Genomic DNA, 123765 nt, shown 5'->3' with positions numbered 1-123765 from the left:
GGGAGTCCAAGGCTGTAGTCTTTCAAGACTGGGTTAATCTTCTTAAGAGATGAATTAAATAAAATCACTTGGCTAGAGCAGAACAAATAGACAAAATATCTAAGTTTTAGCCCTGCCCCAAATAATGCTGTGTGTGCTATGGAGCAGTAGTGTTTACTTTTGTCTCTCTCAGGGTAAGAAGAGGGTGATTCCTCACTACACTGATGCTTTGATGAATGGCTAGTTAATGCTTGGTTGTTACAGCTGTTCAGAAAAGAAAAGGTCAAGTATTGTTTGCCATATCCCATCTATTGAGCAAATAAGTAATTGTGAGGGTTTTAGAGAAAACTTTTATAGGAAAATCATTTTGTGACTGATTGGTATTGAAATACTAATAAAAGCAAATCCCTATTATCCTAACAAACGTGACAGATACTGTTGGAAATGAGTCTTGAAGGTGTGGGGAGGCCAACGCTTAGCAAAGTAATTCTCAAATGCTGCAAAACCAACTGCCTGCTGCTGAGCAGGACGCCTGCACCCCACAGGATGGTGACAAATTCTCCTTTCAGATCTGGAATTCAGCATGAAAACTCAGGGGCTGCTGAGCCATAGAGGGCACCAGGGGGAGAAAAAGGAGGAAGCAATGGTTTTGAGGCACTGCACTTGTCATCCCAGGCAGAAGACGCTACTGCTGGCACTCACTAAACCAACGCTTTTTCCTGTATAGCAACAAATTCCCATTTTTTTTCTAGAGTAGATTTTACATGCTTCCTCTTTTTTCCTTTTCCTCTTATCAAGTGTACACCTGACAGAGACAACAGCAGACTTCACCAGCAATTAATAAACTGTGGTTTGCTTACAATGAATAATTTTTAAAAAGTTTGGTAATTAAAAATGCAGAGAGATTACACATTGCTTTATGTACTTTATTTCATTATAAAGCAGTCTTGATTTCAAGTCTTTTTAAAAATAGGCAGCATCCACAGAAAATAAGCTTTTTTTAAAAAAGATAATATTTATGTATACTGAAGCAGTCTTTCACGGAGAGATGAAGGATTTTTTTTGAGCTTTCTTTTTGCCCTTCCTTTCACGCTCATAGAGTAAGTCATTCACAACATCTGCACCATTACTCCTGGAGATATCCCACCACTGTAAAAGGGAAGTATTTCAGCTCAAATAAATGCTTGCAGAATAATAATAAAAAATAAATAAACATGTCTGTCCATGTCTCTATTTTGCTTTCTGCTTATTTTACCACTGAAGTTTCATGTAAAAATCATTTCATGCTTTACGGAATGCAGTCTGCTCCAGACCATGGACAACATACCAACTTGTGTACCACAAAATAACGAGCTTGTATGAGTAGACTCAGGGCTGCTGGTTAGAGTTCAGGACTTCCCAATTCAAACATTTAGTAAGATAATTTTTGGCAGTGAAAGCACCCAGTCTGTTACTTATACACCAGTTAATCCTGACTCAGAAAAAAATGGAAGTCCATTTAGGACCTCTAGAATCTTAGCTTAACTGTTATACTGTGGTAAGAGATGATTTAGGGTATGTTACATTAAAGACTATAACTCTTAATTTTTTTCTACTTTGTCAAGCATTACATCTTTAAATCCTAACACTGTGTTTTAACGCAAAAAAATAAGAACAAATACTGAGTTTAACTCAAAAGGAACTTTTATGGGTCTTAGCTCAAAATTTGTCCCATTTAAGCTCAGAAAAGAAGAAAAAAAAGAAGAGTTTAGTGCTGTCTGCTTTTTTAAGAGAGGAACAAGGCTTCAATGAAGAATAGCAGTATGAAGTAAACAGACTACCCGTATACAGTTTGAACTTACTTATATGTATATTTACCTACTCCAATGAAAGAAGGAACATGGTAAATAGAATCCACCACATGGTAAATAGAATAGAAAACAAGGTTTTCTTAAGGCAGGCTTTCTTTATCTTGCAGCACTTTCTTAGAATTTTCTTCTGTAGTAAGCACAGAGCAATGTTTCAGTGGCTTGGCCTCCAGGTTATGTAATGTCATTTTAGCAAGAAGAAACAGAATTGTCTTTGTGAACATAAAAGGCAACATATTACCTGGTTCACAATCTCTTTCATTTCTGATCCTCTTATCCCTACGAAATAAAAATGAAACAAGCAAGATCCCACCACCATTTTGAGGTTTCCTCGTGAAGGTTTCTGAAATCTTACACTTATTCATCTAAGTCTCATAAATACATATTTTTAAAATATCACAATCTCGACTCCCTTTTCTAGCTCCATTTTTTGTTATCATGGTATCTATTTTAATGGCTATTAAGCTACAATGTCCGTACCTTATCTTTGGCAGTTGATGTATCTAATTCCACTATCCCAGAGGGAATAAACCTGAAGCTAAAGCCTGCAATATATTAAAGAATCAAGAATGCTTATGCAGAACAAACAGAGGATTTAGCTTGGATAAACAGCAGAGAACTCAGTGTCTTTTATGTCCAGAGCTCAGGACTGGAAGAAGAAAATGACTATAAATCATCCCTGTGAAACAACATAACATAAATGTTGTATGTTTATTTAAAACTTTATACAATCATTTATCTGGGCTATAGCTCAGTTTCAAAAAGTGCTCTGCTGTAATGAGGTACTGAGACTAGCAGTGATCAAGAGTAAAATGATATATAGTTTTCAGCCAGAATTTGCTTATGGGAAGAATGGAAAGCACTTAAGCAGACACCAAGTATCTATAGCAAGTAGATCAAGCAGGAGGATAATGCAATAATAACAAAAACTTTGATAAATTTTTTCCTGTTTCTCTTAAAAATATCACATTTCTTGTAATGTGACATTGTTTTGAGAGCTAAGCAGCCTGCAATTTATGCCTTCATTTTCACACTTGAATAAAGGCTGATTTGTTGTCAATGTCTGAGGTATGACATGTTGCTCCACCAGACTTAAATTAAAAAAACAGGCTAAATCTTCATCTGGACTTGCATTCCATGGAGAAATGCTCTTTGAAATATGCTGCTGTTTTTCCTCATTATAGAAAGCACTCCTGTGAATTCACAGATAGTAATTGCTAATTTAACTCACAGGAAATGGAAGACCCACTGATGATATATTTACAGCCTAAGGAGACAGACAAAAAAATATAATGAAGCCTTTACTTCAGAAGGAGGGTTTTCTTATAAGTACTTTGCACCCTAGAATGTCCAGAGGGCAGCCTAAATTCTCACAGAAGTTGTCAGTGTTTGGACTCAGGGGTGGCCAAGCACCCATCAGGTGTCAGGATAGGGTTTGGCTGTGATGTCCCAATTGCAAGTGTGCCCACCCTGGGCTGATCCAACTTTTATTGTGTGTGGGCTCACTCCTGCACACAGCAATTCCTATTGCAGTATTTTTTGTGTAGAATTTCGATGCCATGCATGTATATCATTCTCTGGTTAAACGTGCACTGTGACACACAGGATCCCTCACAACGCTTGGGAAAGTGTCTTTGGCCCTGGCAGCTTCTGCTGTGGCTGCAGACACCTTCCCTCTCCCTAACTGCTGCACACAAAGATTTTCAACATTGCCTGACAAATCTCCTGTCACTTTGACACTGCATTTATGTCCCAAGGTCTCTATTTTTTTATGACTTTCAGAGCTACTCTGGTGGCAACTTAAAGCTTAAGCTGCTCTGTGTTACCAAGAGCAGTATAATTTCTGTTTGCAGGACCATAGATTTGTTAGTGGTCCAGAATTAACCATTAAAAAGAAAAAGTAAAACCAGCCACACCATTTGCACTTTGATTTATTTTTTTAATTTTATTTTGTGGCCCATGAAGACAAGGGCCAGTAGTGATGGGGCTGACTGAATCACTATGTCTGTTGACAAGAACATCAGAGGAGAAACCATCTTCCTTCTCTTTCTGTTTCCTCTCCACAGTTGACAGCACCCTGTAAAGCAGTGCTGTAAAGAGCACAGGCTCATAAATACTTCTATGCCTATGCAGCTCTGGATGTTTTCAAGTAAATATATTTATTATGTCAATAACAATATAAAAAAGATGACTTATTCAATAATTTATAATGGTTTCAGAGCTGCTGGAGGGTAGTATGGCTTACTTTACTTTAGATAAGTTAGAAATGTAGATTATTTCCATGACAGACTGAAATTACTTGCTGGTGAATTGGTTATTTGAGCCTTAATTTTCTGATTAACCTGGTACATTCTAGAAAAGAATATGACGATACCACTGTGTTCCTCATGGTGCTCTCCCCAGTGCAAGTAACAAAACTTTTAGAAACATTTTGTGGAAGCAAAGTTCTTAAACATTTCTCTGTGCCATCAACACCAGGGCAAAATCCTGGCATTTTTTTCAGTCCAGCTTCTGGGTGTAAACAAACACTTCTAAAAGGAATAGGGAGGGTTAAGTTTCTACCCTCCTCATGGGAGATGCTGCCCAAACTCTGCAGCAGCCCTTGCAAAATGTGCTCCGGGAACCCAGGACAGCCTTGGCACAGCTAGAGCATCCTTGGTGGCTGAGGAAAGGCTAGGATGGGAAGGGGCTCCCCTCTGAGGGTAGATATGAGACAAGAAGATGTGTCAGGTGCCAGAGGGCACAGAGGAGCCCTATCCCTTCTTCCTGGGCATTGCTGCCGTCAGCCTCTCCAACTTTCTTCCCGTGCGTGGTTCATCCTTGCAGGACAACAGCTCAATCTTGCTTTGCCCTTTGCCTCTATATGGCACATACTGAAATAGAAATGACATCAATATTCTTGAAAATAGCTGAAATTGGCCCTGGAGTTCCCCCCTCAGAGTAAGGAAAAGCTAAAATATCTTCTGAAGAGCAAAAATCGTGCAGCAAGAGCCTGAGGGGAAGGGCAGGAGGCAACAGGAGGAGGAAAAACCCAGGTCCAGGTCCCTAACATATGCTGGTTTACTTCTCAAATTTAAGATACTCTGTGAAGCACATATCTATATCCCAACAACCCTGACATTTTAAGTGAATGTTGTTGTGATGGTGGTTGAACACAGAAGAAAGCACTTACTGTAGATGCAGAAAAACATAGAGGGTACAAGTTTAGGGTAGCTTTTGTAGCTTGTTGGTTTAATTCTTACAAGATAGTAGGTTTTGAGTTTAATAACAATATGTTTATGTATATATTGTTGATATATCAAGAAGCATATATTCTATAATTCTTAAATGTTAATTTGCTCTATTCGTTTAATTTTGTACATGCAAAAAAAAAATTTGCAACCATGAGAATCCATAAATACAGCCCAAGTTAAAAATAAAGCTTTCCCTAACACTAATAAAATTTAGCAACAAATATTTGAAAACTTGAACTCTGTACAAGTATGCAACAAAGACACAAGGACCATAGTTAGAGCCAGTTTCTAGGCAGAGACACATGACAAGAAAGCATGACTGGAGCTGTGCACCCCTGGCTGGAGTGGGGTTGTCCCCAGCATCACAGCTGCTCAGCTGGGTCCCCAGGCCCTGCAGAATGGGTGCGTGGATTCTGCCATGCGCATCCTCCCTTCTCCCATCTACACGGCTGCACCGAGGGCTTTCCTCCCCAGCCTGCCATACTGCTTGACCTAATGCCCCGGCTCCCCACACCAGCGCGGACAGAGAGCACCCTCTCACTTTAATCGCTTAAGAGGTTACTTATGACACGCAACTAAATATTTAGTTGTGCAGAGGACAGCTTGTCACAGACAGCTTTGTTGCTAATATATACAAATGCTGGTATGGCGCTGGCTTCCTCCCTGTGTACACAGAGCTACACACACACTGACCACAGCCTAAATAAGCTGATTTATTTGTTTCGGTTATTTGATAAGTGCATCATACCTCAAACCCTAGGAAACCACTTTAGGAGGATTATAAGTTTTATGATGTGAAAAGATTACCCTGAGTGTGCTGAGCAAAGTTTATATTCAGAGACTGTGCAGGAGGTGAGGCATTCACAGAGGCTGGGGAAAGAGGGCTTGATAGATAGAGAAGGGATTTTCTTTGTTGCTGTACCTCTTGGATTATATTTCCTCTTTTCTTCCAAGCGGCTCCTGTGAGTCCTCAAGTTGTTAATCTTGTGACTCTCCTCTGCCTTCCTCTCAACAACACGAATTTCAGGATCTAAACTTTTTCTTAATAAGGAATAATCAGTTTGCTAGCAAATGAAGGGATGGGAGGAGAGGAGAGAGGATGGGGGTTACCTGCAAGGGGGAGCTACGAGGCTCCTCCCAAAGACGATGGAGAGAGTGGCTCAATTCAGCTCCCCTTGGGGCTCCATGAGCACATTACCCCAAAGAACATCATTCCAGCGAAGCTAGTGCAGGCGGGACACCTGCGTAGATGTCGGGCCCTCACCTAGTCTTTGGGAGGCGGGGAACTCCTCTATCACCCTATCATGGGACAAGGACCAGCATCCACAAGTCCCAGTGCAGCTGATGGTCTGGAAGACTCAGTGGACAATTGCAGAGTTGGGACTATGGCTGTGCTCATGGTCTTGAACTGACATTGCAGTCCTTGTAAAATCATAGAAAGTCCTGAGTTGGAAAGGACCCAGAAGGATCATTGAGTCCAAGGGTTGGCATGTGTGTCATGAGGTGGCAGAGAGGAGAAAACAATTTAGCCTTTTTTTGTTTAATGTTTGACAGGTACTCAGGGAATAATTGTAAATAGGAAGGAAGTTAACTGAGCAAAACATCTGATATATGTTCCCCCCCCCCCCCCCTTTAAAAGAATGGACTTACCTACACAGTGCACGTTTACTATTGCAGTCAGATGATGTTCTTGTACTAACAGGGCCAATGTGGAGGTAATAGAGAAAAGAAAACAGCAACAGCAAGTGGAGGCAGCATAGAGTCATAGAGGTCTGCTGATCTCTAAGGGCTTTGCTCAGGTGAGGGGGCAGCATCCAGGGAGGACACCTGCTTGTTTTGCTTTCCCACAAAGTGCTCAGGGTCCTTCCTGACCCCATCACCTCTGCCACGGCTGCAGCACATCAGGGATCCAGGCGTCAGTGCCCCATCCCTGCCTCCCACCACCAGACGCTTGTGTACTGCTGCCCCGCAGAGCTCCTTTAAATAATGCCCTGGTACCTGGCACCATGGGGCCCACAATACTCTGCAGTTACTAGAAAGGCATTTATATTATATTCTGTCTCCTGTGTCTTTCATAAGGGAGTTTTTATGTGTCACCAGGAAATACTGGGTAACACACTTTATTAGCCTCATGGTACAGTGGCCCATCAATACTTGTCGAGGCCTGATGAGATCATGCTATGATTGTTAATCAGAGCAAAGGAAGGAGGTGGAGGCATGGGAAATACCTTTAGGATAGAATCAATTAGAGAGAACAGTATTGCAGGTAAGCATGCAATGTTTTTCAGTATAAAATAGCAGGCAGCTCATCAGCCCATTACTGAAGTTTAAACCTAACTTTCATGTAATATCAGATGAGCCTTTTTTCAAGGAGAGAAGAAATACTGCATTAGCAGAACACACTTGAGATCCTTTAACAGCTACCAGCCTCCTTAAGAGGGGTTACTTAGGAAAATACTTAAGTGCACAGATGGCTTTAAACATATAGAGTGTTGCTGGGACAGTCTCATTTTTTCTTTGTTAGGTTAAAAGGTTTTGACTTTAAGAGATTGCCCACCAAGGCTCAGCATTGATTACTCATGTGGAAGGATGTTCTTGGCTGGTTTTTTATTCCAGCAAAGAACTGTTTTCTGGGAAGGGAAGTGATTAGCTTTGACTTCTTTACATCTTCTCCTTAAAAACTCAGATCGGGGCTGACCATGCTGCCAAAGTAATTGCACAGGTGAAGTGAGGGATGCAGTTGAGACTGCTGTTGCCACACAGCAATCACTAGGGTGCATTTAGCAGCATGCCTTCAGGTGATGTTAGGGAGTGTTAGGAATGGTTGGACTCTATGATCCAGTGGGTCCTTTCCAACCTGGTGATTCTATGATTCTATGATGTTTAGTTTTCAAAGCCCACTACTGCTGCTCTGTGCTGATAGTGCACAGTTCTGTTATATCTTGCGTCCTGCTCAGGGACGGTAAGCAGCTTACCCAGGAGGGTAATCTTTTTATGACAGAGAAGTGGTTAAAGTGGTCAAGTGGTTAAATTACATTTTCTCAGACTGCAGCAGAGGTCTATAGCTCAAGTCATTTAGACTGTGGTCAGTGGGAAAAACCCAAGATACTCTCGTGACATCCTGGGTGAAAACCATGTCATTTACAGAACCTGTTTTGCACAATAAGATGAGCATGAAACAAAGTGTTTAGTGGTTTACATCCCTCACAGTAATGCAGGACAGACTGATGACATGCCAAGCTGCTTGCTCGGTGCTGCCAGCCTAGGTAGCACATTGTCTGGTTGAAGAAATACAAATATCTGCATCTTACACTGTCTTTGTTGCTTTGGTGCCAAGTGGAGAATTTCAGGAAAAAAATTAGGAAAGAATGGGATAAGACCCTGGTAACTCACACTGGCGGGGTGCTTGCAGCACATCTCCCTATATATGTCCAAGGATACAAACAGGGCTTCATTTTGCATGGCTGAGACCAGCAGATACCTTGCATCATTGCAATGTTCAGACTTCCAAGAGGAAAGAAACTAGAATCCCATTGAATTGCTGTCAGTTTAGCAAGGTCGTCCTCTATTAATTTTGGTCCTAGGGACATAAAATAAGTGCTGAAAAGGCTCCAGCAGAACAAATACAGGTGAGAGAAATAAGCCATACATACATGCCTCCTGGTACAATAGCTCTCACAGCCAAAGGGAACTAGCCAAAAGATTTCAGAGAGTCCCTAGAGTTATTTTAAGAATTTTTCATAGAAAACCCTTGATCTTAGCTATATCAACACTTCTGAGAAATTCCCTAGGACAGAAGGTACCTCATCCACAGATATGATAAGATCTCTATCTCCATGGCATAGTGAATGTTCTTAAAAAGGTTAGATATACTACCAGACTCAGGCCTTTTGTGAGGGGAGGAACAGGTTTTACAAAGCACTTTTCCACCCATTTAAATTAAATGCGTGACCTAAGTAAGCATAAAGAGAAGCAGGAAATCTCAAAAAGATTCCAAGTGAAAAAAACTCAGAAAGCAGCAATCACAAATCAGTGGATGCGGTTACAAGCCAAACATCATAAGTTTCACTAAAAAGTATTTGCCTGTGTGAGGGGACAGAAATAAGTGCACCTCAATGAGATGCGAGTATGTTTCCCTGTGACCTCTAGGAGCTGCTTATCCTACAGGGTATCAGTGTTTCTGCTCTGCTCTGAAATGAACTGGGAGTATACATTTAACAACAGCAACTCACTTCCAGGGCTTTCCTGCAACAGAGGTACTGCCAAAACCACTCCTGTGCAAGCCGTGACGTAAGTGATGACTGCACTGGTTATGGGGACAACAAAGCTATTTAAAAGCATAAATTTACTGCCCATTGATTAGCACAATTCCTGCAGGCCCCATGACTTTTTTTTTTAATAGATATCAGATACAAGACCAAAGCTGAGAAATGAAACGCAAATCTGCTTCGCTCCAGGCAAAATCCTGTGTATGTAGTTTACTTCTGTTCCTCGTAGAACTGTTCCACTTAATAATGCAACTGATAAACAGAAAAAAAAAAAAAGCACTAAATATGCCAGTTTTGGTGGAATATTTGAGTCCAGAAGGGACCATTAGATCATGCAATCTCATTTTTTGTATTGGGGGGCTTAACATTTCATCCAGCTACGCCTGGAAGGGACCCAGTATCTTCTTTGGCTGGAGAACACGTGCTGTGGCTAAAGCACATCTTTCAGAAAGACTCTCAAACTTAATTTCAGGATTTTGATTAGAGCATTAAGCACCCTGCCTGCCAACATGCAGGTCCTCCATATCTCTGCCAGGGTGACAGGAGGAGAGACCTTCGGCTCTTCTGACAAGCTCAGATCCTGAAGCAGCCAGCAAGAGGTACAAAATTTTTCTAAACCCATTTGCAAACAATTTTCACTAAACACTTCCGTAAACCTTCTGGGCTCTGTAATTCAACACTGGCTTTGAGCTCCAGCCTTTTACTGGCGACATATCTTGGCTTGATCTCATGCTTCCAACACTGGAAGCCAAGTTTTGAAAATTAAACTCTTGGGTTGACTATAGGTTAGATACTCTGTTGATCCAAGTACAGCCGTTCTTGAATCTGTAGTGATTTACAGTGAAAATAGCCTTTCAATGACTCTTTGCAGTTATTCTTCTTTTTCTATCAAAAAAAAAAAAAGAAATCAAATCAATTACTTTAAACTGCATTTCTTTCTATTGAATTCTGGAGTCCTTATAGGCAGAAGTGGCTCTGACTATTGTAAGACTGTCATTTCCAGAGCTTTTAGGTAATTCCCTACCACCCTCACAATCAGTGTCTTGGCATATCAGTCTCGATTTCATATGAACACAACATGATGGAACAAACCAGGAGTGTGCAATGGTCATAAAGAAATAGGATTACATGCAACAAAGTCATGAGATACACAGATTATCCTCAATCAGAAAATTATGGAAAGAGCAAAGACTTCTGCTGTACTCATAGGAAGCTAGCCCTCCTAATAAGGGCAGTGAGGAGGCATGACACAGTTTTTTATTTAAAACTTGTGATTTATTTGTCATGGGCAAGAGAACCTGGTGAGATGAGAGTTTAGTTTAGTTTAATTTTAGTTTTGATATACAGGAATCTTCACAAAATTTTGTTTTGCTATCTTATTCCACTCTACAGCTACCCAAAACGAGGCAAATGGCCTCAAGTTGCGCCGGGGAAGGTTTAGATTTGATAGTAGGAAAAAATTCTTTGCTGAAAGAGTGGTGAAGCATTGGAACAGGCCATCCAGGGAAATGGTGGAGTCACTAACCCTGGAGATGTTCAAAAGTCTTGATGTGGTGCTTTAGGACATGTTCTAATAGGCATATTAGCATTATGTTGATGGTTAGTCTTGCTAGTCTTAGGTGTCTCCAAGCAAATGGGAGTTCCCATGCCCTTATAATAATATGCAGACAAGAGGCAATGAAAGATTTTTCACCTGTGCCATGGGGTAAGAGTAATTATATTTGGCTAAATTAAGCCAAATAAAAGATATATGAATGTACAAAATCTGTACATGCATTTCTGTTTTTTTTTTTTTACTGGCTTGTGTTACTCCCTTCATTTTTGCCTGTCTATTAATACAACAGTGTGTTAGTTTAAAGCTAACTTAGGAAACTATGTAGCATCAGGGACTCATAACTTTTTATGCTGCTGGGAACTTGCTGTGGCACTCAAATTGTTCCCACAATAAGGTGGGAAAAGTGTTTGCTGGTGAGACATTGCATGGCAACTTTGAGATGCCTATCACTCATCATGCCAGCTTTCTGTTTTTAACTAACAATTAGTTACATCTCTTGGGAAAGCTACAGTACCTTAGAAAACCGGTGTGTGGGTAGAATGAGATTATTTGGTCTTGTAAATGGAAAAATTATGTTTTGACCACTTTCCCCACCCAAAATACCAAAGAAGCTCAGCATAGCTCTGCACAGTCAATTTTCTTCATCAGCCAGGCAGGTGCTGCTATGCTTTGCACTCATTTAAACCCGGATGTGTTGGCATTTCTCATTAATTTGCCAGCTTCCTTTTGAGAAGTGTTCTTGTACAATCAATGGAAGTCAGCAGGTAAACCTAAATATTTGCAGAGGCAATACCTAATGAGATCATTCAGGCAGAAGTTGACAGTAGGTGTCAAATGGACAGGAATCCATTTGGATTCCTTGGAAAAAATGGATGCAAGTATGTGCACAAATGTACATACCTACAAGCTCCTTCTCTCTTCTGCTCCACAGAAATCTTGTGCCAACATGGGCAGATATGGACACAATGCAATGCAAGAATGAAGCTGAAGCTAAAGTTTGAATTCCACATACGAATAAAATGAATCGTACTATCTAAACACAATAAAAACATGCAGATCTGCATTGCCAAGTTGTACAAAGTCACATTGCAATGTGTCAGCCGTAAAGATTTCTAAGGAGCTTTTTTTCTTGAGTAATAACAGTTGGAGAAATGCACTTATCTGAAGAATGAGACTGTTATAGGTTTCTGTAAATCAAACCTTGGCCAAAGAGCAGTTCCTTAATATCCATTTTCCACTTCACCACTTCAACTACAGAACACACACTGGGCTAACTCCTGCTTAGCTCACATAAGTGGTCCACTCAAATCAATGGTGGCATGACTAATGCAGTGTAAATACACACAACAGGTTGACTGACTCCACGCAAGCAGGAGCAGGGGGATTTGCTTCTTTCCGCACATGAGCGTTGGTAGTGGTGTGCTGGGTGCATGAGTTCCATTAGAAAGCTGAGCTACGTTTGAGGATGGGTCCTACCAATTACAAATTTTTCTGCTGGATGAGCTCAGGCTGTGCAGGGTTGTTGTTAAACTGAGCTGATGTGAGGCAATTTAATGCTGATGGATTGAAGCATAGAAAGCAGTGTGTCCATAGGTACTGCCTTTTGGGGTATTATTACCTCTCTTACACCCTTGGTGATGCACACCATTAATGGGTGCCCTTGTGGTTCTCAGTCTCACAGGGATGATCTCTGAAAGCCTTTCAGGGTGCTTTTGAGATGGTTGGAGGGTTTTATCCTTAAACTTTCCATTCATGGTTGTCAGGACAAGCGAAACAAGGCTCCCACCCAGCACAGCTTCTTGCCACAGGTGTGCATGCAACTGGCTTGGCTTCCTCTGGTGTAGGGAATAGCAGGGCACGTTAAATACAGACACTCCAGGAAACCTCCTCCTGTAGACATCTACCACAAGAAGAGGCAAGTGGCAGCTGGGAGCCGGTGCAGCAAGGTCTGACCAGAGCTCCTGCAGCCAGGAGTTTGCACAGTGAGTGGGAACTGGCTCTGGACACTGCGCTGCTCCCCGGCACAGCACCTAATGCTGGCGCCACTGCACGTGGAGCTGCCTTCAGTGACTACCCAGCTGGGCTGCCCATAGGGTAGCAAAAAACATCTGCATCTGTAAAGTGTTTTTTACAGATTCTATTAAATACTACTATTCGCAGGAAGCTTAGAAATATCTAATGCTACATTCACTTCTAAGATACAATAGATGTAAAGTCTTTTTTTAAAAATCATTTTAATGCGATCGTTTGTTGGGCCTTAGGGTAAAATTACATTTCACAGCTCCCTTGTTCCCATGCTATGGTAAAAAAGAGATTGATGTCTGAAATTTCAACTGTATTTGTCTTACAAATTTGTCCGACTCCCTGGAGAATAATTGTCTCATATCATTTGAAGGCTGGTAATTCCTTTGGAATGACCTCTGTGTTATAATTACAGCAAGAGTACTAGCATGTAGCTAGGCAAAGTGAAAGTTAATGTTTTTGGTTTCTAGCTTTGTTATTTTTATTAAACTGCTCTCCTCTAAAAGAAATACCTGGAGATATGGACTTTTACTCAAGAGGGCTTTTTGCAGATAACATAAAATGTCTTTTTTCCTGCAAAACACTTACATGCATTAACAGTTATCTGAAGGTTGCAATGTATTCTTAAAGCCATTGTGCATTTCTGGAGTATATTAGCAGAACTGGAGACTTTAACATGTAGTTTGCCTCAGGATTATTTCTTTTATCTCACTTCAAATGTTTTTAAATTTTCTGAATATAAATTCAGCCATGGCTTATGTTGTCTTTTCATCATGATATGGGATTGAACTGAGAATAACCTAAATATACTTCGTCCTTAGGAACAAAAATCCTGCAGTGCTGGAATGAAATCTAGAGAAAATCGTAAGTAGATCAAAGGGCATGGAAAATTAGATGTACAGTTGCAGAAGTAACAAAAGAGTGGATGCCATTTTGCATACTGCTTTGTCCTTTTTGTGCCAGTCTCTGTGGACCACAGAGAAGTGTTTCCCATCTCTCAGTCTCTGCAGTGCTGGGGCTGCATGAGGAGGTGCAGAGAGAAAGCCCTCCCCACAGCCACAGGGGCACTTTCACTGCCATGCAGGCATGGGGATGTAAAATTACTGTTGCCATTATAACGATTTACATGCTGAAATCCTGTCTGCCACAGCAAAGTGATAAATACCTCAAAATATTATACATTATAGGGTCTATTCTATTCTTGATTTACAAGGTCAATTACCTATACTAAACTCCGTTAATGTTGGTGGGAATGTATTTTATAAATCTTCAACACACCCAGAAAGTATGTGGGAGTTGATCTGGCACGATTCAGCTCTCTGGGGGCATGACCAGAATCTTACTTCCTTCAACCGTAGTTTTGACACACATTTTTTGGGGTGATATTTGAAGGTTAAAAAGCAGTTTGGTGAGTCAGATGGGGCTGCATGCTTCATTTAAAAAGTAAGCACAGACTCTGGTTAATACATTTACTGCATTATAGTTCTAAAATGGGAACATTTATCAATAGTTATAATAATATCTGAGATATTATTGGTATGTTTTTAGCCTCTGCCCACTGTGAAACTATGATATCTTATAGGGGACATTCATTATTTATTAGTGGATAGGTTTTCATATGTGTTATGATCTTAGACCAGCCCAGTTACAACACTGTCAGTGCCCTGAACATTAGAGCTCTCAAATATCAGACTTGACCATCTTCAGTAAAAAATAATGCATATCTCTAACTGTTTAATTATGACTTAAAACCAGTAATATTCTATTTTTTCCCCTCTGTACTTTCTTGATCTTGTTAAACGTCCCTGAGCAACGTTTTCCTTTGTCCAGCGAACAAAAATTCAGAATTGAGACTTCTGAACCTGGGTGATGAATCTTTAGGGATAACCCACATGACCCTGTACTTGTAGGCAGCAAGAAAGCCTTGATGCAGGTTTCAGCAGCTGCACTCATCTCTGTGTATTACTCTACCTTTTCTAATGATCCTAGAGGGTTACGTCTAGTTTTTAAGCCAGTAACAGTGATATGGAATTTTACATTTTTGGCTGATTTAAAGTATACATATTTTTTGTTAACTTGGGACAGGAGGGGCTCAAATTTGTGTCATAAATGGCCCAGAACATTCATAAACGTATAGGCACAAGGTCACTAAAAATAAAACTTCCTGAAGTCCTTTTAGTTAAATGACTTGATCTATGTGTAAAGCAGTCTTGCATGGAGGCAGTCTGGTGACAGAATTAGAGGAAAATGAGAAACTTTGTTGAAGCATAATGAGAATTAATGTTTTGGCTATTGCACTTGATGGATATGTTGGAAAAATAGTTAAAGTGCTTGCTGTGTTAATGTCAGCTGACGTAACAATTGTTTCCAGAGGACCAGACTTCTGAATCCTCATATAAAGCACTGGGGAACTCAAACAACACAAAAGAATGTAAGGTTTGGAGGGAATGGGGGTAGGGGAAGGAAAGAAAAACATTATATAAGTTTATCTTCTTTCAGCTCATTTTTCCTCATTGAAATAACGAACATAAGGGTGTCTCAGCAGCAGCTCATGCCAAGTTTGGAGAGATCTTCAAGACCGCTCTCTTGAGCATAAGAACCACCCTGTGCACTTACCAAGCTGCTCTGAAAGTCTTTAATCCATGCCTATAGTCCTACATTGAAATGAAAACTGGTTTATAGGGTGAAAGCTAATAAAGACCTAGGGATTAAATTAATCCCTTGACTAGCTGAAGACTGCTCCCTTCACTGAGCTGAGAGGAGCCAAAAGTGGCGTGAAGAGATTGGCGCTGTGCATGAACAGCAGGGAGCCAGAAAGGCAGCCCTGACCTTTTTTTTGCAGCAAGAGCCCACTGCTGTCCTGCTCGATTGAGGTGAATAAACCAAGCAGTATCCTTCAGCAGTTACAGTCTTGGGGCCAAATACCCTGTTACCCTGAAGTTTTCAGTCCTCATCCATACTGGAGTGTGCTTCAAGCACTCTGGCACCAACCATGCCCCAGGGACCCCTGAGGGCTCCCAGAAATCTCAAACTCTTTGTAAACTCGTCTCTGTAAAGAAACGTGTTTTTTTTCTTTCTAAATGCATCATATAGTTTAAGATGCTGCAGAACAACTTTATTTGGTCTGGATCGACTGGTGTTTGAGCTGGCAGCGGCCCATAGAGGTCCTTCGCCATAGTTATCATGTTGCATGCACTCATTAACCTACTTGTATAAAATAATGGACAGAATATGAGTAACATTACCAGTTTTTCACAAGCCCAAAGCCCAGAAGAACTCAGAAATCACCAGAAAAAAGCTCGCAGCACTGGAGTGAATTGGAAGGCACATAGAACTATTCTTGTGCCAACACCTAAAAATGTTAACTTTTCATTGTGAGGAAAGAAGCATTCATTCTCACACCATGCATGCATAAAAACATACCAATGATTTCCCTTAGACTGGAGAATTGCTAGTGGAAAATGAAGAAAAATACATTGTCTCTGTCTTCTCTTCCCTCCTACAAGTTTTGCTGAAGCCATGTATGAGCCTCTATGTAATTTCTTTTCAACTGTTCCTATTTCACAGTGGTGGGGGTATCTAATGCACACATTTTGTACGAACAGGAGCTTTGTAGGTCTTGCACCAACCCGTGTTCAGCTCTTGTGATCTACTACAGCTGAGAAGGGGTGTTTGATGGGATGACCCTTGGTTCCTATCCCCTAGGGTGGAACCTAGTGTCTGTGATGTGCAAGTGTTCTTCCAGTTTATTGCAGTGGCCCCCAGAGGCAGCTGTGAATCACTGTGAAGTAGAAAATGTCCTTGGTGCTTTTTTTGCTTGAAACGCCTGACCCAGTGAGGCCAAATCTTTATTACAGACTTACAGTTTAGTTTTTAAGGATTTCCTGCTCCTCAGACTTGGGAACCCTGTAGGCTGCAGCACTTCCTGTGTACATGTTGCTTGCATGTGATGTCCTTCTACTGGTTTTAAAGTAGCCAATTTCATTCTTGAAATTGCTTAAATAGCCACACCTTGTAGTTCACAATATGATGGCTCTGATTAGCCTCAACATCATATATGTGCTGCTTTGATTGTGGAAAGGGTTAACCGTTTCTTATCACCTCATCTTAGGGGTATTCACCTGAACTGCCTCTAGCATGTCCATCTCTCCTTACATGGGAAACATGAGGAAAACATGAGTCTGTTTCCTTGCATGGGAACGACCAAACTCTACCGCAGCCTTGCAGTGATTACACTTAGCAAGAGTGAAATATCATTCGAGTTTTGCTAAGGTCTTGATGAACTTTATGCTGCCTGTCTTTTCCTATGCTATGTGTTCAGTAGAGGTTGAAAGAGCAAGACTCATCCATGCTTGTACCCCTGATCCCTCTTTCAGAGGGGTGGCAGTGGCTGTTAGACTCACAGGTTGTGAGTTCCCCGTGCTGCCATCAGAGACTCTCTGGAGGGGTAAGTTCGGGAACAATTTAGAAATTATAGACCAGATTATAGAGCTATCATAAAGCTTTCATCAGTCAATAAAACAGGCTTTTCTTTTCATAAAAAATGACTCAAACTTTTTTGACTTATAAAAAGATTATTGACACTGGAACCCTGAAGACTTTGTCTGAACTTTTATTCTCTCTCTTCTCTTTTCATTTCCTGTTTTTCTTTTCTTTGTATGTGGTGAACGCTTTCATGAAAACTTTAATGCTTTTTCATCCGCTTATGGGTGAGGTGCCTCAAATAACACCTCCATGTTGTTTATCTCCAATTTCCACCAGCAGGTCAGCAGGCAGTCATGACCTCTTAGAAGCTGAGAGGGATGTCTTCATCAGGCCTCCATTTCCTACAAAAAAAAGAATAATATGAGATTGGGTAGGGAGGAAAATCTGCACTTCAAACTCCCCAGCACCTTCAAGTCCTCTAGAAAGAGTTATCATGAGTAGTGCATGCACTAAATTATCTTCTTACTGGTCTTTCAAGAAGAAAAATGTCTTTTCTGTGAAGTGCTTGCACAGATATCATTACAGGGTGCTTCTGTCAGCCTCCAGCTAACGCACAGAGCAGGTGCTGTAATTTCCCGTTTCAGTTAATTGTAACTTCACAATTGGAAACAAGCAGCCAGTTGCCACCCCTGGTTGAGCCCCACTTTGCCTTGCATAGCAGCCTGGAGAAGCGCTGATAGCAGCTGCTGAGGCTGAAGCCCAAAGACCAACAACAGGGTGCACACCTTACTACTTTCTCATTATGTGAAGGTGTTATTCAGGAAATATTTAGCTTTAATTTCCCAGCATTTGTATGTTGTCTAAGCTCTCTGCTAGTTAAACCTATGTTGTAGGCAGAAAGCCAGTGTTTATATATGCTTGTGTTATACCTGGCAGTTGTGTGTCTGCTACTAGATGCAGACATTAATAAATTAATATAAGAAATAATTACAGAAAAGAACTATAGGTATATTCCTCAAAGTGGTGCTGCTGAGGTATGGCAGAGAACATCTAATAACATTTGATTGCTGTTATATACTCATTTAACATCTGTTGACACCGTGGGTATTTCCATGCATAAATTCTACTCTGAATTTTGATCACGCAAATATTTTGGGACTATCTGCCAAGAACATATCTGAAGAAATAAGTATTTGTTCACAAAGAGAAAAAAAAAGCAGGGGAGGGGAAGAGACAACTACATTGCATAACTTACTTACTTGCAATAAATAATTTAGCCCAGTTCATCTCTGTCTCCTCACAGGCAGCACTGCACAGCAGCTGATAGTTCTGGAGGTGGTGACAGTCACAAAATCAGCTCTCTACAGCATTGTTCTCTTCCCATGACACAAACTTTTACAATTTAATAGTGAGGGATTTAAAATTATTGCTAGGCAGTTGATTGAATGTTGCTGTATCTGTTTTCAAAATGTTGTAAATAAAAATTGATGTGATTTTGAAAATGGAAAACTATTGTATGAAACTCTTCAGCACCAAGGGACCTTCCTGGACTGTGGCCATAACCTGCATTTGTTGAAGTCAATTTTGCATTAATCAGTGTGCCTTGAAGATTACGTCCTATATTTTTTTATTTACTGGATCATATATTTTAAAAAGTGCCTTTAAGTGTTTTGATGAAACACATTAAAAATCCACTGTAATGCCTAGGTGGCTGACAGTGTTAATATATAGCAGGTACATTTGCCTTTGCAGTTTAAATAATCTGGAGGAGATGCTTTATTATTTATTTCTAAATTTTATCACCAAAGATCCATAATATCTGAAAATCAAATTTATGGTGCTTGTCTCCAATACCTTCAAAAATATTAATGAATGCATTTGAGTCACTCAACCACAAAATCAGATTTTTAAACAAAGTTTTTCAACTGGAAATTATATAAATGATCTGCTGTCCTTTAGCTCTACCAGAAAAGCATGAAAATTAACTGACACAGCCTTTTTGTTACCTGTTGAGCACACACACGAAGTGCACTAACATTTTGCAAAAATGCGAAAGTCAAGCTGTAGCAGATTCCAATTATTTTAATACTCACAGGTCTGATGCTTTTTCTATGGCCTGTCTAAACATTTTTGGTCACAAATTACAGCTAGACTTCTTACTGCACCAAGATTTCATCTGAACTTTCCAGTTGTTGCAAAAAAAAAAATTGCCATCATGTCTGGATCTGCAGAAGCACATTGCAGTCTCCCCTGCATTGCAGTTTCACCTCCACTCCTTGTTGTAAAAGTGAGTACGAATGTGACTGGAGGTTTTGGTCTTGAACACTCTATTTCAAAGTTAAGGTAAGCATCCATGGGCAGAGACGTGTCTTCTTGAATACACAAAAGACAAGCATGAAGGGCAAAGCAATATGCATGTGCTTCTTTAGGCAGGAAAAGGCTCCTGGCACCTCACATTGGCATAAGCTCGTGATGTTTCACTGCAGCTCTCCTGTGTCCTAGAAAATTTTCTGTCCTGGCTGCAGAGGCATGGATGGGCCTCTGGAGAGGATCTTGGAAGTGGCATCTCTTGAAGCATGACAGAGCTGTATGAACACATGAGAAGACCGAAAGAAAAGCAGTAACAGGAAGAGATGTGTACTTCAACTGCCATTTATCAGAAATTCAGATTGTTGGCGGTTTGGTGCTCTTGAAAAATTTTTTTTTAAAAACCCCAAAATTTTCTTAGCCAGGCCATGCCCAGGTCCTGCAGTGAGAGCTGCCTTGTTCATCTCCCGTAATTGTCTGTCTGCTGAGCTGAGCTCCTGCAGGGAGGAAGTCTTCTCCTGTGATAGGACTACCATCTCGGGAAGAAAAGATAGCTGTAGGAATTCATACATGTTTGAGGCCAGGAAGGAGAGACCCAATCTGTGAATATGAATATTCGCAAAAGATATACTCACAGCTAAATATGAAGGACTGTCTTCAACTCAGCCTAGGTTTTGAGTATAGATTTTGTTTCATTGCTAGTCTATCCAAACTAATTTGTTCATCTCTAGTAATTTTACCCAGTGGTCTCAGTCTCACTGCTTTTAGTCTTTATTCAGGCTACATGCCCATTGACCTCAGTAAGAGCTGTGCCAGGATAAAGATTGAATGAGGACCGCAGGATTCAGGCTGAATATCTAGAATACCATTTATATATGATTTCCTATCTTTAAGATCTCCATTTTTCTTTAAATAAAACCATAGAGAAGTAGGGGGACGATAACAGACTTACTGACATGACTCAAAATAGTCACTTCTTAAGTATACATGTGAGGTGGAAGATACAGAATGAACCTTTTGAGAGAAATACAGTCTACGTAATGTGCTGGGAGTGGTCAATGGGTAAACAAATCCTGGCAGCAGTGAAGTTATGTGAATACACAGGAATTATTTAGTACTTTCTCCCAACTATTATCAGGACCACACAAAGGCAGTCCTGTCACAAAACATATGTAGGGAATGATGACTCCAATTCATTATATTTAGTGGGATTCTGTGTATTTTTCTGGGCTGCTGACCTACTGCAACAGAATTAAAATGCACTGGGGTGCATTTTTTAAATTACAGAGGAAATACGAGAGAAGTCTTTAAAAGGCTCTGGATATACGGCCAAGTCCACCCTTGGTGTAACTCTCCAAGTCCATAGTTCCACTGAGGTGGATTCAAGCCCTGGGTGTGGATATTTTCACTGACTGCTGGCCTATGGAAGCCATACAGCAACTTTTAAAAGCTATTCTCTAACCATGTTAGAGTTACTCTGATTTTGCATTATCATGCAGGCTTATATTTATTCCCATGCCCAGTAGCTGTTAAAGGCTTTGCTGAGCTTGGTCCTTATTGGCTAAATACATAGGGAGTCCATAGTGGCTCAGGCAGGATAGGACAGGAAAAATGATGAGAGCTGCAGGACGGATCTTTGAAGAAACCGAATGTGAGAGCTGGAGCTCAAATAAGCTTGAGCTCCCTTATCTTGGCGAGCTCTGATGCTAAGACTTGTGGAGTTTTCTTGGCTGTCCATCTAAGTCTGACCTATCCTCTGAGAGTATGTGGATATTTTTGGCTTTTTAGAATATACTGCACAGATCACAGATCAGAAAAATTACAGCTGGCAAAAATCTTACCTCATTTAGCCTGTCTGCCTGCCTGTGAAAGATCGTTCCCTGGAGTCTGGTTTTGTAGTATTCATAACATGATCTAGAACTAGTGAAAAGGGAAAATTCAGTCCAGAGAAATATGCCATTTATGTGAAGGCTTGGATTTAGTAGGTTTTTGGTTGTTGATAATGTTTTATTTTGTCTGGATGAGACACACTAGTATTTAGACAGTTCACCAGCACTTCTCTCTATACCTGAGCACAAGAGATTTCTATGGCTATATATTTTTATGACAGCCTGTGTTTCAGACAGATCTGAAGCAGCTGCTAACCACCATCTGAGCTGATTTTCCTTTCACCTGAGGTGAGAGTTAAAGACTACTGCATGACATGTGAATGATACATCACAACAGAGAAATACTTTGGGGAGCTTGGTTGTGGTGGGTACTTTCTCCCTGCTTTCCTCTATCACATGGAGTTCACAGGCTTGACGCTTCTGGCAAATGGCAACACACCTATCAATCGGGTGTGTTACAAAACAGTACAACCTCAGTCTAACTGGGGCTGATGAAAAGGGGAGTGACTTAACCACTGTCATATCCTCAGATAATTGTAATAAATTTCCCTTTTTCTAAGTCAAAACTTAGGAAAATAACATCTATATTTCTCTGTTCAGAATAGTCATTCCAAAGGATAACATAATGTTTTACAATCTTCATGATCCCTGTGTTGTAGTTGTTTTTTAACAAATCTGACTCTACTTCATTAACTGGCTTCTTCTGGCCTAACATTTTGACCTATCAAATCTACCTGTTCTTAGCTGCCTTGAAAGAAAACTCCAAACTGTGTGTAGTAGTTAATGCATCTCTCTGTACCACATCTGGTATTGCTTAAGGTTATGCATAGTCTCTTAACAGAGTAATTTTCCTGCAGTACAAAATGAAACATATTGATTATAATTTGTTTCCATTCCCTTTTATCTTTTTTTAACTCAAAACTTGGAAGAAAATATTCAAAAAGTACTTTTCTCTAGTTATTTTGTAGTTTCTCTAACAAAAATTTATATGAAAATTAACCTTGAATGAAGGAAAAAGCATAGGTTTTGTTGTGGTTTTGCCAAAAGCATGTTTTCCCTTATGAAAATCCTCTAATAGCCTCAAAATATTGGATAGCGATCTTACAGTTACAGCACAGAATATAAATCCAAGCATCCCTCAGAGTCCTGCAGTTTTATGAACCAATCTAATGTTGCTGTTGGGGCTGTCAGATGATTTTGTGAAGCATGTGCATAGCTTTCAATAAGGTGGACTAAAGGCCCTGAGTCAGGAAATGTTGTCGTGTTACTGACAAACGAGTGCAGCAACATAACTCTGAGAACGTATGAAAACTCAATGAAGTCAGTGGGAATTACTTTGCTCCTAAAAGAGGGCCTGCAATAGAAAACTAATACATGACAAAAGTTCCTTCTGTCCTATGACCCTCAATAGCTGCTCAATTCTGAACTGGCCTTCCAGTTTTACCTTATTTTTCTCTTTCTTTCTGAATCTGAATTACAACAGATCTAAATATCCAGTTATCTTCTGTAAGAGAACTGACATCCAGACGATTGCAAAGAACAATTTCTGCTTATCAAAGTACTGGTTTTCCATTTGGAGTTAGTTGTTCTTCATATCTTTCATCCTCTAGCCTTGTAGGGGAAAAAAATAAAGATCCTTCAGTTATAAGCCCCAGCCTCACCTGAGGGACGTGGTAACACTACCCCGCTCCCACGTCAGATATCTGATGCAGTGACACATCCAAACTTGAAGTGCAATGTGGCCGAGGCACTCATGGGCCCTTTTTACCTTCTTCATCCCTCTCCTTTTGTTTTTCCACCTCTGAACACTCCAACCCCGTCCCTGTCCAGATGAAGAACAGGGCTAAAACTGTGGCATGTGCTATTCAGGGCACCCATCCCTAACACAGCCTGAAGGACTATTTTAAACTGTAATAATATAACGAAGGCTTTGAACTGGGTTTTAAAATATTTTCTTCCATTGCATTAACTTTAAAAGTATTTCCCTAAGGTACACCTTTCTTGCTCTTTTCACATATGGAAGAGTTTTCTTCCAGCCGCTTTTCAATGGTGTTCTCCAAACATTTTCTATTTCTATTTCTTGTCTCCTATTTATTATTTCTTCCATTCTGAAACAAGCACTTCACTTGCATCCGACTCATACTATCACCAGCTCTCCCGGCCCTCCTTGCTGCCAAGTTTTGTTCTGTGAGCAGATCCTGGAATGGATCTTGGAATTAAGACAAGGAGAGAGTGGTGTTTGAATGTGCTTTGGGCAGTTCAGACAGCAAATGATCATAAGCAAAAGAAACAGTAAAGTGCTACAAAAACAGGAATTGTATCTTCTCAATTAATTTTTTTGCTTCTGTCTTCCTTCATGAATATGAGCCTTAGTATGCTTATCAGGGGTTATTTGAGGTTTTCCTGGCAAGGAGAAATAAAATTCTTGGGATAATTTTTCTATTTCTAATAACGTGTCCAAGACTTGTCTATTTTGATCACCAATTTGCTCTAATGGAGAGAATGGCAAACACTTCTAATATGATTTCCACGGAGAGCAGCTTCTTAATGTTGTCAAGTTTATCTAAAAAAATAAATATAAACAATTAATAAAGCTCAAATGCCTTTCCAGTCTACTCTAATGGAATGACAGGTAGGAGCATCCAGTGGAGAGGGTGCGCGCCTTCTTTTCCACAGAAAAACTGCATTTCCTGAACATACTTTCATGGATATAAGACATTTAAGCGCCACCAGCATTACCTCATGGTTTTTGCAGTAGCACAGAAAGATGTATTCAGAAATATCTGCAGGGAACTAAGAATTATCAGGAGGATTTCCCAGAGGAAAACAAATTATTTAAAGGAGCAGATGAAATGTATTTCTGTTCTGAATGTACCCTAGAGCCTGGCTAGTAGGGACATTCAGCCCATAAATATGGACTAAACTCTATTTTCATAATTGATTTGCAGTTCATCTTTAAGTGTTAAGGAGGCCAGGTGGCTCAGCAGAGACTGCAGCTTGATTCCTGTACAATAAAGAGTCTGTGCATTGCTGCACTTGGGCAAGAGATACCATGGACAGTTGAGGTCAATAGGAAACCATGTAATAATTCTCACTCCATCATTTTTGAACACTAGTGACTTACAGGCCCTGATCTTAGTTCTGAATTTGCCTTCATTTTCATTGATTTTGTGGTATATCTCGTGCCCATTGCAGTAAATTACTGAGATCATAAATGATGACTCATGAAGCTGAGAGTGAAGTCAATGCCATTGAGGAGAAAGAAATTAATGGATGCTGTGCTTTTCCGTATCTGTTACTTGAACCTTTTCATTGCACATGGGCCTTAGGAAGTCTGGAGATGCGATTAAAAAAAATTCTCTATGGCTCAGAGTTCTGCACATCAGTACAAGGGGACTGAGGAGAGGAGGGATAGCAGGGGTTTTATTAATTTTTTAGAACATCTCTGTTTCTTAGGTAACAATATTCTGCCAGCCCAATAATTGCAGGTTTGCACTTCTTACAGGAGTAAGCCAGCAGAAATTGTGATGACATTACCTAGGGCAGTTACAAACTTCTAGCAGTAACATTAATGAGGTTAACCCATATTTAGAACTTATTTGCTCTTTGTCTTCTGTGGAGGTGCAGGAAGGAATCATTACTGTCATTTCATTTATTGACAGCAGTGCTGAAACACTCTTCATACCGCCCAAATGCCTGGTATTATATTTCCTAGAGGGGCTAAGTAATTCAGAGCAAACAATAGTGGATCCTTTGAGAAATACTTTCCATATTGCATAATCCACAACTTGGGAAAAACGCTTCACTAACTTCAACCACAGTATGTTCTTTAAGAAGGAAAACATAGTCCAACTGAGGGTAAAGCGGCTTTCATGGACTTACCGTAATAAAGAGTTCTTTGATAGAATTAAACCAGAGTTAGTGGTTGGTCAGCCAGTTATCACAGACACCACAGAACAACATTATCAGTTGTATGATGTGCAGCAATACCGATTGCATTGATTTGCAGTTTGATGACTGCAAAGTAACTATCAGTGTTTGGATGGCTGAGTACTGCACTGACACAGATGCAAGACTGACTGCTGGAGTCAGGGTTTGCCAGCATGAATGTGACATAAATCTTTCATAATCCTCATCATATCAAGGGACCCTACCAGAAATGATGCTTAGTTTCCTCCTGCCAGTGAGAGGGTTCCCATTTTAATGGGATATTGGTTTTTTAAGTATTGCAAGGTCAATCTTAAGGCTCTTAGACATGTGTGTACCCAGCAGGGAAACAGATGAATGTGACTGCGAGGATAAAAAGACCTGACATTTAAGGAGAGAGACTATTTCCATTAAGCAGGAACAGTATCTGGAAGAAGCAGATCAAGAACTGAAATTACATGATACCTCATTGTTTTCAGTATTTTGAGGCTGCTACCATTGCAACAGCCAACAATGAAACAGCATCTGAATGGGAAAGTGCTTGGTCAAACAGTGGCCCTCTCATCAAATACAATGCAAAGTGCAGCTTCTGGGACTTCCAATATTTATAAGCCACATAGAAGAAGCATTGTTACAGAAAATTTGCCAAGCTTATAGGGCCTTTTAAATTCTTAAATAAGAAGCCTAAGTAATTTATGACTGTGTTGCTAGATGTGGAGGCCAAGTAGACACATAATGTTGATCTTAGTTGTGTTTAAATTTCTCCTGCCTTCTGGCACTTTGAGCTGGAATGGAAAGAAGTCATTTACTCCTAGCAGCGTTAAGCATTTGAAAACACAGGGGCACCATGGAAGAGTACTACAAACATAAATTATGTCACACAAGTGGCAGACACTGCAGATCTGTAGTGACATGAGTGGGCACAGAAAACAAACAGACCCTGAATGAAACATGTGGTCAGCCCTCAGCTTACCATCCTTTCCCATCAGGCTGCATTCATTTAAAACGCGGTTGCAAGCTAACAATAAGCAGAAAACTCGAGCTTCCAAGCCTGAAAACATGATTGCCTTTGTTAATTGATTGGTATTTAAAGGCATTCTTTGTTTATCTGTATATGCAGGTCCATTTTAAATGTGATTAAGTTTGGGATGGAATGCAGCACGTGGACTTTCTCTTCCTGTGCTTTTAATTGTTCTGCCAGTTTCATGTTTAGGAAAGAATCTAGCCAGCTTGGCACTCTGCTCCCAGAGCTCCCAGAGTGGGGCAGCAGAGTAGCAAGCGTGCAGTTGCCCTTTCTGAGGTAGCATGTGCTGGTTGGAACCTCTTGGAGCAAATAGAAGTCATTCATCTCCCTTGGAAAGGTTTTGGTTAGAAGAAGCTTATTTTTCATTCCTTTATGAAGCATTTAATTTTAAATGTAGGGTAAAGACTGTCAAAAAGTCCCAAGTACTACCGTGTAAGAACAGCAGCCAGATGATCTATCATGTGGAAGATTACCTTGATTTAATGCAAGGCAAAATGCAGTACATTGAATCCAAAGACAAATGAAGCAGTTACCTGAAAAGTAATTCAAATGAAAAAATTATGTGTGATATATGCATTTTCTTAATTAGACAGTCAGATTTCCTGGTAGAAAGTTTCCTCCTTCCTTTAATGAACACACAACTTTATCACCTTTTTCCCTTCGTTTTCCATTTTCTTTCTACTTATAAAAAGTTTGGATCTTTTGAAGCAGAAAGGCTTAATTAAAGATTAGGGAGAGAGAATGAGAATGAGAATGAGAATGAAAGCCTGCATGTGTACCTGTACTTGAATATGGAAGAAAGCTTGTGATTGTCATCCATGATTTACATAGATCAGTAAGACTGTATGGTAAAGGAGACACTTACTAAGAAAATTTAGTTAAACAAAAATAGTATAAAAATCATCGCAGGTTTGATTGCCTAAATATGGACTTGATCTTTAGTCAGGTGTGATGAATTTACTTGTGCTTCAAAGCCGTCCCTTAACATTGCTAGGAATCATACTACATTTCAAGAATTAAAGTGGTGAAAATACTTATTTCCATACAATCAGGATATTTCCCCCTGCTTTTTTTCCTTTCATTTATGTTCTTTTTTATACCCCCACTGAAAAAAAAGATGTTTTAGCTTGAAAAAGCATGCTTATTTTTCCTTGATGCAAACTCTTCTTCTTGTCCTACACACAAGACGTCAGAAACAAAATATTCTTTACTCTCTCACCAAAATTTCATATGGTTTTTCCAGAAAAGACTCATCATTGAAGTTTTATGTTTTAATGAAATGAGATTTAGTGTTTTTCTTTGTTTTAGCAGAACATGCTAAAACTCTTTGGTAGCATTAATTGTTATTTTTAGTTTATCCCATTTCTGAGAATCCATTTATTGAAATGCATGATTATAGTTAGGCAGAATCACAGATACATTTGCTTTGACATCAAGACTAAATAATCTTTCTGAAAGTTCTCTGCCTGTCTTCACTGAACAAGAATATGATGCCTGCAAAAAATAGGTCAGTGTGGAAAGAAAAGGGTTTGGTGAGGCTGTGTTTATTGTTCAATAAATCACAGTCACTGTAAGTGACCTGCTGACTTCAGGTTCTTTAGGTCAAGGAACCCTTTGCTATTCTGCAACTTCACCTCTTTGCTGAGCCTCTTAATCAAAAGTGTAAAGCCAGTAAGAACATCAAACAATCAAGAGCTGGATGATTGGATAGGCTATTTTAAATGGCTACAGCTAGGGTTGTGACAGATTTGGGGATAGATTGCATCATCTCAGCCTCACTAGGTAGGTTGAATAGGTTGAACATTTTGTGAAAAACAGACCCCTCCCCCCCACTTAAAAAAAATTAGAGTATAGTAGCACCTCTGCTTTGCCCTAACATACATGAGCATAATTTTTTATGGCTTTGCTATATCAACATATATTTAATATGTTATTTTATTATTTATCCTAATTCAACATTGTAATTTGAATTAGTTCATGTGATTTTACCTGTGATGTTAGTGACAAGTTCAGTGGTGAGAGGGGTACAAACCAAATTATGGCACAAAAAGATGAAGATTGACCATACGTGACACCAATTTCTTTTATTTTCTCCTCTTTCTGAAATGTGTAATTTCGATGAAGATAAACATCACAACACAAAACCAGGACAGGGAGATAAAACCAAAACCAACATCTGAGTCATTACCATAGGATTGCTTAGCTTGTTTTCAGTTAATGAGTTAATTATAGAAAGGAGGCTATGCTGTTTTTTACTTGGATGGAAGTAGTCAGGTAAGTTTTGCATCTGAAGACAATATGAAGGATTATATTGAGCTTGTCATGGGGGTTTGTGGGCAAAAAGCCCTTGTACTTATGTTGTTGACATAAAAGGGAGCTGGCCAGCAACCTAATTCAACACTGAAAAATCCTAAACTAGAAAACTACTGGCAAACCAAAGAGAGAGAAGAGGAAAGCTACACATGGCTTAAAATCCATCCATAATTTACAGTATGACTTGTTAATATATATGATAAACTGCACAATGCAGTACTTTCATTAGGACTTGACTTTGGGTGAATTAAGACCATATGGCCACACAAGACTGAAAGAGACTGATGCTGTTTCCAGCCACAGTAAAAAGTAAAACAATAATTTAAAAATCAACAATGTTACTAAGAAGATTACACAGAAGACCAGACCGTTTGTAGTAGCCATGGTTTGTAGTATACAAATATATATAAAATATATAAAAATATTTTGTAGTATACAAATGGTCATAATTTTTTAGTAATTAGACTTATAGTTTTTGGATAAAAAGGAGCTCTTGAAGAAGAATCATGCACAAAGCTGCATACTTTATGGGGACTTTTTTTTAAACACCCTTTTCCTAAAATTTTCGGAAGAAAAATATCTTTTTTTTCTTTTTTCTTTTCTTTCATTTCATGCAGGCCCTCTACTTTTATTGAGAGTAAATTCTTGGAGGGAAAAGTGAAAAAAAATCTTCATTTAAAATATACATTTTGAAGAAGATCTTTCTCTAGGAGTTTTACTGTTAGCACAGGGCAAAAAAAATTAGTAAGATGGAAAGCAGATACAATATGCTTCTACATTTCTTTCAGAGCTTAAACTTCCCAGATCTGATTACTTCCCATTAAAGAACAGTGCAGCCTCCTTTCTGTCATTAACTCCTTAAATAAAAATGGCTCAAACAACACAATGGTAATGAATCAGATACTGTTTTCAGTTGTGTCTGCCCCTGTATTCACAGAACATATATCTTCATCACATAAGCAATTTCAAAAACTGAGATGGGAGCTACATGGTGTTCTTATCACTAACTGATCAGACACTACTGCAGCATTTTGTTGTGCAGAACTATGGTGCAGTATTACAGCAATATATTATCCTCGTTCTTGAAGATCTTCTGTGCAAGAAGTAGAAATTGGCTTTTTAGGTTTTAAAGAAAAAAAGAAAAGGTGGAGACTCTTACAATCATTACAAGTATGGCTCAGCGCATGCATTAAATTGTGCTCCCATTTTTACTCATAGGAAGTGTTTTCTGTATGAAAATTTTAGTTTACTGACTATCTAACTACACTTTATGCTATGAGAACACAGAAAACAATTGCTCCAGTAAAAAGCTAGTCAACAAAAAAATGCTAAATAGCTTCCAGAAAAATGTTTGATCACTTGCAGTGTGTGTGCTGTAGGCCAAAATGTTCTTTGCTCCCTAGAAAAAGCAATTCCAGGTTGAAGGATCTGCATGATTACTATAGTTTGACTCATTCTATTGAAGCTAAGAATATAGAAAAAAAACTATTTCTGTGACTTGTGCCAAAATAAATAAATAAAACATCTTTTCTTAGTCAGTTGCAAGATTATTTGGAGAACCTCTAGAGATTAGGAGAATGATTGAATGTACTAATGTCAGAGGGAAAGAGAAAAATAAGAGTATAATAGATGGAAATGGTGAGAGCAAAGACAGGAAGCACTGAAGACTAAAGACTGGAAAAAAATGAAATCTGTGGGTAAGTACAGGTAAGACTCATCTGCTATGATTGGTGAAGAGGAAAACATCTGGGAGAAAGCTAGAGTGATCTAGCTGTGGATAAAATCATTGGCCTAGGATTCACCTAGGTTTCACCTATGGCTTTCCAAGACTTTGGGTGTTGTTTTAGGTTGTGTTACCTATAATAAAAATAAACACTGAAAAAAAATTAAATTTTGTCAATGTAATCCACAAAAGTGAGACCTATTGAGTTGAGCACTAAGATTTTGATCTCTTTATGATAGACTATATGTTCCCCTTCCCTCTCTATGTGCTTGGACTAATTGTAGTCATATTTGGATATCTGGGTCTTCTACAGCATTGCTTTGTTGATGACCTTTCTTACATGGATGGGAAAACACTTGTGACTGTCCATCTATCACCTGTGGTCTTCTCAATTGGTTTTATGCCTGTTGAGATGATTCAGATTTAGAGGGAAAAAAGGTAACTATGGCTGTTTCTTGACTAGCTGGTCAGGGATCTACTTCACTATGGCCCCCAGGAAGTACTGAGGAGAAAGACAAAACTCCTATCCAGTACACTCTTGTGCAAATCTTATTCTTAGGCACCTAATCATTGTTGTACCATTGGTTGGTGTATATGTCTGTTTCACCAGGAAATTGGGTGTGTTGAAAACCTGCTGTACAAGTCCAGTACAAAAGGCTATCAGGTCAAGAGATTGACCAAGTTTGTTGTCAAAGTGTTTTGCTGACTGTCATTTAGCAAGCAGGGAAACAAGAGAATCTGAGGATGGAATAATTGGTGTTCAATACTTGGGCATTAAAGTGCAGCTCGAACATCTGTGTCATCAGCTCAAGTACAGGTTTACTTTGTGGTGTTAAGATGTCACTGGACTTGTTTTAACTGGCAGATGCTGCGTGGTACCAAGGAAGCTACTTAAGTAATGTTTGCTTTAATATGGACACTGGTGATCTCTATGTATTTGTTTAGAAGAAAGTGTCCGCTTCGTTTGGATTTTAAAAACCCAACAATCAATAAAATTGATGCTGTCTTGCTCTGCTGGTCTCTTGCACTTTAACATTGGTCTGATTCTTCCCTAGATCTCAGTGAAAACATGCAGGGACAAAAGTAAGAAGGCAGCAAAATCCTAGCCCTTAGCCCAGCAAAAAAGTTCAGTAAATGAATTAAAAGAAAAATACTAGCAGACCTGAGCCTCACCCCTTCTAAATCATGCACTGGAGGAGATGCAAGAAGGTAGACCCCAGGACTCTTTTATATCATAGATTGGGCCACCAGCCAAAGGGCTTCTCCACCCACCACCACCTTTAGACATTTGTGTCTCATTAGCTCATGACAGATTATGTCGGTTTGGCGATATAATCTCATACAGCGTGACTCAATTCTTGTTACAAAGAATTTTCCTTGGATGTGTAGAATCTTGCTTTGAATGATTGACTGTCCCTGCTACTTGCAAACCAGCAGGCAGTCTGCTGGCCAATTTACCTGGATATTTTCTCAAGTACAGTAGTTTTGCACAATTATTCTACCGTGGTGGTTCTTGTGCTTATGTAAAAGGTCATACAACATGAAAAATGACAGAAACTGACATATTTTTCTCATACTCAAGTGGTATTTTTTCAAGTGGAACAAGGAGTGACTTAGTGAACTAATCACTGCCCTTTGACATACACAATGGCAGTGAAATAATGTTAAAAAAAGGCACAGAAGGCCCCTTGCAGTGGAGCACGAGTAGTGCTTTTAGTTTGGGGTTTAGAATTATTTTTAAAATATAAACTTGGACATTACATCAAGTGGAGTTTTGAAATTCTGTCTTAGTCCACTAGATGGTGATCCTTGTAAATAAGGATTCAGGTAACTAAACAAGACTTCGGCTGCCAACCATAAAAACCTCACATTCCTGTAAAGAGAATAGAAGATCTTGGTTACGACATGACGCAATTTGCATCATAAATCTATATAAGCGGATTCCAGAAAACAGTTGAGAAATTGCTTGAGCATATTGCACTTGAGCTCAGTCACCAAGAAAACTGAACCTGATCTCACTCACTTCTCACTGCAAATCAGTGTGTGACATACTGTAAAACCCTTTTGGAAGCTCATAGTGAAAATGACAGCAAGGGACTGTGATTATTTGAGGCAGCCTTCAGTGCACACGCATTTAAACGTATTTGGTTTTCTGCACAGAATAAACAAAATTCCATACATAATCTAACATAAAACAAAGGCTTAGGATATAGTAATAGAAATGTTTTATTAATCAAATATATTTACATTTTTTGTCTTCTTTTTAAATGTGTGCCTGTTATATTCATTTGAACACAATGTAATCTTTACAATTGATATCACAAGAATACAGCTACATGCATGAGTTAATTGGTCCTTTGCAGTAAAAAAGATGTAATTTTATGAAGTTTAAAAAATTCAAGCAAGCTGTTTACCCTTCTAATTACAGTGTCATTATTATTTTTACTACAACAGAGGACCCCTTCAGCATACTCTACATCTATTGGGTGGATTTATGCCCTTTTTCAGATTGACTTGATGTCAAAATTTCCAAAATCTAGACAAAATGTAAGAAAAAAGCTTCATGCAGTCCCAGAATATTTTATTTTCTGGAATTTTATCCACAGAAAGACTTGGATGGAACATAAGAGTGCTGTAATGGTAATTTAAAAAAAGAAATCATAGAAATTGATGACTTGCAAAAACAATGAGGACTTACTTTTGGACTTTCAGCTACTTATTCATCTGAAATCGCATAATTTTGTAGGCTCTAAGACAGCATCACATAATGTAACAGTCGCATAATGTATCTGCACCATACAAATAATAAAAAGTAATTAAAAGGAGAGATGATGTTACCAAAATGAAAGATATACATATCATTGCTTGTAAGTTTCTAGTATGTAATACGCTGTAATTATTCCCAACACAGCTTTCTTTCATGGGAAGACAATAAAATTGTATTAAAAAAAGATTATATTTTGGGTTTATAACTGCAGCTTCATAAAAAAACTAATATCCTTCGGAAAGGAATAACTCTGTGAATGTATAAAATTGAATTCCGTACTGGAAAAAAATCAGAACTAGGCACGGTTTTTAAATGTGACTTCCAACATGTTCAGGGTTGAACGAAAAAGTTTAAAAAAAACCAAGCTTGTATTTATTTACCAGACTATAAAACAGAGATGCCAAGTGCTTCAGAAATTCTGAAATGGCAGGCACATAATTGCTACATTTAAAGATAATTGTTCTAAATTTACTGCTTCAGTGTACTGTGTGCAAACACATAATGTATTCATAATAGACCTAAATGTATAGTTGTTCTGTTGATGCATGAACAGAAACTCACCTAGCGTTCGGGAGGTGCAGACAAGAACTGGATTCTGTGTAGTCCAAAACTAGCATGTACTTTACTCGTCCCTGTTAATTTTACATTTGCTAAGTTGTAACAGAATACCAAATGTTGCACTGGAGAAAACCCCGCTATGAAATCACCGAGTTTTGCTGAATTGTTTTTGCATGCTGCCAGGTATGTTTGTGAAAGTGCCACTTATAAAATAATACAACAACTGAAATTGTGCTTAGGCATCTGGCACAACACAGTGATTTACACAAGAAGTAATTATTTGGAAGAAACAAAAGTAAGCTCTGCAGAAATTCTACTTTGTTACATTTTTTTTAAAATCCAGTAAAATCTTAAAATAATTGATCTTTATTTCACGCTCATTTGGACGTATGTTTAATTAAAAACATATGAATAAGACTATCTATAATCAGCAGGGAACTTGCAATATCTGTAAGCACATTCTTACATGCTATTTGCATTTTATCATGCAAGTATAAATCCCTTTCTGCAAGAGGCTGAGTGCTCTGAACTACCGCTAAACACATCCCTGGACAGGAAAGCGTGGTTAGATAATGCGACAGCACAAGTCAAAGATCTAACAGATAGCTCACATTTGCTTTTCAGAGCACCATACCCTTTCCCTGCTCACTCTCTATATAAATTTCTGCTTTTTGGGTTTGGTTTGGGGTTCGTTTTATTTTTTGGGTGTTTTTTTGGTTGGTTTTTTTTTTGTGAGCATCTCTATTTGCTTGCAGAAATGGTTTACAGTTGCTGTTCAAGTATTAACTAAAAGCTAGAGTCCCACTAAGATGTTACTTTATTTTGTCTTTTAAATAAGAGTAGTTGTGAACTGCCAGGTGTGAGGAACAGAAAAGTTTAGGATTAGATTTTGTTTTTTCTTTTTATTAGCCTTGTTAGGAATAAATCAGCGTCCAAATAGTCACCTTCAAGGCATAATTCGCCCTACCCAGTTTCCCATGCTTCTTTAAACCTAAAAAACAAAAAACCACACACATTTATATAGTAGGTAAGAATCACTCATAGTTTGGAGGATAGACTCAGGCAAGAAACAGAGAGAATTTCTCACTCCCCATACCTCTGCACTGAGAAACAGAGCTGAAAAATTCATACGTTTGAAACCTCTTTAAGCGATAATCTGGTACTTGCTAGAATGTGTTGAAAAAAATCTTTTTTTCCCCTGTTGTACACTTTCAATGGCCAAACACAAATAGAGTAACTCCTGAAGTAACTCCGTGCCAAGCTTCGAAACTCCAGACTTTTCAGAGTAGTTTCTGCATTATAATAAATGAACATCCTGCAGGAAGGATGACGTAGCTTTTAAATTCCTCTTAAATGCATTTGAATTTTAAGGTATGCTTTTTCTCTGCTTGAGCTCTTTGCGGAACTCATAAATGGTCTGAAGCTGTTATTAAGTTTGTAGCTGATTCTGTCTAGCCCTTTACAGAACTGAATACTTAATTCTCTACATATTTAAAATCATCCCCATAAGTGTTTTCAAAATATTTAATATAATCAACAGAGCCCTTACGAGCCACATAGCACTTCAGTTTTGGTACAAAACTGAATGAATCTGTTTTAATCCCCATAATCTCCACAAATTTATTTTGCAGTTTTACATTGTGATATAGCATGACTTCAGAACTGTTAAGGTTTTTCTTCTTGTCAGTGGTAGTTTATTTTTGGGTTTTTTGTGATTTTGTGATTTTTTTATTTATTTTTTTTACATTTTTATCAAACTACAGCTCTAGCATTGAGACAATCAATATATAAACAAACACTGCTGGTCTCTAAAAGTGAAAACCATTCATGATCAGACAAAATCATGAAATACGAAATACATCAAGGATAAAAGCTTGATAAAAGCCAGTATGGAAGTTGTTAAATTGAACCAATGTAATGACATCTGAAATTTTTACATTGATGTTGGGAATATTTTGGCTTACTTTCATTCATGACTGCACTAGGCAATTTTCCATGAAGTGAACGAAGCCTCCAAGCCATTTACAAAGTGTTTGAGTTCAGATTTAGCTTTTGTTTTGAAGCTCAGCCCAAGTATGTTGGAAGTTTCATCTAACACAGGAGCATTTTCAATTTGATCCAAACCAACAGAGTAAAACTATCAATGGACTACAGTTGGATTTCTGATCAGTTTTCCTAGAAATCAGCAAGCCACTAAATCAATCACCCAAATAAAAAACACCTTTTAAGTATTTTGCTCCTCATAATACAATTTACACATAGACTGGAATCTTAAACATTTAAAATATTTTTTACAGTCTCTTTCTTTCATAGCTATTAGACTGAATTTGAGAGCTCTATTAGTTTAACATAGTTTTCCTACTGTCTTCTTTATATAATGTTTATTTGCAGCTATACAACATTTCTTTTTTGTCCTTTTTTTTCTTTTTTTTTTTTTCTAGAATATCTGTGCCAAAACAATGCTGTTGAATGAAACTACTTGCATGAAAAAGTGCACGGTGTGAGACATGAGATTATGGAAATGAAAAGCCCTTTGGTCTGAGGAGGCTGACACTGACCCAGATATAGCTCTTGATCACTTCCTATCCCACACAGCAATTTCTATTACAGCCATGTCAAGATCAACTTAGCCCAGCCCAGCCAAACGTACAGATTACTTTTGGGTCCTTTGAGTCATGCTACAAAAAAGGTGCGACAATAAACAAGTCCATGTGCATTCTCAGTCATAACTATGGGCAGAAGAACCCTTGAGATTCCTCACTTTGGCATTAAATAACAATTATAAAGGCTTTTAGAATTAAAGCAATACATGGCGGGACTTGAAATGTTAACAGTCCCAAGTAACTTGTCAATTGAAATAAGACTCACCCCTAGTCATAAATAAATAATCTCTTTCCTGGTCTCACTTCCATGCCAGGATCAATATCTCTTAACATCTTACTTATTTTATTACTGCTTTTGGTTTTCTGGAACTGATTGAAAGTTGCTCAGAGGAAATCTTTGGTTTTGCTTAAGTGTCCGTGACATTTAATCATGACTTTCCTTGCAGTTTAATTCCAACCAGTCAATCAGTTAATCCACTTCAATTGATTCTGTGCTCTCTGTTATTGGCTTGCACTCATTGGGCATCCTCTGGTGTCGACTCAGCTGGGTGGCTTGTGTGAAGCTCCTCTCACACCTCTCGCACCTGGTGAAGGCAAGAGAGAAAATTGAGACCAGGGAGCTGCTCTGGGGGGATGATGGGCTTTGTCTCATCCTGCCTAATCAGAACAGACACTCAAAAGTGGCTTCAGATTTTACTGGCTCAAGAGGTTTAATTGGTGGCTACTTCCAAGGCCTTGATGCCTATGATGGGACAAGGCCTGTCTGATTCAGAACAGAGGAATCTGTCAATAGACAGGGGGAAGGTGATTTCTCCAGAGAGGCCTGTCCTGCTGTAGCTCTGATCACTGTCAGTTCAAATAGATAAAGAACAAAAAGAGATTTTTAGGAGTGAGCCATCAAAGAAGCAGCTTGTCTGCAGTTTTCTGCTCTGTAACCCCTAGGAGAAATTGATGACAAATAGAATTTCACCTTCTGCTAATTTAAAATCCACAATTGCCTATTGGAAGAAGAGAAATCACAAAGCAATAATCGTTTGATGCCAGAACAAGAGAAAACTCTTTGTTTATCTGGTCTGACTATATGGTGGGTTTTATTTTAAATAGGCGCATAGAGTTAGTAGTTACCTAATTATTTGAAAACACCCACACTATCTGAGAAATCTCGTAGATCGAGCAGAAACTTATAACCGTCATCAGTATTTTCTTCTCTTTCTACCCTATTCTCTCTTTAAAGAAACATAATCTGTAACAAAAATAGCATGTGAATGATTGAACAAAGACATTGAATTTGAGAGAGGATAGGATGGGAGTTATTGCTAGCTTGAGACGAATCCCCTACGCCTGCTTTGAAAGAGAACATATTGTTTTCAATCTTCCAAATACTGCCCTCTTAATTTGCATTCTGAACTCTAGATAGGGGTGTTTGATAAATCGCAAATATGGGTAAAGCAGATTCTTCTTGTATGGCACTCTCTGCAAAAGCCACCTTTGATTTAATGGTGCTGTATGATGGTTTATTTTCAAAGAAGATTATCATAAAAGCATCACTACAATGAAATCTTCACCTTCAAAGGAAGATTGAGGAAAACAAAGGGCTCAGCTAATTCATATTCATCTTTCTTTCTTCACTGATGTGAATGATAGAAAGTGAACTGTCACCAATCTAGCTGCTTACAAAAGAAAAAAAGGGAAAAGAAAGATATTTACACATATGCATAATTGTGGAACATTCGTCACATTGGTAGTTTTTAGCAAGAAAGTTGTGTTTCAGGAACATTTAGCACAGACATTACAAAGTCATTCAGCCAAGCTACTATACCAATCTGAAATGTCAACACTTTTAAGTTGTGTTTCTTTGATTGTCTTTCATGGAATATTTTTAGCAGCCTGTTCCACTGCTAAAAACTACATCGTGATCTTGACAAATGTAAAATGTCAGCTTTAATGTATCAGACCTATCAGCTCAATGAAAATAACTCAGAAGTATTGATTACTTAATGATTTTTTGGGTATTCATTAATGTCTACGTGCAGATCATCCACTCTCCAGAGCTCCTGAAGTGCTGATGACACATTAGTGTACTGCTGATTGTTTATTAGAAAACTGATTAGTTACTGGATTAGTGTGTCTAAATATACTACCTTTCACTGCCTGACAAACTTGCAAATTATTGTATTATTTTTATATACATATATATATCTATCACGGAGGCATTAGAATCAATTTTAAGGCTGGGGGCATAACTTAGTCTGCATGAGATATTACCATCTACTTGAACTTGATAGTTTTGTTATTTTGATGTCTACAAATACAAGCACTTTCCTTGCTGAGTAATAGCAGGCTTAAATTCTAGCCTAGCGAAGCTGTAAGTGGTACAGTTGCAAAACAACTGAGAAAACTGGGTGTGGCAACACCAAACTTCTAAGTGCTTGGCCAAATAAATGAAATATATTATACTGGGATGCCTAGGGACCATCCACGAATCAAAGAAAGACTATAAGGTAATCAAAACACAGAGTTACTCATTAAAACCACTGGTCAGCTGTGGCAGACTTCCTTACCCTGTGTGGAGTTTGCCTGGGAGGCAAGAGCTGGGCACTACATTCATCCAGCACCTTGCATTGCTCTTGAAAGAACGGAGCAAGGATCACTGTATTTCTCTAACACACAAGTTACCATCCTGTACCGCAAACATCTTCTGCCATGACAGTGCTTTAATTTCCCAACAACAGACTATTGTGAGAAACTCCTACACAGACAGAGGGAAGAATAGTTCTAAAAAGAGACCAGAAAAGAATAAATCTCTTGCTACAAGAATCTACCCTTTGGAGATGAGGGATGTGGATGCCAAGTATTGCTGCTGGTCAGGCTGTGCTGTCTGCACTATACAGTCCTCCTGCAAAAGTCAGAACAAAGCCTGACTAATTGATGGGAAAGGTGAAGATGACAGTGTTGCAGCAGTCAGCTTAACTACCTCACTGTAGGTAGGAATGACAGGAAAAGTAGAAATGTTTTTCATTTGAATTATGATGTGTTCTTCCCCTCTAACAATCATCTTTTCCCAGCTTGTTGTAGCAGAATCTCAACTGCAATGATCTGTGTCTATGAGACTGTTAAGCATACATATGCATGGTTTTGTGTACATGTTTCTATACTAAAAGCCATAACTTCAATGTTGTGTTGAAAGGTGGAACAGAAGTCAAAACAGTCAGAAAGGAAAAAATTTTCACATTTCATGAGACCATTCACAAAGCAACCATGGGGCTGAGCCCAAGCTTGTCTGTTAAACATATAATAAATACAAGAATTGGTAATAATTATACCTTTTAGCTGATTACTGTGAATTTCCAGTAAAGCCATCTGATGGTGTTTGAGAGTAATTTAAACAGCCCCTGACACACTGTAGACCCAAAGAAGAAATTTAAAAGTCCTCACACAATTAGATGCCATCAATGAAAACTGGATCCGTGTTATCTTTTCTTACAATGTATGTACCTTCATTTTAATTGTACAGAGCAATATTGTACTAAAAGGTACAGCCTCGTCAAACATAAGACTAACATTTCATTGTGTAATTTTCTTGGGTGGGAGTGGTAAACAAAATGGTTCTTCAATTCACAGACAACACGAACATCAGTAGGATTTGAATATTTCTAAGGTACTGGGTTTTCTGTATTTGGTCAGATAGCACTCATGGTCACAGGTCTGCTTGTTTGTTTCACAGTGCTTTTGAGGTATCAACATTGCACTTACAGGTAGGTTTATTTACCAAGTTTATATCAAGCACTTTAAAAGACATTGGGCGAAGAAAATGCTGACAGTCTATCTTAGGAAAAAAATATTTGCATTTGATATTTTGAAAGTAACGATTTTAAGTTTTCATTCAAGAACTACATTTAACTCCGAATTTTAAACTCATTTGAAAGGGCTAAAAAACCCCAAACAAAACAGGATGAAGTTAAAATGTCATTGCAGGTACAACCTGTATATTCAATCTGAAATGAATGTTGCCCAGTTGTGTATTTAAATAAGAAACAACATAAAACGCCTGGGTTATCCCAATCTGAATGAATCTTTCCTCTAATTCTTTTTGTTTGGCTTTCAAATATTAGATGTTTGGACAAGCCTGATTCTGCAGGCAGATAGATTCACTATTGTCTGTTGTTGAATTTTGCTGGAACGGAAGAGAATGAGGAGAAAGAATTTAAGAAAATAGGGGTAGCCGATAATTTTCCTTTTTCTCTTACCTTCTAATTTACTTATGAGCTTTGTGCACAGACTAGCAGCCGTAGTGGAGACTTCAGTAAGATAAGAATACACAAAAACATTACACTAGTGAGGCTGACTTGATAACTTGCGATGACATGAAAAGAAATCCCTTCTAACTGGACCTGAAGTCCAGACAATGCAGCTAAAGCTTTGACTACAGATAACCTCACTTAGCATTGTTATCTGTAACGAAAAGCAAATAGAAAAATCTTCCACTATACATCCTAAGTCACCTAGGACCTACAAAGAAAGTGCCTCTCACAGAAAAAGCTTTTTATCCAATTACAGGCTTCCTCTTAAACATTAATGCAAATTATTTAAACTACTGTCACCCTGTGTTCAACACTTTTGAAACCACCTTCTGACAATAATATGCATATAAACATCCACTTTAGCGCTTGAGATCGCTTGCTTAGTCCATGAACACTATAATTTGTCCACTTACAAATATAACTATCTTACTGCATTAGAAATAATGAGATTACATTCCCAGTAGATGCATGTTAACTCTCCAACTGACTGGCTATTTTCACCTGTGAAATTGAACTTTGTAATACCTTTTAAAATATGCCTCTTATTTTTACAATAACTTCGTTAGACTTGAAGTAATTTAGCACTATCCATATACGGTCATTCTTGTTAACAGTGAAAATATGATTCAGCAGAAGTGTGTACATTACCACAACTGCAGACTTTTTGAGATATGGAAAACCATCTCAATGGACTTTTCAGTTTTGCCCTTTTTTTTTGGTAACTCCACACTCAAAATCCCTTTGTAAACAAGCTTTTAAAATCTAAATCATGTGATCGAGAGACAGAAGTCTTATTTGTCCCATGTGTGGTTCTCTTTTACTAGCATTTGTTGGGCTTTTTTCCTAAGCTTACTTAATACTGGGTCTTGGAACCCTGCTTTTCAAAGTAGGATCTAAATGATGATGAGACATCAAGATGAGCTGTAGCTATCTCTTGTTCCTCCAGCAGAGAGAGTGGATAAATTTCTAGATAAGTTTTCTGCCCCTCCCCTCTCAAATGCAAGCGGCCCTGCATGAGAGGCAAATCTGCCCTTCTGAACAGCTTGCAGGATCCGAGTGTATGTGTCCCCTTATCTGATGAGCAGCAATAGGAAAAACTGCAGCCCCAGTTTCAGATGTATGTGAAGTTACTAGTCAGATTACTGTGAACACTTCAACAAGTCTTCCAGAGAGAAACTGTTACTACTGCTCCTTGAGTTTAAGGAAGAAATGAAATAAAAATCTCACAAGAATGAAATTATGACATATATCATAAGTAAGCAGTACAAAGCATCTATGGGTTTTCTTGCTCTGTCCTGCAGCAATGAAAATTAGCATATATATCCTGGAATACTTAAATACTTCCAGCAAAACAAACAAACAAATCCCAGACCACTGGTTAATTGTAGTACATACATTAAACCCTTTCAGAAATGAAATTGTACTGTAGTCAAGACCTTTGTTCAAAAGGGAAAAAATTACTAAACCAAAGGGGAAAAAAAATTACTCTAAATGGGGCAAAATAGCAGATCTATTGGAAACATGACAAAAACAGGATGTTAAGGAAAAAAATTAAGTGGAGTCAACAAGGTTACACATAAGTAACACCTTAACATTAAAAGAAATCTATTTTCCATTTTGACCTGGAAACCTCTTCCATTAATTACTAAAATCTATTTACATAGCAACTAGATAAAATCAATCTGATTGCTTGCACTATTTTTGGCTCACTTTTTATGGGCTCTGAGCATTCAACAGACTGGCTGTAGAGGAGCTGAAGTTTAGATGCTCCGAGTTTCCATGTTTTGCCACTGACAACACTAGCCATGATTTCTGGTATGCAAGCTCTTCTGTACTGGATATGCAGCATTTGGTTTCTGGCTCTGTCCCCTTGCCCCCAGCAGAGACATGTATGGATGCCATGCTTCCTTTCAACCATATATGGAGGCAAAGCATCTCTACTGGTATCTCTACCGAGCTTGTTATGAGGGGTTCTGACAGGCCCCATGGCTGAGCTCTCTTACATTAACCAGACCGAGAGCATAGTACAGCAAAAGTAGAAAAGAAAGACAGAGAAAAGCAAATGGAGGACAGAGTCCTTGGAGAAGTGGGAGAGACACACAGCTTCTTCTACACTTATTCCCATGTCTCCTAGGAAATTCAGGTAGCTTCCAGAAAAAGTGATATCAATGTATAACGTTGATATCAATACATCATTTTTCTTCCAATGTGAGATTGTTCCAGATACAATATTCATAAAATTTGTGTCTGTCAGGTCAGCAAAGAGAAATCTCGTATTCTGTCTTGGAGAAAACCTCCTGTTAGATAGGGAGAGAACACAACAGGCAAACAAAAGGCAAAATCCAGCTGGATCTGCCATGCTATGTCTGGAAGCAAGCATAGAGGGAAAATTTCTGAGACTCGGGTCTTGGGCTTTAATTTCAGTAAAAAAAAATGTAGAAGTAAGCAGAGTTTGTTTAGTTAAAAAAGATTTTAATTGGATGACTTATTTTTTCCTTATATCTTGGACAGCTGAACACTATCAATTCCTTATTGTGATCTTTCTAAACTTATGCCACAAGCCAGAGTTGCATTCTCTATGCAGTGATTCTGAGACTAAAAAAAAGATGCATAATTCTCCCCCACATTTAACCAGATCCGAATTATCATCTACGTGAAGCTCCATCTACCTTAGCATGTAGACATCTAAGAATCACATTAATGTTCTTACACCATAGTGTGTCCCAATCTTGAGTGTATTTTCAGCTATGGTTCTCTGGCAGCAGATTGTCATTTAATTAAAACCATCAGGGTCTCATGAGAGGCCCGAAAATTGCTCAGAGGGTTTGCAAGGCACCTAAAGCCAAGCGTGGTTTAATTCTGACTTTAGCCACACCACTAAGGGGTTTATCTAGTTGTTTGAGCTTGGCTTTCAAGGGAAAGGCATGGACCAGTGGTGCTCGTGAGCAGCAGCAATGCATTTCCCTCTCTAATCTCGGCTGGCAAAGGCTGCTGGCCTCAAGTACTTACTTGAACGGTTTTTCTCCAGTGTGTGTCCGGATGTGGTTGTTGAGTGTTGTGGCACCAGCAAAGGCTCGACCGCAGTAGCCACACTTGAAAGGCCTGTCACTGGAGTGTGTAACTACGTGATTCCTCAGCTCTGAAGGTTGGGAGAAAGACTGGGAGCAGTGACCACACTGGTAGGGCCTGTGATGGGAAAGAGAAACATCTCACTGTCAGTGTTTTCTGTTGATGTGAGCAGGAAAGTAGATGTGCAGGAACAGTTTATCTTCCCAGTAATTTCCAAAAAGAACTGCGGGTGCACTTCTCTGGGGCTTTCTTGGGAGACACGTACACAGAACTCAATCCTTTTGTTAACAGTGAAGTGTTTGTGCAGGAATTGACTATAGCTATATGGGTGTCATGCCCTGCAAAACATAATTCAGCAAGTTAGTGAACCTACACTATCTGTTATATACCTGCTTTATTTCTCTGAAACTTCACATGATATTGTTTAGTCACAAAAACAAATCCTCACACATCAGAGCTAAGAGACTCGTGAAACCCTCTGCTGGTGCCAGCTACCGTCTTACCTACAAATGCATGTCTATTTGTTACACATCTGTCCTAGGTGGATTCTGTGACTGCCCACAATTAAGTTTTTCTACATTGCTGTAGAGCAATCTAGGGGCTTTTGAGATCACTATTTTTTTAAATAAGAGACATTGGAAAAAATAACCACCATGCTACACCTATCTTTCTATTTTCTTACTGTTACTGAAAATATTTGCATTTAATTAACACATTTCTCCCATCCAGACTGAAAATGCTTTTTTTTATAATCTTGAAATGAAACTCAGAAGTTAGATTTTCAACAGCACAGTTTGTTAAAAGCAAACACAACAAACAAAAAAAACTGTGATATGTTACAAATTCAGAATCATAACAAAGAGGCTGCAAACACAGAAAGAAAATGATACCAGACAGCAAGGCAAGACAGGACTGCTGAAATGCAAATACTGTTGCTAACTAAAACAAAACTAAAAGAAATGATGCCTATATGCTTCTGTTTGGTAGAAGTGATATAATATCAACATCCCACACCATTTTTTTCCTTTCCACATTTGAATTAAGTTAGTGACAGAGTCCTGTGGGCTCATAAGAGTTTTTGTTAAGAAAATGAAGAATTTTTCTAGAGGGATAGTAATGATTTTTGCCCTGCATAACATTTTAAGGCACAGCTCTTTATGTCCGCATTTCTAGAGCCGATGGCCAACACTAACTTAATTGCTCTCTCTTTAATAAATGTGTGTGTTTAAATGGCTAGAAATCAAAACTAAAAGGAAGGAGACAATGGAGACAAAGTATGTACAATTCAATTAAGTGCAAAATAAAGTGAACTATCTCATTTGTCAAGTGAACTGCTTAATTGTGGCTACTTGCATCACTGAACACAAATACTATTATTTTACACTGCTTCAGAGCACTGAACCTTGATTGTAGAATTTTTTAGCTTGATTAATAGCTCAGTATTAGTCAATAACTCAATAGCTTACAATTTTAATTACTTACATTTGAAAATCTAAAAGCTCTCAAAAAAGTTTGGAAGAAATATATAAAAACTGTGGAAAGGTTACTTAACCTAGATTATGTGGCCCTTAAAAATACATTAATTTATGTAAAATAATATTTTAAGAAAGAAATAAGTACTGAATATCTATTTCTCTTACTGGAAGACAAGTAGTGCACCCAGTCTTATCCTTTCTTCAAGTGCGCAGTTAATTTTCACAGAAAATATTTATCAAACTTGACATGAAACTTCAAGTGCTGGTAACACAAAGATAATTTGTGAATGCAGACTTATTTGTTTGGATATTCTCAAACTAAACACTTCTGAGCAAAAAGAACACATAAAGATAGTCTGTATCCACAAAACATTGATTTTTTTTTAATAGTGAAAGGGACCATTAACATCTATTAGCCTCTGGTTATCTATTTTTAACAGCTACCACAATAAATGATAAGACACTACATAAAACCAATTAATCCTTTATTTTTTTAACAGTCAATGTGATTAATTTTATACAGTGAAAAGTGACACTGCAACTTATTTTTAAATAGTTAAAATTCTAAACCTGTCATAACTGAACATTGTGATGCCAAGTAAAATGTTTTTACCCCCTATACTGGCTAAAATTTTTTTCTTGTTTACAAAGAATATTAATATGTGTACTCAGAGTATATTTCACTGTTTGATGCTCAAGAAGAAGAACCCTGCAAAAAAATCACCTATTGTGAAATCACTTTGACTGTATTTTTTCCGTTCATCCATACCTTGGGAGAACAACTATTAAAGAAGTTACTCTTCTCTGTGTAGGGGATGCATTTTCCAGGTGATTCTGATTAATACTAAAATGAGCAGGATAAGTAATTTTTTCAAGCTAAATATATGGCAAATATTAAACAAAGGTCATTTTAAAAAGAAAGTCTACAAATGCATTGAAATACCATAACAATTTTAAAATGTTGTATCTCATTTACACAATTGCAGATTCAAATGTGCCAAATCTTGACAAGTTTTGAATACTGCTTCTTTTTACATTAACAAAAAAGTAATACGGTAAGCATAAAAGTTATCATTTTGTTTTCTGGTAACCATTTTACTGTACTCAGAATATCTTCCTGGCAGAAAATAAGATCAATATGTTGCTCTTTTAAAAAATGAAAGTGGTGCAGGGGGACTGAACAAGAGGAATGCTCGGTTCAGTGAGTACATCGACACAGGCAAAGCAGTCCTGTCTTTGATCTAGCAGATATGTCTTCTGCCATCACTTTGGTCTGTGCTGGGACAATGAATTAAGATGGTAATCTCTTTATAGCAGAGGTTTGCAGACAGAAGGAAAAGGGATGTAGTGACAAAAATGGTGGTCTTCATAGGCTGCATTTTCAAAGATGTGCATCTAAACTGAATGCAGTTTCAGCCCAGAAAAATTCATTTCCACTGGAATAACTGAGGACGCATTGTACTATCTCAAGCTTGAAGCTGTCCATGTGAACAGAGGCATAGCTGTGTCACAGCTTAGATGTGTGTTGGTGCTCCAGAAAAATAATGCTCAAACAGAGTGGACATCAGTCATTTCACATACGAAAGCCTATGTAACTGTAATATTGCTTTGCAGATCTACAGGCAGATTTGAGAGCATGAAAGCAATCAGTTTGATGAAAAAGATGTGCCAGGTCCTTAAGGTACATGTTGAGTATCTGAAGAAATATTTTTTCTCTCTCTCCAGTTCTCATGTACCAGAAACAACATAGTTTTGAATGTCTTCATCATCACGTTTTCTACAAAAGGTCTTGTAGGCCACTCCAGATGTAAATCAAACCAAATAAAAACCTTCTCATGTAATGTGTTGAAGTTACATTTAAAACAGCTAAATTGATATACCCGTATAGCTATGCGCAGATGAGAATGATGTGCTGACAGCCATGAAGAGCGATTCTGATGTTTTTCATTAAACACCTAACTACATATTTTTCTAGTTCTCTGCTTTCCGGTCTGATCTCAAAAAAGGAAATCTACTTACCTACAAGCAAATTCTCCTATTAGAAAAATTACAGAATTGCCATTAACCCTAAGCACCATCAATCAGCTTTCTTGGTTTAATAAAATGTAGAGTCCACTGACTTTTTCTAGGGAACCTAATCTTTGTGTCCCTGACTGTATGATGGCCCACAGTGAGAATACAGGACATTTAAAGTGAAATTCAGAAGGGAGAACTGTAATGTAGTAGTTTTCAGTTTTTGCAGTTATTTATATTTTGAGCTTTTCCAAGTTTTTCACTTTACATTTTCAAAATTAACCTAGTCAAGAGTACTTTTTGGTGTCTAATTTAGGGATCTTGAATGATTTTGTTGTTTGGTAATGTCTTCCCATCATACAATGTTCTCACTTTTGCTGCTGATTTTTTTCTGGGGGAAACTGCACCATGTATAGGACCAATACAAAACCTACGTTCCTCTGCGAAGCTCTTTGAACCTCACCAAAGCTCATGTGCAAAGCATGTTAAGGGATAACAATAGAAAAATCTGTATCTTTGGATCTGGAACAGCTGCTGACAGACAACTGTACTTCTAGATTGATTCTTCTTAGATATTCATTCAGCAAATGTGGCATAGCTTCTAATTATTTATCTTTTATTATTCATGGTCTGAATTATTAGAATCCTAAAAAATCTTATGATTGTTTTCCACTGAATTTTTGAATTCTTTCTTTTATAATGAACAAATTTCTAGTGCGGCCTCTTCTGAACTGAGTCTGCTGTCTTCAAGGGGCATGTGAATTGCCAGCATAATCCTTAGAAGGTGAATTACTTGTAATAGTGAAGTCTTGAATGCCTGTAATTCTATCATTGAAATACTGTCAGATCAGGAAATTAAAATAGCACATTGCTGTAATTTTTTTCCTGTTAGGAAATCTGAAAAGCTGAAAGAAGAGAGACTGACTTGTGGTTCAAAGTGGTTTTCTTCTTGTTGAGGGCTAAGAAGAAGTGTAAAAACAAGGCGTGGGATACAGAGCTCCATTAAACAGAGGGCAGGGCTGTATGCTGTGACACGGGGAAGGTTGTCTCACTACAGCCGTCTGCAAAATAAGTGAAAGCAGGGCACATTGAAACAGGACCAGGATCAGCTTTCGGGGCCAGGCCTTTGTACAATACACAATGTTATGTTACAGTCATCCTAACGAAAACGTATTTTTAAGGAATATCTTCTTCTAGCAAGCTGAATTATGAGGCTGGAGAAGGAAGTGACACCTAGGAAAGCTGGTAGCTTGCACACACAATCTTCCCTACAAACAGTGTGGCCATTGGTGCATTACAATCACTGACTCTGGACTTTACATCACCTACTGCCTTCATGTTCCCCTTCAGCACTGAGCATTTCCCCTACTGCCCTGAGCATTTCAGGGATCACACAGTGGCAGGGAAGGCAGAGCTAGACCCACTGGGAGTTCTGGAATTATCTCTTACAAATGTTTGAAGAGAAACTATCAAAAGCATAAAGTTAGCACACTCAAAGTGTTTTATAACTTCTGAAACTATCAGGGAGAGGTGCTGCTCTGTACACCCTTTGTTGCCACTAACTATGAGTACTGGAAGTCTGCAAACCTTTGTGAAACGATTATGCAAAACAACCACTAAATTCAGCACGGTGTTTAATTGAGCGCTATTCCATAGACACTCTATGAACAGAAATAGACAACTCTTTCTCACAACGTTCACATTTTTTACATCTGTTTTGGGACATACTTAGTTAATGGACTTAAAGAGAGTGTCAAAGTCAGAGGTACAAAGCCTGTAACAAACAAAAAAAAACCACAAAATGGGCTGAGACATTACCTAAGAGAAGAGAATCTATTAAAGTGGTAAATTCAAACTTCAACATGTCATTTTTAGAAAGAACCTCACAATTTAATATTGAGGTGCTACAGCAAAACATGAGTACAATAATGTCTTTTGAGTAAACAAAAGTAGTGTGGGCCAGGTAATATCCATAATTTATCAGCCACAGACACACTTATAGAGTGGCTTTTGCCTCAAATTATCAGCTTATACATCTGGCAAGCAGGGGGAATATACATCACACAGGTGTACCTGTTGTGTACGACAATGTGTCACAGACAGCTCTTGGGAAGCCATCTGCCTTTCCTAGACACCAACACATCCTGAATCAAGTGATCTTATTGAGAAAGAAGAAAAGTATCATTAAAAGAGACTGCTTCATTATCAGGAAGGGGTTGCTGTTCAGAAAAAAGAATTGCTTTAAAAATTATTCAAAGGTTTTTAGTTATGCCTTTCTGAACTGCTCCCACATAGGATTCTTGAGAATTTCTGCAGCGGGAAAAGAAACTAACAAAACCAAAACCCAAAAATGAAAAATCAAGTCCAAAAAAATACAAATAAATAAAAAAAAAAAAGCCGTGGACAAAAAAACAGAAGACAAAATAGACTTATGACTCCCTCTCTAAGAAACAGTTTTTGAAACTGAGTCTGTCTGCGCTGAAAAAAAGGTCCCAAAGTCTTAGAAAGTCCCAGAATTCAAATCTTGATGGATTAAAATCTACACCTCCCACATTCACTCTGATCCCAATTACCATTAAGTTTGAAGAGAAGCCCTACAAATTCTAATAAGATAGAGAAGTTTCAGTGAAAAGAGGAAAATAAATTGTAAGTAAACCAGTAAATAATCTAAGTTTAATTAAAATTAAAATCCTAATCTTAATCTAAAATAACAAAAACAGTAGAAGATCTTAATAATTCTCTTTTTTTGATTAATAATTTTTTGAAAAATATTAGTTATTAAATCAACTGCCTGTTACATATGATCATTTCTCTCTTACTGCCTAACAGAATTAAGTATATTTTGGCCATTTTTATATCTGCTCTCATTCAGATATTTTCTGACTCTAAGTGGCTTTAAAGTAATTTCTTTTTTTAATTTCTCAAGCCCCAAGTGGTCCGCTCTTCTGAAATTTCAGCCTACGAATCAGACTCCTGTATAGATTCAAAGAGGTTTTCCCTGCACCTCATGCTGTAGGTAATCAGCGTTGTAGAAAAACAAATGCTAAGCCAGAGCAGATAGTCTGAAGTCATTTCCTAGAGAAGACAGGGCCTGCTGCTTCAGTCACATCAAAGGTACAGTGGCTGGTGTGCTCACAAGTTGCTGACAATAAATGAGGAGCTGTTTATCAGTCAGAGTGGTGCTGCAGATATTGAGAAAATACAAACCAGAGACTTGCACCCTGTGCTTCAGGCTAGGAAGCAGTATTCTTTCACAAATCACACCCTATTTTCTTGTTTCCAGGAAATTTTGTTCACCACTACAAGAATTTTTCATCTGGAGAAATGCAATATGTTTAAGAAACCAAAGACAACACTTTTCCAGCCACTGGATCTCTAAATAGTGAATTTACTGGTACCTGCTAAAAGGCAGAATGCTGCCTGTGATATAAGCTCAAGCTGTAATGATTTCTAACCAAGCATATAAGATCCTAGGGTGATTATGATCTGCAGTAACTGTTATCCTGGTAATTTCAAACACTGAATTAATTGCTGTGAGCTTAAACAAATTCATGTGACTGACATCTCACATATTGCCCTATTGGGAAATGGTTTACAGCAGTTACATTGATGACATACCTTACAGAAACAAAGGCATTACAAAACTGGCCTTCACAAGGAGACTGCACAGTTATAATGAAAACATAGAGATTTAAGCAATTTTTCCAGGACAAAGGGAACACAGGTGTCACAGAAAAGAGCATTGTAGTATCTAGTGTTTATGTAATAGATTGATCCCGATTTAGGTTTTATGTTCTCTGTATAACACAAGAGAAAAAGTTTCTTAAGAGCAGAGTTCACAAAACCCAACAAGCCAACAAGAAATCAGCTAAATTAGCCAGCATCATTATTAAGAAAAAGGCGCTAGCTATCACGTTTCAAACCTTCCTGAAAGTTTCTGGGAATCAATACTTCTAACTCAGTCTTTGCTTACCTCCCCTCCACCCTATCCTCCCCAAATCTGCTCAGCCCTTCCTCCAATCCTTCCTCTCTTTGCTCCTAGGGAAGCCAACATGTCTTCTGATCTAAATAGTTTTCCTAGCTATGGTATAGGTATTCTGAGTCAAAAATGCTCTGCAATTCCTTGTTGAAGCTGTTCTGCACAGACAAATTAGGTAGGGATGGGAGCGAAAAAACAATAAAAGGGTATGAATCAGGAACCTGCTAGGGAGGGTGTTCAGTTCTAAGGGGGAAGACTTAAAATAAAGCCCACGTTTAAAGCAATATTTGATACATGACAGTTAGGACAAAATAAATAAAAATAAGTAAAAATTTAAAAAATCATATCTCTTACTTACAAGATAACAGACCTAATTGTAGGATAGACTTATCCTCACTTTCGCATTCTGGTAAAATGAATATTTAACTGCTCTGAGAATGCAGAACCACCCCATTAGGGGACAATCTTCTTGGTTTTAACTATTATCTGCAGTTCAGTTCTTTGTAAAGGAGGACACAGGTTCAAGTGTATGAAGAGATGAAATCTAGGCATCACACTTGGTTGGATTAGTCTCTGAAAAAGTATGTGGGGGAGCCTCACAATCTACCTCTTCTAGACTCTCTAAAACAGCATTTTATGCTTTAGAGTATGCCTAGGATGCTTTAACATTGAAGTCCATAAAACTTAGGGGAGTGGACCATTCAGTATCCATATTCCATGTTGTGGCACTTAAATTGGCATTTTTGTCATACAGCTTCTTTAACACGGTGTTTATTTCTGCTAAGATCAGCATAACACTCAGAAAACATTGAAAGGGCTTATTTAGATTTACAATATTATCAACTCCCTAAATTCTATAAAGATTTGCATGGAGTCTAGTTTGCCCCTTGTCAAGTGGGCTTGACATTAATTCCAGGGAAATTGGATATATAGTCCTGTATCTCTGCACTCACAGAATCACGCAGGCATATATGTACACGTAGATAGTCACCTACACAAAAAGACATATAGACATGCATACAAACACATGCACAGACTCATTGTTGACCATTTTTTGGTAGTGTTTTGGTTAATATAATTCAGAGTTAAATGCTATTTTTAGAACAACCTTTCGAGGATTCAGCTGGTCTGCTCAAACCTTCTTCACAGCTGAAGAAGAGACAAAACACGTGCAGCCTTTTTTATTGAATTAATTTGATTTTTGTCTTTTGTCCTGCCAGCTATCAAAACTGTCAAATAAACCAGCTTTGATTCATAAATAATGGTTCCATTACATTTACTGTGCCACCGGTCAGAGAACCTGAAATTTTAATTCACTTGTTCAGCTAAATTTCATCCTCAGTTCACGGCCATAAAATTCTGTATTGACAAACTTTCAAACCAACTTTGACTCTGAGGTATCTAGTCAACATTTTTCTTCTGTGTGGATATTAGTTTATTGAATAAGTGGCATCTGTTTTCCTCCACATCACTAGTGGAGTAGGTATTTCCTTTTGACAGCTTTGCACGATTTATGGATTTGCATGCTCTGAAGAAAAATAGTACTAAGCAAAAAATTCCAATTCATTACCTCTTAGTACTTAATTAAGTTCATACACATTGCACACTATAGGTGAACCCTGAAATGACGGTGACAGCCACTGAGCAGTAGGTTAGATTATCTTTGGAAGACAGACTTTTAATTATCTTGACCTCATTTTTCCATCTATGATATTAATAAATTTTTCTTCTATTTTGTTGCCTCCATCAGATGTACCAAACCATTCTGAAAACAAGATTATATCCTTAGCTATTTCCCTTTATCTGCACATTTAGGCACCAAATGTTTTTACAAATAGTGAAGTCAAGCAATGGGTTTTATCGGCTTACTTCACACAGCTGCAGATGAATTATGTTGTACAGGCTCCTCCTAATAATGGGTTGGTTTTGGAAGTGATAACAGCTTGATAAAAGAAGAAAGCAGTGGATCTGGCTATCAGTAGATACAGAAATAAAGAGAGCCTGGGCTTTACCTGTCAGGGTTCTGCGTACACACATGCATCTGTAAGAGGATCCGCTGGGTGAAAGTCTTAAAGCATTGCCCACATTTCCAAAGATGCCAGTCACTGAACTCAGAATTTAGTTGGCTTGTTGAAGTTGGGCTTGCAAGAACTCGTTGGTTTTTGACACTGATCTGGTTAAATCCTGACTCGATGGACCCAGACTTATCCAGGAGAGAAAAATTTCTGCTACACGGAGTCTGTGGAAATACTACGGATCGCTGTGGAGTGGCAGGGGATAGTTTGCTACTTTTATTAAATGGCTGTAGGGTGTCTTGTCTGGACATGGCTTCCATTACAGTCGAAGGGACATTCACTGGGAGAAAACAAGAAAAGTAAATAAGATCCTTTTTATGCCTTTTAAAACTAATACAGTGTTGGGAGACACCAAAAAAAAAAAAAAAAAGAAAAAGAAAAACATCCATTTTCTTGACACTAGAATCACTAGAATTAAACAATTTTATTTTAACAATGCACAAAAAAATGGGCTTGAATGAGACAGTGATCTGAATGGATGATGCTGCATTCTGTGACTCTGAAATGAAAACTGATACAAAGGAGTGTCTGAGACTGAAAGGACTCAGAGAAGCCTGACTGTCATATACACTTATTGCACAATGGGATTGTCATCTGAAAAAAAATGATGCTACATTTGTGATACCCTTACTCTGCATCTTGCAGACAACATGTCCAATCCCTCTATCACAGACAAGCATGAATTTCGAGAACATGGGGAAAAAAAATCCTTGATTGGACACTCGCTGAGATACAACAAGTACCTTAAATATCTACTGCAGCAATAGTTCAGTTATCTTCTTTAAGCACAGCCCCTAAGGGTATACTATTACATCTCACAAGTAGTCACACAGCCAGTACGGTACACAGCCAATGACTTCACTGTGATTTGTATGATTAAGGTTAATAACACTTAGATCACCACAAGACTATGTAAGATATAGGCAAAGACATCCTGGTGCATCAATTTCCTACTTATAAAACAGGAACAAAATTTTTCTCTAGTCCTGTTAAGGTCTTATGATCATCATTTAACTGTGGGTTTTGAGGCATTCAAGTATTTAAACAACAAATGCAATATGCTGTTCCCACAAAAAGGTGATTTAACTCTGAATTAGGATGTTGCATGATAAGGCAGAAGGTCAAACATCTAGAGGACAGCTTAACAGTTGCCTCACTCACAGCTGAGTATCATCTTGATTATGCAGGGAGTGAAGCAAGTGTCCTATAGAAAATTGGGATCAGTTAATGAAAAATTGCACCACGATGCAAATAGAAGCATAATTTAGGCCGCCTGGACCCAAAACGTTCTCATGCTTTCTAATTTTGGCATGCTGAACCTCATGAGTTAATATTTTAATGGAGACTTTTAAATTAAATGTGTTGTGTGCATATGTCTATGTCTACATATGTTCACTCAGTTACTGTCACAAAGTATTTATATGTAGATATTTACAAATAGGTGCATAACACCCACTAAACAGGTAATTAGAAACTGTAACTCTGTTGAGATAAGTCACAATGTCAGATTTCTAAAAGAAAATGTAAGAATTAAATTTCGGTTGTGAGCTGGAATAGTTCAAAATTATTTAATATACAACAAAAATGTAATACAAACTAATGTTTTGCTAATACCTCATATAATGTCAGTTACTTCACAGAGTTATGTTCTAGTATCTTCCATCAATCATAATGACTCCAATGTTATGATATTACATACTATTTAATTTATGTAAGTTGAGGTCCTTCCCAGGATGTTCTTGTCTGGAGTATCCGAGGACCTGATTTCTAAGTAAAGTCACAGGGCTGTCTGTCACAAGTTTCTAGATATATAATGCATCTTCTGTGTCTCTTCACTACAACAGACAATTTTACAGTTTCATTTTGCCTCAAAACTCTCACATGAGAAGAAGATAATTTTTTATTTTTTTAAAATTTTATTCATAAAAGTCCACAGGAGCATAAGATCAGGATATTAAAGACATATAGCCAGAGTTTGTACTGGGTGAAAATATCCCTGTGCAGAAGATAAGCAGAAGGTCTACTCTGAGGGCTTAAGTGGCACTTAAGCCATATACCTCCCTGCGGCAGGCTCCATGCTCAGAGGTGAATTTAATCTACTCATGTCAGTCTCTCTGTGGATGAAACTCTGGCTTCTCTCACAGCAAAACAGCAAGTGACAATATTTAGAGATTTTAGCCATCATGCTTTGCTTTTCAAGTAAAGGTTTTGTAAACTTCAGCTCATGAAAGAAAAAATAATATTTCGGTATTCTACACTGCAGAGCATGAGTTTTATCAGCAAACATTACTGCCAGTAATTAAATATCTTTTAAACTTTTCTCAAGTCCAAGAGATTTGAAAACTCAGGGTGAAAAAAGGTGTTTATTTTTGACAGTTTAATCCCTGCTATCTTGCTGTTTTATTGCTGCATGGTTCAGTACTTAAGTTGCTACGAGACACAAGTTTATCCTAGCATTGCTGTTTAAGTATCCAAGTGCTTGACCAAAAAAATACATCTTATATGTGATTGATTAAGTGTGGCCAGACACAGGGCTGCTTTTGACCAAAGTCAATCAGGCATTCATTATTGGTTACTTCTACTGTGTAGATACACAGCTGTCAAAATGGAGTAGAGGTCTTTGATGTAAGCTCTAATCAAGTTCCACTCACAAACAGTGAAACTGAAGGGTGTGCTTGGATCACCCATTCTGATTACAGACAAAGATATCTAGATAGATTGCACTGAGTCTATGTTATAATATATATGCTCAACTTCGTGATGATTACTAGCAAACTATAAAAAAAAAAAAAGTCTTGAAAAGGGGTTGAAGAATGGACAGAAATGGGGATGGCCAGGATGGAATGGATGCTCATTGTCATTTCAGGCTACTTACACTCAGTTTGTACTTAGAGAAGCTGACTTTTAACATCAGGATCACATCTCTACAATCAATTAGACAAAGCTTTTCTTGGTGTACTCAGTGATAACACAACGAAGATTCACTAGCAGAGGCCTTGTGGACCTGCAACATGTTAATGTTTTGGCAAGACTGTGGCTTGTCATAGGTCTGATAACAGTGGAGAGGGACAAGCAAATCAGTTAATAATAGACTAGGAATTAATCACTTGTAAGGAAGAGTGTTTCTACACACTACCAAGGTATGTGGGGCTGCCATGGTAGGGAACCTGCCACTTCATTGCTCATACTTGCACACTTCCAAACACCTCCATTTATTTAGGTAACCAAACTGTGATTTTGCACAGCCTAATTGTGTCAGCTTCAGGGTTTTATTTTGTACACATTAACCTTACCTTAAATATACAACCACTTTAGTATGTCTTAAAATAATCTACGAATATAACAGATTAGGTATAAAACAGGAATTCTGGTTTAAACAGGTAGAAATGCAAGGAAAAACTTACAATTTTCATCTTGTGCGATGCACTGGAGAGGAATTCCAAAGAAAGATGTGTAGCTGTCATTGTACCACACCAATAGCTCGGTGCCCCTGGGGATATCTATACAAGCCCGGTAGAATATATTTGACCTAATCAAAGTGAAAAAAAAAATGCCTAATTTAGCAATAGATTGTTATCCTCTTATCATACATAGTATCGCAGTAGAAATCTAATGTTTTTCAAAGCATTTCTGCAGATAGCTAAACTAATAACTTACTTATTATCTTAAAACCAGATCTGTCATTAGGGAAGGATTTTGTTCTGATAGCATAGAGTGACAAAGACCTTACAGACACTTTGTACCTATATGTTTTAAACACTAGGATTTCACGAGCACTGAGATTTTTATGAAGACAAGGTATTTTCTTGCAACATCCCTTTTAAAATGAATTTAGAAGTGCTATATTGTGCTCACACAGTACAAGCATTAAAGTGGTACACATAGTTCAATAAGTTCAGCCATTTAAACAGCTTTGTATTTGCCTGCTAAGCTAAAGTTAACGTACTCTAGGGATAAACAAACAACAGTTCTTTCATTTCAGTAAGGTCTTTCAGCAAGACTTTTGAAGTAGCCTTTCATCACAGTAATGTACCTTCAAAAAGGGAGATCTTAATTATAAAGTAAACTAGACTTTGGTTTAGGGAAATTAAAAAAAGGGGTTAATCCTAAAGTACAGTCATTAAATCTTCCTCTGTATGGAGCATAAGGGTAATGCTGATGATCCCTCGGTAAGTATATGTTATTGTTACTGTAAATGTGTTATCTTATCACATCTCTCTGTGGGAAAAGATTGTGGATATGCCTAGATAACTGAAATGGAAGTTGAGAGGGGATAAAAGGAAAAGTACTAGGGCCTGTAGCGTAAACCCAAAAGTTTTATCCTGATTTTGTGCTGATGTAAGTAGCTTCAGAGTGATACTTCTACAGTCAACAGATTTACATGGGGACAAAAACTGAATAAGAGTAGGATAGGGCACAAGATAAAATAAAAGTATTATCAGTTTGTAGTGCCTTTTCCCTTAGGCTTCACATGGAAGAGTAAAACACACTCCTGTGAGATGGATAGAAATTCAATATATACAAGAACACTCCACTCTCACTGAAGGATTACATATCAAAATGATACAGTCAAAGTAACAAGAAATGACCATTTTTTATAACAGCTTATGTAAGGCAGAGAAACATCTATAGACCAAAAAAAATGTTAGGCCTCAACTGGTTTTCTGAGTGAAGAATTGCTACAAACGTTAGCCTGAAGTTCAAGATAAAAGTGTTTAGGGTTGGTAGGCCTTAAATTTAGACTTTCTATAAAGAATTGGCTGTAGCGATGCAATTTGTTCCTTGTATAACACTGCAGACATAAGGAGAATCTTTTACCACATTTTTCACGGCGGTGAGATATGCACTTGTCAACATATTTTGTCACCGCAAAGTGGCTCTTGGCAACAGGATCATAAAGATCAATAAAAAAGTGCAGATTCTCAATATTTTACTAGCAGCTGCAAAAAATTCATTTATCTTGTTATTTTCCATACTTACTGCCACCCTGTCTCAGGAGGGCACTGCTAGCTAAGCAGAACGCTTTTCCTACCCTTCTATGAATATCTGACAAAAACTCTCCTCTTTGTGTCTCATTCTCTGCTTTCCTTCTCCTCTCCCTCTCTTTCTTCCTAGAGCTATGAGTTTTGTTAATTCTTTCCACTGCTACATAAAAATGAAAATTGGAGTCACGCTATAAATTACCAGCATCTCCTAACTTGAGAAAAATTGAGTCTACTTTGTACTTCACCCTTGTAACATTTCATCTCTCAGTTTGGCTTCCCTTAACATAAACACAGCAGCCCGGCAAATGAATGTGTTAAAATCAAATGACACACTTTGCCGCTGAAAGAGCAGAACTGTTTTTGAGCAATGGGTGGTCTGTGAGTCTTGGAGTAGGCAGGGTAAAAAAAGTGTAAGCGTACACCGTCCCTTACAAGCGTGCAGAGCTTCCAAAACTCGCAGAAATCTCTGCATGCTGAAGTACATCAAAGGGATTTTTCCCTTTTTGGATAATATTTCCTTTGCTGACATGTATTTAGTATTGTGGTTGGATGACTCATAAAGATAGCTTCATGGCGTCCCAACGCAGTTGAAGCAGAACACATGCCAACAAACATTATTGTCAGCCTCAAAATAAAAACAAAACGTTCAGCTAAGGGTCAATCAATCAAGAGCACTTTGAAGAAAATTCCATTTAGATATTACAAATCATAACAGAATGAATTTAAACCAGCTGAATTTCTGTGAGGAGGACGTCCATGTACAATAAAAATTACGCTGGTTTTTCAGTGTCCAACTTTTCTATTTTCTTACACTTGGACGCAGTCACTGGTGATAGATGCCAGTTTTTTAAATTGTGTTTTTGTAGTTCATTTTATAAAGATCTGAAGTAATCGAAAACAGATCAACAGAGGGAACTCTTAAGTAAAAACTCCATCATGAAAGGAGAGTTGTAAAATCCACTTAATATTGACAGATGTGTAATGACTTTCTCATGCTCCCTTTTCATTTCGGTTTGTCATGTCTATATATGTAGGCATATTTTATTTTTTCTTATTTTTATATATACATGTGCACGCACACACCACCACACTAAGGAATAACTCACAAGATACCTACAAAAATACTCTTTCATCACAGCAATCTTCATTCATTACCCAGTGTGTTTATTTAAAATCCAATGGGATTTTAGCTATAGATATCAGATATTTAAGGGTATAATAAAAGATTTGTAATGTATAAATAGGATTGTTATTTTTTAACTGCAGCATTATTTAGTCAACTGGCCAGAGAATAAAAAAGCTGAAAATGCAATAGTACAATTTTATCATTGTTAAATTGGAAACCTATGGGATAATCAGATTTTATATGTATTTCTTTTTAAGGTTCTTTTGTATGTTTTGTTTTTAATTTTAAAGGTACTTTAAATAAGTTTAAGATTCTTCCTAAAGAAAAGTCCACTCCTTAAAGCAACTAGTGAAAAGCAGGATTGTTCACTGCAACTGGCAAGCCCAAGGCATTCTTTGATGTGCTTCCTACCATGTTTAATAAGGCCAAGGAGTTGCTTCTGATTCTGAGGCAAAAGGTTTGTTTATAGCTGAGATCATGTATTTATGTAATGCGTTGTCTGGGTTTTCTGGATCTGTTTGCAAGTACAAAATAAAATGCACCATAACACTTCTACATTTTTCTTCACATTTTGACCTTCTTTAGCCAGACACATAGGAGCCACGAGCACTAACAACTCTGGCTGGCAGGTGCACTCAATGTATAAGCTGTAGATGTATACATGTCTCATCGCCAACCCTCCCAAAACCTTGGAGTACAAAATTCCTCTCCTGCCATTCGTTCTGTAGCTCGTGCACCTTTATTAAAGATGGAAGGTTGCTTGTGTTGTCTTGCTGCTGATCAAACCATTAGAAAAAGTGCAGAGGATTCTACGCAGTGGGGTCACACAAGCGACACAGGGCTGTACTTGTTCCGAGGAGCTCCAGGTCAAGCATGCTTATTACAGTGGCTTCAGCTTAGGGCAACTAAAATTAAACCCATACTCACTACACTCTGCAGCTTTTGTATTGCCTCAAATAAGCACATTCACAAAAACCCTGCTACTGTCTTTAGTGGTACTGGTGACAGTTACAGTCTGATGTTTCAAAAAAACCAAAAATTTTTTGCTTTGTCGCATTGAGTAAATCAAAACGTACTTTACCTGTACTGAACCACTGTTAAGTTCTGTTCCCCGCAGTGCCTTGCACATCGGATATACCTCATCCAGCTTGACTTACTGGGTTCTCCGCCATCAATAAAGTGCTGCAGTGTCCCATCTTGGTCATATATCTGGGGAAGATGTCACAAGGTCAAGTAGTTAGAACAAATCATCAGCAATCATTTTCACTGCTTTTCTGGTGTCTTTCCATGCCTTTTCCAGGCATTTATTGCGACGAGATTTGTCATTGTGTACTGATGCTCTTAGAAATCTACACGGAACAGCAGAAAAGTATTTTAGGGGTTGCAAGTTTATCATGTTCCTTTTATCGAGCCAATCTCTTTGTATTAAACATATTTGTCCTGTCTCAAAGATGTGACCATGTTTCCCAAAGAATATTTAACCTATTTTGACAGGCTGGCCTTAAATAATGAACTGCCAGATAAACAAGAAAATCTGAATGTAAAGCTTGCATTGAAATGGCTGGAACATCTGAGCAAGGGGCAGTATTAGTCCCTAAACAAGTATCCCGTCCTTCACATTTCAGTTGCATCAAGAGCATGTACTTCCAACAGCCTCACATCATACATTAGGGAGTTGCAGGATTCATAATACCAAAACAAATTAGATGAGAAGAAAAAGATAGTTGAATATGCCTTTAGATGCTCTCTTGAGACTTATAATTTTTTGAAGTAGTAAATGAGAAATGAGTCCTAAGGGAATCATGGTTTTCCTAGACATGACATCCCTGTAAAGGAAATGAGAGCCAATTACATTAAGTTTTCAAAAAGACAGTGTTGTGTTTTTATTCAGAAATGGGTGGCTCCGCTGAATTTGAAAAATAAAACTACTCTAGAAGTTCTGAAACTAAAAGATACGTGTTTCATGCACACCTGCCCTTCTGACTGCTTAAAAAACATTGTCGAGGAAGCACTAATCCTAGTGAAAGCAAATGGTCTTGCAAGATTTTTACATGTTACACAATTACTTCGTTAAACTTCACGTCTGAAGTAAACCTGATCTTCAAATCTCTTTCCTCTTCACAGATGTCATAGAATCGTAGAATCACCAGGTTGGAAAGGACTCACTGGATCATCGAGTCAAACCAGTCCTAACACTTCCTAAACCATGCCCCTCAGCACCTCATCCACCTGTCCCTTAAACACCTCCAGGGAAGGTGACTCCACCACCTCCCTGGGCAGCCTCTGCCAGTGCCCCATGACTCTTTCTGTGAAAAAATTTTTTCCTGATGTCCAGCCTAAACTTCCCCTGGCAGAGCTTCAGGCCATTCCCTCTTGTCCTGTCCCCTGTCACTTGGGAGAAGAGCCCAGCTCCCTCCTCTCCACAACCTCCTTTCAGGTAGTTGTAGAGAGTGATAAGGTCTCCCCTCAACCTCCTCTCCTCCAGACTAAACAACCCCAGCTCTCTCAGCCACTCCTCATAAGACTTGTTCTCCAGACCCCTCACCAGCTTCGTTGCTCTTCCCTGGACACGCTCCAGAGCCTCAACATCCTTCTTGTGGTGAGGGGCCCAGAACTGAACACAGTATTCAAGGTGCGGTCTCACCAGTGCTGAGTACAGAGGCAGAGAATAACCCCCCTGAACCTGCTGGCCACACTGTTTCTGATACAAGCCAAGATGCCATTGGCCTTCTTGGCCACCTGGGCACACTGCTGGCTTCTGTTCAGTTGCTGTCAACCAACACCCCCAGGTCCTTCTCCTCCAGGCAGCTTTCTAGCCAGACTTCTCCTAGTCTGTAGCACTGCACAGGGTTGTTGTGCCCCAAGTGCAGGAGCCGGCACCTGGCTTTGGTAAACCTTATACCACTGGTCTCAGCGCACTGGTCCAGCCTGTTCAGATCCCTTTGAAGAGCCTCCCTTCCTTTAATAATCTTACTCCAAAATGTTATCCTTTTGAAATTGTATGAGCCACAATTAATGTCTTCATGAAAGTACTAACTCTGCTAATTAAAGAGGAAACATATATTACATCGCATAGAACATTTTTAGAGGAAGAAAATTACCAGTCTTGTATTTCTATTTCAATATCAGGAGAATAACCTCAGAAATTATATGACTATATTCAGTATTTGTGATTTATTAAGAATGTTTCCTACAATGCATATAAAAATGTACACAGGAATCAGGATATATTTCTTTACTGTGCCATATGAAAACCTCAAATTCAGGAGCCAGCCTTGCTTTTGCTTTTGACTAAGAGGGACTGGGAGTAATCAGGAGCAACATATACTTTACTAGAGCATGAGAGACAGGGAAATCAAGTGTCTACAGAGATCTTATCATTTGTTCCCGAGTGCCTATGACAATGACGAGGTGGAACCTAGGCAGATGTTCTGGAGTTGGAGAAATGAATTGCTGAATGACATGCACTGAATGGTGGAATAAAGCCAGAAAAGTCAGAAGTCCACAGGGGCAAACAAATATTCCCATACCAGGAATTTCACTTATTTTTTATATTTTGTTGATTACCAGCAAGGACCTATTCTGATGTAAGTGTATTAATGTATGTTGAACATATGAGAAAAATATGCAAAACAATAAAGATCTATAACGGAAATACAAAAGTTTTACAGGAAATCAGCCTACAAAAAAGGAAGAGGATGAAAAATAATGACTAACAGTGCTTGGCTGGGACCATTTTGGCAATATCTGTCCAAACAGTCCCAGAACAGTGTTTATTATCTATTCATTTCCATGGTACTTACTAACATAATAGTGTATGGTTTAACGTGAGGCAAAACTAATTCCCATAAATAAAGAACTGATAGCTTCCTAATCACCAGATGATATGAAACAGCAAAGACAAAGAAAAGTGCAATAATTGGTACTGACAGACATATCTGGACACACAGGGACCTACTCAGAACTTTGTGTATGTGGACAGTCGCGAGATGATGTAAGAAATTAAAACCTGCCACAAAACCTCAGGACTAGAACTTTCTCAGGCCTTGTCTTGAGTGTCACAGTTCAGCCCCAGGCCAGCTTGATTGGCAGCTAAATGTCAATAGCTAGCCTCCCAATTCCCTTCCCACTGCCAAGGGAAAGAAGAAAGAAAAGTGAGAGAAGAAGACTTGCGGGCTGGAAAATGAAACTATACCAACTTTAATGAAACAATAACAACAAGGAAAATACTATTAATAAGAAAATAGTAGAATATATAAAAAACCCACAAAATTGCCCTCTCTCAATTACTGCATCAAGATAAACGCTGCAGAGCAGGCACGAGGAAAGGGTCTCAGGCTGGACTCAGTGACAGGAGGGAGCTAGACTGGGTATGGGAATACACAGATCCAGGATCAGGGGCAAAAAGACAGATGGTGTCCTCACTGGATATCAGCCACCAAAGAAGAGAGAGCAACGCTCATGATCCCTCTGTTTTAAACCAAGTATGATACGTATGGGATGCAATACTCTGTTGGTCAGTTTGGGGTCACCTTCCCATCCACACCTCCCTGCTGGTGCAAACTTTTTTCACCTCTTTGACTTATGGCATACCATCATCTTGAAGACGGCATTGGTTTCTATAGGAATAAGTATAAACAATGGCCATCCTGCATACCAGTGCCCTCTGTTATCACTTCTAGAGAGAAACGCTGTCTGAAAATCATGCAGTTAACTTTCAGAAACTGAGGTTTCTCAGACAAGACTGAGCTGAAGTTGGAAACTGATTCTACTTTCGCTCAAACCAAGCCACTGGAGTAGGAAGGACTGCTCTACAAGCAAGACTAAAGATTTTCAAATGCTTCATTTTTGCAAGTATTGATGCATCGGTGACACTATTCTATATTTTTCTAGGAGGATACTAGTGGCATTGCAAATGAAGTTACACAGTCAGAATCCTTCCCACAGCCTTGTTTGCCCAGTTCTTACAGGAATGTACAGAAGTGAAAACACTAAGCTTAGAAGGTTAGCAACACTGCATTGCATCCATTTATTTGACAAATTGCATATTGTAGGTAAAAATGTGAGAAAAACTTAACTGATATTGTTATTATTATTCATATTACCATTGTGCACCAATTCCCATTCATATGACAATTGGTTAAATCTATCAGCCACTACATAATGGCCTGAAGAAACCATACTGTGGGAGCAAACCATGACCAGACATAATAGAGCAAAAGCAAACCTATAGTGCTAGCTGTGAAGCCAGACATTGTAGCAAACTATGTGGAGGTACACATCCTCCTGCATCTGTATTACGCACACATATATACTTAAACACTCATAATATTTATCACAAAACCCCCAAAACTCTAGAATTCTGTGACAAACTGATGTTACTGAAAATCTTTGACTACCTTATTAAATCATTCCATCCTGGTTGCCAAGGGAAGCTGTGGATGCCCCATCCCTGGAGGTGTCCAAGGTCAGGTTGGATGAGGTCTTGGGCAGCGTGGTCTATCAGGACATGTTCCTTCCCATGGCAGAGGGGTTGGAACTAGATGATCTTTAAGGTCTCTTCCAACCCAAACTATTCTATGATTCTATGATTCTATCTGCACTGGCACAAATTTTAACATATTGCAAGTGCCTCATGGCAAAGCAAAACACAAAGTCTTCAACTCCCTATGAAAAATACACATTCTTTTTCTGTAACACATAAAAGCAGTGGAAATGAAATTATTTATTGCATTTTTCTACTTTGATTAAACTTGGAAGTATTACCTAAATTGCTTACTGTATCTTTTCCCTCTTCTGAACCAAAGAACTTTTTAACTGTTTTTTTTCTGAGTTTTAATGGTTGGGTTTGTTTTCTTTTTTCTCTTTAAACATTTCAAATTTTTAATGTTTCTTTTTTGTGGTCTGTTACAATTCTGAAGAATGCATCAGACTACTAGCAGAGACCAAAGACTGATAAAAGAGAACTGCATTCACCTTCTCATTTGACGTGACTTGTGTTCCTGCTTAGCAGTTCCTATATAATTAACTAACTTCTTAATAGGTTCTTGAATATTTACAGGACATTTACTTGTATGTCACATATCAAGACACTCAGAATGTGAAGTGCATTATTATTTTATGAATTTCATCCTTTGACTTCAGAATAAAACAAAACTAGCTTCGTTTCCCTAGGAAGACCAAAGTGTAACCAGCACAACCGGTTACACTTTCTCTTTCCATTTTTTATATTCCTTTATTTACAAACACCAATTTACTCACTAATCAAGACATAAATACAGAAAGGCATGCAGTATATGATGAAATTTCTTACAGAGTGCCACTGATATTTCTCATGACCTGTATATGCATTCCAACTGTGAAATATGGGAAAAAGCAAGTAGGATGTCAATGGACTGGTACTGGTCAGGTTCATCTTGTAGTGGCATGCAAATATTAATTACATATGAAGGACTGGATTTATTACTTATTGGATTTGTTATTGATAATTATTTGGAGACTCTAGATACTGAAACTACTAATGTCAATGAGAATAGAAACACTTAATGGCAATAACATTATTTCTAAACCACACGGAGTCTTATGTAAGTGACGCTCTAAAATCTATGAATGACCATTATCAAATAAAATAAGAAGCAGTTGCTGGAACATGTGTCACTCTGGCAACATACCAAGTCTAGGCAAGACCACGTAAGATTTAAGTAGTATTAATAGATAAGGCAGAGTTCTAAAGAGCTTTCTGAAAAATCTCTGTTACTTCAATACAGACACAGCCAGTATTGCTCACTTGGATAAAAAGTAATTCCAATGCTATAAATGGTTATTCAATTTTCTGGTACAGATGCCACAGAATTTTAGAATAAAGGACCCCAAATGTAATAGCATAGCTGCAGAGAAAGCCGAGCTATGAAACAATTAAAAACTGTTTCACAGAAGAGATGGGGAGAGCAAAAATTATTAGTTCTTTGGAGTACTTTTCCCTTTATCTGTTGCTTTCCTTTGTTCTCTTTCCATGGCTTGCTAAAGGACTGTGTTTTTTGAAATCTTGCCTGCATTTTGTTTTACCATTTTGACAAATAAAATAGTTATTAGCATACGAGTTAATTGACCTCTTATTTTCCTTGCAGGCAGTGGGAGAAAAGATTAGTCCCGAAAGTGGGATTTTTCTTGGCATGTGTGTTTGTATTGTAAAAGTAGCTGTTAGAATAATGTTTTAAATTCTAAGAAATCAAGAAATATGTGAAGAAAAGTACAAAATAGGCAATAATTAATTCTTTCCATTAGTAAAGAATCTTGCTTTTTGCTGTTCATTGACATCTCATGAATAAGGTCATAGGATTGTCAAATCAGTCATCATTAGCCTTCTCCTCCCACAAGAAGTTCTACCCTTCACTTCAGTGGGGAGAGTCAAGATGGCAAGGAGTACTTTTGATAAGCACATAACATAAATCATCAGCCATGAATTTTAGAACAATGGAGGTGCTCTGAACTACTGGAAGTATGGAGAAAAATGTAGCAGTCTGAGGAAACAGACCGACATGTCAGATACGGTAGCATCCATAGAAGTTATGTTCTTTCTATAAAAATTTATGAACCTACAAGCTACAACAGCACTGAAAGCTTCTTCATTTGGTGGCTTGGACATCAAAACTGAATAATCCTTATATTATATAAATCTCACTACTGTGAGATCTTCCTTTTGATTTAACAGCACTACAATATTCTCTACAGGTGACTGTATCCTAAAGAGCAGTTGAAAACAATGCCAAAAAAAGGACAGTGTTTATAAGCCTAGGTATTTATCTGACAGTCTGTAAAAGACGTGGAACTGTGGAAGCTTGCATTCTGAGTCTGACCTGTAAAGCCTGTTCTTGACAGTAGAAAGAGCAGCTCTGCATGTGTCCCTTTGTAAGAGCCAGTGAAACCCACTGCATAATGCATAGTCTTTCTGATGCATGCTAAACCTTGGAATCCAGTTTCCTTCCTGGGGCCCATAACTCTTCAGCCACGCAGGCCATCCTTCTCTGTTCATTTATTCATTTGGATATCTGGAGAAGAAAACTACAGGCAGAAAGACACAGAATCTGTGTGTCTGCTATGGTCCATTTTGGGCTGGTTCCACTATTTTACTATTTCCTTTTACTGTTAGAAAAGTTGAATACACATAGACTTTGATAGATTGGAGTTACTGGTGGAGTTACTGGTAGAACAGAGCTCTATAGCTGCCTTAACAAATGACAGGGAAGGTTAGTTCTTCCATAAAGCAGAAGAAATAGCAAACAGTCACTTTTCTGAAAAGCTCTGAGACTCACACAGGTAAGTGCACAGTAAAATTCAGTGATTTGTCTTGCCTAAGGCAGTGATTGTTAAGCAAAATGCCAATGGGTGCAAGCGTTTACTGTGACATGTATACATTATTTATTTGTTAGCATTTCTAATTATGTCAAATAAAGCAAAATGGATTGTATACATGACCTGATAACTTACTCATTTACATTGGATTCTATGTAGAACATTGGTGCCTAGCTCCCTTTGAAATCAAAACACTGACAGAGGACCTCATTATCTAGAAAGTTTGAATTGTTAAGAAGATGTTGCAGGAACTGAAAGAGAAGAAACAACTGACAAAATTACTTGCATAGACTGCATTTAACGTTCATAGTTTAGGCTGAAAATCAAGCTACAGCTGGGTTGATGTTTTATAACAATTATTTGAAGAATTCATGCTTTTAGGTTTTAAATGTGTCTCATGTTAGGAGCTGGGCATCTGATGGAGAGGAAAGCCCTTCTGAAGATGCATGTTCTCCTTGTTACTCACTGAATGAGAAAGCTGTGTATAAACAACCATGCATTTAACCATCAGGTCTTTCTCTTTTGATTCACTAGCCTCGTGACCAAGTCAGACCACTCAGCAAACACTTTAAGAACAACTTTAATTCTCTCTATATAAAAGAAGACATGAAATACAATGAAACTCAGAAGCAAAGTGCAATGCAAGGAAAAGTCTCCAAATACAGCTTAAATAAAAAACTCACTAACGTTGATATATAATAACAACATTATATAATTGCATGCTTTACAAAGACCACAGCTCAAACATTGAAATTCTTCGTAAATTACCTACTATCTGCTACATTGCCTATACAGTAAACGGACAAATTATTCTTAGCCAGTATAAGGAAACATCTAGTCATCACATTGTGGTAACTCTGATGCCTAATATATTAGATCTGTAATAATCAAAACACACTTAAAACTGGTATGAAAATGTAGTAGTATGCATGTCAGCAATCTCATTTTACTGTAAGCAGAAGCATTTGGACAGGCTGCCTATTCATTTGTATGGACATTAATTTAGAAAGATGTTAATTATAAATATATCTCATATATTCCACTGTTGCTTGATAAGACAAATTGATTTGTTTTGCCACTGAAAATATGCCTCCTGATTCTTAAGAAACAGGTAACAGCACTAAAAATACAAATAAGCTACAGGTAACATCTAAGTTTGTTGTCTTATGATGAAAGTAGTAGTAAGGAACGTTGTTCCCTGTGTGTACATGCCCAGGAGTTAGAGAAGCAGAACAAAGCTCCCATGATACAAGAGGAGGTGGTTAGAGATTTACTTGTCCAATTAGATGCTCACAAGTCTATGGTGCCAGATGGGATCCACCCAAGAGTATTGAAGGAGCTGGCGGACATGCTTGCCAAACCCCTTTCCATCATCTTTCAGCAATTCTGGCTGACTGCGGAAGTTCCGCTTGACTGGAGGCTGGCTAGTGTTATACCCATCTACAAGGAGGGTCGGAGGGAGGACCCAGGAAACTACAAGCCTGTCAGTCTGACCTGAGTGCTGGGGAAAGTCATGGAACAGGTGAATTTGAGTGCTATCAAGAAGCACATGCAAGAGAACCGGGTGATCAGGCCCAGTCAACATGGGTTCATGAAAAGCTGGTCTTGCCAAACTCACCTGATCGCCTTCTATGACAAAGAGACTCGACTACTGGATAAGGGAAAGGCTGTGGATGTAGTCTTCTTGGACTTCAGTAAAGCCTTTGACACAGTTTCTCACAGAATTCTGCCTAGGAAACTGTCTGCCTCTGGCCTGGACAGGCACACACTCTCCTGGGTTGAAAACTGGTTGGATGGTCGGGCCCAGAGAGTGGTGGAAAACGGAGTTAACTCCAGCTGGAGGCCAGTTACAAGTGGTGTCCCCAGGGCTCGGTACTGGGTCCAGTCCTATTCAATGTCTTTATCAATGACCTGGACGATGGGATCGAATGCAGTCTAAGTAAGTTTGCGGATGACACTCAGCTGGGTGGAAGTGTCGATCTGATGGAGGGTAGGGAGGCTCTTCAAAGGGATCTGAACAGGCTGGACCGGTGTGCTGAGACCAATGGCATGAGTTTAACAAGGCCAAATATCGGGTCCTGCACTTGGGGCACAACAACCCTATGTGGTGTTACAGACTTGGGAAGAGTGGCTGGAGAGCTGCACGGAAGAGAAGGACCTGGGGGTGTTGGTTGACAGCGTATGAACAGGAGCCAGCAGTGTGCCCAGGTGGCCAAGAAGGCCAATGGCATCTTGACCTGTATCAGAAACGGCGTGGCCAGCAGGTCCAGGGAGGTTATTGTCCCCCTGTATTCGGCACTGGTGAGACCACACCTTGAGTACTGTGTTCAGTTCTGGGTCCCTCACTCCAAGAAGTGTTTTGAGGCTCTGGAGCATTTCCAGAAAATAGCAACAAAGCTGGGGAAGGGGCTGGAGAATAAGTCTCACGAGGAGCGGCTGAGAGAGCTGGGGTTGTTTAGCCTGGAGGAGAGGAGGCTGAGGGGAGACCTTATCACTCTCTACAACTACCTGAAAGGAGGTTGTGGAGAGGAGGGTGCTGGCCTCTTCTCCAAAGTGACAGGAGACAGGACAAGGGGGAATGGCCTGAAGATCCACCAGGGGAGGTTCAGGCTGGACATCAGAAAAATTTTTTTCACAGAAAGAGTCATGGGGCACTGGCAGAAGCTTCTCAGGGAGTGGTGGAGTCACCATCCCTGGAGGTGTTTAAAAGACGGGTGGGTGAGATACTCAGGATCATGGTTTAGTGGTTGGTAGGAATGGTTGGACTCGATGATCCAGGAGGTCTTTTCCAACCTAGTGATTCTGTGATTTAGTGATTCTGTGAAATAAGAAAAGTTCATGTTTATTGTTATGCAGACAGGAAAAGCTATTTACTATAATCTTTATATGTATATGAGATAAATCTGAGTCAACTAATAGTTACTTACTTCACAGTGTTTCTATTTTTTTAATAACTGTATAATAGTTCATTACCATGTAGAAAATGCAACAATTCATTTAAAGAATGATTTTTACTCTTTCAATTTTTGTACTACATGAAAGATTGTGTCTACTTCTTTATACTCAGAATTAACAGGAAGATTTTCAAATGTTTTTGAAGTGCACTGAAACATTCTGAGCTGTTAACAGAATAGAAATCCAGAATAAGTGAGCAAGGAAGAAACATCAGGAGGCCTCACTGGTTAAAATCAGAATAAAATATTCTTTAATATTTGTTGGCAATAATCTCCCGGGGATGCGACACCTCTGTGAAAATGCACAGAAATACAGCCTGACAGCCAATGGCCTTTAACTGCTCACAGTATTCATAGCTATATTCTACAATTATCCATAGCTGATACTGAGCATACATATTGTAATATCTGCTTAATGTTCCTTCTCTTTAATCTAGCAGGCATCATCTAGCAAATTTTATAAAAGAGGATACTTGCCAACTAATATTGAAAGCTATTTAATGTTTCTCAAAGGATTATAGCATATGAAACTATAAACATTGTTTTGAGCTGTCCGTGCTAGGTGAAAGGCTTCATCTCTCACTTAGACCCCAGTCCACCAAACACTTACGCACATGTTGTAGTCCCATTGATCTCAATGGGACTACTCGTGTGTGAAATCAAGCATCTGTGTAAGCAGTTGGAGAATTAGGGCTTTATTCCAGAAAGCGTCATGAGAGCAATGCCCTGCTGATTATGTGGACTTCATTAAATTATTTTAAGTCAAGTCTCAATGGTTTATTTTGACACTAGCCCATGGAGGTCCTGGAATAAGGAAGAATTACACATAACACAAACCAGTGTTATTCAACAACAGGGCAAAAAGGGGAAGAAACAGTGGAGGAAAAACACACGTGAAGTTGGAAACTTGCACACATGCAAACAGGTCTGTAAAGGACTGGTGTTCATGCAGTATTTACTGACTTAACATGGCCTCACCACTGTGTGCTTTTGCAGTCTCCTGACAAGTTCAGGCATAGAACAGAAAAAGCAGTGACATTTTGGCCACAGAGCATTCTGTGGTGGACATTTTCACATAGCATTGGTATTTCCACTTTGCTCCCTGTACTGCATTTCATGCAGCCCTGGTAGCAGAAGATCATGGGGAGGCGATAGACCGAAGTTGTTCTCTGCAGTCTCATTTATGTAGGATATGGAACATGAAGAGAAATAGGCTCAGTATCCAAAGAGACCAGGAGAAAACTAAACTAAAACAGAAAAGGTTGTTTAAAAAGAGAGGGGCAAATGATCAAAGCTGATGTAACCCACACAGAAGACTCTTACACCAGTTGGCTGGTAGATGCATAGCCCAGTATAGGTATCAGGGAAGTAGTTAAAAGCAGACTGTAAGGGCCTGATGCTAAGAAGCCTCACTCTTCCACGAAGCCTCACTAAACTTAGTCAGTAGTAGAGGCCCTAAGGTGCTATTCTGGGCCAGGAAATCAAGATGGTTAAGGTGATCTCTGTTGCACTCAGTATGTCTGAATACGTGGCTGGTTCCCTTGCAAGGCAATGACAAAGCTGTGGCCATTTACTAGCAGCATCTCAAAGCCTTTAGACACTGCAAAGTGAAATTAAAGAGTGTTTGTTCCATAATTTTCATTCTTTTACCAAATATTCCAGAAGGGTCCCCTGTCATTCAGCTGAGCTGTGCTTTCAACCTATTTCCATATAGTCAATATACCCATGCAGCTGGACAAAGAATTAAAAGGGGAAAATAGCTAACCACAAACATAATGTGACAGAGGACAGCACTCCAGAGCAGCATGTAAAAAACCAAGTTTTGGCAGATTTAATCACTCAGCATCAAGCTAGGCAATGCAGCTGAAACAAATGAGTGGGTACATAGCTCCTGAGGGCTTACTGATAACTCGGTGACCTTAGAGAAATCACTCAGGACCAGAAGACACTTGTAAGTTGAAATAAATCTAAATTGCCGTAATTCTAACATGTGGGGAAGAGGGAAGTTGCAGGGAGAGAAAGAAATACCTGTTGTTCAAATGTGATTCAGGCCTTACCTTACTACTGAGCAAGAGAAAGCTGATGGCGCTAAGAACAGTTTTTGAGCCCTCAGAGCTGTAATTTATTTTGAGTACATTTTCAAAACATGGTTCCAAACAGTGTTGTCATAGCTTTGTGCATGAAACTCTGAATTACAACTTCCAGAAGGTAGCAGATTTTAGACTTACAGACTCCAGCCTCAATAGTTAATGAAACTTTCAGAGATACTTAAAGTACTCTGGCACACAGAATATATGGCAAGGCTATCATTCTGTAAATGAAGCTTGCTAGATTAGGGATTTTGTTTGTTTCCACTTTGAAGCACTTGAGGCTTTTCACTCTTTTCTTTACCTTTAGGATTTTTTAAAGCTCCAGTACCATTTCTCCCTAAGCATTTTAAGAAGCAGCTTAGAAACATACTTTTCTTTTAGAGCACAGAGATCCTAAAGACATTTTCAGTCCTGTAGCAAAACAGTCAAAAATGCTTTACCAAGTTAAACTTCAAACTGCTACTGAAGCCAATGGGTCTCAAGTTCCTGCTTAGTTGGACACTTTGGAACCCTACATGCCTGTCTGCTTTTTAGGCAGGTAAAAGCAGATGTAATTTGTTCTAACTTTCTAAGCAAGAGTTCTTGCCTTGTGGCAGGGAATTCTTCTTTTTCCTTTGAAAAAGGGAATGAGAGGCTATGGTCTCATTTGAAGTCAGGGGCCCTTCAGGGACTTGTGGAATCACTGAGATTGGAACAGATTTCTGGAGACCGTCTCATTAGCTCACAAGATAGTGATGACCTCCACCACTTTCACTGTAAAATTCCTGTCTCACGGTTTATGGGTATTCTGTGAGAAAAAAAAAAAGAAGTGGAGAAAAAAAAACCCCCACTCTAACGAAGAAATTAGTTACATGTAAAAAACCTGAAATGAAAACCTGTCTGTAAGTAACTTCACTTTCATTCAGTATCAAGAACAATACTTTGTTCTGACCAAAGCATCACTGCCTAGTGTAACAGTTGTGACCCACTGATAAGGGTTGGGTACTGCACCAGGATGCAAAAAATTATTTTCAGTTGTCTAAACTTAAGTTTCCACTAGTGTCTCTGATGTCCCCGAGTATCCCACTGAGACTCCAGTAACTGCTCCAGAAGGCAGGTAGATCCCCCCAAGTTCTGTGCCTTACCTGTCAGCCCCGTCTGTATGTCTTAGGTACTTTCCAGGGTTTATAATGGCATTATGAGCCTTTGTTCAGACACTGGAATTGCTCTGCAGATGCCTGGGTTCAGCTCCTGCTCTGAAAAGTTTGTTGTATACTTACAGCAAGTAGTTATATTATGTGCCTTGATCCTGTCACTGTAGAAAACAGGGAATTTGATCTTTTTTCTGTGTACCATTTGTTTATCTTCACTCTGAGCTTGTATAATAAGGAAATATGGGTAGGGACTATCTTTACAGTGTAAGCGCAGAACATCTATTCCAGCGGAGCACCCATTTACTACTGCAGTACAGACTACACAGATAACTCTTTCAATCCTATTTTAAATGTCTCATTATGGCTTACCATAAATGAGGAGTTTCAGTAAAAAAGACATATTTTAGAAAATATACTTAATTCCTTTGTGAGTTTTAAATAATGAGGCACACTGACATTTTTAGTTTGGAATATTTTGGAATGTCTGGAATGCTAAGTTCCCCAGATGATGATTAAAAGGTCAAGTAATAAAGTATATGATAAACTATGCCTGAGATTCCTCATAAAACAAATGAGTAATGGCTATGCAAACTGTGTCGCCATGTTTTTATATTGAAAAAATGTCTGTGCTGTATTATTCCATCAAATCTGTTAGATTATAGGATTGCCAGAAAACCAGCATGGTGATGGTTAGTTTGCAGCTGCTTTGGGGATGAAGTCAGAGTCAAGAAGCAGATGAAAAGGGTACATAAAGGAGTAGTGCTGGTACGGCTAGTGGATACATGGTGGAGAATGCGAGATGGGTCTTTTTCTTGCTGGAGTGCAGTCCTGGTATTGGTAAGTATCATGTTAAGATTCTATGGAAGAGAATTCGTTTCTGTGAGGATTATAACATTAGATTAGAACTTTGTTTAAGTCACAATCACAGGAGCCCTCCAGAGCTGTTAAGTATTTGGCAAATCTCACTTATCTGTAAGGGTGGCAGAGGCCATCAATACAAAGTGGACCATCAATCAATCTGGGGTCTTCCTCAGACATTGCCTGTCAGCTGATCAGAGGAAGACTTCAGGGAATCAGCTTTCCATTATCAGGATTTGGTCTGTGATCAGAACAAGCCACTGAACCTTTTACTTTTCACTTGGCAAAAACATACACACTGGAAAAAAGTCCTGACAGTTCATTCATTTTGCTCCATCACTGGAGCCAGATGATGTTTGACTGGGGAGACCCACCCTCTTTGATGTTGTGCTCTTTTGAGAGTGCCCTGCTGTGAAAAAAATTTTCTCCTTCCAAATTAAAGAGAAATATTTCTGCGCCCAGCTGTTAAATGTGACGTTTGCCGTTTTTCAGTGCATTGGCTTTATGCCATCTCACAGGCTGTGTTTCAAGCCTATCTTTTTCCCTTCTCCTTCTCAGCAGCAATATCCACAATGTGTTAGTGTCTCCAACTTCTCCATAACATCAACATCAAAAGGGAAAATACAGGCAATACTGCACTGCACTGAACTGCAGCAGCAGTATTTACACACGTTTCTTCTGGTTTTTTTAATTAAATCCAGCAATCATTTTATTGCATGAACTGAAAGATAAAACCCTTAAATATAATCTACCTATGAAAAGGCTACTTTGGTTTCATTCTGATTGCAGCAGGCAAACCATGCCGAAGCAGCGTCTCTGTAGAATACTTTTACCAGTTAAATGAGTGTGTATGTTATTAAAACTTGTTTCATGTGTACTGAGTACACATCAAAAAAATGGCATCCGTTCAGCAGTCATAGCTCTGTTTAAATTGAGACAAACTTCTCATGAAAGCTTGAATAAACATTTAGGTTTAAGTAATCAAGAAAACCTGTATCTCCTCATATTTATTAAGTGTAATTTTTAGAGTTATAAAAACCACTGTCACGAATTATATATACTGTAAATAAAGGGTGGACTCATCCTTATGATGTTTTGCCTTTCTGTTGGGGTGGATGAAACACAACAGGTTCCAACTGCTCTTCAGCTCAACCTTTCCTTCATCCTTTTCATTTCTGTATTTGCTGACATGGAAAAGGATCAATGTTTGATAGATTTTGGCAAGCTTACTGTTGCAAACCTACATTTTGTAATTAATCTCAGACTATGACCAGCAAACCTGAGTGGCTGCTCATGTACTCATCACATCTTCACACTGTGAAAATTAAAGCCTGACTGAGAACCTCAACAGATGAGAATGGAAGTACTTGTTCTGGAAAATTACATGGATGATAAAAAAAAGTAAACTTTTTCCCTTTAGGTATCCACATTCCAGCTTTGTGCCCAAGCAAAAGTATACTCCAGAAAGCTAGATCTAGAAATAAGTGGCAAAGCTGTAGCCTGTTCTTCATTTACACTTCATGTGACTCATGAATTTAGTTTTTAAAATTGTAGAATGAGACATATTTACCAGTAAATATAAATTAACCTCTCTCCAAAAGGCTAGCATGGAGCCAAGCCGCACTCTGCAGGGCTTCAGTCCGTTCTCAGAAGCTATGTGGTACCTTACAAAGAAAGTACTGGGACTGGAGATGTCCAAGACACATGGAGAGGCTGACAGTAACAGCGCCAGCAATTCAACAGGAGGCATGTTTCCTTGTTCCTGGGATGAATCAAACACCACCACTCCTCCAACTAGATACAACACATATATATGCTCTATAAATATTTACATTTGGATCTATATGTTATGCTGTTCCATGACTGTATATCGCATTGTGACAAGATATCATTCATGCTATTATTGTTCTTCTTCATCCTTATTTCTAAATAGATGACAAAACATTTTTCTTACTAATAATTTCATCTTTCTTTTCTATATCTAACCAATGTTATTCAAAATTCTTTTCAGTTTCCTCTACTCTCCCATCCCCCATTATCTTATCATGCTCCTTTTTTATTGTCCTTCACTTGATATGGGCAGCAGAAAATCAGTCAAGAATGCTTCATTACAGTGAAAACCAAGGACTGACTGCAAAGGGGTTTGTTCATATTTTCTTTATTTCATTCTGCATTTTTATGTTCCACGTTTAACACTATGCAGCTTACCTCTGTTCTTGACTCTGCTCTGTGTTCTAAAATGACTTTAGGTAAAAGGGCAGGGTTTTTATCCCAAACAATTTTAAGTGAAAATATTTAGATGGCTTATGTAGGCTAATACAGATGCACCAGATATATTTCAGAAATAAGAGAGTATTTTGGACAGCAAGTGTACTGGCCTTAAATGTCGACATTTTTACAAAGGCATTTAAAGCAGATGAATTAATCAGAAAACAAGAGAGCCACTGATTTGCAGAACAGAATGATTCACCCAAAAAAGGCTTCCCCCCCACCTGAATTCTAAAACCAAAGGAAAATAAACCAGTTCTTATTTTGATTATTTCCCACCCATACTCAAAGGTTAACACAAAGAGGAAATTAATTACCGTTCAACAGAGCTACAGAGGTAAAATTATTTTATGAGATTTAAACAAAACTTTCTCAATGTTTGTAAAGCAATAATAATAACAAAATCTTTGGAACCAGATTTAAAAAAAAAGGAATAAAAATTCGTCTGGATCATTTCATGATTTTATAAATCATAACAAAATGTTTTATTATATTTTTACTGAGAGTTAAAACTGATAGGAGTTCTAAACTGAGAAATATTTTTTTATTAGAAAATGTAAGAAAATGTTTAGAAAATATATGAGTAACAGGTTTGGATTACTTTGAACCATCTTCTCTGAAGTTTTATTCATCAGTGATTTCCCTGAAACTGTCAATTCTATGCAAGCAGTTTTAGTTTCTTAGCATTCTCTAGAAAAATAAAATTAGTTTCTTTGGAAACCCCCAAAGATTTGTAACTAGCTATCTGTTTTATACTAGTGATAGGTTATTAAAAGCATACATAAAACCAGCCATGGCACCTAAGAGCTTGCAATCTAAAAGACACAGATAAGGCCAAATGAACTGGGAGACCCAGAAAACACGATGAAAGCGTAACCTTTCCCCAGTCCTTTCCTATCTCTTTTTCCTTCATGCATAATCCCCAAAATTCTCTGTTTAAATGCAAAGAGATTAATAGGGAGCATGACTTCACAGTTTTCCCGAGGTAAGCAGGAATTGCCTCACTTCCCCTTGGTGAGAAGTGAAAAATATTGGGTTTCCCAGTGGAGCACAAAGTTCTACCAGCTCCCTCCCATTCAAGGAGAAAATAAACTCAGAATCTACATACAGACGAGTTAAAATCTAAGTCCTTTCTTGTCCTGCTAGTATCCCCTGCCTGCCAGTCCATCCAGAAGGTAGGTAACTTGAAGTCATATATATTAACCCATGTATTTGAGGGCAAAGAGAAAGGGAAGAAAGGATGGGAGATGGTAAGCAATGTAGAAAATATAAGAATTCACTTGGATACTTTGTGTAAGTATACAGGAGGAACATGCGCCTGCTAATAGCAAGAAAATGAGTCTTCAATCACTTTATTTTTTACGCCTCACAGACTGCATACTTACTGTATGGCTCTCACTTTCCAAACTGGCCTGACCACTATGATTGCGAGAGGAGGCAATGTTAAAAATAACTGTGTGCTGGCTCTTAGCTATACTCTCAGATTAACCATTTTCAAATAATTTGATGAAACTGTAATATAAATGAATTTATCCATAGAAAGAAGCACTTTTTGTTCTCAAGTGGCAGATTTATGATTTCACGCGAACGTGAATGTCCTAGAGCTCACCCTTTTTAATAAGGAGTCTTCTAAAAGACATAAAATATTTGTCCTAATGAAGTAATGGTTTCCTAAGGTTTTGCTTCTTTTCTATACTGCCTACAGTTTTATGTCTTTGTTGAAATGTGTCACTTCTTAAATTATGATGTTTTCCTAAGTCTACTATATTCTTTCTCTAACCCACACTAAGAAAGCACAATTGTCAGACATTATGTTTTTGAGGGCGAACTGACCTCCAACATATTGCGGATAACATAAATTTCATATTTTATAGTTATTTGGAAAACATTCCTAAACTCAAACCCCTTGGTTGCTTAGTATCCAGAACTCACTCCACCTAACAACAGTAAACTAAAGGGGCCAATGTTTTCTGCCAAAATTTAAGCAGAAGGTGAGAGAAGAAAATGAAAAAGTACTTCAGCATTAGGGAGTCACTGCTATTACAGAGTCACAGCCAGCTCTAGATAAGACACTGTGCTGAGACGAACCAAACAGCTGCTGCAATCCCAGGACTGTCATCTTAGCCTGTTCAAATTTGTCTAAAAACTGTCCAAAAAACTGGGAGTATGGGAAGAGTGAGATGGGAGAGGTTAATGCACTATGATTCTAGCCTCTGCTGACTCATTCTGTCAAAAAATAACGAGGATCATTCAACAGAGTATGATAGTATGTCACTGTGGAAGATTTTGCTTCTTTTTTCTCAAAGACACTTTGCTCTCCAGTAGAAAGCAGAGAAGGATGTGAGTTTCTACAGGCTTCAAAGGAAAGACATTTATTTTGTCCAGATAAGTAAATTGTCTAGTAATCCCATGCGGCATCTGGATAGGAAATATATTATACTTACTAGAAAATTGAGCAAATCCTTGGAATCAAAGATGAATAAACAAACTGACTGAGAGGAGAAGACACTTAGCAGAGGCTTAATAATGAGGTACATTCAGGAGCATTCCATAATTTAAAGGCTAGTTACTCAGTGAGCAGAACAAATGAAGTCTGGTTTAATAAGGATGTGCGTCCTTTGTCCCCAAAGATTTCACTGCTTTAAAAATCTCCACTTCTCACTGATTCCAGTATATAACACTGATATCTACATATTTTTCAGTTATTACTTACTTAGCACTGCTGCTGATAGCACTGGAAGCTAAGCACATGGAGTCTCTCACTGCAGATGTTGTAGGAATGATCTCCTGGGATATCTGGCCTTATAATGTGTAGTAGAGAAGAGGTATGGTGGTGACAAGAAGTGCTCACAATAAAACAGTAACTTTTGCTCAACAGTGAGATATAGATTGGGTCACTGACCTTTGCTGACTCCCATTAATACCTATCTGCATCTTCAATAATCTTCTTGACAACATACCAAAAGCATATATCTGCTTTTAGAAGTCACATCATGAAATGTGAAGTAGCAGGAATGTGAAGTCTGGAACAGTGCTGGACAGAAAAGTCACGGTCCACAGTTTGAGTTTGCTCAACAAACCTCATGGGCTGCACCAATTGCAGAGGCAACAGGTCTAGATGCAGCTGCTGTTTTTCTGAACCTCTGGAAATTTAAGCTGCTGCGTGTTTGGAAAAGTGCAGTTGACGTGACAATAGGGAAAAGAAGGTGCCCTATGTGCTTTGCATATTTTACTTCACTGTATATACAGGATATTCTGTAATAAACAGAATGTCTGGCAGTCCTGAAAGAAGAAAATGGCAGTTCCTGTTGTCATTTACGTTTTAGATACTTTTTACACATATCAGGATATTTTACTTACATACATATTACATTAAATTTAGTGAAAACCGAGGAGGGATTACTGTCTTCCTATCACTACAGTTATGACTTTGAATTAAATAAATTCCGGTCAGTACAGGTAAATCATCAGCAGTAATGTAGTTCAATTGTAGATATATTTCATATTCCTCAAATTTAAACGTCATTTTTTGTGACGTATTTTCTCAATCTAAAATGGGATTTCTCTAAATATGTTCAAAATCAATGAACACTAACACTCCCCCTCTCAGCTTCCGATAAAGTTTTTAAGATTGTAAATAAGATCTGAATCAGACACAAGATCATATTGGCATGGGAAACTCTTAACACACAAAATTCCATGCAAAGTCTACAAATAGTGTCAAAAGTCATCATGCTCTACAACGCAGAGGATCTCTGTTTCTGTCTTTTAATTTTGGTGTAGGTCCTCTAAAAGTCAGTACAATAATAACCAGCAGGAAGCATACAACTGGCAGATTTTTAAATGATTGTGGTGATGGAAGAGAAAGAGCAGGAGGACTGTACCTCTTTTCTAACAAATGTTTGTGGTGCTTTTCACCTGTAATATTACAAAGATATGTATTGCAATTCTCATCTTACACCCGAGGCAAGCTGTATCATTAACATTGCAATTCTGCTTAAACATACTGTCAGCTTTAATGGCACATCTGCATACGCTGTGCACATAAATGAGAAAAAAGTCCAAACCTCATCACATACATCATTCATATATTGCATACAGTCAGTCCTGAGACTTGTATTGATTTAATATCTTTGAGAGCAGAAATGAACAGGACTCAAAAGATCCATCATGATGCAATTATCTGAAGTTTTTCTTTTAAAATCCATCTGCGTTTCATCCTTGCCAAAATAATTTTAACTGTAAATTTGCAAATGTCTCAGTTATAAAACTGCACAGATCTGAATTATAACAGTCAAAGCTCAATTGTTTTATAAATACATTTAAAATATGACACTAATATAAAAATCCTATATCATACAACTAAAACAATTTAATATAACTTGCTATGGTAATAAGAAGATCATTTTTCCAAACAAATAGATAAACTCCATCATGTCATTTTGAACTTCTTCTGACCTTCTGATGCCTACAACTGGGAACAAATATTATCCAAGAAAAATATAGATGGCTCTGGCTCTGCATTTGAAACACAGAGAATGCTTAAATAAAGTAGCCTTTGCTTAACAGACATATCAGATGCATTGCATAGGAAGAGATATCAGCCCTGTTCTGATTTCATATATATTGAGTATAACCACAGATTAAACATCGTATTGATTTAGAGCATGTCTAAACTGCAAGCAAAGTGACTAGGACTGATACAGACAAATCTGTTCTCTAGGTGTAAATCTAGCTATCTAGGTCAGGACAGCAGGGCAATCACAGCAGCATGGGATGTATTTGGGGGAATTTACAATATTTTACTGTGAGTTTTGCACCCAGTGTTAAAGCTCTGTATTACTGGAGTTACACTACTTATAAGGCTGAAATAACTATCCTAACTCAAGCTGGTTGGCTTATATCTGCACAAAGGTGCAAACACAGATTTGGCTGCAATGTAACATGTCCTTAGTGAATTTGCAATAAGAGAAAATGATAATAAATATTCAGGTGCTATTGATTATTTCCTTTGTTCACATGCGGACTAAAATGAAGTTTGCTAGTGACTTGTAGGCAGGATTTGTTTCACATAATATTAACCAATTACAGTCAATTGTATAACCCAGCCCTGTTACCGAAAGTCCTTGTAGAAATAACAGAGGAAAAAAGGCTTCGTCGGAGGGCAACAGATATTTAACTTACTGATACTGAAGGTTAGTTAATTGGAGTGCAAATAAGACCTAATTGCCACACCCTGAATGGAGTTTAATGAGACTAGCACTCAAGAATGTCAGTCGTTTTCATACTGCTTTTGTATTGGTTGCTTTCTCATGCTCTTTAAGGAAAAAAAAAATGTGTATATATATATGTAAACAACTTTTATCACCTTAACATTTGAGTGTGTCTCTTGTAGTGCATTTTTTACTAGCAAAACAAGAATAGTTTCTTTATATAACTAAGTGCATAGCATCAAATCAGTCTTAAAAATTCTTAGCCTCCATTATGAATGGAGTATGAAAGTATGAAGGCAACAAATCACGAGAAATGATGCAACGAATATCATTGTCTCTTCTTATTTCTTCTTCTATTTTTTTTGTAAATTTCAGCTTTCTTTCTAAATTTTACTTCTCACTTTTTCTTTTTCTTTCTTTTTTTTTTTTTTTGGCATAGTGAACAACAGCAACAGCAGCTTTTAGGAGAGCAGTGCTTGTAATGCTGCTGAAAGCTGCTTCCCTGAAATGACCTTTCCTACCCACTAAATGATTCCAGCAAGACAACTCAAAAGTAAAAGGAAAAAATCCCTTTTTTAATCCCTTTTTTTGTATTGCTCCTAAAACTACTATGTCAGGAAAGCTTTTCAAACATGTATTTAATTTTTTTTTAAAAAAAAAAAAAAACCCAAACAAATTAACAAAAAAATCCCACAACAAATCCAAACAAACAAAAAAGCCCAACCCAAAACTTAACACTGTGCCACTTCTACTCAATTTTAGTTTCAAGATTTGACTGGCTGGGATGCCTCAAGTTGTTCTTCAGAAGCTTTGAGATAATATGCGAGTGGCAAGAATATAAGTATGTCTGGAGCATAACAATAATTGCATACCACTGCTCGCGTTGCAGCAAAATCTTGACATTGCAAACAGCAGCATAAAATAATGGAGCCTGGTGCACCTAACTATTTTGTTCTTATCAGATGGAGGAGAAAAAAGACCTTATTTAAAACCAGAGGCTCTTAACCCTCCACAGGAGGAGGGGTCAAGGGAAAGCATAGTTTCCACATGAAAGATGACAGTGGCTCCAAATATTCCATCACTCTAAGGCATGATCAGGTTAAACTGGGTGAGTGGCTAGTAAAGTAGCTGTGGCTCTTTTTGCCAACCTTCTCTCTGCAAAGGCACCCCACCAGATCACCCAACTGCTCCTGTGCCACCACAGCCCTGTCCCATGTTGGACAAGAGTGCTTTCTGAGTTCTCCAGAGGCAAAAGTATTTGCAAATCTCTTTCTTTACAGAGGAGATATTATTGCTGTTGAAATTCAGTCAATTGAAAGAGTCAAATCATATTCAGTCTTGTCCGAAATGTAGGACCAACTCTGTCTTTCACCAAAGTCTGATCAGAAATATTTAATCAGCCAGATAATCTCCCTGGTGCTTGCAGCAGTATAAACTAACAGGAGACAAACCAGAATATCTTTAAAGACTGAACACAGGCACTAAGAAAAAAGACTGTGTGATAATATGTAATAGTGTCATCTAGCGACTCTTGCCATAATCTTGTTATCCAGACAGTGGAACCAGCTGCAACGAAGGTCACTTTTGACCCCGTTGAAGTGAGCTGTGCCTGTACTCTGTGTCAACAACTGGCATTCAGCTATGACAAGGTTTCACAGGAAAAACTGATATAACCCGCATAAACAAATATGACATTTGCAAAGAAGTGTCAGACGAGAACATGGACATTCTTAACTGAATATGTGGAAATCCTACTGGAATCCCAACACCAGGCATGGTGCAGGTCCTGTCTTGTGTCAGGGAAAGCATCTGTCATGATGGTGCTGAAATATAGCTCACGATTATACCACCTAGTGAGACTCCTTTGAAATCAGCCCTCCGTGTAATCTGTAGACCATTTGCAAGGTCCTGCAGACCACCAGGGCATCATGGACAACAGCTTAATAACCTCTGGTGGGAGCAACTGCAGTGGCAAGTAGACAACCTGACTGTTTTCTTTTTCTAATATTTGACCCCTAGCATCACTGACTACGTATCTATAACCAGTGACTAAATCTTGTACTGTGCCTCGTTACTTCCAAGCACACTCACTGAATGGGACTAATCAGTGTATAAGGCTCATGAGAGCTTATTAGGCATGACACTGAAAGAAACATTTTTTTGTTCTTTCTCATTTTCATTCTTCTTGCCTAGAAGTCTGTTTCCCACATAATAAAGACCATAACAAAGACCATTAATAAAAATGAAAAAGCTTAACTAATGTATTGGATTCTTTCCTTTTTGGAGCTATGAAGTTCTTCATAATGTGTAGTACTTGCCAAAGAATACAGTTAAAGGCATGAGCACTTTGTTATATTTCCATTACAATTAATTAAACTGTCAGAAACATTGTCCAAAGAGCATTCAGTCCTACAGTCTTGGAAAATCTGGCAAATGTAATCTAAGTGTGACTTTTGTCTGTAATTCATGTAGAAGTTTACAGAGTTATAAACCACACTAGAGCCTTTATTAGCTGTTTATAAATAAAAATAAAATAGAATAAAATAAAATCAGGCTTAAGAGAAATGGATTTTTTGCATATACCTTCAGTTTCAAACCACAATCACCTCCTTTCTTAGGTTTACACTGTACTGCTTAAGTGTTTTAAACATTACACATAAAATCTTTATGTAAACTTCCACAAAATTAAGTACAAGTTTTGGGCTGATAATGATTTTTTCTGATTCCGCTGTAGGCTTAACACTCAAAATTAAGTTAGGAAAACAAAATGTTATTAAGTTTCAGATCTTATTTCAGGTTCGCATACACCATGCATCTGTAAGTTCTGTGGCACCTAATTAGAGACCCTTATAAATAGCTCAGCACAATAGGCAAATTGGGACACTCTTGTTTCTTCCTAGGACACTAATATTTTGTACTGTCTCATCACTGAGCTCTGCTCAGAACCTTGTTCACCACTTGGGTGGCTTCAGGAGCAGAATCTCAGACCTTGCTAACTTTATGCAATGCAACCTAATGCATTGCACCTGGGCACAGTGCAATGATGCACCCAGGCTAATGATATTGAAAACTCAGCTACATTTTACCATGCAAGTGCAAGAGCTCATTCAGAAATTACCCAACACTTCATTGTAGAGGATAGATAGAGCCTCACTAGCACCTGATGAACCATGATTTTCCTTTGGGTGGCATTAGCTCAGCTCTATCTGGGCAACTATTTGTAGACTGCAATCTCACAACTGGTTCTATATTGGTTCATTGTCGAAAAAAAGTGGGGGAAGAATAAAAGAAGGGGGGTAGAAAAACTTATTTGAAGTAATGTTTTTGAAGCAAGGTTAAAGCAAGTTGAAGGAATAAAGAGGAAGATAGAAGTTCCCAGATATGTGAAGGAGGTTCTTGGCTTTCATTTTGAAAGTTACAAGCACTTTTCTTTGCCAGAACAGTTTTAGAAATATATAACAAAAGAAGAAAGAAAGAAAGAAAGAAAGAAAGAAAGAAAGAAAGAAAGAAAGAAAGAAAGAAAGAAAGAAAGAAAGAAAGAAAGAAAGAAAGAAAGAAAAAAAACCCACTAGCAGTATTTGAGTTCAGAAAAGCAGTGAGCATCCTATCTGTAACATGAATAAAAGAACAGGCTGTTTTGCTTCCTTTTGCAGACCTAAGCCAAAGGGCAGCTTTCTGAGACCTCAGGGCCCAGGAATAAGCACAGAGATGAACCAGCACAGTCTGTCCCCTTTAGGAAGAGGAAATCTGAAGGGAATACAATCTGTTCTCAGGTTCCTCTTCTCAATGGGGACTAGAAGGCAAATCACAGAATCACACACAAGGTTGGGAATGCTACCAGTTCTTCAGCACATCTCAGGATATCTCATGTCCAGCAGTCAACTTCTGTTCCTTACCCGCAACACTCCTGATCCCTCCTTTCTCATGCTGCCTATATTCAGTCCTTCCTTTCCCCCACTTTATCCACCCACTCTTTTTTTTTTTCACCTTTACACACGCTTTTCTTCGCTCAGGATTTTCATCCCAGTTCCACTCTGTATTCAAAATGAACCTATTCCTTGTATTCCTTTTGAAAACAGGATACCTCAACAATCATTTGGATACTTCAACAATCTGAGAACATGCACACAAAAAATCTGAGAAAACTGTATATTTTTTGTTCCCCTGAAACTCATCTTCTTTACCTGCTCTCTTCCATGATTTCTTTTATGGCACATAAATGACCATGTGCTAGCTTTTTCTTGGAACAAGAGTTATTAATTTCTGAGGCAAATGATTCCAAGGTGCTAAAAAAACCCCAACTAATAAAAATGTGAGATGGGAAGAAGTTCTTTTACAATAAGTTGTCTTAGCTCTTAGCCTTATTCATGAGAATATAATCTAATAACAATACAACGAAGTTGGGGTAATGCTGTGGAATCCTTCAGCGTATGAGTTTGGCATCCAATTTTACAAAGACAACACCCTTGATACAGCTAAATTTGGAATTACAAGGCATATCTGTGAGGACAACTAGATTTATATGATTTAATTTTAGATAGTTTTTTCTTCATAACTGCAAAGAAAAATGAAACATATATGAATGATGTCTGAAGAAACACATCTGATATCCTCATAAAGCTATTTCTGATTTAGAAAATTTATAGCAAAATAGGGTAAGATTTTGTATGTGCTATATAGCCTCATTTCTTAACAAAATATATTTAATATGTGACAAGCCCAAGTGAAACATTTTATATGGTACTGGATAAACCACCCAAGTAGTTAGATCAATCCCTTTCTGTTTAATTTTGCTATTTGTTTTTCTATCTGAGATGCCAATTTTCTAACATATTACAGAAGAAGTAGGAAAGTCTTTTTGATTGATAACAAGCTCAGACTTTTGCGTCAGATCAGTAGAGATTTTTTTTTCAAAGTAAGAATTTTGTATGTTGCTCTTACATTCTTAGACAATTATTCTACAAAAATTATTTAAATGCTCTTTTTTTAGCTGCTTTGACAAGAACACCAAAACAGTGCACATCACCCTTGACCCACAGGGCGTACATCATCTTGCCAACATATAAACAAACACATGATGGGCTGTATTTTAATAGATTCTGTAAATATCAAGATCCAATTCATCAAAAGGTTTGCCAAAGTGACAGCTGTGGGGGTTGTGGTGTATGGCTCCTTGTCCATTTGCTGCTGTTGCAATAGGATCATTGCAAGAAAATTCAAGGCTACTGTTGCTCTTTCTTTCATATTATTATTTCTCTGAAGCTCTGGGTTAAACTGCAGTCTGTATACGCCACTTCATGTACAAGGGAAATATGCAGACTTCCGGGCAGAAGCCACATGTCTGGCTTTTATAATAATCCCTCTTCTCTCCCCCCAACTTTATCAGACAATTCCTCTGATGTGCTGCACTCTGTCAGAAAAGCAGGCTGAGAAGAATTTATAAGCACAGATACTCTTACTTGGGAGAACGAGCAGAGCTCAGTTTTGATAAGATTTACACAGATGCAGTAACTTTTTTTGGTTGTCTTCATAGCTTCATGGTTTTACAGCCTGAAGAGACTGTTCAATCATCGGCTCCAGACTACACTTCATAGGCCATTAGCTTCCATACAGGGAAAGGCTCAGAAAAAAAGGGAGAGGACTAGTGTGCCACAAGTTGCTGATGCCCCCACAATCGTATGGAATTGCTAAGGCGAGTAATGTCCAGATGAACCAGCAAGCCAGGATGGCCACATCTGAAGCTGCACAGACTGTTACAAGCCTGCACAGTCAGTGGCAGTCAACTTAGGGCACAAACATGCAAGTAGTGAAATGTAAGATTAACTTCTCAAACCACTGTCCCCGGCCCAATCCCTGTGGAAATCCTCCAGCCCCACAATAAAAAAAATAAAAATTAAAAAAAAAAAAAAAAAGCCAAACAAAGAGAAAGCAGAATCTACCTGCACAATTCAGGAAAGAAATTCCCAGCAACAACCCTGCTGAAGATGAAACCCTTATGTAAAGTGTTACAATGAAGATGCAGGCAGTCTTTCTCTCCTCATGCATGGCCTAGGGAGTAAAGGTCTGGAAATTCACAAATCATAGAGGCAAAGGCTCAGATCATCCAACGCCAAAATGCAGAACTGAACACATCTAATGGACTTTAAGAGTCAAAGTAAGACTTTACGGCATTTTTATGTTTAACTACTGTAAAACATAATTACCTTCTCCTTTTGAGATGCATTTTGTCTAGCTTCAGCTTCTATCTGTGGTATTTTGGCTATCCCATCTCACCCACTGAATAGACAAGCCCATCTGTGAGAGTTTGGGGCTCTTTTTTCCATTTGTAAGTGCACCTACAAAGAAGTGAAATCAATTCTAACCTGTTCTATAGCAAAGGCAAAGTATTAAGCTCCATTAAGAACTCCATTCAAAGTTGGGGTTTTTTTCCAGAAGCTGATCACCTCCACAGCCACCTTTTACTCACTTCTCTTTTCCCACAGTTCTCTGATTGCTGGACACAATGTAAATCTTAAAAAATATTTCAGTCACATGATCCTATTTGTTTAATACAATTTATAGCTGCTATAACCCTTCTGATGGAGCGTTAAATGCCATAATGCTCATGGGCAACTCAAACACAAATTCCTATACTCATGCAAAAAGCCACAGTCTCTCTCCTCATCCCTGGTGTCTTTCCAACAGACTCTTCCATGATGGAAAGTTTAAGAGAGTGATGTATGAATTTAAAATCTCTACTCTCTTTAAAACTCTACCTTTTTTTTTTCTTTTTCTTTTTTTTTTTTTTGTGGAATGGAGACTAAGATTGGAGTATATTGGAGAAATATTTTCCTCAGCAGGCACAGAACATGTCAGAAGATACAGAGATCCAGCCCACTGTAATTGTAATAAACACTAAGTGGGCGCAATTTTGTTTCAGCCCATAAGACAATTAAACATGTTATTTTTTCCCTTGGGCACGACACTGTGCTAGCAGATACACTCTTATGTGGCTTCCAGTCCACAGCAGGCTTCTCTCTGGTCAGCTTAGACCACAGACCTAGCTAGCTCACGTCCAGTTGTGCCTGCCCATGGTCCATCCTTGGTGTGATATTATATTTCCTAGTGCTATGCTAAGAAAGGCTAAAAGTTCTCTACAAATTGCTTTGAACGCTCAAGAATTTTCACAAGCGACCTTTTGAAGTACCTGCAATTTTCTGAAACTCTAAATAAGATAAAGTATTTAAATGGATCAACAAGAAAGTATGAAAAATCAAGAGCAGAAAACAATGAGACCATAAGGAAGAAAATTATTAATTCTGAATGCTATTATTTCTTAACATTTTGCCTGTGACTTTCAGTGGGATATCCAAATGTCATCAGCAGACAGCACCAGTTCAAAAACTGAATAATAGATTTATCAGTACTGTAATGCTCATGAGACAAGTCTAGCCTAGTTGGTGAGAGTGTGGTAAAATTACCTGTAATCTTTGAGAACAAAGAGAAAGGATGGTAGTAATCTCCTACAAGAGTCATGGTCTGAGAGAGCCCGGCTCTTTCTCCAAACACAGTGGCACTACTTTGCCTCACTGTCCTATCCTCCATCTTCATCAAACACACTGTTTTAGCTGACTACATCTATCTGTTGCCCCAATTTTCCCTATGATCTAAAGGTCCACTTTTTCAACCTCCATAGATATATGAATTTGCTGAGGAAAAGTGGAAAATAAGATGTCTAGCTCTCTGACTTTAATGGTGAGACCCTGAAAGAGTATGAGGGAGGGAGAAATTCAGTCAGGCTTTCAGATCTGATCCTTGGATAGTACACTACCAAGACTTTCATATACTGAAATTTCTCAACGTTACCTCTTTTAGAGTTTTACCAGATAAGTTAATATCAAGTTGCAATGACTGACTGTATTATAATTTAAATAAACCAATGGATTAACTATGTAAGAATTAACTTGCATCCAGACCATATTCACCTGTGAAAAAGAAGACCTTTTTTCCACAGCTAATGTAGTTTAACAGCTAGAACTAGAAACAGATACTCCCAACAGCAAACTTCCAGCTAATTAAATAATAAAAATATTCAAATATTATGACCAAATAAATTCAGTCACTTTCCACACAGAGAGAAAATGCAAGAACGTTTGCTTGCTTTGTAGAAAGCACTGAGACAAATTCATGTCATTTCAGGAATTTAAAAAAGCATTTTTAATGTAGGATTTTCACAGTAATAAATAATAAAATAAACAAGATATTATTTTTAAAAAGTAAAAAAGCATTAAAAAGTAAAAAATAAATAAGAAAATGTAAAAAATATTAAAATAAACATGATGGTGGTCCATATCTTCACTAGGATGATTCTAATCATAAATTATTGCCAAGACATGGAATTGACTTAACTATTCCTGTAGCCAGCTGTTTTCTCCTTGAATGTGCTAGCAAGTTTAAATTCTTGATGTCTTTCATCCCTTAAAACAGATGATCTGAAAGTCAAATGAGACAGGGAAATGAGTGTTTTTCCTGAACTACCCAGCCAGCATCGGCTGGGTGTGGTATGGGAGCCGTGTGCTACTCAGTTTCAGAGAGGAGAGAAGGTCCTGTGCAAATTTCTGTTTCAGAGAGGAGAGAAGGTCCTGTGTGGCTATCATTGTTATTTAAAATTGTGATTGATAGCATCCTGAGAGGCATTGCTAGCTATTTCTGATCATAAATACAGCCACTATGACATCCAGGCCATGAGGTGGGAATGAATAGTGTATATTATGTGGACCTGTGAGATTTCAGAAGAGATAAGTAATAATGTGGAAGAAATACGAACTCAGAATGAAGGATTAAGCAGATTAAGACCCTACAAAGTCCTTAAAGTGATTCAATATGACAGTTGCTGTGTCTTTAATAAAGAAGCCATCTTATTTGACTTGGCAGCAGACAATGAAATTGTACACAAATTAGTCTTTCAAAAGTAAAGGAAAAACCTAATTCAAACAGTGAAGTAAAACTCCTGCAACACTATTGCCTCTGGGACATGTCACTTTTGGGTAATTAGGGCATAAAAATTAACATTTTATTAAATAAGCAAAAACCCACAAAGGTTAAGAAAAGAGACAGGCAAATGTAGTCTTTGGAGGAAAGGGAGGCTGCAAACCCCAGCCTGACACTCAGTCATCCTTTGTTGGGAATGGCAGACCCCAAGGTCAAATAGCTACTCAGCCAGAGTTATAGTCTGAGCCCACCCAGGCTCAGATACATAGCCTACTCTGATGTATGTTCCACCATACGTTGGGCTAGAGACAACCCTGAGCCCAGGCCATGCAGTTTCTGATGGAGAACTCCCACTGTTGAAAATTCACCAAGTCCCTAGGCTGGGGATAAAATAGGTACTATGCTGGACAGACAAACAAGTAAGTTAATATTCCTTAAACAACCCCTTTTTATTCCAAGTAACTTGAATGGGATCCTGGTCATTAAAGTAAAGAGAGTGAAACTCAGATGAGACAACATAAACGCAAAGATTGGAACATCAATACAGTACCCATTTTTTACACAAACATCTTCACGATCAGTGTGTAGTCTAAGGAAATGTCAAAGTTAATTTTTTTTCATAAAATTTCATCAGAAATTGAGCTTTCCAAGCTCCTTACCTGATTTTTGAACCTTGCTGAAAGATTTACAGTAAATTAAACTCTATTGTGTTTGCTGAAGAACCACAGAAAAGATTCATCTGGGTGAAAATCTCGGGTCCCAACACAGAAACAAAGACCTCAGATTTCTCAGGAGGAACTCCTCACCAGCAAAATGCCACAGTACAGTACCTAACAATTTGTAGGTTTGGGGCCATGGAAAAACCAACGCTGCTGAAAACACAGCTGAGATCTTAGCTTGGTACACTTTGCCAAGTGCCCCAAAGCATTACAGCAGCTTTAAGTAAAATTTGTAAGTGAAAAAACTAGTCTGCAACCTCCACTTTACTGCATGAAAAAAACAATCTTTTTAAAAATCAAACTTTTTTTCCACCTATCAGCTTTGTTTAAGTATTCTGATGATATTTTTGCATTATATAAAAATAAACGTATTTATTTTGATGAAATGTTAGTGTTCCTGAACTTTCCAAATGCATGCCGTATAGAGGCACCTAACCAACATGCACACTACTTTTTCTGCTCTGAAATGGAGAATGGCCCTTTGCTGTGAATAAGAATAAAATTTTTTTTAGAAGTTTTTTTTTAAATCAAATATCGAATCCTCCTCAGAATGTTTGGTCTGAAAGGCAACTCACTCTTTTAGAGGTGGACAAATGTCACTTTGCTACTGCAGGTGTCACTGCTCTTGCTGGTCATAGCAAAATGAATTAACACAAACCCATGGAAATACCTGTAGCTCAACAAAAATTCACATCTCATATTGGAAATGAAGATTTGTTTTAATAGCAACTGATCTTACAAATGGAAAAAGTATGCCTAAGTTGTTCTCATTTTTCTCTAAGTAATTGTTCACCTCTTTCATCTCCTTTTTACTGGAGCATTAGAAATCAGGACAGAATTCAAGACAACTTAATATAGATACAGAATAGAATATAGAAAAGAGAGTATTTTTATTATTATTTTTACTTCAATGGTAAGCTCTTTTGGTAAAGTGGTGGTCTAAAAATAGTATCAGTCAGCAATCCGTACAGTTATAAAAGTTCTTTTGACAAACTGATAGAAACTAATACCCTGCTTTCAACAGTGAATGCTGACATGGCACTAGGCAAAAAGTACATACAAACCGTTCTTTTTTAAAAAATAATGACCTTTAGAACTGAAAAATCAGCCTGGCTAAAAGTCATGGACCTTCAATTTACTTTAATTGATTTACTTTATTCATGACTCTTGACTTAATGTAGGATTTACAGCTTAGACTGTAACAAATACTGACCATTACTCTATTTCGAAATTCAAGAGTCTGTTACAGGTAAACAACGTGAAGAACAGAGCCTTCATATGGCCTCTATTTCAGTAGGAGGTCCTTGTACTCAAGATAAAACCATTTTTCTCTACTTTGCAGTTCCACAGATGAAATCAAAACATCTTTGGGAACGTCCCAGGGTCACTAAATTTGCTTGCTTATACACCAGTAGGTCTCTACACAGAAAGTACCAGGTTGAATTACTGTTAAAATATGGAATTGTTTATGTACATCTTGCTAAATTCATCCAACAAATATGTAATGTAGTACAAACAATAAATTTATGAGTTACAGATTTTTTACAAGATACCACAAAAATTTTTCCCTTTGATGCTAATATTTATCTAACTAAATACAATGCACTACTACACAGTCACGGGCAATGCAACCCTCCCTTTATTCACAGTAAAATACTGTCCTTAGATCGAACAAATGCATTTGTACAGGGGTACCTTTACGTTAACTGCATGTTACCGTTGTTGCACAGACAGTGGCAGACAATATGCAGGTCTCTCTACGGTTCTGAAAGAATGGTTGATCTACCTTGGAAAAAAATGATTTAAGAATTGTGATTAAAGTGATACTGTGTAATTCAGTCATGCCTGAAGACCTCATTAAATCAAAGTTTCTAGTGACATAGATGGCTATCTTGTCTGAGCAAGGACTGATTAACAACTGCAGGATATTACTCCTGGAAGCTCATGATCTGCATGAGGCCTCACACAAATTAGCTTGTTGCGAGCTATGACTGGACCTCATCCACAGTTTGCAAAAAAAGACCTCCTATAAGTGCCTGCATTGTGATGCTTAACATTTATTAGGTTTTTACCATGCATACTGCTTATTTTCACGCAAGTAGTAAGCACTGTGGTTTTGTGGTTGGTGGCTAGCATTTTGCAGCTTTATTGTATTTGTTTTAATACAGGAACACTTCTAAGGGGTATTTTCTTTGTGACATAATGTCTTTATTATGTCTTGCAGAAATAATTGACCCAAATCCAGTTACTATACACTATATCCATTGGTTAATTAGAACTTTAAGATGCAACAAATAAAACACATTATTGACTTTTAAATCTTCAATCGAATAAATATTTACAGCTTCAATTTGCCAAAATTATTTACCTTTCAATAACAGATCACAAAGAGAATATGCACTGCAGATTCAAATGAATGCCTTGGCCATCAGCAAACAAATTACAAGCAGAAAAAAAATAGGTGTTCCAGCTATCGTTACAGTCCATAAATAGCTGATGTGGTTCTCCTTTAAAGATGTGTGATCTTCTACATTAGTAGACTTTTTCAATGCTTAATTGACCTTGAGATGGAGAATAACCTCGTAGTAGACTAGCATTTCTTTTAGGGAACAATGAGTATACACATTACAGGATGTGCCTGTTGTCAATGATCATTGCTGAAATCTGCCTATACCACACCAGGACAATCAATTTTGTAAATGATTGCGATAATCAAGGAAATTGCCTAATTTATAAATCCTGGCATACAGCATTTTAATGGATTCCTACATTTTAATGCTGATGCTTTCAAAGCCAAATGAATTGTTGTCCAAGCTGTCACTACACAAAATGACAAAAACATTCAGTCTTGTGGGTAACTACATCTCATGGATATTCAGACCGTCAGGTACATAATCACTCATTAGTGAATTCTGTAATAGTTTCCAGTTACAAGCCAACAGCAAAAAGCTAGAGTTTCATTATGAAAAAAGCCTTCTCTGGAATCAAGAACTTAAAAATAGTTGAGTATTAATGAATTAATGAATTAATGAATTGAAAATATTTCTGGCCTCATTTGTCTGGGTAAGACAGCACACTGTTTATTCTTTCTTTTATTTCTTCCATACCCAATAAAGAACAACTTTATTTTTATAACTAAGAGGTAGGTCCAGCAACTTTTTGACCATGAATCCCATCAGTGCAGATATCATCCCTATGGAAGGAGAAGAAATGCAGGACTTGGTGCCATGGCTGTTGCTGATGGGCAATTCTACCTAATCCACTCTCCAACTTGCACTCCATATTTAAGCCGGTTCCACAGATGTGGTTATACATGGACTGCTATTCTCAGTTAAACCTTAAGCAATTGATTTCAGCCAATAGTGGGCTGCCAGTACTTTACTTACTGCTCAATCTCACTAACCTGACATTTATGGTGTACTGATTGGCCTCTGTCAGTGGTGGTGGTTGTAAATTCACTTTGAAAAGCTTTGTGTTAACAGCCTTCAACCAGGCTCTGAGACGAGTACGAGCAGGCAAGCTGACAATTGCTCGACCTCCTGCCCTTATTACAGTGAGTAAATCAGGCTTTGAGCCATTAGGCTGGAGCCCAAGGCCTACACAAAAAGGATTGACATGACTAAAGGTCAACCGCTGTCACACATGTGTAACAATTTGGATAATGGAATTCTGTAACTTATCTGAAAAAAAGGTGCCAAATGCATGGAAGGAGAGTATACCATGGGATGGATTTTCCAGCTTATATTTTAAGCAGGTACCTAAAAGTCGGCATTATAAAGTCCATGCGTGTTTGATGCCGTGGAAGCTGGGGCACCAAAACGCATAAAGTAGTGATTGAGACAGTTCTGCAAAACATTGAACATCACCACCACCCTGAAAAGCATGTGCTGCCCGTTTGGCTTATCAAACCTTAACCAACATACTATTGGCATCAGGTAACAACATATTTTGGATATCCATATATCTCATTAAAATACTGCCTTTACTCACCCACTTTGAATCAAAAGTCAATAGAAACAATTCACTGTTAATGGGATCATAAATTAAAAGTAATTTAAGGCCATACAAGATAGATTTCATACAACAATAGAAACTGCTTTTACTAATTGAAAACAAAAAAGATTGTTACAGTAATATCAGTAATTGGATCACTTCTGCATAATACAGAAACATAGTGGTCAAATAAGGACAAAAATTAGGGTTTATATTTATTTGTGTTCCATTTCAGTATTTTTGCTTGCTACATAGTAGAATCTCCAAGGTGAGATTATCTGCCATGGAAAAACAGACAGACCCTGGATGATCTGGCAATCTAGAAATTTTTTTTTTCTGGGAATAGTGTGTATCCAGACGTGCATATTCCGTGCATTCCATGGAATTATTGTTTTCAGTAACACTGTTGAGATTCTGGGTTTGTATCCAACTCCCCACCAACATTTATTTCAAACTTTGCACTGTTAAATAGGAAGAGGATCAGTCCCTGTGCTAAATTACATTTATTTTGTTGCACTTGTGCTTAGACTTATTTATCTGCTCAGGCATACAATAGATACCTTGTGTACATGGAATAAACATAGTGAAAAAATAGAGATTATGCAGATAAAGCATGAGAAAGCCTTGTAAAAAATCACAGGATTTCTAAAAGAAACATCAAGATTTAGTTTAGCTTTTTGAAGAATAGGAATTATCAAACACAAAGCAGTATTAATAGTTAGGATTAAGCTAACAATACACTGTCCCTAAGTAAGGAATCTATAACTTATAAAACTTATCTGGAAAGATGTGATACTAAGTGATTCAGAAATACTAATTTTAACAAGCTCCTTTACACAGCTTAGCACAATTTTCTTCTAAGGTGCTGCATAAAGAAGCTCTGGCACTGAATGTGCTCTTACTGAGCTTTCAGCTTACAAGCCACTGAACACAACATTAGAGATATTTCCTGTAGGCAGCAGGTGAATTTAAAAACAGTGTAAAATTAAAAATTATTGTGCTTTTTTTACAGAAAATAAATACAAGGGAATTACATCACACAAAAACTCAGAAAAGGCAAACTAAACTACAGAACGGCACAAGCTATTACTCTGCACAATTTAAGATATAATAGTAATGTAACTAAGAGTTTTTTTCAAGACAAAATTATTTGAATTTCATGAACATGACATATTTGAAACAGGGCTGACAAGCAGTGCAGAGTACTAGATGATGGATTGCTGAGAAACATAATTTTTGCTTTGATAGAACAACGGTGCGCACGTAATTCTGTCCCTCAGCAGTTTACTGAAACAGCAAACTTAGTTCAAAACTACAACCTTGAGAATCTGAATACAAATCTATCACTGCAACTGGAATGAGTGCTTCCTTGGAAAGGTAGGGATTCTCTCTGAATATTAGTTTGTACAGAAACATACAGCACCATTACATGGACTGTGGCCAGCACACGTCCCTGCAAAATGCCTGTTCTTGATTCAGATTAAGTCAAAGGCGATGTTTTCTTTGACTTCAGTAGAGGCACAAAAAGGCCAGTAAGTAATCAAATGGTACTTTATTAATATGACATGTACAACTTCTAGTAGTGCCAGTTAATCCTGACTGTTTAAGGAGAAAATCAGTAACATAAGTTTAGCAATTTGTGATTCCTAATGAATGCCCTGATATATGCATATTTTGCTCATCTCTGTTAAAAAAAAACAAGATATGAGAAAGTGAAGCAAAGCTCAATTTACGTCAAGTTAAAGTAAAATTAAATAATATGTTTTACATTCTTGGACTTTTCCAAGAAAAAAACTTACGTGATATCTGAACCAAAAAAAAAGTCCAGACTGCAAACTCTTTATTAGGAGAATGAAGAAAAGGAAACTGTAAGATTCTATCCTGTGATAAGTCTGCCAGTAAAAGTTTTTCCATCTAAACTGCATTTGCAAAAGAAAAGACCGTTTACGACTTAGCTGTTTCCAGAATTCACAGTTTAAAGTTTTGAGCCTGAAAAACTTCAACTACTAAACTGTATAAGCCCTTTAAACTTCTGTTTTATTCTTATAGAATTTAACTGTATATTGTATACATTCCTTAAGTCTACTCTTATTAAATTTTGATGTTAAGCAGAAAGGGGAAACCATGTGCAACTAGATTAATTTATCTCTAGGGAGTGAGAACACATTAATAATTGAGATAATGTTTTCATATATGTTGGAATCAAGTGTGCCTTTTCACTTCTTTATTAGAAAACACATTAGGGGAAAATTATCTCATCCTCGTCAGTAAGACTTAATTGCTGAGAAAGTCTCTGTTTTCTTTGCAGTAACAAAAGGATTGTTCTCATTACTTAAAAAAAAATAGCATAGAAAAAAGATCAGAAATATTATCAAGTGATGCTGGAATAAATACCTGTACTATCAAAGAGAGTGTTTACTTAATACACCCAATCCTGGTTTTGTTTTAAACAAAACACAGTTTATTGCATTTTTATAAAATAAAAGCAAACTCTGGATTGGATAGAAATGGACCAGAGTTCAGGGGGGAGAAATACAACTAAAAATTACTAATATTTTTGGCTTTCTTAAGAACTAATCTTTCTGCAAGTTACAAAAAATTATGTTGGCTGATTACAAGAGAACTCTATAATTTCCCGTGAACACCCATAGGTGTCAGGGCCTGTTGTGAGGTAATGGAATGGTATGTGACTTACTCCAAATCACTATATGTTATGCTGTATAGATTACAAACTAAGCAAACATTGAGAGTATGACGGGAACACTTGTGCAGTCAAACTGAAGCATATTCCCACAGCTCTGAACTATACATCAAATGCAATGCTTCTGATGTTTCCCACAACAAAGAGAATTAAAAAAAAGAAAAAAAAGCCCTCAAATGAGTAACTCGACTTAAAAGTCTTTGAAATAGCCCTTCTATTTATCTGGTGTGTACTAAAGACAAAGAACTCTAAACAAAAACGAGTATCTATTAATTTTTCTTTGTAGTGCTGAGACAAAAAAATATTAGAATGTTATTTACAGTACTAAGAGAGAGAAGTTCTCGCTACAACGTCCATCGAGACATAAAGCTAAATAGCTGATCTGTGGACATGCTTTGCACCTATCTCAAAAAGATGGGTAGAAAAAATTTACTAGACCCACAGTTTTATAAAGGGACAAGGATGAGACATTCCCCTAGCATTTACAGTTATTTAATGCACACTCCTGCAGCATATAGACTAAAAGAATACACACTATTCGGATACATACATTATTGGTATTATTTATTTTAAAAGATCAGCTTTATAAAATCACACACATTTTCTGATTGGGTTTTTTTGCTATACTTTTTCTTTATTAAACATTAGTTCTCTCATAGATAAAACATACCAAATTGAAAGTCAAAACAAATGAGAAAGGGCTAAAACTTTCAGCTAGAGCTTAGAGTATGTGATTCTTCACTAACAATTTTTGCCATTAACAGAAATAATCCATGACCATGACAGTATGTCCCCCCAAAACCTAAATTTAATCATTATTTTTAAGGTAATTCATTAAATGCATACACTCATTTTGCTAGCCAACAAGAAATCTGTATTGTGTGTTAAGAACAGCAGAGTAAATGCACTCAAAAACTAATCTGACACCAATTGATGGCCTGAATCTGGCACACACATCAGTACTATTTCTTATTATTACTTAACATCTTTTTCTTCTTTGCTTTTGGCTTTTTGCCGAGCAAACTTCCTTCTTTCATTGCTTCAAAACAATTTTTAAGTTCATTTGAAATTAAACTAAAAAATTCTTATGTATTTTAAGAAAACACTATCAACGATTACAACTTGCATATAACTGATTCATAATTAAAAAATTAAATTCAGAATGTAAGTACCTAAATATAGTGTAAAATTCTCTAACTCCATTTATTTTAGCTAAATTTCAGTGTTTTATGTAACTTGAAGAGTTGGCAAGCATATTTTATTATTTTACTATTTTATATTCTGTTAATTAGCATAGTCTAAACCACAAAACCCCTCTAAACAATGAAAATAAAGCCTCCAACATCGTTATAGAGCATTCTGTAAGAAAATACTTGATTAATAACATGCCCTACAATGCTCTTATTATTATCACTGGGCTTTGGTAGGAATAGATTTAAGTTAAATTTATTAATATCCATCCCCACTGAAGGCAGAAAAAAACCTCCCAATGACTGCAAGTCATCCGGTTCTACTGAGTATATTTAGACGTGTTCTGAGGTTGATCTTTTACAATTTAATGTGAAAATCTCCCTCTTGCTACAATGACTTTTTTGCGTAAAGACTTTGAGAGAAAGACGCTGATTTGTTATTTACCATTTGTTTTCTTATAAGTAATGCATAAGAAATCCTATTCATAGAAAGCGACTACACAGATAGTATGCAAAAATAGAACATAATAATGACAAAAATTTAGACAACCTAAATATTCACAGGTCTTCTGTGAACAAGTGCCATACACAACATGCTGGCTCCACAACGCCAAATGTATTTTTAATATCCATTCACTTTTACCGTACACCCACAGAAGACAGCAAAAAATCTCTCTGCATCTTCATGGACTCCTTGTCGAGTTTTTAGCCAGCAAGCACATCCCGTTATATTCTGAAGATGCTGATTTGGTCTAGATGAGTAACTATCACCAGCAGACCTATGGACACGTTTCTACTCACTCTCTGTAGCAGTGAGTCTTGAGGTGAGCAGAAGCTGCAGCTACAGAGGACTAAGCAGAACTAAGAAATTACATCTTTCAGCACAATGCAGAGAAGAAATAAATGGTGAAAGACTAGGTAGATAGTAAGGACTTTCTGTGAACAAGTACTAACACGCACAGGGATTATACGTGTTCCCTATTAAGTACTAGATCTGTGTGAAAAATGATCATATGCTGTCTTTTCTTTCTAAATTAACTTACCACAAGATGCTTTTGTCAGCATCTGCATACAAACTACACCTAAGCACAAAACCCCAGTGCTTCACTGGAGAAAATGTAGGTGGTCACGAACAGTGACAGACATGGGTGGTCCTGTACAGGCAAGGGAACACAATAGCCGGCTTACGGTCTGTTCTGCCAAACCACAGTCAGTGTTCATTGCAAAATGATCCAAACTATCACAGCCTGAATGTTTTCATGTCAGTTATCACCATTGTCCTCCCTAAGAGGGAGACAAATTAATATTATAATAATCATCATCATCATCTTCAGATAGTTGAAAGTGGTTTTCACACAAAAACACTGAAAGCATCACTAAAGGAATGCTTAGTTGGTGCAGGACCAGCATTGGACTAAATTGTGAACAAGAATTGATGCTGTCACTGTGCAAAGAGCAGGGCTGTAGAATAGGCTCCTGCACTTGTTTCAGCAGCTTTATTGTACCGTCTGTAGGCCACTATAACAGTGCGATACGCCATCCCAACCCATCTATGCTATTCAGACTAAGATGATACCACTAGTACTGTGCGATCTGAGCGCTCAGTCAGCTCTTGAGGTCAAAATGTAGAGAGCACTGAGTGTTGTAACCTTCAGACTGCTCTGGCAGTGTGTCTCTACTCCACATCACAGCACCTGCAACTATCTGCTCTTTTGCAAACCAGTCAGAGCTCTGAGGTGTCTGCTGGTTTTCTGGCTACCTCTAGTGAGTCAAGGCTTTTGCTTGCACCGGCTACATTTTCAAATCTTCTGGCTCAGCTTACTTAAATTGTGTTGTTCCTTTTCACTGCTAGTGAACAGTGCTAGTACTACATACAATTACAATCAATTTATGATCAAATTTGGCAAGGAAAGAAAGGTGACAACTTACTTCCCAGAGATGCTGAGTGTTTCTGATGGCTCCTGCTTGAACTTTCTCTGGCAAGAGCAGGACTCCCTGGAAGGGCCCAATCCAGGTGCCCTGCTGGATCCGCTGTGCTGCACAGATGCCGTAAGCAAGGCCAGGCACTGTGCTGGTGCACAGGCACACTTCCCGGGGCAGGTCCCGGAGCCATTCTGGGATCTCAGGTGGAGGAGCTGCTGCAGCAGCACTGCTGGTCCCCACCAGACGCCGCAGGGAGTGGAGGGGCCCATGCATGGGGCACTCGCCATTGCGGTTGTCTGCACACATGTCACATCCTGCAGGGTAAAGGGGGAAAAACACTATCAATATGGTGCCATTGGCTACCACCACAATCACTGGCATGGGTAACATCGTGAAGATCCCTCTACTTTTCCTACCATTGTATGGCATACCATCACTCAAACAGACTTGCTTGCTGTTTATATGCCAGAGGCTGAGCAGAAACCCTGCAGACGCTTTGTAAGCCTGGTCTGCTCACACACCTGCCAAGAGTAATTTTTTTTAACACAGTTTTTCAAGATTCATTTTCTGGCTATTATAAGGTCCATTTAAACCATTCCACTGTATTTCAGTCAGACATTTTAGAAGGCAATCATAATGCCTTACAAGTCATCCTCATTTGCCTTGCCACAGCTCAGCCCAAGGTTTTAATTGGAACAGGATTTAATTTCATTTTTATTTTAAATGAACATTCCCTCTATTTTTTACATTAACATATGTGTGCATGCCTGTTTAGAAAATACAATGGATAAAGCAGAATGCCATAAATGAAAAATCGGTGCATGTGTGAACATTTATTTTCTTGCAGCAGAATCTAATCTTGAAATTGAAATTACATAGCAAATATTACTGACTTCTAGCACACCTTTGAAAATTTTTATTGAATGAAGTGCATGTTCTTTGCCTGTTACATATACTTATGGCTACGAAAAAAAAAAACCAAACATGTCTGGTTTTGTGAGAAGATCCCATGAAAAAGACCAGTTTGCACAAATGGTGATTTCCCTAGCTGCTCTTAAAAACAGATGATGTTTCTCTATTTGGGGAAGATCTGACTGTTATTTTTCTCTTTTGAGCGAAGAAAATTTTGGTTAAATATTTCCATAGCAGTCTATTGCACATACCATGAAGGTACAACTTCCAGGAAAATGTATCATGCTCAGAAAATCCATTTCTCTGGAGGTGCGCTGAGCTAACATATCAATAAATCTATTTAAATAACTCACTACTTTCTGCACACTTCACTTTTGTAGCACAGTAAAGGTTTTCATATAAATTTATTCCAGCGATACAAAGGGAAAACCATAACTATGCCATAATATTCATGTAGCAAATCCTTGACCTTTCCGCTAATAATTTTATATAACCTACACCCATTCTTATAAAAATAAAGTACAGCATTTACTATAGAAGTTGGAATTTCTTGGTCTAAGGCACAGATTTAGATTTGCTATATTGCCTGTAACCACAGATTCTGTTCTTAGGGGGACTGACTCAGCTATTCTTCTTAAGGTGGATATACTATGCATTATGTACGACTCTTTCCTACAGACCATTCAAAGGGAAACCTTCCTCTCTATTCAGTAAGAGCTGTTACGGGGTAATAAAAGTTGCATTTTAAAAAAATGGCCTCTGTTTTCATTCTCTGATTTTAGACACACTTTCTAAGCACTATTTCCTGTCATTCTCTTTTAAATTGTATCACACTAAAATGATGCATTCAGAAATATCAAAATATTTGACAGTTACACATGGAATAATTCCCCGAAATCATTATGCTTCCCTGTGAGTCTTGCAGGAAATGCATTGGGTCCCTACCTGGTGCTTGTCTGTTCAAGTTCTTTGCCCATAACATCAATTACAGATCTCAAGCTGAAAGCAAGCAAGGAAGCCCCGAGTTGCACATTACTCTGATGGGAGCCCCTGCAGAAGAAGGCCTGCGTATGAAACTTGCCCCATGATATCCCTGACATGTCATACGGCATAGAGGAAAAGAGACAGTAGGGAAGAAGAGCTCTTGCCAGCACTGCAGCACACCAGTGCAACTATAGGACAAAGCAGACTATGGAGACTGTGCTCATACTGGCAAAAAAAAAAGCCCTTCGGCTGGGGGTTAAAGCCTTTCCATAACAATAGAATCCCTGTCACAAAACAACTCTTTTTTTGGGTTAAGCCGCAACTGCAGAGGGGTTTTGCTCACTCAGCCACGTCAATTAGAGGTGGCTGGAGGATGAGATTTGTAGGACTCTAGGGAAAAGGTTTCTGGCTAGTCCTGAGAGAAGATTATTATGCAGCAAATATTCCTACAGTCATTCCCAGTCATGATGAATAAAAGACACCAAGTACAAGCTGGAGGGTTTTTTGTAGTTGTTTCCACAGCTAGTTTGGAAAGTGAGGTATCACCACAATATCTTTTCTTTCCTCTTAAAACCAGTCATCAAGAAACCCTGTGTTTCTGGCATACTCAAAGAGCTCAGCGGCTGGATTGAAGTTTGGCACCAGAGATCATACAGGAAAAGATCTCAAATAGGAAAAAAAAAAAGAAAAAAAATCAACCCCAAACAGGTTGGCATGTAAATATACTTTAAACAAATCCGACATCTTACCATGCGAGTTAGAAAGAAAACATTTGACAGGAAAACTGAGGGCTTACAGAGAGGATGTCTAACCATAATGTCAATTAGCACCCAGCGCAGGCCCTTGAATCCGACCTGTTTGCAATGTTTGGCGATCTAGATGCATAACTCTCCTCCCAACTAACTGATTATTAATGGCTTTCTTGGAGACACGATGTCTCTGTAGCAACTTACATTAAACATGCTAAGGCATCTTCAAGACTCCACTCAGGCAATTTCAGTGTCGATTTCCTGCCTCCTGCCACCAGATATGCATGACTTTTCATTTACACAACTTTTAGTACCTGCCTACAACAAGGATTTCTTCAATTCGTCTTGATAATATGCATGCATGAGTGTGGATAAAATATTTTACTTTTGCCTTTTCAAGGAAAAGAAAGTAAGAAATTGATGAGGACTACAAACGATCCCTGTGCCACTGTCACTTACCCTTTCTGAAAGTCACACACAGTGATATTTATTTTATATTATACAAAAACATTGCTAATGTCTTAATGTTTGGCAGCGGCAGTATCTGGTCTCCTGCTGTGTTCCTTTCCCTTTGTCCTGCCAAAACTGAAAATTTGGAAAATGGGATATGTTCTGAAACTGTTCTGCTTTATGGTTTGTTGATGAGAGGCAAGTCAATCTTTAATACTAAGCAGTACTGAAATTCTTCCTAGTTGCATGCTTTATACATCTCTCTTCAGTTTTTATGTAAATGTACAAATAAAATTTTAAAAAATCCTTATAAATGATTTGAGTGGAAGCCCTAGTAGGCTTATTTTACCATTCTTTGAGTGAAAAGTTACTGTGCATCTTTTCCTCTTCTGTGACTTAACTTTTGTGTAACGATACATGGAAGGCTTTGACCCAAGCACGCTTTCAATAACATTACACCCCCCATTTAAAGACAGTCACTCTAAGTAGTGGATTCCTCTGCCTCAGAGGGCAAGAGAAGGAAGCACTTAATATCAGATAGGAGAAATAAAGGAGAACTTTAAGACTTTCACACTATCCTGACTCACAGGAAGGATGAACAGCGTTGTCTTCATGGATACTACAAAGTAGGATGTGAGGCCATACACCAGCTTGCTTGAAAATACATGGTAAAAGAGGGTTTTTTGAGTCAAGAGAGGGCTGTGGTCCACTGACATCACTAGAATCCCCAAACTGGATGGGAACCATTAAGACATATGTAGATGTGGGATGTTCATGTAAAGGGAATGTGATGGCATAATTGTGAGCTTTCCAGAAGACTGCCACACAGGGCAACAAGAAGAGATGTACTGTGCCCTTCATCCTATTTTGGCCTCAGAGAGAGAGAGCTGTGTGAGTACATACCTCCTTGAAGGACCGCTAAAATTAATACTTCCGCTGGGTTTAGTAGCACCAGTCAAGCCCCAAATTGAAACAAGAAGAAGCAAAAAATGTGAGAAAGTTAAGGGATTTGTTAAGAACTGGGGAAAAAAAGCAAGGAGGACTGCAGCCAGAGCAGAGTGTCTCCTGATAAAAACAGGAGACTTAGAGGGTAAGGTCAGTGGCAATGCTCTATTGCAGGCCCAGATGCAGCCAGACTCTTTGGAGAGATCAGTTTCTCGTTTGATACCTTCATGCTCTATAGATGGGAGAATTAAGGGAAGGAAGAAGCAAGAAAAAAACCATATTATTTCCTGGTGGAGCTCTTTAGTATGTTTTTTGGGGGAGGAGCGCAATATGTTATCATTTATTTGCCTCCCTAAAAATGAACACAATGTAATGCCAGTGCTATACCTGCATAAGAGTACACTTAAAAGTACCAAACCTAGGCAAAGGGAAAGGACACCTCATTGCCCCAAAGATATTGTTCTAAACACCCTCCAACCTAAATAACACTACTATTGTATATTTTAAAGGAAATCCTAGCAAAGAAAGCTTTTGTCAGTGGAAGGTAGGGTCCGACATTGTGTTTGAACCAGCAAACCAGCTGTAACAATAAATGAAAGAAATACATTTTTGTCTCAGCAATAATATGCTTCAAAGGTGCAGTTATACTGGATACCTGCAGTTTGCTGGTATTAAAGAAGGGTGGCCTCTGACCCTCAGCTTCATAACTCACTGCAAGCATGCAGGTATCCAGTGCAATTGGCCATCATTTCACAGGGTATTACTCACTTGTGAGTATAAATCACTGCAGCTGCCCCTGCATCCCTGCCTGGTCCCGGGCACTCAGCTAAGAGAAAGGGTGGGCTGGGTGAGACAGTGCCCTTTCATTTCTAGAGGGATCTTAGATATTACAAGTTCCTTGTATACAGGTTTCCTCATTGACAAGCTGATATTTTTTTTTTTTTTTTTTTGCTAAATAAATCTAATTTTCTGGTGAACTGCCTCACTAGAGGGGACAAAATGCAGATGTACTTCTCTCCTCGGATTTCTTTTATTTATTTGCATATCTATCCTAAACTCACATGGAGGAGAGTGGGGCTGAGTCTGGGGAAGGGACTGCAAAGCTGGGGTGTGGGATGCGGAGGTGCGGAGATATGGGAATGTGGGGATGCAGGATGTGGGGAGATGAGGATGCGGGGATGCAGGGATGTGGAGATGTGGGAATGTGGAGATGTGGGGAGGTGGGGATGTGGGGATGTGGGGATGCGGGGATGCAGGAATGCAAGGATGTGGGATGTGGGGATGTGAGGATGTGGGGATGCAGGCATGTGGGAATGAAAGGATGGGGGGATGTGGGGATGCGGGGTGCGGGGATGCGGGGATGTGGACTCTGGAGCGCGGGGAACCACTGCCTGCGCAGGGTCCCGGACACTCCACCTGCCTATGCACGACCTTTCTCAGGATCTTTCCCCTTGGTTTACCCCATCCCCTCGCCTCTCGGCTGCCTCCCGGCCGGGACCAAACCCCGTGAAGCCGGGGAGGAGAGCGGGAGCCCCCGGGCGATGCTCCCGCACCAGCGTAAAAGCTGCCGCGGGGACCAAATGCCTCGAATCAGGCACATCCTGCCCCAACTCCTGCGAGGATGACGATATGCGAAACCCTGGGGGACTGTCCCGCTTGCGGAGTGTCTTTCGGGTTACATTCGCGAGGAGGGCGGGGGGCGGGTTGGGGGAGGTGGGTTTAATTTTCGATTGAAGGTATGAATGAATTAAATTTCCGTGTCAGGTATAAGAAGAGTAGGAGAATATTGTGTGTAGATAAACCTTGCCACCCCCTGCCCCTAAGAGACCCCCATATACAATGTAGAGATGATGAATAGGCTCTTGAATAGGAGATCGAAGTTCAGTCCGCACCGGCTCCACTCTCTCCTACAAAACTATAGGGCAATTAATTGTGGCTTGTCCCCTCATCCTTCATCTCCTGGTGGCACATATCGATGGAGATTACTGCTGATGGACCATTTTATCACCCTAAATAAACAGTCACCACCTTCTCTAACCTCAATCTAATATATAGCTATCTGCTCTGTTTAAGGGTGCTGGGTATCTAATGATGTAAAATAGCTAAATCATACAGGTTACCAGCAGCCTAGAGAGAAAAATCCAAATATTCCCCACACCGATCCACTTCACAGCCTGTTATGCACACGCCGTCTCCCCGTAAATTGAATAGGAGGAGGCGTGCAAGCGGCTTGCTTGCGTGACACTTCGGTTTTACGCAGCGTATTTATTACTACAGTGGCAGGCTGGCTCTTCCTGGTGAGGGTAGAGGAGCCGCAGACCTCTCGTCGCGAAAGCCTCTCCCCAGCAGCGAGGGGCAAGCTGACAGCGGAGCCAGCTGGCCCCACACCCCCCAAACTCGCCCGAGGAGATCTCCGACTCGCCGCGCCGGCGCCCAGAAAGACCCTCCGTCCTCCTCCCAGATTCGGAGCGGGGGAGAAAACGGTCCCCAGCCGCCTGCCACACTATCAGGGTTTTAGCATAATTCCCTTTACTTTCCTGGGGTTTGTTTCTTGGTTGTCGGGTTAGGGTAATTTTTTTTATATATATTTCAGTGGGTTATTTTTTGTTTGTTTGTTTGGTTTGTTTTCCCTAACTAACCCTCTTTCGACTTAAAACAATTACACACAGACACTTAACCCACAGCTCCTTGGAGGCCCTCGACCCCCTTCCTCGCCCAAGATCGTGCTCCATTCATTGATATTTCACTGTCCAGGCGTGTGTCTGCGGGGAAACCTCCTCCCATCCCTCTTCCCAGGGCGGCCGCCCGGCGCCGGGCAGTGGAGAGCCTTTCCAGCCGGGAGAGCCGACACCCTTCCAGCTTCTCCCCGTTCCCGTGGGATCCTCCTGCCTCCCTGCTGCCCTCAGAGAAGCCGAAGACACCAGCCAAGTTTGCAGGCGCCTCTCCCGAGAGGATGAGGAGCCCGGCGGGGTAGTTGCTGCTGGGGATGCGGGGGGGATGATGAGGGAGGAAGGCCGTGTGCCCCGGAAAAGAAGAGGATGCTCGGGGAAACGGGAGGTTTGGGAAATAGGGTGGAAACGCGACACTCGCTTGGTTCGCCTAGGAGGCACATCTGAAATGAAAACCAGGGAGACAGGAGCCCGAGGAGGGGACGGTGGTCGCGCGGGTGGGTGTCTGTGCCAGGCTGGGCAGAGCCCCGCACGCAAGGCGCCCTTCCAAAGCCTCGCAGGGCTACAAGTGCAGCAAGCAAGTCCTAACTCCCAACTAAAGTCGACCCACGGGGGAGAAGCTGAAAGCCCCGGCTGCCCACGGGCTCCGTGCAACATCCCCGAGGAGCTCAGGGAAGCCTTTGCTCGGCGAGGGAGCGGAGAGCCTGGCATGGCTCGGATCGCGGTTCCCCTGATCCTTCCTCACCTACAATTCCCTTTTTTTGTTGTTGTTTGTTTGGGTGGTTTTTTTTTTGTTGGCCTGGTTTTTAGTTTGGTTTTTTTTGTTTGTTTTTTTCCTTTAAGAACGAGTCCTCCAAAGAGAACACACCTGGTCCCAGGAGGTTGAAACACTCGGAGTCAAAGTTTTGCTCAGCGACAACTAATAGAGAGAAAGACGCCTCGCAAACAAGTTCAGCTACAAGGCTTCTTAGATCTCCCTGCAGGAAAAAAAAGGAAGAGATAGTGCTGGCAGCACCCTGCCCCATCCAAACCAGAGTAGATTTGAAGGAGTCCTTCCTACCATCGATCTGACTGCTCTCCACCCTTTTTATATATCGCGATTGGGAAGAAACTCTGCAGACCTCGCCTGCAACTCTGCTCCGTGCTTTTATTCCACTCAGTCCTTAAAAAATGTCCCGTCTCACCCCAATCGCTTTTTTATCTTCCTTTCTCTTTTAAAACCTTTATCTTGCAAACTTACAGAGCTGCTCCAAGAAGTAAAACATGTATTGTCTGAAGGGTTCGGTTGGCGATTAAAAGTGCATTTCAGATTCATTTGGGCGCATGTAATTTATGAGATCACGTTTTCTGCACCCCGGAACAGAAAATGCACTGACACGTTTCGATACAGGGTGAAACTAAGAACGAGGAAATCGCTCAAAACAAAGTTGGTATCCAATACAGAAAGATTTGCGATGTTAAGAAGAGGGGGAAGGAATCCCCACCAAACTCAGAGTCAACCCTCCTCTCGCTCTTTAAGGCGTACATACAATCTTTAAGACTATGCAAGCATCCACGTAGCTTAATTAATACACAACAGAGTTTCTTGGAAACTTTCAGAACAAACTTAGCATCTGAAATGAAATTAAACGAATCCACATTTTGCTTGAGGATGATCTTACGGATTGCTGGGTTTGGGTTAAGCCTTCCTTAAATAGTTGTGTTGAGGCAGGGGGAGGACAATAAAAATAAAGAATTTTAAGAAACCTTAGGATAAGACAGTGTTTTTTTAAGCAATGGACAAAAAGTGAACGGGCTGAAGCTATGTTTCGGTATTTCAACACGGACAGATACGTGTGTTTTGAATGCTAGTAACAAATCAGATTAATTGATAGAGTTCATCTAGTTATTTTCACTCCGTGAGTTTCTTGGGTTGTGCAGTATTGACAGATACGGGAAATAAATACAAGTAGAACCAATTTCTAAATCACAAACTTATAGTCAATATAGATATTCAATAATAAGGGCGGCCTCTCCCCCCCCCAAAAAAAAAAAACACCCAAAAAACCCCACCCACTCACTCCTCCCTAAAGAAAAATCTTCTATAATTAGCAACAGCAATATTAATCGTTTTCTAACCAACAAGTGTTATATGAGTTCCGATACTTGGGCAGACGACCTTTTTCGCCTAGAAAACCGAGTTTTCTTATTAAATGACCATGTCATGCTTTTCCGTACTCCAAGATAAGAGGAAGGAAAACTTTACCCCCGTCCATCTGACAAAAAAAAAGTGCAACTTTTCCCCTGCTCAGCTCGGAGGAGTAATTGATTTCTGGGCATTCGGCGAAGCCCCAGGCTTTCCAGGCAGGAACCGAGCGAGGCAAGCAAGAGGCAAGAAAAGGACTAGTTTTATACCAAGTTCCTCTGAACCATCTCTTGAATCCATTTTTCCTAAGCAGCCTTCCGAAGAGAAATCTACCTCCACAGCAACCTTCCCGGGAAAGTGTGCCTTCCAGGGAAGGATCTGGGTCTCAAACAAGAAAAGCTCTTACCGAGGGGTGACCGCTCGCCTCCCGAAGGCGCTGGGCGCAAAGCAAAAGCAGCTCGAGGGAGGGAAGGGCAGGGCGAAGGATGCTCCTCACGGGCGGAACTGTGCAGGAACCGACTGCCGTCCCCCACGATAAAGGGGTGCTTGCTTTCTAAAACTCTAAAACCGAGTCTTAGAGAGTTATTTGCCGGCATTGTCGGTATCGCCCAGTTTGGAGAATCCCTCGGCTGGCCCGGTGAGAGGAGAGGCGGAGGATGGGGAGTGCGGGGACTGCGAGAAAGGGGCAGGATACGTACGGTTGTTGGGGTCACTGGTGTGCTGGTTCAAGGGGATGATCTCCATTCGCTGCTGCCCGTACAGGTAGTAGTCCAGCTCCTCGGCCGTGCAGCGGAACCGAGCGGCCCCGCATTTGCCACCAGCGGCTCCGCACAAGTCTTTGCCCTGCAGGGCGGCGGGCGCTCCCCCGGCCGGGGGTTCGGAGCTCGGCAGCGGCCCGAAAACCGGCAGCTGGGTCACAGGCAGGGAGGTCAAGCCGGCCAGGGAAGCGGCAGCCGCTGCCACGCACGAGGAGGTGGCGGAGGAAGACGGAGTGGACGAGGAAGAGGAGGAGGAGGCGGAGGAGAGGGATGCGGGGCGCTGGCGGAGGCTATCGGCCGGGGGCTCGGTTCTCTCGGGCGGCTGGAGCTGGGCGAGGGCTCCACTGCTCTTCAGCTGGCTGCTCTGCGGGAAAAGCTGCTGCCAGTGCTGCAGATAGGCGGGATCCACCTTCAGGAACGCGGATCCGCCGGCGTCGCCGGGCTTCAGCATCGCGCTGAGGTGCCCTGGTACCGCGCTGCCTGCGGAGCGGAACGGGACAGAAGACGTGAGACCCCCGCCCCAAGCCCACGGGCGCCTGCCACGCTCGGAAAAGCCTGGTTTATACGCTCGGGAAAGCCTGGTTCCTACGCTTGGGAAAGCCTGGTTTCCACGCTCGGACACGCGTGGTTTCCCAGCGCCTTCCCTCCCCCGTTTGCCTCCCCCTGCCCGTGCCAGGCTCGGAGGGAGAAATCCTCGTCCGGAAGAGCTCCGGGGCGGACACGAGAGGAAGGACAGGGCTCTCCCGGAGCTCGGGCAGGACGGGGGCGGCGGAGGGCAGCCCCTCACGCCCGCGGAGAGGCGAGAAGCTCACCCCATCCCCGTCAATGCCTTCCCCTTCCATTCCCTCCGAGCACGCAAAAGGCTCTCCAAGTTGACAACAATGTAGGAGGAGGAAGAAACTTCAGTCCCATGCACGCACACGCTGGTTCTTTTCCCTCCAGCCGCTCCTGCTTTCCCCACCAGCGTTTAGAGCAGCAGCACCCCCGGGTGAGGATGCCCCGCCGCGGTTCTGCCTTACCTGAGCGGGGTGCAGAGCTGCAGGCAGCCCAGGGAGCCTTCGAGCCGGAGGAGGGTCTACACGAGAGAGTTTTTCCTGCTCTTTGTCCACGGGGAAAGCGGGAGGTGGGGGGAGGAATCCTGCTCCAGGTGCCGGCTAGCTGCGAGCCGCCGGGCTCCCTCTGCCGTGGCTGCGCATCTCAGTCGCGCCCGGGCGCTTCTCTCGGCTCTGGCAGACTCCGCCGTGGACACGTGGGTTCTACGACAGCGCAAAATACAAAGTGGTGTGTGTGGTGTGTGCGAGAGGGAGGGGAGGGAAGGGAGCGGGAAGTCGCCAGCGAGTCCTAACGCGGAGCCCTTTTTTTTGGCAACTTCCCTCCACTTTGTTCCTCGCTCAACTTTTAAAGGTGTCCGTTTCTTTCCTTCCCTCCTCCGACCCTCCTTCCCTCCTTCCCTCCCCCTCTCCCTCACTGCCTCCCCCCCTTCCCTCCCCGGCTCCGGGAGCACAGCGCCCCGGGAAGAGCTGGGCTTTGATCCTGGTGGACGGGAATCGATGTCGCGAGCAGGATGCCCAGGCGCAGAACCGAGCTGCAGCCCCCAAGCCAGGCTCCCGAGAGCCGTGGCCTTGCCTCCTTTACCTTTTGCCTTTCGAGGGCTCAGGTGGGTTTTAGAGCCCTTCCTGGTCCCTTTCACTGTCTCGCTACTCTTCCACTTACTTTACTTCACGTTTCTCCTGGCATGACCCTCCTCCCGGTCCCCTCGCCTACCTGAGACCTGATCCAGGAGATCCAAACACAGACATGGCAACTCACCGTCCTAGAAACTCTCCCTCCCCAGTCCTTGTCCCCTCGAACACCAGCAGGTCTCTCTCCTGCTCTCTACACTCGGTTACAGCAACCAGCAAGAAATATGCGGGCGGAGATGCAACCGGTGGCGAGAAACTTCTCATCTCTAGAGACTTTTTCTCTTCTCTTTGCTTAAAAATTGGCTTTTTTTTTTTTTCCCCGATCCGCTACTCAGTTGTTGAGCTCACGTACCAGTGAGTATATAGCTTTATTCAGCTTCTCTCCTACACCACATGAAAAACTAGACAGCTACAATCCCTTACGTATACCGCATGTACTTAATACCCCATCCCTTCAAGCCAAAATACTTACATGAAGTTTTTATGTCACCAAACCATCTCCTTAGTGTCAGAAAAGCCCCCTTTGTCAGGTGTCACGCTGCCACTAAACGTGCACTTGCTTACAAACCTAACGTGTGGTCGTTTAAACAGTTTTTGCCATTCCCCCCACCCTGCTTCTAGCTTATTTCTTTCCCACCCTTTATCCTCGCAAAGCCTGGGAAAGCTGCTGCTGTTTAGACTTTGTCTGTGTCTAAGGCAGGACATTGTAACACAAATTTGAACAGGGCTGGGGCAAAAATGTTTTGGCTGGCGTCATTTTGACAAGGTCATCTGTCATCTGCTCTATAGATTGATAATACCTAAGTTAAAGGCAAACACGAGTAAGAAAAGTCCCCGATTTTTACGGGTTATATAGCTGGCTATAAAAACCTTCTTTATGTCTTTGATCAATTCCGTCCTGTAACATATAATGAATTTTCAGCCCTCTCGCTCTATTAATCCACTTTGTGAAGTTGTGACACTGCCGTTCAGCCGAGGGACAGAGGTGCGGGGTGGGAGCCTGTTCACACACTCGCCTTGTTGGATACGAGCATCTGCAAGTGGGCACGCCTGGTTTTCTCTGTTTTCACTGCATTAATGCAGTGTCTTGTCCTTGGCCAGCTCCTTCTGGTCACAATTTAATTACATCCCTTTCCATTTTAATTTTTTTTTTAAATGTACACCTCTGCGTTATTGTTGTTTTCTTTATGGGACATCTTTTAAAAATACTGAATTGCTTTTAGTGGGAGCGATCTCTAAAATTCGTTTCACGCTAGAAAAGCGTGATGAACTCCCAGCTAAAGGTCTTAAGTCCATTGTCAATACCCGTACTTGCCTTCGGTTGTTAACAGGAATATTCCACGAGGGTTCATACTAGGAGGACTTTAACCTGTTACTGCGGGAGTTTGTACTGAAACAGAAGTAGCGCTTAGAGCGATCGAGGTGGCAGAATATAATTTATAGACCCTTTAACGCTTCGGAACCGGAGGGAAGAGGAGGAAAGGAGTCCCAGGCTCACCGCTGTCTCCCGTCCTGAGGGCCAGCAGGTCCCGGGCTCCCTGACACTCGGGCAGGAGCCTCCTCGTTTGGGTGTTGTTTTTTTTTCTTTAAGGACAAGCACCTTCGCTGCTCTTGGATTCATTTGGTTCACGCTGGGAAAGGAGAGAGACGGCAGGGAAGCTCGATGAGCAGCGGGGCAGCTCCGGCGCCGAGTCGGGAAGGGAGCGACGTGTCTCACCAGGACACGGAAAGCCTCTGGCTTCAGCCTCTCCAAAATAACACCTCTCCCGGCCCCTTCAACCCCTTGGAAAGAGCAGATCTGCGAGCAGGGCTCCCAGCCCCTGAACCTGCCCCTCCCCAGGATGGCTTTAGCCAGCCCTGACCTCTGCTCTCTCTTGCCCAGGCAAAGCGGCTTGTGCGAGTCCCTGTCGTCTCTCTCTCCCCCGGTTTGTCTGGGGTCTAAGTTGTTCCTATTTCTTGGTCGCTTGCTTGTTTTTTTTCCCCTTCACTTTTTTTTTTTTTAAAATTTTTTTTTTCTTTCTTTCTCCTTTTTCACCTCCTGGATGTGACTTTTGTGTGTAAAGATGCAGAAATAAAGAAAGGATTTTTTACCTACTGCCTCTTCCTTCCCCTTCTCTCAGGCTTTTCCATTATTTAGAGGACGAGCACTGAAACAAATCATATTGACCGTTTAGAAAGCGATCAAACCTTTATAAAAATCCATCGCCTACGAATCGATTGGAGAATATTTGCTAGGAATTTGTTCAAAAGAAATAAATAAGGAGGGTAAGTGTATTAAATGCAAAGGGGGAACACGGTGGTGTTTTTCTTCATTGATTAATGACCTCTAAAATAAAACAAGCGGGAAGAGGAGCCAGGATCGATAAATTAACTACCCAAATTCATCATTTTGCCTGCGATTTTTTGTTGTTGTTGCTGTTGTTTTGTAAATAACCCTTAGGAAGGATGCCCGCCTCTTTGGAAACTCCAGGGTTTTATTTTAGGCTGGGGGTAGAAAAGGGAGCTAAACCACCTTTAGGAAGGGATTGGATCGGGGACACCCTATCTGATTTCGTTTGACACACAATTAAAAAGTTTGCCTTTCATATTAATTAATTCTCCTGATCTGGGGAAGACAAATGGTCGGTTACCTCTGACAGGAGTCCGATAAAGGATTCAACAGCTTTCCTTCTTGCCCTAGGCGTCTCCTCATTCCAGTTTTAAGGTCATGAGCGGCTGAGTTAATAATTCATTAATATAGACATTTATTCAGATGGGATTCACGGAGATCCTCGCTCTCCTACATCTCACCGTGTGGATTCAGTTTCCCTCGAAAAGACCAGGGGGAGGAGAAGGGATGGCGGTGGGGTCTGCACAAAGCTGGGACGTTTTGCCACACACGTGGTTAAAACGTGGTACCCGCGGAGATGCTGGTCCTGCGGCTCCCACCGCATCCCGGGCATCCCCGGGAGAGCGAGGGGCAGGGGGCGACACTCGCCACCTCCCGAGCATTTTTCTGAACTGAAGCCAGGCCTTTTTCCCCCTCCCAACCCCCACCTCCTTCCATTAAATTCAATAGGAAGCAAAGCGTGGCAAGAGTGGGTAAAAACGATCCCCCAAAAACCTGCCCCTCCCCAAGTGGCAGCGGGGTCAGGGAAGGGCTGCGGAGCAGAAAGGGCGGCGGGGTGATGTCGGTGGGACGGGGCAGAGGGAGGGGACCCCGCTCCCGGTATCCCGGCGCTGCCAGGGGATGGAGACCTCACAGTCCGGGGGGAACAGCCGAGGAAAGGGGATGCTGTCACCCACACCCCCAAAAGTCACCTCATCCCAGCCTACACAGCTACAACCACATCCACCTCCTCCACCTGCACCCACCTCCCCACCATCTCCCCACACACCTGCCTCCACCTTCCCCACGCACCCCACCTCTACACCCCCCCATGCCCCCTCTGCATAGACCCCACACCCCCACCTTCACCCACCCTCACCTTCACAACCCCCCCCAGCCTCCCCTCCCCCCCTTTCCACTCCCCACCCTTTACACATCCCAATCCCCTTCAAACACAACCCCACACCCCACAACTCTACACACACCCCCCACGCCCCCCCTGCATATACCCCCACACCCCCATCTTCACCCACGTCCACACCATCACTCACAACCCCAACCCCCCTACCTCTCTACTCCCCTACAAACACACACCATGCCCCCCCACAATCCTCTAGCACTCCCTACCCCATGCCACCCACCTCCACACACACACCACGCCCTCCCTTGCATACACCCCCACACCCTCACCTTCACCCACCCCCACATCCACACTCCCACCGCCCCAACTTCTGCACCCCCACCCCCTATATACGCACACTCCATGCCCCCCCACTTACACACTCTCCTCCCAGCAACCCCCCTACCCCCCACCCCCCTACACACCATGCCCCATTGCATACACCCCCATACTCGCACTTTCACCCACCTCCACACCCCACTCACAACCCGAACCCCTCACCTTTCCATCCACCCACCCCCTACACACCTCCCTCAAGCCCCTCCACATACACACCCTCCCTCCAGCACCCCCAACCCCTACCCCCTGCCCCCAATACACACGCCCCCCGCTCCCCCCAACCCCTCGCTCCCACACCCACCTTTCCAGGCCCCCCCACAGCCACATGCCCTCACCCACTGCCACCTTCCCCCAACCACCTTTCACCCTCTCTACCCATCTCCCCCACCTCTCCACCCCCCCCCCACTCACACTCACACACACCCATCTGCTATCACCCCTTCACACCCTTCATTCCCTCCCCACTTTCCATCCCCCCCCCATACTGATGCATTTCTCCCCCTAAACACCCCTTTCTCCTCCCTCCCATCCTCACCCCCACCCCTCCTTCACCTCCCATCTTCCCCCCCATTCTTCCCCCCCACCCCCACGCACCCCCACCACAGGACCGCAATCCCAGGGTCTCAGGGGAGACAGTGCTGGGCTGACCCCTTGTGAGGTAGCCAGCACACCTGCTTCTCTTCTTGTAGGGTGCTGGTGTGAGGCAGACCCCAAGAAGGTCTCATGTCTGGAGGGGTGTATGTTCCTCAGAAAGGTGGTTGGGATCTCCCTTGGGAGCAGGTAGCAAGAGACTGGTCGAGGAATCATAAAATGTTAATATTAGGTAAGACCTCTAAGGTCATCAAGTCCAACCATCAACACAATACCATGATGCCTACTGGACCGTGTCCTGAAGTGCCACATCTACATGCCCTTTGAACAGCTCCAAGGAAGGAGACTCCACCACTTCCCTGACCAGCCTCATCCAACGCTTCACCAATCTTTCTGTAAAGAAATCTTTCCTAACATCCAATCTAAACTTCCCGTGGTGCAACTTGAGCAGGAGGTCTGCTTTCAGGAGAACAGAATGCACCTGGCCACGTGGAACTAGACTGAGATTATTAAATTACTTGGCAATGGCCACCAAGCAGATGTCAGCCAGATGCATAACGACTTTCTGCCATTATTGACCAGATACGGATGTGAACTAGTGACCTCTGAGGCGAAACGCTCCATAGTCTATTACCAATCCCCCCAGCCACCAAATCCCCCTGAACAGTCAGATTCAAATATTGATATCCATCAACAAAACAAACTCTGCTCAAAGCGAGGCGTGGGACGAGAAAAGGCATTACTCTTAGTAGCAAAGACCAAATGAAAATAAATTAATTCAGGGTAAAAAAAAAAAAAAGTTGAACTTAAACATGACAAATTTAGATTAATTTCTCTCCAACTTTCATGCACAGCCCATTGGAAGCTATTTTTTATTATCTGAGAATTAAATTAACTATTCAAATATATTTTTTTTCTTTGGGCTTTTTTTTTTTTAACAAACCAAAGACACGGTTTAATCTATATTGCATTATAAGAAGATGTTTTTCCAGATAGGATTCTACAATTTAAAATCCATTCTCTCCGTGATGACAAGATTAATAGACAGAATACAGTAAGCACATATGACAATTTTAAGCATAGCTTTTGTGATTTTTTGATTTCTGCATGGCTGAGTGCATGCTCTGGCGTGTATTCCATTCACCACAATTTTGGAAGTGGTGTAAGAGAGCAGTCTGAAAGGCAGACCAACACAATCCCCAATGTCAAGCTTTGCAAAACTAAGTGACTCAACATTCTGAATTCTTAAGCAACACTAGGTGGCTACTTCAAACAGTGAAACATAGTCTATAGAGTTTTCCTGTACTTTATCTAAAAATAGCTCCCATAAATATGGAATCTATTAAATATGATTCCACGCATGTGACACAAGAATGATAAGGTCTGGGCAAAACTCAATAGTAGCAGTACTTTAATGGTTAGTATTGTCATGAGAATTCTGCAGTGAGGGGTCCTTTCTCAATTTTGGCTTAGCATCATAATCGCGAGTCAATATTTTTAAGAGAAAAAAGCAGAAAAACCACCTCACGCTTTATGTTTCCCACTTCGATGCTTTTTCATAACATATACTTTTCTAACAGATTTTCCTAGGCCTGTACTCTGGTAGTTCTTCCCTCCCCTTCCCTTCCCCCTTCCCCTCCCCATAAATCACCAGTGAATCTATTGATGAGGAAATGAAAAGACTGACAGTCCCAGGGAACAAAAGTTCAAAGCAGGGACCAAGTCTTCCTTCGCCTTGTGTACCAAATGGTAAGAGGCTGCAAGAGCACGTCTGAAATACTGGCCCTGCTGATGTTTGTATTTTTGCTGGGTTATGTCTGGAAGGTGACTTTTTGCTTAAAATAAGCTCATATATGAGAATTCACTTGATTTTAGTAAGCCAAATATGACTTAGTTTGACTTCAGTAAGCCAAATTCTGGAATACAAATGTACATTCTGATATAATTACTCAGGAATAGCTGTTTTGGTACTCTTTCATGTGTAAAAAAGGACTTGGAGAAAATAGCTCTTTGAATTAAATGTGTGGTCTGTACCACGCATACTGTGAAAAACATCTGGTCACAACTTTAGGACCAAGAAGAAAACTTTGGGCTGCTACCACAGTGTTAATGAAGATCACCAGTTTAGTAGGTAAATGAACAAAAGTGAACTGCATATGAAGATGAATTCTCAAGGATGAGTATCTAAATCAAAAATGAAAATTACTAAGTAACTACATCAGAGTTGTAGCCACTCCACAATAGTTCAGTTTCTGATGGTTTACTGAACAAATATTTGTTTCAGTTCTTGATGTCGCTAAGTATTTCCCACAATGAACTATGGCTCATGGCAGCTGAAGTCCAGAATTGAATCCAGAAATACAGTTGTTCAAAGAATAAATGACACAGGTAAAACAACTGGCTTTTCACAGAGAGAAATCATTCTGCAGCTGGCAATTTTCTGCAGCAAAGCTTACTTTCTGACATCTCCCAGCATGAATTATTCATGGCAAGGGAGCCAAAACCAAAACATGTGATGTATGGAGATCTATGGAATGATGGCACACCTTAAGGTGCAAACTTGCCTAAGCGAAATCCCGCACTTTCCCTTCTGACTAACAAGAAACAGTTTTTCTAGTTTCCTGTTTGCCTCCTGACAACTAGACTGGCCTTATTATTTCAGCTTGTGCATCCGTGCTAAATCTATACTTGGAGCTAACTCCTTTATTTGGAGAAAACAAGTAGTACCCTGTCACAGGTACTTAACTTCCACCCAGCTGAACAGACATCAAAACCAGACAACTCTAAAACTCCAAAGCTTTTGTAGAGACATGATGGTGTGAGCTATTCCACATTTTGGCTGGAAGAGCTTAGGTGTTCTGCTGTGCTAGAAATGCAAGTACTGATTCTTTGGTTTAGAAAGAAGAGGTAGGGGGAGACAGAAGCACTTTGGTCACTCAGTTCAGTACACTGCCATTGCAGGTAACTCTGGAATAACCTTTAAGTCTAGAAAAGTTAGAAAATAGAGCCCTAACCTCTCCCACTTCCCCCACAATACCCTATAACAAACTTAATGTTTTTAGTAGAAAGAACCAAAAAAAGTTTCCGGAATACAATGTGCCATTAGTAAATAGAGGGAAAGAAAAGGGTTGCTTTAGGCCTCTGAACTGGGAAAGGACTCAGTCAAGCAAAAATGCTGAGAGGATCTGAGAAAGTGAATATCCTACATAGAACAGAGCAAAAAAAAAATGTATCCAGCAGTTGCTGGTAACCACAGGGAAACGTTCTGTTAGACCAAAACATAATGGTTATTTTTATCTTATAACCATAAGAAAATCTTGACCAGTTAAAATTGAGAGCCCTCCAAGACATTAAGCACATCAGTGCAATTTTAGCAATTCCTGATGCTTGAAAAAAAAAAAAAGCTAAATGAAGATAAATTGTCAGAACATGATTTTGTGCCAAGAAAACATAGGAAAAAATAAGGCAAATGACCCTATTATGGTATACATATATACAATGGAAGGACAAAGGGTGGGAGCCAGCCTGTGGCAATCGGGATCAGGTAACATCTGTGCTGGCAGTTTGGAATAACCATTGAAGAAAATGAAGGGTTAAGATCAAACAACCAGCTATAAAATTCCATCTAACTTCTTGACAAAAAAACTATGCAGAAAAGCATCAGAGACTTAGGCACTGGCTGTCTGCAGAACAGCTAATGGCCACGAGGTGTTAGGAGGAACTTGACCAAAATATGAGGACTGAGCTGGCATTCACTGTTGTGCCATGTGGGTGACTAGGTGAAATGGCATAACCAAAAGCTTAAGCTTCTGCCTGACAACACTGCAGACAAATCACACATCTTTAACATGTATCAGAGCTGCTGGATAAACCGTGTTCGCTTGCAAAAGTGTCAAACCTATACACGATTCATCCCTTGCAGCCACTGCTGTGATCACAAGACTTTAGTTCCTCTCCAAAGCAGAGAGCAAACCTTGGAATGCTGTTCCTTCCACTTCCCACTTCTGGTATGCAAATGGTTCCTCTAGCAACATGTATAGGATATTTCCTTCCACTGTATCCCAGAAGGTTTACTGTTGCTGCTTTTGTTCCAGTGACAGAAGCCCACTACTGAGATCTTAAGGCACATTGTTCAGACCTTCACAACAATATGGACTGACAGTCCTGGAGTTTGCAAACTATGGAATTTGATTTTCTGATGTTCTTTTATGTTGGTTATTTAATTTACAGTATAAGAAAGTGCACTTAAATCAGATCAAACAGTTCATACAGGACTTTTACAGGACAACATGTAAGTAGTAAGGTACAGGTGTTTTACATTTTGCTACTTTCACTTTGGAATTTTTTCTTAGAACATAAGATGCTATTGTCCTAAAATGACTTACCATATCTCTTCTGAAGGTTACAAACTTTAGACAAAAGTAGGAAAAGGAATCGCGTCCTTATTCAGTTTGTATCAATTAGACTAATGCAAAATACCCTCAGAAGCAGCTTAATTCTTGTGCTGAATGGAAGGGACCTCCTACACTATTTGTTGTGCTGGCTGAACACACTGTTTAGCTGTCTGGTGACAAAAATAAACTGCAGTTGGTAATTTCTTCACATACGGCTACATTGAGAAGAAATTCTCCTTGTACGCTTTTTGTGTGACACTGAAGGCTGTGATACACACAGCCTGTGTCACTTAAGGAAGGTGGTCAAGCAGCAACTTGGAAAATGACCTCTACCACTCTACCAGAAAGACATTTGGGATAACTTTATGTTTTCTTTCTCTAATAAAAGGTGTACTGAACAGAATATGCCTAGTATTAAACTTGAAAATTTGTTTACTTTTACCTTATTTTAGGATAAATTCTCATATAAATGCATTTATTCTTTTGTTATAACTCCGCTGATAAGGACTATTGTTTCTACTACAGCCTTTATGACTTTGAATTTTCTAGACATAAATATTTTTAATCATCTATTATATTTACATTTCCAGGGAATATAGAAGAAGTTAGTCACGTTGCCAATATAATGTATAATCACGAACTCAGTGACAAGCAGCATAACTAGTTTAATAGAGTTTTTCAAAAGTCCTATTAATCATTTCTTGTGTTATTTCTTTTCAGACATACAAATCCAAATTACACTATTTATTTGGAACGGATTCATAACACCCTGGAACGTTATCACTATTTTTGATATGAAACCACCAATTTCTTTGTTAGAAAAGACTTCTAAAGCACATCAGGCAATTGAAGTAACTTAATGTCCATTGATATTCAAAATTTTCTACGTTTCAGAATAATTTCCTGTCTATTCTGTACCTACATGAACTGTTAAAACATACCACACACTTCAATACAACAGACTACTTAAGATAAAATGTCCTAAAAACACTGATAACATAAAAACATTAACAGTGACTTAACATACTGTTTAGTCACTTAGAGCACAAGTGAGCTTCAGTACAGAGGTGAAACAAACTTACTCATCACACAAATCCAACCTAATTTGAACGATGGCCTGTCTTAGCCATCTAAATTAAACTAATAAGTTGCTGTCCTTTCTGATCCTGAACTGCAGATTCTAGTTTCATGTCAATGAGGCAAGGCACTCCCGATGTTACTCTTCTGCTCTGTAAAACTTTTCTTTCCCTTAATAACCTGGCATCTACTTTTCAAAATGTACTCTTCCTTGACTGCTGATTTGGTTGTCCACCATGAAGCCTTGCTCATCATGGAACTTTAGAGAATGCTTCAGGTTTGCAAAAAAAAATCAGAAGCAGAGGCAGAGAGCTGAGTAGCTAGTAAGAAAGTCCAGAGAAAATTCTCTCAGAAACAAGAATCAGGAAATGTACAGTTATATAAACACTATACATTAAAAAAAAAAAAGGGGGGGGGAGGGGGTAGCACATAGAGTGTTTTTCTGAGCACCTCTTAGTTCTTTCAGGCTGCAAAGCCGCAGAAAAAAATGTTTTACAGATTTTACACAGAACTGCAACACTAGACTCCTTTCAGTGCATGTAGAACAATGTCACTAGTACAGCCCATAAAGAAATGTTATCTTAAAGCAGTACTACTATTATTATATAAATGGTTTCAAAGCAAAAATAATAGGGCTGAAGGGAAGGAAGTATGCCAAGCAAAGACAAAATATGCACTTAGAGAAGCTCTGTTACTATATAATTTCTATTTTTTTATTTTTTAGTAAGCAAGAGTAAAGAATAATAAAAATAGGCAAATTTTGATGCCATCAGCA

General features: G+C 39.5%; 1 protein-coding gene across 1 annotated transcript; it reads right to left on the bottom strand.

Moving 5' to 3' along the window:
• Nucleotides 1-32777: 32777 nt before the first annotated feature.
• On the bottom strand, nt 32778-112693 carry PRDM6 (PR/SET domain 6). Its single transcript, XM_009562906.2, has 8 exons — nt 112439-112693; nt 111360-111899; nt 101834-102141; nt 60545-60672; nt 56757-56881; nt 53290-53632; nt 43751-43927; nt 32778-37024 (listed from the first exon to the last, which is right to left on the bottom strand). Exons 2-8 carry the CDS (start codon nt 111868-111870, stop codon nt 36910-36912), a joined length of 1707 nt encoding a protein of 568 aa, XP_009561201.2. The 5' UTR covers nt 111871-111899; nt 112439-112693; the 3' UTR covers nt 32778-36909.
• Nucleotides 112694-123765: the final 11072 nt, after the last annotated feature.

This window comes from Cuculus canorus, chromosome Z (assembly GCF_017976375.1).
Source record: "Cuculus canorus isolate bCucCan1 chromosome Z, bCucCan1.pri, whole genome shotgun sequence".
Lineage (NCBI taxonomy): Eukaryota > Metazoa > Chordata > Aves > Cuculiformes > Cuculidae > Cuculus > Cuculus canorus.
This window is presented reverse-complemented; position numbering and strand designations above follow the sequence as displayed.

What these genes read in the sequence shown, in the direction of transcription:
- PRDM6 (XM_009562906.2), bottom strand. Translation starts at nt 111,870, where the DNA reads ATGCTGAAGCCCGGCGACGCCGGCGGATCCGCGTTCCTGAAGGTGGAT. An exon ending in CACCAGTGACCCCAACAACC is followed by an intron (nt 102,142 to 111,359) that starts GTACGTATCCTG and finishes TTTACCCTGCAG; the next exon opens with GATGTGACATGTGTGCAGAC. An exon ending in TTAACAGTGGTTCAGTACAG is followed by an intron (nt 56,882 to 60,544) that starts GTAAAGTACGTT and finishes CACTTTGATTAG; the next exon opens with GTCAAATATATTCTACCGGG.